This window comes from Heloderma suspectum, chromosome 2 (genome assembly GCF_057233095.1).
Source record: "Heloderma suspectum isolate Gila_16-S chromosome 2, 16-S_ref, whole genome shotgun sequence".
Lineage (NCBI taxonomy): Eukaryota > Metazoa > Chordata > Lepidosauria > Squamata > Helodermatidae > Heloderma > Heloderma suspectum.
Window position 1 is genome coordinate 176,609,114 of NC_139459.1, and position 142,460 is coordinate 176,751,573.

Below are 142,460 nucleotides of genomic sequence, written 5' to 3' on the forward strand. Positions count from 1 at the left end.
CTGCAGGGGTTTATAGAAAATGAGGGAGGGAAGGAGGGATAACAACAAAAATACTGTGTGGGTACTTATCATTCCTTCAGCACCCTCAGGGGAAGTGCACCAAAATAAAGTCCCTGACAGTGCAATCCTATGCACATCTCCTCAGAAGTAAGCCCCATCGAGTGCAGTGAGACTTCATATAGGACTGTGGCCTAAGAGGGAACGCAAGCCTCACAATTCAGTTCACTGTGCAATTGAAGCTATACACGACCTTAGTTGCTTCCAAGAGGCTGGGGGGAGTCATCAGACCTGGGCGCTCCTTGTCTCCTGCTGTCATGCCCCCACTGGAGGGATCTTCCTCCCCTTCCAAGGAGCTAGAACTCCCTGAGACAGATGAAGCCATGGAAGCACCACTGTCAGGAGACATGGGGGAGCCCGGGCCCTCAGGGTACAAGAGGCCCTGGAAATATAAGCCTGCATTTTCTGTCTGGACGTTGCTGAAACAACACCAGTTCTCCGCTCCTTCTTTCCTGATCATATTCGTAACTCATGTTTGGACCTCCCTGTTATGTGTTATCAACCTTGGACTACTGCCTGATGCTGCCCCTAGATTCTGATTATACTTGCCTGCTATCCTGTCTAGGGGTGCACGAAAGTCACTTACCTGGTCTCCCAGCTTTTCGCGGTGGAGGGGAGGCGCTTCACTGCTCTCCCCCCAAAGTTCAGGCCGGGGGGAGAGGCTTCCTGCCTCGCCCGGCCGAAATTCAGGCCGGGGGGGAGGCTTCCCGCCTCGCCCGGCCGAAATTCAGGCCGGGGAGGAGGCGCCTCGCCTCGCCCGGCTGCGAAATTAAAAGTTAAAAAAAAAACACCCCCGTGATAGGCTACGTGACGATTAACGTAGCCTATCACGGCTAGATCTGCAAAGTCAGCCGTGATAGGCTACGTAAATCGTCACGTAGCTTATCATGGGTGACTTAAAAAAAAAAAAAAGCGCGTACGCAAATGGCGGCCCCCATAGGGAGCCGCCATTCGCGTTCCTTATTTGGTCGCTGTAGTCTACGTAATCTTTACGTAGACTACAGCGACCAAATAAGGAACGGGAATGGCGGCTCCCTATGGGGGCCGCCATTATCCGTACGCGCTTTTTTTTTTTTAAAGTCACCCGTGATAGGCTACGTGACGATTTATGTAGCCTATCACGGCTGACTTTGCAAATCTAGCCGTGGTAGGCTACGTTAATCATCACGTAGCCTATCACGGGGGCATTTTTTTTTAATTTACTTTTCTTGGAATGGTGGTGGTGGCGGCAGCCGGTCGAAAGATCGGCTGCTGCCCCCGCCCCTGACGAAGACCCGACGAACCGCTGCCGGGACCCGCCGCCGGGAGGGACATTCGGGAAAGGTAAGTTCCGTCCCGGGGGGGGTGCGGGGTGTGTGTGGAGAATTTCTCCCCGAAACTTTTTCGGGGGGCCGAACACGTTGGCGCTCGGCCCCCCGAAGTTTCGGGGAGAAATTCTCCACCAACCCTAATCCTGTCCTGTGTGCTTGACTTGGGCTATGTCCCTGACTTATCTTTTGAAAATACTTGTTCGCTGGTAAAACCTTTGCTTTACTCTTGGCCTGCTTTGTTGACTTCTCCCTTGCAACTAACAGCGTGTGTGCTCATAACAAGGAACGTCCACGTCCACCTCCGCTCTCTCCCTCTCCTTGTTCTTCCTGTTCAGCAGCTTCCCTCCTGTGCCTGCAGCAGGATGCAGGGTTTTATTCCCAAAACTGTAGTCCCCACCTATTTTCCCCAGTCTGTTTAATTAGTCATCCTCCCAGCTGAAGTCAGTCAACTGCTCTGCATTGCTTTTAATTGCAGCACAGGGCAGCCGCCCTGGGCGAAGTTTGTCCTGTTTGCCAGTGAGGGTGGAGTTGTGAAGGTGAGTTTACATCCTGCTGGGATGGGACTGGCGATATCACATCAGTAGAGTTGGCTTTTGGCCAGCTGGCTACAATGTTGCTTCTCCCATTGCAGCACGGCATGTTTCCCTTAGCTAGCTCTTTAACACATCGTAAAAGCTTTTCCAAAATCCAGTGAGCCACGGGAAGTGGGAACATAGCTTTTGTCTTCATTCTCATGATCTGTCTCATATCTGGACATATAAGTCACAGCCAGCTGGCTGTGAAACCAAGATCTTTTCTCCTAGGAAGACCTCATTTCTTGCCCAGGATTGGAATCTTGTAGCATTCCTTTCCCCCTCTTCCTATGCTGAAATGGAGGAAGATTTCCCTCTGTTCACATTTTGATAAGAGCTTACCAGATTCACACATCTCAAATCAATATGTGAACTGGAGTGCAGTGAACTCTTGGTATTCACATTTATCAGAATTTTGTGATGCAAGTCCCTGAGCAACAAAACCAGTATATTAGGGAAAATATGTACACATTACATGCATGTTAGTTGTGTGGGAAGAGGTGTAGACAATAGCACTATATTAAGGATGCCATGGTTTTTACTGAAGCAGGGATGGATGAGGCTAGAACACCGTCTTGGCATGTTATGGGTACTTTTGGCCTTGTGGAGAAACAATCACCTCAGTGGCAATTGCTGGGGGATAGGAAAGGCTCTCTCTCTCTCTCGCTCTCTCTCTCTCTCTCTCTCTCACACACACACACACACACACACACACAGAGTGATCCCTGTGTCTGAACAGGCAAGGAAGGGAGGTTTCAACCTTCCACTTTGCTGCAAAGAACATAGTCATAGCTAATGGGGGTCCCAGGCACCTTTGTTTGGGGCTGACCCTGGAGCTGAACCTCATTTTAGGCAAGTCAGAGATAAACTCCACAGGTCTGGAGCGAGGCTGGGAAGGGGAGACAGAGGCTGAAGGTCACTGATGAGCCCTGCAGAGCGATCTATGGTCCTGTTCCATCCTGGGTTGTGCTTTTTCTAACCCGGCTCTGCCTGTGTTTTGCATTCAGCTGGGCTGACCTTGCAAACACTTCCTGCCTGGAGCTTTCCTATGGGAGTGCCCTATCTATTGCTGCCCTAGGAGGCGTCTGCAGAACCCCCCCCCCCCGTCTATGCTCTGTGGACCAGGGATGTCTGTCACTGTTTTGCAAAGCACAAAGACCTCTGCATCTATTTTTCGGATATTAAGCAGGTATCATCCCCTCCCAGTGGACTGCTAGCCAGGCGTCCAATTCCAGCCCCCAGTCTGTAATGTCAGGTACAACAAATCGCCTTTGATGTCAGCAGCCTGGTGTGTTGTCCCCATCCCTGTCGGACAACATTCGCTCCCACATGAGGGGCTGGAAAATGCTCAGGATGACGATGTCAGGACATGAGGTAAGTGGTCTCCAACCTGGGATGGAGCTGCCATTGTCAGCATTAGTCCGGGGTTCCTTCTAATGGGCTTATCCTGCCCCCCAGAAGGGAAGGCTCATGCTATGCCTGCACAGGGGCCTTGGGGAACCACCACAGCCAATCGTCGTGTCATCAGCCTGCGCATAAGGCCGGTTGCTGGAGGCCACCGAAGAAGCCCGGCCAAGCCATGGTCTGATCCTCCTGCTGCTGCAAGAAGTATCTTGCTCCTTAATGGTGTCCAAGGGGGGATCAGGCACTTACATGGCCTGGTACACCAGAGACCAGCATGAACGTGACCACACGTAACAGCTTGAAATATTGGTTGCTGGAGGCCACTGTGCAGGCATGGAAGTGTGGCGCAACTTCCTTCAAAGACACAGATGAGTTGAGCATGCGAGTAACGCATTCCTCCTCTTCTTGCTCCTTTCCCCTCCCATTCACCCATCAACACAGAAACCGAGATTTAACGATGCTCCATTTATTGAAGATTTTCAAGCAGAGAGACTTAAAGCATCAAGCAATTCAAAGCCCGCCCAGACACAATTCCAGTTCTCTTCCCCCCTGCCCGCCACCTCATTGACATGCAAAGAAGGCCATTCTGCCCACCATCTGGGGCGATAAGTGCAAACACCTGAACAGAAAGAACTAGCTGAATGCTGATTGTACAGGGAAAGGGAGCAGAGAGAAGCAAACGAGAAATGCTGGATTCTATATTTGATCATGGAATTCAGACTCTGCAGCCACGTGTATATCCTGAGACATCTCTCCCCTTGCAGTATTTCGTCCAAGCTGTCCTAAAAGCCAGAATGACAGCAATTAAAACAAAAGGAAAAAGGCCACACTCTATCTTTGTATGTTGCCTGAGAACTTCAGTTATAGCACGACTCACATATTCAGTTTGTAAGTAAGTAAGAAAAGAAAAGAAAAAGGAAGTGGGGAGCTATGGGTCCCCTTCGAGAGCCTCAAGGTGTTCCCAGGAGAGGCATCAGCTGGTAGCTCCTCAGTCGTCCTTCCTGTTCGTTATGCATCATGCCTGGAGCAGGCTAAGCACGGGATGAAATGTCCTCCTGCGCTCTGATCTCCCCACCACCACCTCTCTGCAATCAATATAAAACAGGAGCTTGTGCTCTCCATCCACCTCGACTGTTGATCGGTGTTGGTGATCAGTATCGAGCTGATCCATCCACAGCCCACGATACCTTCCTGGCATAATTTCAGATTTCCACCCTTCAGGGACCCGTAAGCATAATTTGGAGCCTTGTTTTTCTGTTCCACCCCCCCCCCCGGTAGTTTTCTCATAAACCTTCAACACCTCCAGGATCCGAATCAATGGAAAAGCTATGCTACATACTGCGACAGTCATGACCTTCTACCGTAACTGAACCTGGCCTACGAGTGGGCAGGGGGGACAGCTGGGGCTTCTCCCAGAGTAGTGGTTGTCAAAGATTCATCTCAGTTCCATCACTCCGACCCACAGCCCTCCCACCCAGCCTGCACCAGCTCTGCCCACCAAACCTCCTCCTCCTGTGCTAGACAGCACCATGCTCAGTAGCAATCGACAAGAATGATAACCAGTTCCCAAATATTTGATCAGCTTCTCTCAGGGCTTTGCTATGTAACAGATCAGAGACTCTAACCCGCCTATAAACCCTTAAAATGCACCAGGAGAGGTACCAAAGGGCACACATTGGTGGAACATGCATGAGTCTTAGAACTACACCACCAAATCATCTGCTCCTAGTGTACCAATCTGCTGCTGAATTTAGGGCCAAATTACATGTGATGGATGCTAAGTCACATTTACTCCAATTAGGGAAGTTTGAGAAATTTGCTACATCGGTGTATGTAAAAAAAAGAAAAAGATTTAGGGTGCAATCCTATGCAGATAGGATTCTGCAGTGGGCAGGCTTTTCCCCCGCCCCTCCATTAGGAGGATTCTGTGGACTTGTGGCCCATTTTGCTAACCTTTGGGAATGTTGTGCAAATGTCATCATAGAAGAATATACAAAAATAAAAAATCCAGCGAAAAATTTCCCTTTCCCCCCAGGCTAAAGTGTGAAAATGTGTGGTTTGGTGGCATTTGTGCATCTGGGGGGAATTTGCTCATTTCTACATGTGTGAATTTGCACAAATTTGCATTTGCACAAACCCAGAAAATTTTAAAAATCCAATTCGGTCGATGGGCAGATGACAGAATGAAAGGGCCTGACAATCCGTGAAACACAGACAGAACAGAGTTTACACGGTCCCTAGTTACAATGCATTCTTTGAAACAAAAACAAAAAAAATGACAATAGATGTATGCATCCAAAAAGTGTATATTTAAAATGCATATGTTTTGAAATATACATGAGAATTTTTGTATGTTTAAAAAAAGAATACTGATGACGAAGCAGGAGATAATGAGCCTGATAATGAGCCTCAAAAACCTGCTAATGTCAGACCCAGGCCAGATTGACAGATTCCTCCTTCTCAAACTCGAACTCCCCCCCCCCCCCGCAAATGTAGTCACAGAAGCTGCAATCTGAAGTTGAAGAGAGCAGCCCATGTGTGGGTGGGGCAATGACTTCTTAAAACATTCCCCAGTGGCAAAGTATTTCTGCTAATCCTCCTACAAGCAAAAACCTACGGGGGACAGATGAGTACCGACAGCTGGGACTGCAGTTGTGTATGCACCTAGCTGGGAGGAGGCTCCACTGGAATCAGTGCACATTATTTCAGAGTGCGCATGCATAGGATTGGGCTGTGAAGCTTCTTTTGTAACGTATGCCATTCTTAAGAGTGCATTTACAGGTCATGGGGGAGCAGGCATTCATCACGCAGTGTTAATCTCTAAAGTAGCATGGGTTTCCCAAAGCACTTGGTGGTCCATCCCAGGGTTTGCTCCCCGTGAGCCGCAAGACTCAGGCATGTCTTTCTTCCCTGCATTCCAGCTGCCAAACCATTCCCTTAACTCCCACTTAGAGAGGTATGCCAGCCCTCAGTATCCACCATCACAGACCACTGTTGCACATTCACGAAAACATCGGTTGGTCATCGGTATGCACTGAGGAAGCATCTTCAGCTGCCGGTTATACAGCAGCCTAGAGAGCATTCATCTCCTTATTCTGATCGGCCACAACCATGAAACGTTCAGCCGCTATCGACTCTCGCAAGTGCAGAGACGTAAACAAGACAGGGACTCACCAGGCATCCATCCCGTTGGGGTCACGGACCACTCTCTTCGCACACTCGATATCATCCGTGATGTCATCATTTCTGAAAGCTGCCCAAAGATTTGTCAGAAAACAAACCAGGTTATCAGGGATTGCTAGAATGGTTATTTCCAGCCACCGGGGTGGTAGTGAATGTTGGAGTGCCGGCACTCAACAGGACAGTCCCCAGAGCCAGGCGCCGAAGGAGAGTCCAGCAAGGCAAGGCACCGTGTTGATCCATATCAGCAAACCAGTTCTAGCAATTTCATCTCCCTCAGGAGAAGGGCTTCTGTTCAGGTAATGTGTCCCAACTGCCCATTGAAGGCCAAGACACTCCAACATTATTTGCATGGCAACAGGGATAGCTCACAATATATTTTGTTGCTGGGAAAGTCCACGCTTCCCTCTCCTGCCAGCTCCTGGGAGGATTGCAGCTAAGCTCTGAGGGAACAGGGAAACCTTAGTTGGGCTACAGTCTAGCGACTGAATGACAATTGTAGTTGCAGCAACCGCAGAGGCTATTCATGCCATACATTCATGGAACCAGCATTTTTTAAAGCGCTCCGTCTCTCATGATGTATGGACAAATAACCCCAAATGTCTGTTCTCGTGCTGTTATGGAGGGCTACTGAATGTTTCAAAATAAATAGAACACTGGGAACTACTTTTCTCAGGGTGGGGGGGAATTGAGGATGTGTTTCCTCCCCTCCCAATCTAGGCCCAGTCTTGGGGGGGGGGGAAGAAGGCCATACATTGACCATGATCTCCTGCCTCCATACAAGAACTGGATTTGCAGGCAGAGAGTAGGAAGCCATGGATCGGAGCTCCTTAGCTAAGGGAGAGGGGCCATGTTCCATACTGGCCTCTCCAGCAAGACACAGGTGTGGCTTCAGTGACTTTGAGAGCAGTCGGGGTTGCCAAGCAGGCTGGCCCTCCTTCCCCCTTGCACTGCCAGCAGCAAGGGCCTCCGTGATGGATGGTGCATCAGGAAAGTATAGGGATGTACGAAAGTCACTTACCTTTCGCAGATTATGATGATGGTGGGGGGGAGGCATTCCGTCCCTCCCCCTGGAATCCTCGCCGGGGGGGAGGTGCTCCGTTCCCCCCCCGGAATCCTCCGCAGCCGGCTGTGATCTGTGGCAGCTCCATGGAGCAGCCGTCCAGGCCCAGCCAAGCCAGAGCCGTCCGCAGCCAGATTTCCGGCCGCGGAGCGCTCTGGGTAAAAACAACAACAACAAAAACCGCGTACCCAAATGGCGGTGGCTACAGCTGCCGCCATTTGCGTTCCTTATTTTTGCCATCTTAATCTACGTAAATATTTACGTAGACTCTGACGGCGAAAATAAAGGGGAACGCAAATAGCGTAGCGGGAGCTATTTGCGTCCCTTTTTGATTCACCGTTTTAGCCTACATAAGTATTTACATAGGCTAAAACATCGAATCAAAAAGGGACACAAATAGCGCCCGCTACGCTATTTGCGTTCCCCTTTATTTTCGCCGTCATAGTGTATGTAAACATTTACGTAGATTAAGATGGCAAAAATAAGGAACGCAAGGTGGCAGCCGTAGCCGCCGCCATTTGCGTACGCGTTTTTTTTTTAAACCCACCCAACCATGATAGGCTACGTAAAGATTTACGTAGCCTATTACGTTGTGTTTTTTTTTAACCTAGCTATGATAGCCTACGTAAATCTTTACGTAGCCTATCATGTCTTTTTTTTTTTTACAAGCCTGGAAATGGCGGCGGCGGCGGCAGCCGGTCGGATGACCAGCCGCCGTAGCTGCCGCTGGAGCTGCTGCTGTCCGGAAGATCCGCCACAGGTGGGATCCGCGGGGTGGCGGGGGGGGTGGCAGGTCATTCCACCACGGAGTTCGGGGGGCCAAATGCACTCGCATTCGGCCTCACCGAGATCCGTGGCGGAATTCTCTGACATCCCTAGGGAAGTAAGGGAGAAAGACAGCTGAGGCTCCGGATGTGGGAAGAGCCAAGGGTTTCTCCAGACCTGCCCTTGCCATCTGCTCCCGAGAAAGGAGAAGCTACTGTGGTGCAAGAAATGTGGATGCAACATGGGATGCGCCTGGGTGAGGGAAGTCAGGATGATACACTGGAAGGGGGGGTGCTGAGTAGGGGACTGGATTGAGGCAGGAGAATGGTAGCTGGACAGAGAAGAAATGGAGCCTTCAAATGCATCACCCACCCTTTTGGGGGGGATTTCGCAGGCCTTTTGCTAGTCAGCCCCATAATAGTTCCTTACCATCGCAGGGCTTTCCACAGCCATTAGCTGTTGGGCCTTGTCCATTGGAGCACCACCAGCGGCTGTTTATTTGAAAAATCCCATAGTCACGACTCCCATCCGTGTTAGGAGGCCCAACGGCCGCTGTGTTGTAATCACTTTCATGTTTAGCCGTACAGACCCCTGGAAAAGAGGGGGCAAGAAAAGAGTATGGTGTGGTATGGTGTAGGGTGCCATTTCAGGGTTTGTTTTTACAAAAAAAATCCTAACATTTTGAGACAAAAAATAATAAAGCACACTTTACATTCGCACTCAAGCAGAAGTGTGTAATTTAAAACTTGGCAATACGTAGAAATTTCTACTCAACCTTCTAGCCAAATGAAAGAGAAAAGGGCTCTCAGCAGTGCCTGAGTTTATCGAAGCCCAGAGCACTTTGGAAGCATGATTTCTTTCTTCAAGGGCAAGCTGAATAATTACGCTCCTTAGCTCCAAGGGAGCCTTCCCCATACTGGCACTCTCCAGATGTTTCGGAGAACAATTCCCAACAATTCCAGGCAGAATGTGCAATGGTTGGGGATAATGGGACTTATAGTCCAAATCATCTAGAGGACTTCCCTCCTCGTTCCACAATTAATTTTCCTGGCACTCAACTTTCATTGTTGAAAATCCCATACTGCCAAGAGCCATAACATTTTGGGGAAGACATTTCAATAATGCCCTGAAATAGGGTGGGGGGGAATTCAGGGGCTTGGGGACTGAAAGCAGTAGCTTCCTCTCTTTCCAAAAACACCACAAACATTTGAAAAGCCACCGACTGTAAGAGAGGCCCTCCTGAGAGATATGTAAATCCCAGTCTCACTCCTCCCTTGCCAAAAAGCAGTGGGAGGTGGGTTGTGCTATGGTGCTGGTCACCTCTCTTAATTTGGGGACTGGTGAAACACACCGCAGTGTGACACAAGCATGATGCCCCCAGTACTTCTAGTCCTCTTGGAAGAGGGTGTGGAACACCCTCTGCGTCCCTAAATGGCGCTCTCTCATCCCCACCCCACCCCAAAGAAAAACAATGGGAGCCTTTTGTGTTTTCATTTGGGGGGTTGCACTGTCTCTTGAAAAAGGGCCCCACACATTTCAGCTCAGTACTAGTAGAAACACGAAATGGCAAAGGTGGAGAGAAGGGAGGAGGAAACTCACAGTTGGCCAGGCTGACACCATGGTATCCGTCCAGCGCATTCTGCTTCAAAACTCTAGCCAGTTCACATCTGTCAAACACTTTGGCCTCATTTACTTCAATGAGCACGCAGAGGAGGGTAAGGGCCAGAACCTTCATCGCAGCCAGTCGCAGGAGGATGGTGGTGCATGGCTTCCCCAAGGTCACTGGTGGCTTTTATACCTGCTGTTCTGTCACCTGTCCTCTCTCTAGGAGGCAAACAGAACATTCATTGTGAAACAGAACATGAAGCAATGGCCCACAAACTGAGAAGTGTTGCAATTCTGGAATGACTGATCACATCACAGGATCGTGCTGACAAGGGCAATCAATGGGTCCACAGTTCCTCTTTCAATATATATGTAATCCATATGACAATGGTAGTCCCATAACCTTGTCAAAAATCAGACTAATAAGATTTTGATCATTTATTTATTTATTTATTGCATTTACATATATCGCACCTTTTTTCCTCTTGCAAGGAACCCAAGGCAGCTTACATTATCCTCCTCCTCTCCATTTTATCCTCACAACAACAACCCTGTGAGGTAGGTTGTGCTGAGAGTCTGTGATGGGCCCAAAGTCACCCAGTGAGCTTCCATGGCTGAGTGGGGACTAGAACCCAGATCTCCCGGCTCCCAGTCCAACACTCTCACCATTACACCACACTGGCTCTCATCAGCAACATCCAACCTCCTTGCTTAGAAACAGCACATTGTAGACCAGCCAAATCAGATCATGAGAAGAGCCCATGGATCAGACTAGGGATGGATGGCCACCCCCGATCCGGGTTCTCCAGGCACCTGCCCAGCTCCTACCACCACTTGTGACCCACCCCCAGACCCATGCTCAAGCCCCCCGCCACTCACCAAGCTGTCCGCACTCACCAGGGACCCATAGTTGAATACCGCGATTGCCGTTTTGCGAAAAAATGGAGACTGCGATATGCGCACATCTAGTTGTAGTTGTACCCCAAATGGCACTGTGAATAGCCCATATACGCAAGATTACAGGCATGAATGGGCCATTTACACCTGTAATCTTGTGTATATGGGCTATTCATGGCACCATTTTGCATAAAACCACTAAACCATTCAGGAATGACCTAAAGCATATCCCTTATGAATATACTGTGGAGGTGAGGAATAGATTTCAGGGATTAGACCTGATAGACAGAGTGCCTGAGGAACTATGGACGGAGGTCCGCAACATTGTTCAGGAGGCAGCAACGAAATCCATCCCAAAGAAAAAAAAAAATACAAGAAAGCCAAGTGGCTGTCTGATGAGGCTTTACAAGTAGCTGAGGAAAGAAGGGAAGCGAAAAGCAAGGGAGAAAGGGGAAGATCTATCCAACTGAATGCAGAGTTCCAGAGAATAGCAAGGAGAGACAAGAAGGCCTTCTTAAATGAACAATGCAAAGAAATCGAGGAAAACAACAGAATGGGAAAGACTAGAGATCTTTTCAAGAAAATTGGAGATCTCAAGGGAACATTTTGTGCAAAGATGGGCATGATAAAGGACAAAGAAGGCAGGGACCTAACAGAAGCAGGTGAGATTAATAAGTGGTGGAAAGAATACACAGAAGAACTATACAGGAAAGATCTTAATGTCCCTGATAGCCATGATAGTGCGGTCACTGAACTTGAGCTGGACATCCTAGAGAGTGAAGTCAAGTGGGCCTTAGGAAGCATTACTAACAACAAAGCTAGCGGAGATGACAGTCTTCCAGCTGAGCTATTTAAAATCCTAAAAGATGATGCTGTTAAAGTGCTGCACTCAATATGCCAACAAATTTGGAACACTCAACAGTGGCCACAAGACTGGAAAAGGTCAGTTTACATTCCAATTCCAAAGAAGGGCAACGCCTAGGGGTGGCCGTGAATTTCTCCACGAATCTCGGGGAGGCTGAATGCCAACGCATTCAGCCCCCCGAAATTGTTGGTGAAATTCTCTGCCCCCGCCCCCCCGGGATGGGACTTACCTCCCTTGAATGTCCCTCTCGGCGGCAGATCCCGGCGGCGTTTCGACGGGGGTGGGGGTGCCGGCCGGTCTTCCGACCGGCTGCAGCTGCCGCCATTACAAAGTAAAGTAAAGTAAAAGAACAACAACCATGTGATAGGCTACGTAACGATTAACGTAGCCTATCACAGCTAGATTTCCAAAGTCAGCCGTGATAGGCTACCTTAATCGTTACGTAGCCTATCACGTGTGTGTGTGTGTTTTCATTCACTTTTTTATTTTGCGGCCGGGGAGACGGGGCGCTTCTCCCTGGCCTGAATTTCGGCCAGGCGAGGCGGGGCGCCTCCCCCCCGGCCTGAACTTCGGGGGGAGAACCGAAGCGCCTCCCCCCCACCGCGAAGCAAGCTGCAGGACCAGGTAAGTGACTTTCGTACATCACTAGCAACGCCAAAGAGTGTTCAAACTACTGCACAATTGCGCTCATTTCACATGCCAGCAAGGTTATGCTCAAAATTCTACAAGCTAGGCTTTAGCAGCATGTGAACCGAGAACTACCAGAAGTACAAGCGGGGTTTCGAAGAGGCAGTGGAACTAGAGATCAAATCGCCAACATTGGCTGGATCATGGAGAAAGCAAGAGAATTCCAGAAAAGTGTCTCTTTCTGCTTCATTGACTACGCTAAAGCCTTTGATTGTGTGGATCACAACAAACCGTGGCAAATTCTTAAAGAGATGGGAGTACCAGACCACCTTACCTGTCTCCTGAGAAACCTGTATGAGGGTCAAGAAGCAACAGTAAGAACCGGACATGGAACAACCGATTGGTTCAAAATTGGGAAAGGAGTACGACAAGGTTGCATATTGTCGCCCTGCTTATTTAATTCATATGCAGAGTACATCATGAGAAATGCCAGGTTGGATGAATCACAGGTCGGAATTAAGATTGCCGGGAGAATTATCAACAACCTCAGATACGCAGATGAAAAGTCACTAGAAAAGACCCTGATGTAGGGATGTCAGAGAATTTCTCCACGAATCTCGGGGAGGCCGAATGCCAGCGCATTCGGCCCCCTGAAATTGGTGGAGAAACAGTTTGCTCCCCCTCCCCCTGGGACGGGACTTACCTTGTGCGAATGTCCCTGGCGGTGGCGGCAGCTCCGGTGGCGGTTTGGCAGCGGTTCGGCAGCGGTGGCTGCGGCGGCTGCAGCGGCTGGTCTTCCGACTGGCTGCCGCCGCCGCCATTTCCAAGTAAAACAAAAAACAAAAACAAAAAAACGTGATAGGCTATGTAAATCTTTACGTAGCCTATCATGGCTAGATTTTAAAAACACCGTGATGGGCTATGTAAATGTTTACATAGCCTATCACGGCTGAGTGGAAAAAAAAGAAAAACCCGTGCGTGCGCAAATGGCGGCGCCCATGGGTGCTGCCATTTGCGTTCCTTATTTTGGCACGTGTAGTCTACATAAACATTTACGTAGACTACGGTGAAAATAAGGGGAATGCTGGATCCAAGAGCATTCCCCAACTACGAACCTGATCCTTTAGGGGGAGTGCAGCCCTTCCAGAATAGCTTGAACATCACTTAGGCAGATGACCCCCACTAAGAGGATCTTCATCTTGTCTGGATTGGATCTCAGTTTATTGGCCCTCATCCAGTCCATTATCATACGAAGGTGCTGATTCAGAATAGCCATTGCCTCAGCTGGATTTGATGAAAGGGAGAGATAGAGCTTGGCGTCATCCACATATTAATAACACCTCAACCCACACCTCCAGATAACCCAGCCCAGCAGTTTCACTTCCTTAACAATGGCTTCCTATCTCTTTTATGTTTGGGTCTGGCCTAATTTGGATTGGGACTGCAGTAGTAGGGAAAGGTAGGTCTAACCCTTTCCCCCGTGCCACATCCCTGTTGCTTCTTCAGGTCTAGTTATTATCATTATTTTTATTTATGTATGTATTTCATTTCTATACTGAAAAATAGCCAAAGCTCACTGGGTAGAATACAACAATGCATAGAAATTACAAACCACAAATACAACATTTTAATGAAAGATAGTATAAACATTTTAACGTACAAAATTTAAAACGATTTTAAAAGCTAAAAACAATTTCAATGCACAATCTCAATACTAGACCTGTTCAAGGCAGCTGACATAAATAGCTCACCCGAAATCCCTCAGAGTAGAGGGCAGTCTTAACCTGACACTGAAAAGATGGCAGTGTTGGTACCAGGCGGGCCTCAGTGGGACGATCACAAGAGGGCCAGAATTGGTGTTATATGCTCAGACCTTCTGATCCCAGTTATCAATCTGGCTGCCACATTTTGCACAAGCTGCATTTTCTGAACCATCTTCAAAGGCAGCCCTACGTAGAGCGCATTGCAGAAATCTAACTTGGAGGTTACCAGAGCAAAGATTACTGAAGTCAGGTTATCCCGTCCAAATAGGGGCAGGTTTAAGAGGCTTCTTTTCATGGCTAGGGGCATGCTGGGCACAAACAGAACCATCTCAAACTACCTTCTCTGTGTCAGTGGACATGCTGTGCCAACAAATTAGTCCTCTTGCCTTAGCTCTGGTCTTGTGAATACCCAGATGAGTGTCATGGAGAAGCTACACTTCCTGGTTACCAGGTATTTTAGATTCCCGGTATTGTTGCTGCTGCTCAGATTTCATGGCTAATAACCTAGTTCTTAAACCATTTATATGTAATCGCCGCTGAGCCTGTGACCTATGTGTCACCATCCAGAGCCTAAGCACAGGAAAGAACAGAGCCATCACTTGATGCAACAAACGTCCTGGTTCTTACTGGCAGAGCACCTCCTCCCCCTGACTCCTCCCATCCCCCCACACACATGTGGGACTTTGCAAAATGGCAGCACCCGGCCAGATGGGGAGAAGATTGGAAGCTCAGAGAGCACCTGCCAATTGTAGTATCAAAAATGTTACTACAAAACGAACCCATTCGAAGCCTAGTTGGGGAATAGACAGACAATTCTTGTCAAATAGCTGCTGAGTACTCACTAGGGATGTATGAAAGTCACTTACCTTTTCGCAGATTCATTCGTGGGGGGGGGAGGTGCTCTGTCCCTCCCTCTGGAATCCTTGCTGGGGGGGAGGCGATCCAGTCGCCCCCCCCCCCGAATCCTGCCCTGCTGGCCCCTGGCAATTCCACGGAGCCGCCAGCCGGCTCCGACCGCAGCCAGACATCCAGCCGCTGGGCAGCAGGGATGTAAATGGCGGCGGCCATAGCTGCCGCCGTTTGCGTCCCTGTACTTAACCGTGATTGGCTATGTAAATGTTTACGTAGCCTATCACGGCAAAGTAAAAAAAAAAGTGTATGCAAATGGCGGCGACTGCGGCGGCCGCCATTTGGGTTCGCTATTTTTGGCTGTTCTAGCCTACGTAAATATTTATAGGTGGGTATAAATCAAATCAGTAGATAAAGAAATCTTGCGATCACTATTTTCTTGTTGCTGGTAATACTGGAGAAGCAACCACTCCAGTGGCGATTGGTAGGGGATAGCAGAGGCTTTCACTTCCATACAAACACACCCAGTGATCCCTAGATCTCCACAGGCAGGGAAGATCTCAACACCATATAGCTAATGAGAGTCCCAGGCACCTTTGTTTGGGGCTGACCCTGGAGCCAAACCTCATTTTGGGCAAGTCAGAGATAAGCTCCACAGGCCTGGAGCAGGGCTGGGAAGGGGAGATAGAGGCTGAATGTCACTGATGAGTCTTGATAAGGGATCTATGGCCCAGTTCCATCCTGGGTTGCACTTTCCTAACCCAGCTCTGCCTGTGTTTTGCATTCAGCTGGGCTGACCTTGCAAACACCTCCTGGAGCTTTCCTACGGGAGTGTCCTATCTATTGCTGCCCTAGGAGGCGCCTGCAGACCCCCCCCCCCATCTATGCTCTGTGGACCAGGGATGTCTGTCACTGTTTTGCAGAGCACAAAGACCTCTACATCTATTTCATAGAATAGTAGGGTTGGAAGGGGCCTACAAGGCCATCGAGTCCAACCCCCAATTTATTTTTTGGATATTAAGCAGGTATCATCCCCTCCCAGTGGACTGCTAGCCAGGCGTCCAATTCCAGCCCCCAGTCTGTAATGTCGGGTACAAATCGTCTTTGATGTCAGTAGCCTGGTGTGTTGTCCCCATCCCTGTTCGACAACATTCGCTTCCACATGAGGGGCTGGAAAATGCTCAGGATGACGATGTCAGGACATGAGGTAAGTGGTCTCCAACCTGGGATGGAGCTGCCATTGTCAGCATTAGTCCGGTGTTCCTTCTAATGGGCTTATCCTGCCCCCCAGAAGGGAAGGCTCATGCTGTGCCTGCACAGGGGCCTTGGGGAACCACCACAGCCAATCGTCGTGTCATCAGCCTGCGCATAAGGCCGGTTGCTGGAGGCCACCGAAGAAGCCCGGCCAAGCCATGGTCTGATCCTCCTGCTGCTGCAAGAAGTATCTTGCTCCTTAATGGTGTCCAAGGGGGGATCAGGCACTTACATGGCCTGGTACACCAGAGACCAGCATGAACGTGACCACACGTAACAGCTTGAAATATTGGTTGCTGGAGGCCACTGTGCAGGCATGGAAGTGTGGCGCAACTTCCTTCAAAGACACAGATGAGTTGAGCATGCGAGTAACGCATTCCTCCTCTTCTTGCTCCTTTCCCCTCCCATTCACCCATCAACACAGAAACTGAGATTTAACGATGCTCCATTTATTGAAGATTTTCAAGCAGAGAGACTTAAAGCATCAAGCAATTCAAAGCCCTCCCAGACACATTTCCAGTTCTCTTCCCCCCTGCCCGCCACCTCACTGACATGCAAAGAAGGCCATTCTGCCCACCATCTGGGGTGATAAATGCAAATACCTGAACAGAAAGTACTAGCTGAATGCTGATTGTACAGGGAAAGGGAGCAGAGAGAAGCAAACGAGAAATGCTGGATTCTATATTTGATCATGGAATTCAGACTCCGCAGCCACGTGTATATCCTGAGACATCTCTCCCCTTGCAGTTGTCTTTCCAACCATACCTAAAGCACAGAATGAGAGCAATTAAAACATCTGTCTATCCATATCCATATATGTCACATGGGCTCCAAAGGGGGTGGGTTTCTTTGAGAGCTTCAAGATAGCTCCAGGTGAAGCATCAGCTGGTAGCTACTCAGTCATCCTCCCTGTTCATTGGTTCATGGTGTTTCCTGACTGGACCAGACTAAGCACAGAGTGAAATGTCTTCCTGCTCCCTGACCTCCCTCCCACCGCCACTTGACAGGCTACGTGAAACTGGAGGCTGTGTTCTTCAACCTTCCATACTGATGATTAGTGCTGGTGGTCAATCTTGAGCAAACCCATCCACGCCATCTTGGTATGATTTCTATCTCCTAGAGACCTTTAAGCATTATATACAGTGTTGTTTTTCTATCCCCTCCCTCAGTTTTCTCATAAACCTTCACCACCTTTAGGATTCAAAACAATGGAAAAACTATGCTACATGCTTCAATACTCGTGACTTTCACCCCCCAAGTGAACCTGGACCTATGAGTGGGCAGGAGGGACAGCTGGGGCTTCTCCCAGAGTAGTGGTTGTCAAAGATTCGTCTCACTTCCACCACCCCAACCCACAGCCCTCCCACCGAGTCTGCACCAGCTCTGCCCACCAAACCTCCTCTTCCTGTGCTAGAAAGTAGGGGTGTACGAAATACACTTACCTTTCTGGTCCAGGCCATCCATGGGGGGGGGGAGGCGATCCATCCCTCCCCCTAGAATCCTCCCCAGCCGGTTCCGCTCCACAGTGAGTCTGTGGAGCCACCAGCCGGGCCCGTCCACGGCCCTGTTCTGCGGCCGCAAACGGAGTCTGGCGTAACGGATGCCATTTGCATCCCTGCTTTAGCTGTCATAGGCTATGTAAATCTTTACATAGCCTATCACGGCTAAAGCAGCAATGCAAATGGCGTAGTGGATGCCATTTGCATTCCTGATCTTTGCCGTGATAGGCTATGTAAAGATTTACGTAGCCTATGACAGCTAAAGCCGGGACGCAAATGGCGTCCGCTACGCCGGACGCCATTTGCGGCTGCAGAACAGGGCAGCAGACAGCAGTGGACGGACCGGACCGGCCGACGGCAGGTAGGGTCAGTCCAGGGAGAATTTCGCAGGGTGGCGGACGGGAGTGCTCCGTTCTGCTACAGACTCCGGGGGGCTGGATTCTAAAGAATCCAGCCTCACTGGAGTTTGTGGTGGAATTACTACTAGACAGTGCTATATTCAGTAGTGATCAACAAGAATAATCACCAATTCCCAAATATTTGATCAGCTTCTCCCAGGGCCTTGTTATGTAACAGATCAGAGACTCTAACCTGCCAATAAACCCTTAAAATGCACCAGGAGAGGTACCAAAGGGCACACTTCAGTGTTAACATGCATGACTCTTAGAACTGCATCACCAAGTGATCCGCTGCTTTTATATCAGTCTGCCAATGAATTTAGGGCCAAATGACATGTGATGGATGCTAAGTCACAGTTACTCCAATTAGGGATGTGTGAGAAATTGGCTACATCAAGGTTTTCGAAAAATGATTTACCTGATTTGTATCTCCCAAACTCAAATGCGGAACCAAACACAATTTGTGTTTGGAAATCCATACATTTCTGAGCTTGTAATACATTCTGTCGAACAAAAAATCCATTTTAAACCAGATCGACTCACTGGAAAAACATGCAAAGAAAAATGCCCCAAATGCACATAAACACACTTTTGCCAATGGATGTGCACATCCAAAGATGTGTACATTTTAAAATATGTACATTATGAAATGTTCATGTTAATTTTCAGCTGTTTTTTTTTTTTTTAAATGCTGATGAGGAAGTGGGAGAGAATGAGCTTGACCTCAAGAACTGATTATTTCAGCAAGACTGAGATAGACAGATCCCTCCATTTCAAACTCCAACTCCCCCACCCACCCCAAATGCAGTCACAGAAGCTGCGATCTGAAGCTGAAGAGCAGCCCAGAGGGGCACAATTACCTCTTAAAACTTTCCCCAGTGGAAAAGTAGTTTTGCTAATCTCCTAAATGGGAAAAGCTACCGGAGAGAAATGAGTTCTGAAGCCTAGGATTGCGATCATGGAGGCACTTACCTTAGACTAGGCTATATTGAACGCTGTGGGAATTATTTCTCAGTAAACATGCATAGGAAGGGCTGTGAAGCATCTTTTCTAATATCTGCTTATTTACAAGTGCACGTATTGAGCAGGGGGGAGCAGGCAGGCATCAAACAAGGCTAATATTTAAAGTAGCATAGGATTCTCTAAGCACTCAGTTGTCCATCCCTGGGTTTGATCCCAGTGAGCTGAAAGACTCAGACTTGTCTTGCTTTCCTGCATTCCAGATGCCCAACAGTAGCCTTAACTTCCCAGTTAGGTGCTACCAGCTCTTAATAGCCACCAGCCATCAAAGACCATCAGTGCACTTTGAGGAAAACATCTGTTGGTCATCGGTACCCGTTGAGGAAGCATCTTCAGCTGCCAGCTATACAACTGCTTAGAGAACATTCATCTCCTTATTCTGATTGGCCACAACCATGAAACATTCGGCTGCTATCAATTCTTATGAGCACAGAGATGTCAACAAGAGATGGACTCACCAGGCGTTCATCCAGTTGGGGTCGCGGACCACTCTCTTCGCACATTCGATATCATCTGTGATGTCATCATTTGTGAAAGCTGCCCAGTGATTTGTCAGAAAAAAGGAGGTTATCAGGGATCCTAAAACGGTTATTTCCAGCCACTGGAGTGGTGGTGAATGCTGAAGTTCAGGTGTTCCTCAAGACAGTCCCCAGAGCCACGACCTTAAGAAGAGTCCAACAAGGCAGGCAGTGGCGTTGATCCATATCAACAAACCAGTTCTAGCCGTTTTTGTCTCCCATCGGAAGGTCTTTGCTAAAGGATTTATTTATTTATTTATTTATTTATTTATTTATTTATTTATTTCTATACTGCCCAATAGCCGAAGCCGAAGGAAATGGGTGTCAGCTGCCAAGACATCCCAAAATTATTTGCATCACAACAGGGAGAGCTCACAAATATATTTTATGGCTGGGAAAATCCTTCCTCCCCACTCCCACCAGCTGCTGTGAGCTACACTCAGAGAAAACACAGAGGCTTGGGGGGGGGTGACAGATGATGTCACTGTCAATCAAAAAGTCCTGGTGCCTCAACCTTGTGAGCCCATGGAGAATTAGAGCTCTAGAGAGCATGTCAAAATCAAAGGACACTGGGAACTAGCTTTCCATGTGTGTTGGGGGGGGGGACACACACATCGAAGATGCATTGCTCCCTCACCTCCCAATCTAGGCCCAGTATTGGATAGAGGGGAGAGGAAGAAGGCCACACGTTGACCATAATCTCCTGCCTCCGTCCAAGAACTGGATTTGCAGACAGAGAGTAGGAAGCCATGGATCGGAGCTCCTTAGCTAAGGGAGAGGGGTCACATTCCATACTTGCCTCTCCAGCAAGACACAGGTGTTGCTTCAGTGACTTTGAGAACAGTCAGGGCTACCAAGCAGGCTGGCCCTCCTTCCCCCTTGCATTGCCAGCAGCAAGGGCCTCCGTGATGGATGGTGTATCAGGGAAGTAAGGGAGAAAGACAGCTGAGGCTCCGGATATGGGAAGAGCCAAGGGTTTCTCCAGACCTGCCCTTGCCCTTTGCTCCCAAGAAAGGAGAAGCTACTGTGGTGTGAGGAATGTGGGTGCAATGCAACATAGGATGCATCTGGGTGAGGGAAGTCAGGATGTAGTGATACACTGGAAAGTGGGGGTGCTGAATAGGAGGCTGGATTGAGGCAGGAGAATGGTAGCTGGACAGATCAGAAATGGAGCCTTCAAACACATCCACAGGCCTTTTGATAGTTAACCCCATAATAGCAAGTTCCTTACCACTGCAGGGCTTTCTGCAGCCGTTATTTGTTCTTCCCTGTCCATTGGAGCACCACCAGCGGCTGTTTATTTGAAAAATCCCATAGTCACGACTGCCATCTGCGTTAGGCGGCCCGATGGCCCTGGTATTGTACGAGCTTTCATGTTTAGCCATACAGACCCCTGGAACAGAGTGGGCAGGAAAAGGCTATGACAGCGTGCAGTGTAGTGTGAAATTCCATTAAAAAAAAATCCCAACATTTTGAAACAAATAATTTTAAAGCATACTTTAAATTCTCACTCAATCAGAAGTGTGTGTTTTAAAAACTTGGCATATGTAGAAATTTCCACTTAATTCTCCAGCAAAATGAAAGAGAAAAGGGCTCTCAAAAGTCCCTGAGTTTATCGAAGCCCAGAGCACTTTGGAAGTATGATTTCTTTCTTCAAGGGCAAGCTGAATAATTATGCTCCTTAGCTCCGAGGGAGCCTTCCCCAAACTGGCACTCTCCAGATGTTTTGGAGAACAATTCCCAACAGCACCAGGCAGAATGGCCAATGGTTGGGGATAATGGGACTTATAGTCCAAATCATCTAGAGGACTTCCTTCCGTGTTCCACAATGAATTTTCCTGGCATTCAACATTCATTGTTGAAAATTCCATACTGTCAAGAGCTGCAACGTTTTGGGCAAGGCATTTAAATGACACCTGGAAATGGGGTGGGATGGGATTCTAGGGGCTTGGCAACTGAAACCTTTTGGGACCCACTTACCATGGAAGCAAGAGCTTCCTTTTTTAAAAAACAACACCACCACAAACAATTGAAAAGCTATTGGATATAAGAGAGGCCATCCTGAGGGATATGTAAATCTCAACCTAGTGCCTCTCATGCTAAAAAGCACTGTGTGGGGGTGGGGTGGGGTGGGGTGGGGAGGTTGTGCTGTGGTGCTGCTCAACTATTGATGCCCCCAGTATTTCTAGTCTTCTTGTAAGAGGATGTAGATCACCATCTGTGTCCCTAAATGGCGCTCACTTTCCCCACCCCCACCCCAAAGAAAGAAAGTGGGAGCCTTTTGTGTTTTCTTTGGGGGTGTGTGCACTGTCTCTTGAAAAAGACTCCTCTCATTTCAGTTCAGCACTAAAAAAATGAAAATGCAAAGGTGGAGAGAAGGGAGGAGGAAACTCACAGTTGGCAAGGCTGACGCCACGGTATCCATCCATCCCATGCCGTTTCAAAACTCTAGCCAGCTCACATCGCTCGAACCATTTGGCTTCATTCACTGCGATGAGAACACAGAGGAGGGTGAGAGCCAGAACCTTCATTGCTGCAACTCCCGGGAGGATGGTGCATAGCTTCCCCCAGGTCCCCTGTTGATTTTATAGCCACAGTTCTGCCAACTGCCCACAGTCTGGCAAAGGGAGCATTCGTTGTGAAATAGAATATGTAGCAATAGCCCACAAAAATGAGAAACGTTGCAATTCTGGATGGATGGATTGATTGATTGATGAGATGACAAGATTGTGCTGACATTAAAAAAAGGAAGAAGGAAACCAGCTAAGCAACCTAGAGGGGAACGATAACTTTTAATTATTTTCAGTTGAATAAAAAGGCAAAACGAAATATGTATATATAGAAAAATAAGTTCGAATTATAATAAATCATTACCTAACTAAGAGAAAACACACACACAAACCACTGCTACCACCACCAGTAAAGAAACATAGACAATGTTATTTATGTATTTAAATATTTGTATTCCTACCACCCCTCCCTCCATTTTCCATTAGGGGTGGACGAAAGTCCCTTACCTGTCCTCAAAGGATGTTCATGGTGGGGGGGAGGCGCTTCGCTGCTCCCCCCGCGAAGTTCAGGCTGGGGGGGGAGGCTTCCCGCCTCGCCCCGGCCGAAATTCAGGCTGGGGGGGAGGCTTCCCGCCTCGCCTGGCTGCGAACGCGAAAGTTAAAAAAAAAAAACAACGCCCCCTGATAGGCTACGTGACGATTAACGTAGCCTATCACGGCTAGATCTGCAAAGTCAGCCGTAATAGGCTACGTCAATCGTCATGTAGCCTATCACGGGTGACTTAAAAAAAAAAAAAAAAGCGCGTACGCTAATGGTGGCCCCCATAGGGAGCCGCCATTCGCGTTCCTTATTTGGTCGCTGTAGTCTACGTAAATGTTTACGTAGACTACAGCAAAAATAAGGGCAACGCAAATAGCGTTGCCCTTATTTTTGTCGTAGTCTACGTAAATCTTTACGTAGACTACAGCAACCAAATAAGGAACGGGAATGGCGGCTCCCTATGGGGGCTGCCATTATCCGTATGTGCTTTTTTTTTTTTTTTAAGTCACCCGTGATAGGCTACGTGACGATTGACATAGCCTATCACGGCTGACTTTGCAAATCTAGCCATGATAGGCTACGTTAATCGTCACGTAGCCTATCAGGGGGCATTTTTTTTTCTTTTATTGCAATGGCGGCGGCGGCAGCCGGTCGAAAGACCGGCTGCCGCTCCCGCCCCGCTCGAACACCCGCCGAACCACCGGCCGGACCCGCCGCCGGGAGGGACATTCGGCGAAGGTAAGTCCTGTCCCGGGGGGGGCGGGGGGCGGGGGGCGGGGGGGTTCAGAGGATTTCTCCCCAAAACTTGTTCGGGGGGCCGAACACGTTGGCGCTCGGCCCCCTGAAGTTTCGGGGAGAAATTCTCTGCCATCCCTATTTTCCATCCATAAGGATCAGCAAGGTGGCTTAGCAACAATATAATACCAACACATACAAAACTGTAGAAAAACTGTAGTGCAATCACAGCTCCAGTTGCGATAGAATACGGGAGACGAGTAGGCCATAAAACAGCTTTGTGTGAAAAGCCCTCTGAAACAAGTTGATCTTAACTAGGGATGGCGGAGAATTTTTTAGGGATGGCGGAGAAGTGAAAAACAACAACAACAACAAACGTGATAGGCTACGTAAAGATTTACGTAGCCTATCATGGCTAGATTTTCATAAAACACTGTGATAGGCAACATAAAAGTTTACGTAGCCTATCATGGCTGACTTTGAAAAAAAAAAAAAGCACGTACACAAATGGCGCCCATGGGCGCCACCATTTGCGTTCCTTATTTTGGCACAGGTAGTCTACGTAAATATTTATGTAGACTACCCGTGCCAAAATAAGGAATGCAAATGGCGGTGCCCATGGGCGCCGCCATTTGCGTACACGCTTTTTGTTTTTTTTTCAAAGTCAGCCATGATAGGCTACGTAAACTTTTACGTAGCCTATCATGGTGTTTTTTGGAAATCTAGCCGTGATAGGCTACGTAAATCTTTACGTAGCCTATCACGTTTTGTTTTGTTTTTACTTCTTCCCGGCAGAAGAACTTTCACGGCCGGAGAGGCGGGGCGCTCCCCCCCGGCCAGAATTTTGGTGGGGAGGGAGGGGGCGCCTACCCCCCGGCCAGAATTTCGGCGGGGAGGGACGGGGCACCTCCCCCCCACCGTGAAGCAAGTGTCGGGATCGGGAAAGTGACTTTCGTCCATCCCTACAAGGTTTGGAGGTGCCGAGATAATCATAAGCCAGACCCAGGTTTGCTTGCAAGGGGCCTTTATTGAGTACTTAGAGCACACAGGCATACCCAATGGTTGGATCAGACAGCTTCTCTGAACCCAGAGCCAAGGGGTACAATGGGTTTTATACCATGCAAGTCAGCAGTGAGGCAGCATGACAGCAGCAAGCATTAATTAGCATTCACCTGCAGCTTTCCCAGCATAGGCAACAGTGCTTGTTCAGAGGAAAAACAATCAGAACTTTCTCAGCTCAGACACCTGTAGCTTGGCATAAACACAGCCTCACTTTTCAGGCACATCCTAGGCCTTGATGAGATACTAGCCTTCATTAGCATGGAATGTGCTGAGGCCGCACTATCGACCTTTGACTCATCTCACATCTCAGAGGCCCACTAGCAAGGAAATTGCACTTATAATGAACCTAAGCCAAGCATTATGAATTTCTAGGCCCCTCCAAAACTACAGGTAACGTGGTTACACTCCTGGGGCCATTACACTGGGCAAGCAGCTTAACCATGTAGTGGTGTCCCAACAACAACAACAACAACAATTATTGCTATTATTATTATTATTATTATTTCTATTACTGCCACATAGCTGAAGCTCTCTGGGCGGTTTACAAAAGTTAAAACATTAAAATACAATATACAAAGTTTAAAAGCTATTTACATAAAGCATACAGACAATATATACAAACAAACAACATATAACTAAAAACAACTTTGAACAACAATAGAACAATACAGCTTAAAAACAGTATGCAACAGTCAGCAAAAGAAACCAGAGTTCTAAAAAGCGAAGGCCTGCCGGAATAATAGAGCCTTTAATGCCTGCTAAAAGACTTTCAACGAGGTCAGCAGGCGCTTTTCAACCGGCAGGTCGTTCCACAGCTGAGGGGCAGCAAAGGAGAAGGTCCTCTTGCGTGTGGCTGCCAGTCTCACATTAGGCAGCCGCAGCAGAGAGCCCTCAGGGGCCCTTAGGGGGCGGACTGGGAAATAGGGGAGAAGGCGCTCCCTGAGGTATCCTGGACCTGGAGCACGTAAGGCGTTAAAGGTAAGAACCAGCACTTTATATTTTGCTTGGAAACAAATTGGCAGCCAGAGTAAAGATTTCAAAACAGGTGTAATATGGTCTCCATGGGATGTCCCAGAGACCAACCTGGCTGCCAAATTTTGTACCATTTGAATTGAATCCAATTCTTGGATGATGCTGATGATCAAAATCCTTATTACTGTGATCTTTGACCAGGTTACGGGACTACCGTTGTCACCCTGGTGGATTACACATGCCTATGGAACGGTGGACCTCTTGATTGCCCAAGATATCCCGGTGGCGTTCAATACTATCAATGAGAAGTGTTGAATTTCTTTCACCCCACCACATTGCAATGGTGGGTGGGGCTTAAGGCAAAACAGGGCAGGGCCAAAAACAAAAGGTAGGAGCTAAAATACCAACGGTACCCGGATATTTTAGCCTGCAGCTCTTCCTGCCAGTAATCAAGCATGAGGAGAGGCATTTCAACCATTTTGAATAGGACAAACTGGCACTAAATCCAGGCAAATAGCAAACGATGGTCTGTCAGGGGAAATGGGTGGGGCCAGGGGAAGGTGACATGGCCATCTTGGAATCCCACAGAGCTGAATTGGGACCCCAAGACCAGCCCGATTTGGCCGGTGCACCTCATTTGACCTCTGCACCCCTACTACGGGTCTTTTGGGCCACCTTCTTGGAAATCTTGCTGGGTTGGGACTGGGAGGAGATGTGCAACCTATTCCGTATAAGGTTGCCTTCCTACTTAAAGCTCAGGTTTGCACTTGGGAGGTGCACTGGGGTCTGGCATGTCTCCTGCTTTCCCAGGTAGCAGTGGTGGCTCTCTGGGATGAAAAGGGGTTGGACTTCATCACTCATGCCTTAGTAACACCCAGATTAGACTCCAGTAATATGCACAATGCAGGGCTGCCTTCAAAAATTCTTCAGTTGAGATTCACAATACAGCTACAACTGTTAACTGGGGCATACTGAAAGCACAACAGAACTCCAGTTTGGGGTCAACTTCACCAGCGCTCCAGCTGGTTTTTCCAGATGTAATTTGAAGTGCAGGTTGTGATGCTGAAAGCCCTAAATCAGGGGTGGGCAACTTGTGTCTCTTCAGATGTTGAACTGCAACTTGCATCATCCCTCACCATTGGCTACATTGGCCAGGGCTGATGGGATTTACAATCTGCTATCTGCTCAAATGAGAAGACATCCTGTGTCCAGATCATTTAGGGCAGGGTTGAGCCACCTGTGCCCAGTGGATGTTTCTGGATTGCAAATAAAAAATGATGAATAAAACTAAAAATAATGATCAATAAAGCAATCCAAAGCTCTGCTCCATATTCACCCCACACCGTCTGATGTGTGGTATGTAGGTGTAAGACGCAGGACCTGTTCAGTGGTGGCACCTAAACTGTTCCCTCCTTAAAGGGAGACTTGCTGGGCCCTCTCACTAATGGTTTTGGATGGAAGTTAAGATTAGGGGTGGACGAAAGTCCCTTACCTGTCCTCGAAGGACGTTCGCGGTGGGGGGGAGGTGCTTCGCTGCTCCCCCCGCGAAGTTCAGGCCGGGGGGGGGGGAGGCTTCCCACCTCACCCTGGCCAAAATTCAGGCCGGGGGGGAGGCTTCCCCCCACCTCCCTATGGGGGCCACCATTTGCGTACGCACTTTTTTTTTTTTAAAGTCACCCGTGATAGGCTACGTGATGATTAACGTAGCCTATCACGGCTGACTTTGCAGATCTAGCCATGATAGGCTACGTTAATCGTCACGTAGCCTATCACGGGGGCGTTTTTTTTACTTTTTATTTCGCGGCCGGGCGAGGCGGGGCGCCTCCTCCCCGGCCTGAATTTCGGCCGGGTGAGGCGGGAAGCCTCCCCCCCGGCCTGAATTTCGGCTGGGCGAGGAGGGAAGACTCCCCCCCGGCCTGAACTTTGGGGGGAGCAGCGAAGCACCTCCCCCCCACCGCGAAGCAAGCTGCGAGACCAGATAAGTGGCTTTCATGCACCCCTACTTAGCAGCCCACAGCCAGGGCATGCACCCAGAAATGGCACATTGAAGACCAACCGTTGATCATCACAATATTTCAAGGATCAGACCAAATATCCATTGAGCCCACCAAAATTGTCCAGTCCACAACAGTGACCAGTAGAGATGGGGGAGAATTTCCATCTGGTCTGCAGTTTTAAATGAACCAACCTAATTTGCCCTTCCTGGGCTATTCATTTATTATATTATATTTTTAACCTACCTAGTAATGGATATTCTCTGGGCAGATTACATAAGCTGTCTGTCTGTCTGTCTGTCTGTCTGTCTGTCTATCTATCTATCTATCTATCTATCTATCTAATCTATCGTATTTCTATACTGCTCAATAGCTGAAGCTCTCTTGCCAGTTCACAACAATTAAAACCATAAAATACAAAAAGATAAAATATAATATAGAACTTTAAAAGTTTAAAGCTACTGTATAAAATCAGAATGAAAACAAAACCTAGTCGCAGTGCAAAGATTTAAAATACATTAGCAGATGTAAAAAGAACAGAAACTGAAAGACTAAAATGCCTGGGAAAATAAAGAGGACTTCACCTGGCAATCAAAAGACCAAACTGTAGGTGCCAGGCGAGCCTCTCTGGGGAGTTCATTCCTCAACCTGGTGCCACAACAAAAAAGTCCCTCTTCTTTGTACGCACCCACCTCACTTCACGTGGTGGGGGCTCCTGGAGAAGGACTACTGAAAATGATCTTAAGGTCTAGTATATAGTATACGCGAGGAGATAATGCTTCAGGCAACCTGGTCCCAAGCAAGTTAAGGCTCTGAATATTCATACCAGGGCCCCAGCTACACAAGCCTTTTATTCTGGGGCTGCTATGATTTGAGGTCCTTCATGACATATGATGCAGTTGCCACTTTGCAGCCTAACCTTGGTTTTCAGCTGGAAAATGCGGATTTGCTAGTGGAGATGGGTTAAAGAAGAGTCAAATAACAAGATTTGGGTTGAAAATTGGGTCACGTTTATTGAAAATATCTGCAAAGCGGTACCTAGGACCGGCACCTGACTGTGCCAGCAACTAGCTGGCACTGCTTGGGTGAAAACACACCCAGCCTGAGGGGTGGTGTTGATCTCGCCACCCTTCCAGATTGCCCCTTCTGGGGGAGGTAGACTTTCCCCTGTCACCCCCTCCCGGTGCCGCCCAAACACCTGGGTTGGTGAGGAGGGTTGGTCTCTCAGGCAACCCTTATCCCCCTGCCGAGCCGCACAACCCATTCGGGGGGCCTTAGGTGTCACCTGTCACCATAAGGTGCCTCTGCATGCACATCATCCCTAATCTCTTTCTGCTTTTGCCCATCCTAGCCGCCACAGGAGTCACAAGCCTAGTGCTTGTGAAACTCCCCCCACCTGCATTGAAGGACTTCCCGCAGGCCCCTTTGCAGATCAGACAGAAATATGTCATTCCCTGCATTAGACAGGTGGACACTATCCTGCCTGTAGAGCTCCCTCCTTGTCCACAGAATTTCCTGGTGGGTGATGAACCTATCACCATGTTCACATAGCCCCCAAGCCATTTCTTTGTTAACTTTCCAACATGACCGGTCAATGGCAGCATTATTCCGAGCCTTCCAATTGATCCACGGGAGCATCAAGGACCACAATATGGTCACCTCCGGCCAATTATGCTGGATCACCTGCAAATCTATTAAGGCCTGCTCGATCAGCTCTTTGCCTGGCTTGCAGCCCAAGTCATTCCCCCCTAGGTGCAGCACCAGGACCTGCAGAGAAAGACAGACCAAACCTTGGTGGAACGGGGTGGGGAGGAGGGACTCCCACCGCATGCCCCGTCTGCCAAGCCACTGGATTGAAACTTGTCGGGGTAACTAAAGCTGGGATCTGAAGGCCGACACAGAAGCCCTTCAAGCAGCCCAAAACACCATACTGTGCCCACATATGAGCACCCGTACCGGCGTACGTCGAGTCCAATGATCTTATTCTTTAGAACATTAGGGGAAGCGAAGAGAAAAACTATCATGAAGAAGCAGGCAAATCACAAACGTAGGACTGGAAAGCTCTGGAGCGCCATCTCCCCACAGCCATGATGTGCCTGTGTGAAAAACCTAAAGCGGCAGCCGTGGAGGCCGCCCCAATGCGAAACGAGTGGGTTCCGAAGCAAAAATGATTCAGGCCGAGCGTGGATAAAGCTGATTTGGACTGCCCAGAATTGAAATTTTGTCAACGGTGAACCATCAGCGTGACAAAACAGGGGTCCCTCCCCCGACCCACAGCATTCCAGGAAGACCTGCAAGGCCCTGACAGGGCATAACACATTGACTTGCGCTTGGCCGAGGGCCACTATCGTGCCTAGGGATGTACGAAAGTCACTTACCTGGTCTCGCAGCTTGCTTCGCGGTGGGGGGGAGGCGCTTCGCTGCTCCCCCCGAAGTTCAGGCCGGGGGAGGAGGCTTCCCGCCTCACCCGGCCGAAATTCAGGCCGGGGAGAAGCGCCCTGTCTCCCCGGCCGCGAACTTCAAAAGAAAAGTAAAAAAAAAAAAAAAAGCCCCGTGATAGGCTACGTAACGATTAACGTAGCCTATCATGGCTAGATTTGCAAAGTCAGCCGTGATAGGCTACGTTAATCGTCACATAGCCTATCACAGGTGACTTAAAAAAAAAAAAAAAAGCACGTACGGCTAATGGCGGCCCCCATAGGGAGCCGCCATTTGCGTTCCTTATTTGGTCCCTGTAGTCTACATAAAGATTTACGTAGACTACGGCGAAAATAAGGGCAACGCAATCTTTACGTAGACTACAGGGACCAAATAAGGAACGCGAATGGCAGCTCCCTATGGGGGCCGCCATTAGCCGTACGTGCTTTTTTTTTTTTTTAAAGTCACCTGTGATAGGCTACGTGACGATTAACGTACCCTATCACAGCTGACTTTGCAAATCTAGCCATGATAGGCTACGTTAATCGTTACGTAGCTTATCACAGGGGCGTTTTTTTATTTTACTTTTCTTGTAATGGCAGCGGCGGCAGCCGGTCAAAAGACCGGCTGCCGCTCCCACCCCTGACGAAGACCTGCCGAACCACCGCCGGGACTTGCCGCCGGGAGGGACATTCATGAAAGGTAAGTCCCATCCCTAGGGGGGGGGCGGAGAATTTCTCCCCGAACAACCTTCGGAGGACCGAATGCGTTGGCACTCGGCCCCCCGAAGTTTCGGGGAGAAATTCTCCCCCATCCCTAATCATGCCCTTGCTGTACTGATCAGTCTTTGATCTCAGAATGCAGAAGTGGATTAGATTGGGACAGACCTGTACATCAGAGTATCTCAAGGCCCTCCCGGACAAGTCAGATTTGGAAGCCCAAACCAACTCTGAAATCCTAAGGGCCCCGAAGAAGGCCATTAACGCTGCTGAATGGAACAGGGAAGCCTCATACTGGGAAGTGCAAATGGAGGGCCATGATCTCCGGAGCCCAAGAAGGATATCCGGAGAAAGAGGGTGCCTAGGATCTGCAATAGCAGGTAACATCCGTGCCCAACCCTGCACTGCTTGCCTAACCCTGAAATCTGACGTGGAGTCATCAACTGGCTTCATTTTGGCCCAGAAGGCTAAAGCAGCAAGCTTGCCACTTATGGTCCTGACAGATAGCCCCTTGTTCCTCAGGTGTACACAAAATAGCAGCAAGTGATCTACAGGTAAGGGCCATGAATCCTGTAACTGAAGTTCACTCCTACAGGCACGGAACTCCCTACCTGCTCTGTTGTAGGCAGCTCTAGTGCTGGGAGCTATAAAATTCAGGATAGCATGCTCAGCTTCAGAATGCCCATCTCCCATAGTCCTGCAGGCATGGGGTCTGGTAATGGATGTGCCCATGGGGCTAATGCCTGGAAACTGTTGATCTGGTTTCACGACAAAGCATCGGCAATTGGGTTTCCCAAACCCGGCACATGGCGGGCGCGGAACCAGATGTTTTGAGACAGACACTGGAGCGTAAATGCTCTGACCTTCAACTCTGGAGGACAGTGAATTAATAACGTGCACAGTGGCCATGTTGTCACACCAAAAGAGGGCTACTGAATTGGCCATTAGGTCGGCCCAAATGTGCACAGCTATGTCAATAGGGAAGAACTCCAGAAAAGTAAGGTCCTGACAAATTCCGGAGGCAGCCCAACTCTCCGGCCACTGCCCGAGGCACTTCTGATCCTGCCATATTAGTCTGAAACCCAGGGCACCGGCAGCATCCAAATGAATCTGCAGGTCGGCTTTGAGGAGCAGCTCGCGACTCCAGAAGGAGACACCATTAAAATCCTGCAGAAATTGAAGCCATACCCGCAGATCCATGCGCATGGTGGAAGTGACCCTGGTTCAATGGTGCAGCAGCCGTAGGCCCTGCATAGCCCAACATAGCCCAGCCAGGGGGCACTACCCTACATGCAAAATTTAAATGCCCTATCACTTCTTGCAGGGCCTTGAGGGAGACTTTACGAAGATGTAAAATGGCCTGGAGCTTTGCCCGAAGGACAAGAAGTTTATCTTGAGTGAGGCGTGAACATTGCTTAAGGGTATCCAACTCGATCCCTAAGACAGTTAAAGTAACGGACGGGCCCTCTGCCTTCTCGTGAGCTAAAGGGACACCGAGGTCAAAGGAAAGGGATATGAATGCTTGCATCAAGTCAGAACATTGACTACCGTCTTTAGGCCTGGTGAACAGGAAGTCATCTAAATAATGGACCATGTTCTGTAAGCCCGACCAATCGCTCATGGCCCAGTCCAGAAAGGTGCTGAACCTCTCGAACATGGCGCAAGAGATGGAGCATCCCATTGGGAGGGTGCGATCGAAATAAAACCTATCCTGAAAACAAAATCCCAATAAATCGAAGTCTGCTGGGTTGATAGGCAAAACGTGAAAGGCAGACTTTATATCACACTTGTAGGGATGTCAGAGAATTCCACCACGGATTCCATGGCGGAACGGCCTCCCACCCCCGTGGAATCCCCCCGGGATGGAACTTACCTGGGACGGATGCGGCAGCGGTGGCGGCTCCGGCTGGTCTCCTGGCCAGCCACAGCCAGGCTGCTGCGGTCGCCATTTGTGTTCTTGCAGCCATGATAGGCTATGTAAGTATTTACGTAGCCTATCACGGCAACGAGCAGGGACGCAAATGGCGGCCGCTACTCCATTTGCATGGCTGCCTTTACCGTGATAGGCTATGTAAATACTTACGTAGCCTATCACGGCAAAGAGCAGGGGCGCAAATGGCATAGCGTCCGCCATTTGCGTCCCTGCTCTTTGCCGTGATAGGCTATGTAAATACTTATGTAGCCTATTACAGCTGCTTGCAAGGACTCAAATGACGGCTGCTATTATGGCCGCCATTTACGGCCGCAGCAGCCCAGCTGTGGCTGCAACTCCAGCTGTGGCCGGCCCCAGCTGGTGGCTCCGCAGAGCCGCCGCGGAGCGGAGCTGGCCGGAGAGGATTCCAAGGGGAGGGGCGGAGCGCCTCCCCCCCACCGTGGATGCCCTGGTGCGGAGCCAGGTAAGGGATTCGTACATCCCTATGCACTTGCCCATCAGTGCCCCATGGCCGAGATCCCAGATCATGATAACCATAGCGGTAGAGAAAAGTGACTTACCTGTCCTCGAAGCTTGTTCGCGGTGGGGGGGGAGGAGCTTCGCTGCTCCCCCTGCGAAGTTCAGGCCAGGGGGGGAGGCTTCCTGCCTCGCCCGGCCGAAATTCAGGCCGGGGAGGAGGCGCCTCACCTCGCCTGGCCACGAACTCCAAAGTTTTTTTTAAAAAAAACAAACGCCCCCGTGATGGGCTACGTGACGATTAACGTAGCCTATCATGGCTAGATCTGCAAAGTCAGCCATGATAGGCTACGTTAATTGTCACGTAGCCTATCACGGATGACTTAAAAAAAAAAAACGCGTACACTAATGGCGGCTCACTATGGGAGCCGCCATTATCCGTACGCCCTTTTTTTTTTTTTTTTAAGTCACCCGTGATAGGCTACGTGACGATTTACGTAGCCTATCACGGCTGACTTTGCAAATCTAGCTGTGATAGGCTACATTAATTGTCACGTAGCCTATCACGGGGGTGTTTTTGTTTTTTTTTCTTTTCTTGGAATGGCGGCGGTGGCAGCCGGTCGAAAGACCGGCTGCCGCTCCCGCCCCACACGAAGACCCGCCGAACCGTCAGCTGGACCCGCCGCCGGGAGGGACATTCGGCAAAGGTAAGTACCGTCCCAGAGGGGGGTGCGGGGGGCAGGGGGGTGCGGAGAATTTCTCCCTGAAACTTGTTCGGGGGGCCGAACACGTTGGCGCTCAGCCCCCTGAAGTTTCGGGGAGAAATTCTCTGCCATCCCTAGATAACCACCTCATCGAAAGAGGTATATCACACTGAGCACGTATGATCAGGAATCTCATCATTAATGGACTGGCCTTTGGGGAAGAAAGGTTATGAATTAACCTAAACTCCCCAGAGGATTTCTTGGGCATTATTCCCAGAGGGGAAATCCTAAGGCTGGATATTGGGGACGTAGAAAAGGGGCCTATAACCCATCCCGCTAGCACTTCCTTGTCGATTTTCTCGCAAACCAAGCGATGCATGGCAAGGATGGATTTTTGATTGCAAGTGAAATATGGCCTGTGCTGACCTAGAAAAGGGATCCTAAAACCTAGCGTGAAGCTGCATTCCAAGTAGGGATGTATGAAAGTCACTTACCTTTTCGCGGAATTGATTTGCGGTGGGTGGGGGGAGGCGCTCCGTCCCTCCCCCCGGAATCCTCAACGGGGGGGGAGGCGATCCAGTCTTCCCCCCTGGAATCCTGCCTGGCTGGCTCTGCTCCATCGTGGAGCTGGACTTCCGGCCACGGACGGGCTGCTGCGGACACAAATGGCGGCTGCCGTAGTGGCCGCCATTTGCATCCTTCCAGGCTGCCGTGATAGGCTACGTAAGTATTTACATAGCCTATCATGGCAAGCCAAAAAAACAAAACAAATCCGTGTACGCAAATGGTGGTGGCTAAGGCAGCCGCCATTTGCGTTCCCTATCTTTCGCCATTTTATCCTACATAAATATTTACGTAGGCAATTACGGAGAAAAAAAGGAAACTGCAAATAGTGTAATGGGCGCTATTGGCGTTCCTTTCCCTCCCGCTGTTTTATCCTACGTAAATATGTAGGATAAGTGCTCCGTTTTGCGCACCTTTCGTGGGTTGGGGGGGGCTTCGTTCTGCCACGGATTTCGGGGGGCTGAATGCCCTGGCATTTGGCCTAACCGAGATCTGTGGCGGAATTCTCTGACATCCCTAGTTCCAAGTAGATCACGCCCTCCCTGTTAGGGTAGCATCCTAAAAGCTGAAGGAGCAGCCCAACCTTAACTGGGCTGAGGGCCTTTTGGAGGGGGCTGTTGCCCATCACAGGGCTTCCTACCACCTTGGCCTTCCCTTGGGGGACCCCACCATCCCCTGGCTCTTGGGCAAGAGGTGCAAGAGTGCTGACCGCCGCAAAGGGAGCACTCATGGTGGAAACGGCACGCGTTCCAGGAGCAGAAGCCCTTGGAGCTATACTCCCAGAACAACCAGCGGTGTTGAACCCCTGGACCCGCAATAGGCCTGGGGGCTATTGCAGGAGACAGCTTGGTGAGAATGTGGCCGCTGTCGGATCTGTTGCAGCAGATAGCTATTTGCGTTCCCCTTTTTTTTCACCATAATAGCTTATGTAAATATTTACGTAAGCTAAAACAGCAAAAAAAAGGGAATGCAAATGGCGGCGCCGTAGCCACCGCCATTTGCATACGTGGTTTTTTTTTTACCTTGACATGATAGGCTACATAAATACTTACGTAGCCTATCATGGCCTCCGCAGGGACGCAAAAGGCATCCCTGCATTAGCCGTGATAGGCTATGTATGTATTTACGTAGCCTATCACGTCTATGAAGAGGAAGCGAATGGTGGCCACGGAGGCGGCTGCCATTTGCTAGTCGGCGTGGACGGCAGCAGGTAAGTGCTCCATTTCGCATGCATGTAGTGGGTTGGGGGCTCCGTTCTGGGCCCATTTCGTGGGGCGGGGGGGCGGGGGGGCGGGGGGGCTTCATTCTGCCACGGATTTCAGAGGACCGAATGCACTGGCATTTGGCCTCACCGAGATCTGTGGCGGAATTCTCCGCCATCCCTATTCCCCATTACCAATCTTGCTGGCCTGTTTTGGACCAGCTGAAGTTTTCAAAGGCAGCTTCACATATAACAGAGTAATCCAGATGAGAGGTTGCCAGAGCGTGGATAATTGCGGCTATGCTGACTCTATACAGATAAGGATGGAGTTGGTATATCAGCCTAAACTGATAAAAGGTGCTCTATGCTAATGAGTCCACTTGTGCCTCTAGTGGCAATGCCACATTCAACAGCCCCCCCCCAAAAAAAACCTACAAACCTGTTCCTTTAGGGGAGAGCAAGCCCCTCCAGAACAGGCTAAACATCACTCAGTTGGCAGATGAACCAGCCTCCAAGAGTACTTCCATCTCATCTGGATTGAGTCTCAGTTTATTGACTCTCATCCAGTCCATTACAGCGCCCAGGTACTGATTCAGAACAGCCACTCCCCACCTGGATTTGATGTGCTTGGTGTCATCCACACATTGGCAACACCCCAGTCCACACCTCTGGATAACCTCCCCCCAGTGGTTTCATGTAGATGTAAAACCACATGGGGGATAGAATAGAGCCCTCTGGAACCCCATGGCATAACTGCCAAGGCACAGAGCAATAATCCCCCAGCACCACCTTCTGGAATCAGCCATCCAGCCGGGTAGGAGCAGAACCACTGCAGCACGGTGCCCCTAACTCCCAGCCCTGACAGCCTATCCAGAAGGATGCCATGGTCGATGGTACTGAAAGCCACTGAGAGCTCCAAGAGAACCAACAGGGTCGCACTCACCCTGTCCCTCGCTTGGCAAAGGTCATCCCACAGGGCAACCAAGGTAGTTGCCATTCCAAAACCAGCCCTGAAGCTCAATTCAAATGGATCTAGACAGTCGGTTCCACTCAATTCCAGTGCCTGGAGTTGACCAGCAACCACCCGCTCAAGCACTTTGCCCAGGAAGGGAATGGTGGCTACTGGATTATAGTTGTTAATGCCATCCAGGTCCAGGTTAAGCTTTTTCAGGAATGCCCCCAAAGGAGAGAAACATCATGTCAGGATGCAAAGATTTTATTTGTGAAAAGCTCAATGCATTACGGCCTCTCTCTCTCTTTTTTTTAACTTTTAGGGCCTTCTTTTTTACTTAGGCCTTAAGAAAGCTTTAAAAGTAAAAAAGAGGCCAAAATGCGCTGGGGTTTCCACAAATAAAATCTTTGCATTCTGAAACATTTCTCTCCTTTTGGGGTCTTCTTTGGATACTTAGCAGCCTTTGCACCCCCTTTTTCAGGAGTGGCCTATTTACCGCTTCCTTTAAAGAGGCCGGTATCACTCCTTTTCTCAAGGAGGAATTAACAACTTCCTGGACCCAACAGGACACGCTCTTCCTGTTAGATATAATAACCCATGAAGGGCAAGGGTCAAGCATACATGTGGTTGGGGACATGGCCAAGCACCTTGTTCGTTCATTCATTTATTCATTCATTCATTTTCTTACTCGCCCATCTGCTGGTCATCCGGCCACTCTGGGCGATGTACAAAAATACAACAATCAAAAACAGTAAAATAAACATTAAACATCATGTTCTAAAAATACCCTAACCCACCCCAAATGCCTGCCTGAACAACCACGTTTTCAGTGCATGGCAGAAGCTCATTAAAGAGGGGGCATGGCGGAGTTCCCTACGGAGGGAGTTCCACAGAGTGGGGACCACCACAGAGAAGGCCCTCTCCCTCGTCCTCACCAGCCTAGCTGTCCTGGCTGCCATCTGAGGCTGATCTTGTTGAGGTATTGCTGGAGGCACTCCTTGGGATAGGCTCACTTCAAAGATGGAAAGCCTTCCAATAAAATTGAAGCAGATGGTGCACTGGACACCTCTACGAATGGAACTGCATTAACTGTAAGGATGGGGGAGAATTTCTCCCCGAAACTTCGGGGGGCCAAGTGCCAACGTGTTCGGCCACCCGAAGTAGTTTTGGTGAGAAATTCTCCGCACCACCCCGCCCCCCGCCCCCCCCCGGGATGGGACTTACCTTTCCCGAATGTCCCTCCCGGCGGTGGGTCCCGGCGGCGGTTCATCAGGTCTTCGACAGGGGCAGAGGCGGCAGCCGGTCTTTTGACCGGCTGCCGCCGCCGCCATTCCAATAAAAGTAAAAAAAAAACAAAACGCCCCCGTGATAGCCTACGTGCCGATTAACGTAGCCTATCATGGCTAGATTTGCAAAGTCAGCCATGATAGGCTACGTAAATCGTCACGTAGCCTATCACGGGTGACTTAAAAAAAAAAAAAAAGCGCATACGGCTAATGGCGTCCCCCATAGGGAGCCGCCATTCGCGTTCCGTATTTGGTCGCTGTAGTCTACGTAAAGATTATGTAGACTACGGCAAAAATAAGGGCAATGCTATTTGCGTTGACCTTATTTTCGTCGTAGTCTACGTAAAGATTTACGTAGACTACAGCGACCAAATAAGGAACGCGAATGGCGGCTCCCTATGGGGGCCGCCATTTGCGTACGCGCTTTTTTTTTTTTTTTAAGTCACCCGTGATAGGCTACGTGACGATTAACATAGCCTATCACGGCTGACTTTGCAGATCTAGCTGTGATAGGCTACGTTAATCATCACGTAGCCTATCACGGGTTTTTTTTTTTTTAACTTTTTATTTCGCGGCCGGGCGAGGCGAGGTGCCTCCCCCCCGGCCTGAATTTCGGCCGGGCGAGGCGGGAAGCCTCCCCCCCAGCCTGAACTTCAGGGGGAGCAGTGAAGCGCCTCCCCACCACCACGAAGCAAGCTGCGAGACCAGGTAAGTGGCTTTCGTGCACTCCTAATTAACTGTGGTGTCCAAGTTATGATGGATTTGAGCAACTTTATCATCAAAATGTCACACAAACTTGTCACACTCCAATATGCTCCTCCTCTTGTCTTATTTCTTTTATTTATTTCTTATTACATTTATTTCCCCCCTTTTGCAAGGAACCCAAGGTGGCTTACCTGGTCCTCCTCCACTCCATTTTATCCTCACAACAACCCTGTGAGGTAAGTTAGGCTGAGAGTCAGTGACAGGCCCAAAGTCACCCCCTAGGCTTCCTGGATGAGTGGCAACAAGAACCCGGATCTCCTGACTCCAAGTCCAACACTTTAACCACTACACAGCACTGTCTCTCTTACTTCACTCCCCTTCTATTCACCCATCAACACAGAAAATGAGATTTTTATTATTAATTGAAGATTTTCAAGAAAAGTGACTCATAATCTCAACAAAGATCATAGCCTACTTTCCCATCCAGACACGTGTATATTCCCACCCCCTCATTCATATACAAAGAAGGCCATTCTGTCCATCATGTGGGGTGCAAAATGCAAATATTTGCATAAAAAGAACTAGCTGAATGCTGCTTCTACAAGGATAGGTATTATGATCATCAGAGGAGAATCAAGATAAATCTTCTTCCAGACCATGGGATTCAGAGCCTATAGCCATGGGTCCATTCTGAGAGAACTCTTCCTTTGCAATGCTTCCTCCATGCTACCTTAGTTGTCAGAATGAGACCAATGTTTCTGTGTGTGTGTGTGTGCACGTGCGTGTGCATATATGCATGAGAAGATAGAGAGACTAACAACAGGGTATTTTAAAGTATATACTTTGAGCTAAACATTTCAGCTCCCACCCTAGTCAGTAGCTGTGCTGTTAAATGGATACCAGGAGTGGCAGTTTAGAATGCCTGGAGATGAAAGTTCCTTATACCTCTATTTTTTTGTCCCAAGGAACTTTCAAGTCCTTGGGACAAAGTACTTTGTTGTTAGTCTTTCTATCTTTCGTATATATTTTACCATAAGACAGACTGCATCCCTAGTGGACCCAGCGCCTCTGTTGCTTTGCTATTGTGCCACTTTACTCCTCCCTCTCCCTCCCTCCCTCCCTCCCTCCCTCCCTCCCTCCCTCCCTCGAGAAATGTCAGAGAATTCCGCCATGAATTCCAGTGAGGCCAGATTCATTAGAATCCAGGCCTCTGGAATCCGTGGCGGAACGGCCTCCTGCCCCCCGCAAAATCCCCCCGTGGCGGAACTTACCTGGGGTGGATGCAGCGGCGGCTCCAGTAGCGGTGACGACGGCAGCAGCGGCGGCAGCTGGGCTCCCGGCCAGCTGTGGCCGGGCTGCTGTGGCTGCCATTTGCACCCTTGCAGCTGTGATAGGCTACGTTAGGGATGTCAGAGAATTCCGCGACGGATCTCGGTGAGGCCGAATGCCAGTGCATTCGCCCCCCAGAAAATCGTCACGGAACGAAGCCCTCGCCTCCCCAACCCATGAAAGGCGCACGGGACGAAGTGCCTGCCGCCCCCACCCCATGAAAGGCGCATGAAACAGAGCACTTAGCTGTGTTAGAAAAAGTTCTTGCTTCTGGTCAAATGAGAGGCCAGGCAGGCGACAGTGGAGCCAACAAAGTTTTATTGATCGTTTTGCAAAACGGGTGCAGAGCAGTCTGGACCCAGAACATGGCACGCCCAATCTTTTTAGACCCCCTCCTAACAGCTCAATACTTCTCCATCAGTTCTTGTTTCTGCGCATACTCTCAGTATAAACTGACCCATTGTTCTTTGTCTTTTCGCCTGCTCTCAGAATAAACTGACCTATTGTTCTTTGTCTTTTTGCCTGCTCTGTTTAAGCTGACTCATCTGTCACGTGTCATGCCTACGTGTCTGAGTCACTAGCTACACTAGCTACTTATGACCTCCCCTTTTTATCTAACACTCCCCCCTTTAAGTCTTTATTCATGTCTCACAGCTTGCTTAATGGTCTGATGGACCCGCGACGGGCTCCATTTATTTAATCTCCACTGACCCCCCTTAGGGAGGCAAACTTTGGCCCCTAGTGATAATTGGTTTCTTTGACTACCAGTGTAATAGATGTAGGGTTTGGTTAATTGTATCTCAAAAACTTTTCTTTTTAAGCAAGTGATAGACTTCATGGATTTGTAGTATTCTGCCCCTAGAGAGGTTTTGAAGACTATTTTTCCCCCTTCTTGGCAACAAGATTGCTTTGATTCTATTACCCCATTAGTAAGCAGTGCTAGGACCCAGAACCACTCTATTTTTCTGATCACTTGTCAGCATACGGGATTTTTTGCCTCTATTACATGAATACCTTGATTGTCAATAGGCAATCCCCTTGAATCTCAGGCTCGGCTGAGTCGAACCTTAGCTTTTCCCAAGTGTTGGAATTTGTAAATAACAGGCGATTGTGGCTCCTGGTTGATCTCGTCGCCTGTGTCTCTGGCAGCTTCCGGGTGAGTGCCAGGGAGCAGAGGGCTGTTGTTCTTGCCCGTGTCCTCCTTTTCTTTCTGGGTGACAGGAGGAGACAGGGGCCTCCGGAAAGGTTTTATTCGACTGCAGTGGGTCCACTTACTTGATTTTACACGTTTTATGCATGAGTGACTAGTAGGTCTCACTAAATAAGGCCCTTCCCACCCCTCCTTTAGAGTTTCTTTATTCTACTTTTTCAGCAGCACCTCATCCCCTGATTGGAATCAGTGGATTGGTGCATCGAATGGTAGCTTCTGGAATGGCACATAGTAAGCTCATAGCTGTTAGAGAACAGACTGCAGAGTAGTTAATTGCCCCCTCAACATCTGATCCCCCAATTCTTATTTAACCTCTTCTCTTCTTCTGCAATGTACCCGGGAGGGAAATCTAAACATTAATTTAAAGGGAGAAAGTTTTATCTCTTTTTTGGGCATCCTTCGAACTTTTGTCAGAGCGATGGGCAAGGCCTCAACCCACGTGAGCCTAACCCCTCTCTGGAGTTTAGTTAAAGTTTCCTTGAGGCTACGATTGGCCCTTTCAACTTGGCCACTCACCTGGGGTCTCCAGGGGCAATGGAGATGCTAATCTATCTCCAAAGCATGGGCCAACCCTTGGGTAACGGTGGAAGTAAAGTGCGAACCCTGGTCTGACTCAATAGTTTTGGGCAAAGAAAACCGTGGTATTACCTCTTGCAATAGTTGGGGGACTACAGTTTTTGCTTGGCAATTTTTATATGGGAATGCCTCTATCTATCCTGTCATTTGACACACAATGACAAGCAGGTATCTGTAACCCCTGCAAGGTGGCATTTCAGCAAAATCAATCTGGGCCCTCTGGAAGGGATAATATGCCCAAGGCCTCCCCCTTTTGGGTGGAGGAGGTGATCTTGCAGGGTTAGCTTTCTGGCAGATCTCACAAGTTGATGCTAGCCGATGGGCGCAGACTGTCAAACCTGGGGACACAAACAGTCTTTTACAGTATTCAATCATAGCTGAGGCCCCTGGGTGTCTGAGGAAGTGATGCACCTGTTCTAAGACGGCCTTCTGCAAGGTCTGTGGCAGAAGTAACTTTTTATCTGTCATCTGGATCCACCTATCAGCCCGAGGATATACTCTGTGTTCTTGCGCCATCTGCAACTCAGAGGAGGAATATGTGGGTGAGTCCTCCTGCTCTGGTAGGACTAGGAACACCCCTTGAACTCTCTCTTGGGCTGCCCTCTTTGCCGCCTCATTTGCTTTTTTATTTCTTTTTCTTTATCTGTCCTCCTTCTCTTTTCTGTGAGCTCAGACGTGGATGACGGCCACTTGTAGGGGCAATTGAAGGGCATTGAGGAGATCCACTATTAGGCTCCCGTTGGCCACCGGGGATCTATTAGCCGTGAGGAAGCCTCTTTCTTTCTATAATTGCCCATGGGCGTGTACGATGGCAAAAGCATTTTTGCTATCATTGTAGATATTAACTTGCTTCCCTTTTCTGGCCTGGAGCGCTCTTGTTAGGGCCACCAATTCGGCGGACTGGGCGGAGAAATGTGGCGGTAGCCGTTCTTCATGTATGCTCTTGTCTTGAGTGATGACTGCTGCTCCTGTATACTGCTTTCTGTCTAGCATGAAACTGGACCTGTCAGCAAACAAGTCTTGAGCCCCTTCATTGGCTCATCTTCTAGATTAGGTCGGCCTTTTGTATTTAAATTCAATATCTCAAGGCAATCATGGTTGGGTGGTCTGGGCTTATTTGGGCCCTGGAGTATTGGCAGTAGGGCGGCGATGTTAAAGCTGGAACATGCTTTAAAGGTGAGGCTCTTATTTAGGAGTAGGCTTATCTCATATCTGGAGTGCCTGGCAGGGTTGAGGAATTTATTTTCTCCTCTGGATTTTAGGATCTGTGGCACACCGTGGGGGACCCAAATTTCAGTGGGTCCTCGGCCAACCTCTTGCCACAACGTCTAAGACTTTGGAGTAATATCCTACAGGCCTACCGGCTGGCCTTTTCTTCTGGCAGAGAACCCCCGAAGCTATCCCCTTGTTTTCGTGTACATAGAGCCTAAAGGGCCGGTTGGGGTTCGGTATAGCCAGGGCAGGTGGATTCACAAGGGCAGCTTTGAGACTGAGGAAAGATTTATTTATCTCTTTGGTCCATTTCTACTCCTTTAGTTTGTCTTTTGCAGCGCCTTATATAATGGTTGCGCTATTTCTCTATAGTTTGCAATCTATAATCGACAGAACACAGTCAGTCTTAGGTAGGCCCGTAGCTCGCGAGGAGCGGAGGGAGCAGGGCAAATGCAGATAACTTCAACCCTGTCTTGGCCCAAGCTTTGTGTTCCTTTCATTAGTTGATATTTAAGAAACTTCATGACTTGTTGAACTAGCTGCACTTTTTCTCTGGACACTTTGTAGCCTCCTTCGGCCAGATGATTTAGAAGGGAGATCAACCCTTCTAGACATTCATCCTTGGTATGAGACAAAATTAGAGGTCATCACAATACTGCAAGAAATTTATCTAAGGGTGTTGATGGATCCATGGCCCTAAATTCTTTTGAAGCTGTTGGCTAAAGACGACAGGCGATAAGTTAAGTCTCTGGGGAATCACTGTCCATGTTAGTTGAACCTTGGCCCCGCCTCTTGGGTCCTCCTATTGCAAGGCAAATAACGGCCTCGAGTCTGGATGCAGTGGGATACTGGAGAAAGCATCCTTCAGGTCTATGACAGTAAACCATTCATGGCTTTCTGGAATTTTTGTCAAGAGAGTGTGTGGGTTTGGCACCACGGGGTAGGGGGCTTCTATTTGCTGGTTGAGGAGGTGGAGGTCTTGCACAAGTTGGTACCGTTTTCCTTCCCCTTTGGATACCGCGATGATGGGGATGTTGTAGGGGGACATTACCTCGATTAGGCGTCCGTCTTCTTGCAGTCTTGATATTACTGGCTGCAGTCTAATTTTTCCTTGTGGCGATAGGGGGTACTGCTTCACATGAACTGGCCTGGCTCTTGGTTGAAGAGGTATTCTGTAGGGTGCGGCTGTCTTGGCGCGGGCTGCCCCTCCTTTTTTAGCCCAAACCAGGGGATTAACTCGTTTTGTTTTTTTTTAATCTGTTTTCATTTTTCCCCCTTCTCTGCATGGGGTTCTGGTATGGCGTTCAATAGTGCCATCTGATAATTGCTACTCTGCTATTTGGGGAGCCACACCTCTATTTTCCCATCTGGGGTAAATGCAATCTTGAGTTGGAGTTTGGCCAATAGGTCCCTCCCTAATAATGCCACCGGACAAGACGGGGTACAGATAAACACATGCTCTAAATGGGTGTTTCCAACCTTTGTGAGGAGTGGTCGGGACAAGGGCACCCGGGCAGCTTTCTCTTCAACGCCCATTATGGTGGTAGTCACTCCTGTTCCCGCTGTTGGCTAAGCAAGAGGGAGGATGGACAGGGCAGCCCCCGTGTCTATGAGGGCATCGTAAAGACGGTCCCCAACCTTTATTCTGACCATAGGGTCCCTTCTAGCCTCTGTTATGGCCAGGAGGGGGCCGGGCCCCGGTCTGTCTTAGCCTTCCCTAACATGGAGGACTCTCTGAGCTCCTCCCTCAGCGTCATCTCTCTCTTTTTGTTTTAACGCTTCATATTTATGTTTCTAATGCCCAGTTTTCTTGCAGAAGGCACACTGATCCTTCCCAAGGGGAGGCTTCCTTCTCTTTCTTTTTCCTCTTTTCCTTTTTTCCCTTCCCTTCCCTTCCCTTCCCTTCCCTTCCCTTCCCTTCTCTTTTCTTTTTTTTCCCCTTTAAACACAGCTGCCATAAGCTTTGCCTGCCATTTTCTACGCACTTTCTTTTCTTTTTTTTCTTTATGTTTCTCATACACCTTTTGGGCCACTTTCACTAACACTCTCAGGTCCGCTGCCAACCCTCTTTTGACTTTTTGCAATTTCTTTTTAATATCTTGGCAACTATTACTCACGAACTGAGTCGTGAGAATTCTTAAATTATTGGGATCACTCAGATCAATGTCTGTATATTTCCCAAAGGCTTCCCTCAATCTCTGAAGGAAAGCTGCAGGCGACTTGTTCTTATCTTGTTTTAATGTTAAAACCTTTTGTAAATTGGGGGCCTTCTGCGCGGCTTGTCTTATGCCTGCTAAAATGAGCCGAAAGTACTTGGCATGCCTCTGCCTTTGTGCAGCGGTGGCCACTCCCCAATTAGGCCGTGCTAAAGGCAACACCACTGCTATCTCATCTTCGGTCGCAAGGGGAGCTCCTCCCTAAGCTTGGGGCGCGCGCCGGCAAGAATAGTAGGCGTCTGACTGAGAAAACAAGTATTCAATAACATTTGAGTGTCGTCCCAGGTGGGGTTGTGAGTAAGCTTCACATTCTCCATTAAGGATAAGAGCAGCCCAGGTTCCTCATCAAAAGGGGGGTTGAACTGTTTCCACTTGTACAAATCAGATGTCGTAAAAGGGACATATATGAACATAGTCCCTTGGGGATGCTGAGCAGTGGGATCTGGGACCTCTCTTATGGGGAGCGTCAGTTTGGTTGGTGGTTGTGGATCTTTTCGCAAATTATAGGTGGAGCCCCCCTTCTCTCCTCCACTCTTTGGGCTATCTGCCTTTTGTAAGATGGGCCCCACTTTTATTAACACCCCCCTCTTTATAGCAAGCACATTCATCTCTTTTAAACGCGGCTTTTTCCGAGTTTCCCTGTGACTGCCATTTTTAATCAAAGCTGCATTCTGTTTGACCTTTTTTTTCTTGCCTTTTCTGCTTCACACTATTGAAATCTAACAGCATGACTGAAAAATATTTTTTTTATCGTAGGGCGTAGTGGAGCAGATCTAGCAATCATACTGTTCTTCCGGCTGCATAGTTAGGGCCCATCAAGATCAAGGGAAGGGCAATTTTATATATGCAAAAAGTTTTAAGCCACCATTTTTGCATCGGCAACTTTACACTTCATGAATTTTGACAGAGTGTTAGGCTTGCCTCTGAGCATATAGAGTGTCTAGACAGTTTAGATTTTGAGAAAGAGCTGGAATACGTGGGGCAGGAACTTTCTCAGGCTTTAGAAGCACAGCTGGGCTTAGAGGTGCCACAGGAGAAGGGGGGGATTTTTCTTTTTCACTTCTTAAGAGAATTTACTGCCCCTCCCTTTTTTTAAATGGAAACTAACTTTTGTAGTTTCTCTTTGAACTTTTTGAAGGCTGTTTCATTTGTAGTCTGTGACTCTCTAGAAATTTGCATCTGTATGCTTCATTAGGGTAAACGAAATCAAAGCCTTGGAAATACAGCTTTTTATCTGAGTGTTGAAGTTACAAATTAAACTGTGCACTGATCTGATCACAAACACACAATCTACAACAACGGGAGTTTAAGGCTATGACAAGCCTTACAGTACTGTTTATGGCAAGTCCTTAACAGTCTAAAGTTTTAATCTATGTGCAGAGTGCCTCTTAAAAGTTTAAACAATAATGGATCTAAACAAAAAAAGCTTAGCTTTTGGTAAAGGCTCTCTTGTCTTTTCATTAGTTCAAAAGGGGAAAGTGTAACCTTACACCTCTTTTAGATTCTTCGACAGATAAGAGCAAGGACTGCTCAGCTTTCTAGCTGTGATGCTTTAACTTGAGCAATTCTTTTGCAAATCTTACTGTTTCTATTAGGTCCTTACAGACATCTTCTAGCGGGGCCAGGCAACCCCCCTTTTAGCTCTGCTTTCAGCAGACTGGCAGAGATAAGCTCACACAGACCCAGACATTGCTGTCTTTGTTCTTTTAATTTTGCCACAGTCTTTAAGACTTTAAACAAATCTCTTTCTTTAGCTGTCCTCTATGGTTATTAACAATCACTTTATTATTTACTTTGGACACAATATTTTTTCAGCTTCCTCCAGTTGGCCAGCCAACACTAAATGTCACCCACTCTCCATTACAAAACTTTATGAGCTCTTGTCATCTTGACACCATAATCTAATTTAAACTTATTCCAATTGCGCAAACAAAATCCCAAGGGTGTTGGAGACTTTTCTTCAGGCCTAGAGGGGGATCTGCCCATGACAGCAGTGGTTTCAGCCAACAATTCATACGCTTCACCCCTCTCTGACCCAGTCTGTCGCTGGGGTAGGGAAATGCAAATTGGGGCTCCTCACTCGCTTCGCCCAGAGGCGTCTCACACAAACCTCACACACACACCCCACTGTCCCGCCAATTCCCCGAGTGTAAGTTGCCACTTACCCTGAAATCTCAGTACGCCACCCGCAGCTGCGTCTAGCTGCCTCATGGATCCACTGCCGGTACCTTAAAAGAGGGCTCTCGGTCTCCCTTACAGTGGCGTTGGTCCCCGAGCGTCTCCCCGCCACCAGGGAGGGGAAGGCAGTCTAAGTTAACCGCCTGTGGACACTTCCCCCACCGCGGCCCCTCGGCTCGATGCACGAGAACGCGCCCCAGAAGGCACAATCCGAGTCACGGCACCAAATTGTTAGAAAAAGTTCTTGCTTCTGGTCAAATGAGAGGCCAGGCAGGCGACAGTGGAGCCAACAAAGTTTTATTGATCGTTTTGCAAAACGGGTGCAGAGCAGTCCGGACCCAGAACATGGTGCACCCAATCTTTTTAGACCCCCTCCTAACAGCTCAATACTTCTCCATCAGTTCTTGTTTCTGCGCATGCTCTCAGTATAAACTGACCTATTGTTCTTTGTCTTTTTGCCTGCTCTGTTTAAGCTGACTCATCCGTCACGTGTCATGCCTACGTGTCTGCATCACTAGCTACACTAGCTACTTATGACCTCCCCTTTTTATCTAACACCTGCTCCTGTCTGCGCTGCTGTGCGAATGGCAGCCATCCTGCGGCCGCCATTTGCTTCCTCCTTCTTCAGCCGTGATAGGCTGCGTAAATAGCCTATCACGGCTAACACAGGGACGCCATTTGCATAGGCAGGGGGGGAAACCCCAGCGTACACAAATGGCGGCGGCTACTGCCATTTGCGTACGCTGGGGTTTTCCCCCTTACATAGCCTATCACGGCTCACTGCAGGGACGCAAATGACGGCGGCTACGACAGCCGCCATTTGCATCCCTGCAGGGCTGCCCAGCGGCCGGATGTCCGGCTGCGGGCGGCTAGAGCTGGCCAGCGGCTCTGCGGCTTGGCCACGGAGCAGAGCCAGTCAGCCAGGATTCCGGGGGGAGGCACGGAGCGCCTCCCCCACTTGCGGAGCCTGGGGGAGCCAGGTAAGCGGGGTTTCGTACACCCCTAGGCTACGTTATCACGGCAAAGAGCAGGGATGCAAATGGCGGCTGCTACGCCATTTGTGCCCTTGCTCTTTGCCGTGATATGTAGCCTATCACGGTAAAGGCAGCCACACAAATGGCAGCGACTATGCCATTTGCATCCCTGCTCTTTGCCGTGATAGGCTACGTAAATACTTACGTAGCCTATCACAGCTGCTTGCAAGGACACAAATGGCGGCCACTACAACGGCCACCAATTGTGGCCGCAGCAGCCTGGCTGCGGCCGGAACTCTGGCTGCGGATGGCCCTGGCCGGCGGCTCCGCTGAGCTGGTCAGGGAGGATTCTGGGGAGAGGGACGGAGAGCCTCCCCCCCCACTGCGGATGCCCCTGTGCGGAGCCAGGTAAGGGATTCGTACATCCCTACTCCTCCCCCTCTCTCTATATATGGTTCACACTGTTCCTTTGTATGTCGCCCTGAGATCTTTGGCTATAGGATGACTCAGAAGTTGAGTACATAAGAAAATTAATCAATTTGATAACTGCAGGTGAGGTAAGTCTCCTTCGAGAGCTTCAAGATATTTTCAGGTGAGGCATTAGTTAGTACCTACTCATTTATTTTTCCTGTTCAGTGGTTCATTGTATTTCCTGACTGGAGCAGACTAAGCACAGGGTGACCTCTGTGATCTTTCCTCCATGCTGAAGTCTATATAAAATGGGGTGTTGTGTTCCTCATCCCTCTCTATGGATGATGAGTGTTGGTGGTCAGTGTAGATGCCTCCATGCTGAAGTCTATATAAAATGGGGTGTTGTGTTCCTCATCCCTCTCTATGGATGATGAGTGTTGGTGGTCAATGTAGATGCCTCCATGCTGACGTCTATATAAAATGGGGTGTTGTGTTCCTCATCCCTCTCTATGGATGATGAGTGTTGGTGGTCAATGTAGATGCCTTCATGCTGAAGTCTATATAAAATGGGGTGTTGTGTTCCTCATCCCTCTCTACGGATGATGAGTGTTGGTGGTCAATGTAGATGCCTCCATGCTGAAGTCTATATAAAATGGGGTGTTGTGTTCCTCATCCCTCTCTACGGATGATGAGTGTTGGTGGTCAATGTAGATGCCTCCATGCTGAAGTCTATATAAAATGGGGTGTTGTGTTCCTCATCCCTCTCTACGGATGATGAGTGTTGGTGGTCAATGTAGATGCCTCCATGCTGAAGTCTATATAAAATGGGGTGTTGTGTTCCTCATCCCTCTCTACGGATGATGAGTGTTGGTAGTCAATGTAGATGCCTCCATGCTGAAGTCTATATAAAATGGGGTGTTGTGTTCCTCATCTGTCTCTACTGATGATGAGTGTTGGTGGTCAATGTAGAGCCCATCCATCTGTCTTAAGCCTGGGGCCTGATCCAGCCAGGACCCACACTAGACAGATTCGAAGGTGCCAACATGACTCATGTCCGTTTGTGTGAAAGAATGATATAGTTTATTGATAGAAAATGGATGCAGACAATAAAATCAAAGAAAAGCTTACACACGGCCCTCAACTGGTAGATCACAATCCCCTCAACTGGCGTTGCACTGGTTCCCTGGATGCAACGGGCACCATCCCAGTGGGGCTGTTTACCTGAGCAGGAGGTGCGCCTTCCCCATCTCAGGCAGAGGAGAACAGGGGACAGGCCAAGCTGCCCAGGATTTTACAGGGCTCGTCTCACCTAGATTCAGACTGCCACAACACACACACACCTCCCTCCCTTCACCAACGAGGAGAAAGGGGCGGTGGTGGTGGTGGTGGTGGGGCTTTCTTTCTTGGCAGGAAAGACAGTTTCTCACAGCAAAGAAAGGAGCATTCTTATCATAAGGAAAGTACGGACTGTGCAAGACAGCTACTCTGCATTAACAAGCTGTTCTTAGGAGCAAAAAGAACTGAATTCGCTATAGAGCTATGAGAACCAACTCTAACTTAACAGTTGCCAGCTGCTCTACCAAATAAGAATACATATGCCACTCGACACCGCATATGACTCTGTGTAGTTCCACACCTGACTCCTCACCATTCTTCCGAAACCAAATCCAGTGCACCAGGCTTCTATGAGAGGATGGGGGGGGGGAGAGCTATCAAACTAGAAGCATGTACTGCATTTGGGAGTGAAAAGGGGGTGGTGTGCACTTTTCTATGAAAACTAGTTGTTGGGGACTCAGGCAAGTGGGGATTCTTAGCAGAGCACCCCCAAGATTCAGGACAATCCTTGGAACCCTGAGGACAACCTTGCTAAGGGGGTGATCTACACCCCATTTCCCCACCTGTCAACTGTCAAAGGCTGCCAAACCAGCCTCTGTACAGTCTCACCTTGCCTGTTACCTTGTATGTTTCACAGCTCAGAAATACAAGGGACCAGCCAAGGCAAGCCTCTATGTTTTGGATAGCCACAGCTGTGCAAGCGTTCAACTGTGAATAACCGATTAAAAACATTTTTTTAAAGGGGGGAGGGATTCCACAAGGCCGAGAAAACGTAATTCCCAGCCCCAGTTTTGCAGCCAAAAAAGAAAAAAGAATTGTTAAAAGAGTCTCAACTGTGATTGGGATCACAATCAGAGTGGGGACAGGGGTCTTAAGAGTGGCAGACAACACGGATTCTGCCACCAAGTCCCCTGGGATTCTGGGTGGAGCCAGCTGGAGGACCAAGGGCAAAGGAGGGGAGGGGGGAAACCCATGCCAGCCCAGATCATCTGTTGGGTGCACAAACCATGCACTGTGGGTTGTTCGCAAAACAACCCACAGTGGATAGCTTGTCACCCATGATGGGTTGGTGTGTTGTGCGAACACACCCCATGGGCAGGCTTGCATATCATGCTAAGCCATCCTGGAGAATAAGGTGCCATGGGTTGGTTGTTCACTTGCCAACCCATGTTATTCCTGATAGATGATCGTGGCACAGCTCCCCCCCCACCGCAGTAGCCCAATCTCTGCCCGTGTCCCTGTGTCCTTGGCATGGCAACCTGTCTTGACTCCTCATCCCTCCGGCAGGAAACTATCCCATCCCATCCCCTTCTCTGCTCTGATCACTACCCCTTTTCAGAGCATTTTTTCCACTCGCCACTTTTTCTTCCGGTGCCTCGAAGTGGACAAATGTAGTCTTTTTTTAATTTTTCATTTTCCCGGTCTTTTGCAAGTGTGCGAGAGCACAGATCTGGCTGTCCATTATGTGTAGTTTCACCTTGTCTATTTCCTAGTATGTTACAGTTGTCAAAATGAAAGCTAAAGATGTACAAGTGCTCATAAAGGCCAAGCTTAGAAAGGCCCACCAGAGTGGCTTTTTCTAAGAAGGATGCTTGTATGCATGGAACTACTGAACCAAAGTCTGTAGGGGTTATGTAAGTTGGAGAGCCCGTTTGAAGGTTATTTGCAGGTTATTTGCAATTTAGAAAGAGGCACAATTTCACATTAAGACGAACTTGATGAGAACTGGCAGTGGGTTTTGGCCCATGAAGAAAGAGGCTAACGGTAGAAACCACAGAGGACATATTAAGAAATGTCAGTTAGGTCCTTAGAACATGAGATGAAAACATCACATACACGTTTACCCACAAAAGGAGGGGCTTTAAGAATAGAGGAAGGGTCTTCTAAGAGGGCTAGACCTCCTATAAGGGACCAATCAGCTAGCTTGAAATGCTGAAGTTTCCATATATAGTTATGGGTGTGAATGTTAAGATAATGGACAAAGGAAAAAGGTTTGAAGTTAGACCTCATCTTAGCTTTGAGGTCTACTTCTTCCAAAATTGAGGTAAGAGTGGATTCTCAGGGGAAGTAGCCCTTTTGCTGGCAAAATATATGTGTAAGTGTGAAACCTTCTTTTCTCTTTAGTGTATCTTTTGTTAAGAGTGTATTATGTGTGTTTTAGTTTGAATTTGTCTTCTTTCTTAACCTTGATAAAAGTAAGTATTACAATTTATTGTGTTGTAAGTTCACTGCCTTTCATGGCTAAAGACAAACCTCTTGAGAAACCATTATCTAGACATGATAAGCAAATAAGAAGCAAATGCCTGCATTGTAGAAATACTTTTCAATTGGGCAAGGGTATCTAGGATATATTTCAAATTGGTTAGGAACAGATTGAGCAAGGGACTTATTAGCAAAGTCCTTTCAAACTGAATGATAGGATCAATTGGGCAAGGATCTCAGGGTGTTTCAGATTATTTTGATATCCCCTATATACCCCGCCTCAAAAATCCTTAGTTTGCACAAGCACATCCTACCTCACCTTGTACACATTTTTCTTTCCCTAGCACATTTGCCCAGAGTGGAAAATACTAGGGCTGTGCACAGACCCACTGATCCACTTTGGATGCTGCTTCAGATCCTCTGAAGCGACCCCTATCTGCTTTGGACTGATTCAGAACCCCACCCCACCCCCACCCCCACACACCAACTTGGATCTGAATCCAAAGTGAGATTTAGATTTAGTGGCCTGTTTGGGGCATTTTCCCATTGACTTGCATGGGAAAACATGAACGGTCATACCTTTTTTAGTTTTTACGATACAGACATGAAATTTGGGGACCTCTCTTCCCCCCTGTAGAGGAGGCCATCTGCAAAATTTCAGACACTTTGGCCCAGTGGTTCTTGTGCTAGGCAGAATTACAATCTGATGCTTTCCACAGAAACTCCCAAAGCAAAGAGCTGTAACTTCTCCTTGTTTCCATGCATGCACGTGGCCCCTTGGCCCCTCCCAGCCCCCCTCAAGGGCATCACATCCCACAAAGCCTGGGCAGTTTGGCCTACTGGCTTGTGTGCAAAGTGCTGATGAAATTTGATTTTTTTCCAGGAAAACTCCCAAAGCAAAGAACTACAACTTCTCCCTGTTTCTGCAGATGTGTGTGAAACCTAGGCCCCTCCCAGCCCCCCTCGAGGGCATCCCATCCGCCAAAGTCCAGGCAGTTTGGCCCACTGGCTCATGTGCTAGGCGCAGGCTGAATCTGATATTCCCAGAAACTGACCAAACTCAGAAGTGAATGGAATACAACCATGTCAAGAACATGCTCTCAGTAGTGACTACACAAATAGATATTTGGCAATGTGCATCCTTGCCCAATGGGTGGGCTCTGATCTCATCTTGAGAAGTGAGAATGTTTGGATTCCCTGATGCCGCCCACATTATTGCTGACATGTGTGGGGAAATCCCACACTGAGTGGGGCAAGGGGGGAAAGTGGGTGCTGGGAGGCAACATCCCTGGACTATCCCACCATCGCATGGAGGCTGCCTGCCCAATGTCCTCGGACCAAACTAAAAAAGATACATGTATGTCTTCCCCTTGTGTGTCAGATTCAAGACAGAGGGGTTCTGCGCCTTGGTGGCACAGCCTGTGCTTTTGCTTCAGAAGATCCTGGTTGCGATCCCTTGGACCTCCAGTTCAATGGAGTCTCAGGCACAACTGAGGAGAGAGACCTCTGCCTGACACCCAGGAGAGCTGCTGCCAGTCAGAGTAGGCAATACTGGGCTTGGTGGACCAACAGTCTACCCTGGTTAAGAGGGATCAAAACACTGCCCTTGCAAGGAAATGATAGGCAGGAAGTACAGACCTTGAGAATAATATTGTTAACGACGCAGAAAGTAAATGGTACTTTCTGTACTTCTGTACATAATTTCTCGCCATTTCTGGTCCTCCTTACACCCTCACCATCACATGTAACCTGTAACATCCGATTAAGGGTGCAATCTTATGGGCTGCTATCAATTTGGAGCCCTCTGCCTATCCTGTGCAAGAGCCTGGCAGGGCAGGAGGAAGATGGAGGTGATTTCACTGCCTATCCTCCACTGAAATCGCAAGAAGCAGCTAGATGGGCCTCTGAGCCCAACTAGCTCACTTACCTTTTAGAGGGCACTGGAGAGGCCATAGGATATTGTGCAACCCAGCCTCTCCTCTCCCCGCCCACCAGCACACACCCTTTTCTCCCTCTCCGACTTCTCTTAGGGGGTTGCAGTTGTGACTTTGTAGGAGAAGCTTTCCACAGCGTCGGGGGGGGGGAGTGGGGGGAGAGGGAAGATCCATGATCGGATCTTCTCCACATAGGGATGTGCAAAATCCCCCGCTTCCTCCTCACAAGGTGTTCGCCAGGCTTCCGCCACCTGCCCAATCCTGGTGAGCATGAGGAACAAGCCACCAGCCAATCAGCGGAACCCAGCGAGAGCTCATAGTTTCCCAGCCTCCTCCCATTATGTGAGCCTTTGCGAAACGGCAGCAGCCAGCCATCTTGGGGGTGGGATTGGAAGCTCAGAGAGCCACCCAAAGTGCCCGTCGACTGCAGTAACAGAAATGTAACTACAGAATGAGCCCTATGTTAGTCTGTGGGGGAAGACAAGCAGACAGTACCTGTCAAATGGCTGGGGGGCACTCATCTAATTTAAGCTCTGATAAATAAGCCATTCCTTCCCTTTCAACCTCAAAATTGGAATGGACCGTCCTCAAATGCTCCTCTTCTGCACTGCCAAACTTAAGATGGGCTGTTTCCACAGGATAAGCCATAGAATCTAATGCCACCCTGATATCCGATTATAATGGCCCGACACGATTCAGCCATCTCACCCTTCACACAAGGCCTATGGCTGTATAATGGGGGGGAGACAACCACATTATAGTAAGTGTGCCATGCTTTTTATTGAGGCAGAGATGGATGGGCCTAGGGCACCGTCTTGTCTTGTTGGGATACTTCTCTGCTTGTGCCACCTGAGGATGTGGACAAGCTCAATGGAAGGCAGAGGCCCACCTCTTCTTCTCTTGATCCATGGCCTTCATGGGAAATAAAATCAGCTTGGACAGGGCTGAAGATCTGGATCTTGGTTAATGCTTCTTGAGGGAGGGTTTGGTCCCCACTACCTTTAAGGAGGAAGTAGTATAGCCTTGGCTAAAGAAAACAAGCATGGACCCAGTCATTTTTGACAACTATCATCCAGTTTCCAACCTGCCTTTTTTGAGTAAGGTGATGGCCCCTCAACTCCAAGTGGTTTTGGAGGATGCTGATTATTATTTAGGTTGATTCTAAACCGGAACCCGGCCTGGTTTGGGGATGGAAACATCCTTGGTTGTTTGGTGGATGACTAATGACTTATGTCAGGAGCAGATGCAGACCCCCCACGTGGAGTGGGGAGGGGGGAGCCCCACATGTGTCCCCCTCCTGCCACCTGATAAGTGGTGTTGGGGTGGGGACTGCTGTTCTCTGGCCTGTTCCCTAGCTGCCCTACCATTTTGGGGTAGAAAGACGGGGGTATAAATCCAATCAGAAAATAAATGCATTTTGGGATTGCTGTTTTCCTGGTGGTGGTAGCAGTGGAGAAGCAACTACCCCAGTGCTGATTGCTGGGGGATAGGATAGGCTTTCATTTCCACACAAACACACCCAGCAATCCCTAGATCTCAACAGGCAGGGAAGATCTCAGCATAGCCATTTAGCTAATGAAGGTCCCAGGCACCTTTGTTTGGGGCTGTCCCTGGAGCCAAACCTCATTTTGGGCAAGTCAGAGATAAACTCCACAGGCCTGGAGCAAGGCTGAGAAGGGGATAGAGGGAGAGTGTCACCTTGCAGCGTTATGTATGGTCCTGTTTAATCCTGGCTCAGGGTAATGTTGTCAGGAGATGAGGTATGTTGTAGTGAGTGAACCTGAGTGGGGGCTGCTATTTCCAGCATTAGTCCAGTGTTCCTTATAATGGGCTTATCCAGTCCACAGCATGCACAATGGCCTTCAGTGCCCAGCATAGCCGATGACATCATCAGCTTGTGCATAATGGTGGCTGGTGGAGGTCACTGCAGAGGCACTGCCAAGCTGCAGTCTGAGTCTTCTGGTGCTGATAAAAGATGTATCTTTGCTTTTAATGGTGCCCAAGGGGAGGATCAAGCACCTACATGAGCTGTAACACCCAGAGACCAGCATGAATGTGACCACTGCAATCAATCTGTCCATATTGGTTACTGGAGGCTACTGTACAGAGATGTTGGTGTGGCACAACTACTTTCAAGACACATCAGGGCTGGACAAGGGAGTCAAGCTTGACTGCAATGTACTCCTCCTGTTCTTGCTTCTTTCCCCTCCCAGTCACCAATCAACACAGGAGCTGAGATTGTTGATGATGTTCCATTTATTGAAGCTTTTCAAGCGTAGAGACCCATCATCTGAACCAAAATCATTGGTCACTTGCCCATCTAGACACATTTCCAATATTCCCACCACCACCTCATTCATATGCAAAGAAGGCCATTCTGTCCACCATGTGTGGGTCTAAAATGCAAAGACGTGAACAGAAAGAACTAGCTGAATGCTGATTGTACAGGGAAAGGGATCAGAGGGAAGCAACAGAGAGATGCTGGATTTCATTTTGGATCATGGAATTCAGAGCCGGCAGTCACTAGTCCAACTTGAGAGGTTTCTCCCCTTGCAGTTGTCTTTCCAACCATACCTAAAGCACAGAATGAGAGCAATTAAAATATCTGTCTATCCATATCCATATCTGTCACATGGGCTCCAAAAGGGGTGGGTTTCTTTGAGAGCTTCAAGATAGCTCTAGGTGAGGCATCAGCTGGTAGCTACTCAGTCATCCTCCCTGTTCGTTGGTTCATGGTGTTTCCTGACTGGAGCAGACTAAAGCACAGAGTGAAATGTCCTCCTGCTTCCTGACCTCCCTCCCACCACCACTCGACAGGCTACGTGAAACTGGAGGCTGTGTTCTTCAACCTTCCATACTGATGATTAGTGCTGGTGGTCAATCTTGAGCAAACCCATCCACGCCATCTTGGTATGATTTCTATCTCCTAGAGACCTTTAAGCATTATATACAGTGTTGTTTTTCTATCCCCTCCCTCAGTTTTCTCATAAACCTTCACCACCTTCAGGATTCAAAACAATGGAAAAGCTATAGTACATTCTTTGATAGTCATGATTTCCTACCCTCATGTGAACCCTGGACCTCTTAGTAAAAAAGGGGTGGCTGGTGCCTCCCCCAGAGTAGTGGTTCTCAAAGATTAGCTGCAGCTTCATCACCCCAACCCACAGGCCTCCAACCCAGCCTGCACCAGCCCTGACCACCAAACCTCCTATTGCTGGGCTATGTAGTGCTGTATTGTATAGTGATTTATAAGACTAACCAGTTCCCAAACTATTTGATCAGCTTCAATCAGGGCCTTGCTATGTAACAGATCAGAGACTAACTCATAAAATGCACCAGGGAAGATACCAAAAGACACACATTGGTGTAACATGCGTGATCCTTAGAAATGCATCACCAAATGATCTGCTGCTTGTCTGCTGCTATATTTAGAGCCAAATGACATGTGATGGAGCCAAGTCACAGTTAGTCCAACTAGGGATGTGTGAGAAATTCACTAAAGCAAGGGTTTAAAAAATCAATTTACCCAATTTGCATTGTGTGTGGACCCAAACACAATATGTGTTTGGAAATACATACATATCCAAGCTTGCAGTGCCTTCTGCCAAACAAAAAAACTGTGTTAACAACATGCATGTGTTGGAAGAATGCGCAAAGAATAATGCGTACATTTCCAAAATGAGCACAGACACAATTTTGTCAATGGATGCATCCAAGAATGCATACATTTAAAAATGCATACCTTATAAAATATCCATATGAATTTTCATACGGTTTTTTAAATAAAAATTTGCAAGCTGAGAAAGAAGGGGAAGAGAATGACCTTGACAAAAGTGACAATCTCAGTGATACCGGGATGGACAGATTCATCCACCTCCAACTCTGCCCACCCACCCAAAATGCAGTCACAGAAGCGGCAATCTGAAGAGCAGCCTGGGTGGGGTGGGAGCACAATTACTTCTTAAAAATTTCCCCAGTTGAAAAGTATTTTTGCTAATCTCTCTATGAGGGTAAAGACACAGGGGGAAAATGAGTATTGAAGCCTACGACAGCAATGTTGTATGCTGTTCTGTAGGAATAGGCTCTTTTGAAATCAGCAGGAATGATTTCTCAGTAAATATGCATAGGACTGGGTTGTGAAGCATCTTTTCTAATATCTGCTTATGTACAAGTGCACTTATTGGGCATGGGGAAATGGGCAATCATCAAACAAGGTTAATGTTTAAAGTAGCGTGGGTTTCCCAAAGCACTCAGTCATCCATCCCAGGGCTTCTCCCCCTTGAGCTGCAACTAGACTCAGAGTTCTCTTTCTTTCCTAAATTCCAGCTGCTGAACTGTTTCCTTAACTCCCCACCTAGAAAGATGTTACCAAGTCTTAGTAGCAACCAGCCATCAAAAGCCCTCGTTGCACTGTCAAGAAAGAATCTATTAGTTATCACTGAGGAAGCATCTTCAGATACCAGCTTTACAAAAGCCTAGAAAACGTTCATCACCTTATTCTGCACGGCTGCAACAATGAGAAATTCATGTTTATGGAAAATTAAAAGTGGAAAGATCGTAAGAAGAGATAAACTTACCAGGCATTCATCCCATTGCGGTCACGAACCACTCTCTTCGCACACTCAATATCATCTGTGATGTCATCATTTGTGAAAGCTGCCCAGTGATTTGTCAGAAAACAAAGCAGGTTATCAGGGATTGCTAAAAAGGTTGTTTCCAGCCACTGGGGTGGTGGTGAATGTTGGAGTGCAGGCGCTTTTCATGACAGTCCCCAGAGCCACGCCCTTAAGAAGAGTCCAACAAGGCAGGAAAGGTTTGTTGGGATCTCCATATAAGCTGATCCACATAAGCAGATCAATTCTGGCACTTTTCATTCTCATCACGTAGTTTATGGGTCAACTGCTCATTCAAGACAGAGTCATCCCAAATTGTTTAGCTCATGACTATATATTGCTGCTAGGGAAATCGATCCATCTTCCCTTCCCCACCAATGGCGATGATGTCATCATCCCTTCCAATCAAAAAGTCATGGCACTTCAAGAGTGTGGGCCCTGGGTTCAACGACACCATTGTTTCCAGCCCCATGATGCAAACCCCCCCATAGAGTCAATAGCACATTGAACAGGAAAACCCATGGAAAGACAATCTCAGTATCTGCCTCAGAAATGTGGAACTCCTTTCTCCTAGAGTAGCCTTTCCCAACCTGGTGCAACCCAGATGTTTTAGAGTTCAACTCCAATCAGCCCCAGAGAACATGTCCAATGGTCCAGAATGCCGGGATTTGTATTTCAAAACACTAGGGATGGTGGAGAATTCTGCCACGGATTTCAGTGAAGCTGAACGCACTGGCATTCGGCCCCCCAAAACCCGTGGTGGAATGGCCTCCCACCCCCCACCACCCCGCGGAATCCCCCCGGAACGAAACTTACCTGGGGCAGCAGCGGCGGCTCCGGCAGCGGCTGCTGGTCTTTTGGCCGGCTGCTGCAGCCGCCATTTGCGTCTTGCCAGGCTGCCGTGATAGGTTATGTAAGTATTTATGTAGCCTAAAACGGCAAAGAGCAGGGACGCAGATGGCAGCCGCTACGCCGTTTGCGCCGCTTCTCTTTCTGTGATAGGCTACGTAAGTATTTACGTAGCCTATCATGGTAAAGGCAGCCATGCAAATGGTAAAAGGCATCATATTATCATGGTAAAAGGCAGCCATTACACCATTTGCGTGGCTGCCTTTACCATGATAGGCTATGTAAATACTTACATAGACTATCATGGAAAGAGCAGCGGCGCAAACGGCGTAGCGGCCGCCGTTTGCATTCCTGCTCTTTGCCGTGATAGGCTACGTAAATACTTGCGCCATTTGTGTCCACAGCAGCCCGGCCGTGGCCGGAACTCCAGCTGCAGATGGCCCTGACCAGCGGCTCCATGGAGCCGCCATGGAGCAGAGCTGACCAGGGAGGATTCCTGCGGGAGGGACGGAGCACCTCCCCCCACCGCGAATCACACCTGCGAAAAGGTAAGTGACTTTCGTACATCTAGGGATGTACGAAAGTGACTTACCTTTTCGCGGATTCTGTTCATGGTCGGGGGGAAGCGTTCCGTCCCTCCCCCCGGAATCCTCAATGAGGGGGGAGGCGATCCGGTCCTCCCCCCTGGAATCCTCATTGGCTGGCTGTGCTCCACGGCGGCTCCGAGGAGCAGCCGGCCAGGCCCAGGCCAGAGCTGTCTGCAGCCGGATTTCCGGCTGCGGAGGGCTCTGGGTAAAAAAAAAAAATGCGTACGCAAATGGCGGCGGCTATGGCCGCCACCATTTGCATTCCTTATTTTTCGCCATCTTAGTCTACCTCAATATTTACGTAGACTAAGACGAAGAAAAGAAAGGGGAACGCAAATAGCGTAGTGGGTGCTATTTGCGCCCCCCTTTCTTTTCTTTGTCTTAGTCTACGTAAATATTGACATAGACTAAGATGGTGAAAAATAAGGAATGCAAATGGCGGCGGCCGTACCCGCCGCCATTTGCGTATACTTTTTTTTTTAAACCCAGATGAGATAGGCAACGTAAGTCTTTACGTAGCCTATGACGTCTATTTAAAAAAAAAAAAGACACAGACTGCAAATGGCAGAGGTGGCAGCCGGTTGGAAGACCAGCCGCTGCCACTGCCGAAGCCGCCGCTGGAGCCGCTGCTGTCCGGAACATCCGCCCCAGGTAAGTCTCGTCCCAGGGGGAATCCGCGGGGGCGGGGGGGGTGGCAGGCCGTTCCGCGATGGATGTCGGGGGGCCGAATGCACTGGCATTCGGCCTCACTGAGATCCATCGCGGAATTCTCTGACATCCCTACATACATCCCTACAAAACACCAGGGACATATTTCCATGGCAACGGAGGGAGAAGCTAATGGAGGAGTACCAGATTTTTTAAAAGGAATCGGCTTTGCTGTGAGCAGGGCTCCATGAACAGATTCTCTTCAGCAGTAAAAATTGTTTCACAGAACATACTTCCTGGTGGGGGTGAGGGTTGGAGTGAAGGTCGTCTGACTGGCAGGGGCTGCTCAACCAATAAGAGAGGCTCCCCCCTCCCACCTTTCTCCTTTCCCCTGAAAGTCCGGATGCACCTGCATTTCAGAATCAAGCCTCATTGAGCACAATGGGAGTTACTTCTGAGTAGACACACATATGCTTGTGCTGGGAAAGGGAGGGGGGAGAACACAAAGATGGAAATCAGCCCCCCATTTTAACCTGCCAGACCTCATTGACTGCAGTGGGAGTTAGTTCTGAGGAGACACTAATGTATTTGTTGCGGGAAAGAGATGGAAACCAGCCGCCATTTTGATGCACAGGATCTCTATAAGGAAGCTGTGAAGTAGTTACTTTTGGAAGGAGCAATCCTATGGCAGCTAGACAGTGGCTAGACAGCCATAGGATATGCTGTTTTCCGGAAACCAACCCCGGAGCCCGCGCTCCAAAGTTGGTTCCCAGAAAACTGACCTCCCCTCACATCCTTGCTGTCTCAGAGGCAGCGGGGAGAAGCCCCATCCTCCGTGCTTGGAAGAGGAACATGGAGCGGCTGAAAAGGGGTTGGGCTGGGGGCGTTCCAGGGCAGGGAGAGCGGATCTGCATGTACAACACATCCTATGTGTTGTACAGCAGCATCCTCTCCCGCTCACCCCCCCACCCCCGTGGCTAGACAGCTGAAATTGGCTGTCTAGCAGAAAAAGCAGGGCAGGAGAAGCATGGAGGGAACGAACCCCCTGTGCTTCTCCTGCCTTCTCTGGATAGGCGGTCGCCTCCGCGTTTGGAGGCAGCCGCCTATCTAGATAGGATTGCGCCCTAAGGTAATGAATCGGAGCCTGGAGATTGTGCTTAATTGCACTTAAGGAATTGGGCTTTAAAATGTGCCATGTCAATTGAGGATCTTCTCTGTAATTTCTGTGGGCAGAGGGCAAGCGTCATTCAGCACAATGGGAGGAAACACCCCTTGACTGGGGTCATGGTGAAAGGCACACCCCTGGGCAAGGGTAGCATACCTGAGGGCAATGCAGGGGTTGGGGCACACAGCAACTGTACTGGGGAGAACCCAACTTAAGGAAAAGAATTGGACTTTAAGTAGTCTCAGAAACCCCTTCATGGATCACTGCCTTGTTGTGGCGAAGGGGCTTGCGTAACTCAGTGAAGCCATAAGCTATGCCGTGCAGGGCCACCCAAGATGGACAGGTCATGGCAGAGAGTTCTGACAAAATGTGGTCCACTGGAGAAGGAAATGGCAACCCACTCCAGTATTCTTGCCAAGAAAACCCCATGGAACGTATCACAAGGCTAAAAGAGATGACGCCGGAAGATGAGCCCCTCAGGTCGGAAGGTGTCCAATATGCTACTGGGGAAGAGCAGAGGGTATTTCCAAGTAGCGCCAGAAAGAGTGAAGTGGCTGGGCCAAAGCCGAAAGGACACTCAGCTGTGGATGTGTCTGGTGGTGAAAAGAAAGTCTGATGCTGTAAAGAACAATATTGTTTAGGAACCTGGAATGTCAGATCAATGAATCAAGGTAAGCTGGAGGTGGTCAAACATGAGATGGCAAGATTGAACATCGACATCTTGGGAATCAGCGAACTAAAATGGACAGGCATGGGCGAATTTAATTCAGGTGACCATCATATCTACTATTGTGGGCAAGAATCCCTTAGAAGAAATGGAGTAGCACTCATAGTCAACAAAAGGGTGGGAAAAGCAGTACTGGGGTACAATCTTAAAAATGATAGAATGATCTCAGTACGAATCCAAGGCAAACCATTCAACATCACAGTAATTCAAGTCTATGCCCCAACCACTGAGGCCGAAGAAGCTGAGGTTGATCGGTTCTATGAAGACCTACAACACCTTCTAGAACTAACACCAAAAAAAGAGGTCCTCTTCATCATAGGGGATTGGAATGCTAAAGTAGGAAGTCAAGAAATCACCGGGATAACAGGCAGGCATGGCCTTGGTGTACAAAACGAAGCAGGACAAAAGCTAATAGAGTTTTGCTAAGAGAACGTGCTGATCATAGCAAACACTCTTTTCCAACAGCACAAGAGGCGACTCTACACATGGACATCACCAGATGGTCAATATCGAAATCAGATTGATTATGTCCTTTGCAGCCAAAGATGGAGAAGCTCCATACAGTCATTCAAAACAAGACCTGGAGCTGACTGTGGCTCAGATCATGAGCTGCTTCTTGCAAAATTTCGGCTTAAATTGAAGAACATAGGGAAAACCACTAAACCGTTCAGGTATGACCTAAATCATATCCCTGATGAATATACAGTGGAGGTGAGGAATAGATTTCAGGGATTAGACCTGATAGACAGAGTGCCTGAGGAACTATGGACGGAGGTCCGTAACATTGTTCAGGAGGCAGCAACTCAATCCATCCCAAAGAAAAAGAAGAAAGCAAAGTGGCTGTCTGATGAGGCTTTACAAGTAGCTCACGAAAGAAGGGCAGCGAAAAGCAAGGGAAAAAGGGGAAGATATACCCAACGGAATGCAGAGTTCCAGAGAATAGCAAGGAGAGACAAGAAGGCCTTCTTAAATGAACAATGCAAAGAAATCGAGGAAAACAACAGAATGGGAAAGACTAGAGATCTCTTCAAGAAAATTGGAGATCTCAAGGGAACGTTTTGTGCAAAGACGGGCATGATAAAGGACCAAGAAGGCAGGGACCTAACAGAAGCAGATGAGATTAAGAAGAGGTGGCAAGAATACACAGAAGAACTATACAGAAAAGATCTGAATGTCCCTGATAGCCATGATAGTGCAGTCACTGAACTTGAGCCGGACATCCTCGAGAGTGAAGTCAAGTGGGCCTTAGGAAGCATTACTAACAACAAAGCTAGCGGAGATGACAGTATTCCAGCTGAGCTATTTAAAATCCTAAAAGATGATGCTGTTAAAGTGCTGCATTCAATATGCCAACAAATCTGGAACACTCAACAGTGGCCACAAGACTGGAAAAGGTCAGTTTACATTCCAATTCCAAAGAAGGGCAACGCCAAAGAGTGTTCAAACTACCGTACAACTGCGCTCATTTCACATGCCAGCAAGGTGATGCTCAAAATCCTACAAGCTAGGCTTCAGCAGTATGCGAACCGAGAACTACCGGAAGTACAAGCTGGGTTTCGAAGAGGCAGAGGAACTAGAGATCAAATCGCCAACATTCGCTGTATCATGGAGAAAGCAAGAGAATTCCAGAAAAACGTCTATTTCTGCTTCATTGACTACGCTAAAGCCTTTGATTGTGTGGATCACAACAAACTGTGGCAAATTCTTAAAGTGATGGGAGTACCAGACCACCTTACCTGTCTCCTGAGAAACCTGTACGAGGGTCAAGAAGCAACAGTCAGAACCAGACATGGAACAACCGAGTGGTTCAAAATTGGGAAAGGAGTACGACAAGGCTGCATATTGTCACCCTGCTTATTTAACTTAGATGCAGAGTACATCATGAGAAATGCCGGGTTGGATGAATCAGAGGTCGGAATTAAGATTGCTGGGAGAATTATCAACAACTTCCGATATGCAGACAATACCACCCTAATGGCAGAAAGCGAAGAGGATCTCAAGAGCCTCTTGTTGAGGGTGAAAGAGGAGAGTGCAAAAGCTGGTTTGAAACTCAACATTAAAAAAACAAAGATCATGGCATCTGGCCCCATCACTTCCTGGCATATAGAAGGGGAAGAAATGGAAGCAGTGACAGATTTTACTTTCTTGGGCTCCAAGATCACCGCAGATGGTGACTGTAGCCATGAAATTAAAAGACGCTTGCTTCTTGGGAGGAAAGCTATGGCACACCTAGACAGCATAGTAAGAAGCAGAGACATCACCTTGCCGACAAAGGTCCGTCTAATCAAAGCTCTGGTTTTCCCAGTAGTAATGTATGGCTGTGAGAGCTGGACTATAGGTAAGGCTGAGCGCCGAAGAATTGATGCTTTCGAACTGTGGTGCTGGAGAAGACTCTTACGAGTCCCCTGGACTGCAAGGAGGTCAAATCAGTCCATCCTAAAGGAAATTGGAAACTAAAAGAAATCCAATTCCATTAATGGGCAGGTGTTGGAATGAAAGGTGCCTGACAACCTCTGGAACACACACGGAATGGGTTTAACAAAATCCATACATCCCTAGCTGAGGATGCTGATGTGGGTAAAGCCAAGGGCATCTCCAGACTTGGCCTCGCCCTATGCTAGGGATGTACGAAAGTCACTTACCTTTTACGAAATTTGATTTGCAGTGGGGGGGAGGCGCTCCATCTCTCCCCCTGAAATTCTGGCCGGGGGGAGGCGCCCTGTCCCTCCCCCCAAAATTCTGGCTGGGGGGAGGCGCCCCGTCCCTCCCCCCTGAAATTCTGGCCAGGAGGGAGGCACCCCGTCCCTCCTGCCGCGAATCCTGGCTGGCCGGGAACGCAAATGGCGGCGGCTGTAGCTGCCGCCATTTGCGTCCCTGCAGTCAGCCGTGATAGGCTACGTAAATGTTTATGTAGCCTATCACGGCTGAGTAAAACAAAAACAACCCCCCCGCGCAAACGCAAATTTGCGTTTCTTATTTTGGCACGTCTAGTCTACACAAACATTTACATAGACTACGGCGAAAATAAGGGGAACGCAAATAGCATAGCGTCTACGCTATTTGCGTTCCCCTTATTTTCGCCATACTCTACGTAAATGTTTACGTAGACTAAGACGTGCCAAAATAAGGAACGCAAATGGCGGCGCCCATGGGCGCCGCCATTTGCGTACGCGCGTTTTTGTGTTTTTTTTTTTACTCAGCTGTGATAGGCTACGTAAACATTTACGTAGCCTATCACGGTATTTTTTTTAAAATCTAGCCGTGATAGGCGACGTAAATCTTTACGTAGCCTATCACGTTTTTTTGGTTTCTTTTTTTTTTACTGGAAATGGCAGCGGCAGCAGCCGGTCGGAAGACTGGCCGCCGCAGCCGCCGCCGCCGCCCCGCTGCTGCCCCCCCGCTGCCGGTGCCGCCGCCGCCAGGGAGATTCGTCCAAGGTAAGTCCCATCCTGGGGGGGGTGGCAGACCATTTTGCCACCGATTTCGGGGGGCCGAATGCACTGGCATTCGGCCTCCCCAAGATTCGTGGCGAAATTCTCTGACATCCCTACCCTACGCTCCCTAGATTGGAGAAGCTTCCAAGTTACTGTGATGCATGGTATAGGTGCCCAAGCTGGGATGTGTCTAGGCATGGGAAGTCGGGTTGTAGAGATATGTTGGGAAATGGGGGTGCTGAGTGGGGGACTGGATTGAGGCAGGAGAGTGGTAATGAGGGAGAAGAGCTGGAGGTTCAAGCACATCATCCACCCTTTGGGGGTAAATTTCGCAGGCTAGTTAGCCCCATAATAGCACGTAGCTTACCGCTGCAGGAGCTTCTGCAACCATTAGCAATCATTGTGCCCTCTCCATTGGAGCACCAATACCGGCTGTTTATTTGGAAAATCCCATAGTCGCGACTGCCATTGCTGTTTAGCCGTGACACTTCATGGGTTTTGAACCTGCTTTCATGATAAGCCATACAGATCCCTGGAACAAAGTGAGCAGGAAAAGGGATGCAATGGGGTGTGGTGTTGCATGCAATATCTTTTTTTTAACCCCAACATTTTGAAACAAAAGATTTTAAAGCATACTTCAAAGGCTCACTCCAACCAAAATATGTCATTCAGAAACTCAGCAGTCCATGTTTATTTATTTGATGTTTTATTGCATTTTTAATCCACCCAATAACAGATATTGTCTGGCTGGATTAAAAAAGCTAAAAGAATAAAGTACAATACAAAAGAACAAGCAGAAAAGGAATACACACACACACCATAAAAACTAACACCTCATATCAAACTCTAAAATGCCTGGGAGAAAAGAAAGGTCTTTGCCTGGCACCAAAATAATAAGCATGAAGGATGAGTCTCCTCACTGAAGGCATTCCATAAATGTGGTGCCACAATGGAGAAGGCCCTCTCCCTTGTAGTCACCCACTGAATTTCATTTGGTGGGGGCACCTGGAGGAGGGCCTCTGAAGAGGATCACAGAGTCTGAGCTGCTACCACTCCTTCTTTCCAGGAGGAATGTATAACTTTCTGGACCCAACTGGCCTTCCATTCCTTATTAGATGTAACAAGCCAAGGTGAGCAAAAGTCGACCATACAAGTGATTGGTTGACCCCATCCTCAACAACTGAAACTCATCCAATGCCCCTAGAGCAGATGGTGCTCTGTCTGGATACCTTGGTTAATGGAATGAAGAGTGGGTTCCAAGTCATGCTGGATTCAGGCAATTTACCTTCAAAGTGTCTTGCACAGCAAGTTGCCAAGGGTGTGAAGCTTCCAGAGAAATGAGAAAAGGAATCTCAAGTATGCCTGAGTTTATCAAAGCCCAAAGCTTTTTGGAAATATTATTCCTTTCTTCAGGGGCAATCTAAATAAGTATGCTCCTTAGCTCCAAGGCAGCCTTCCCCATTCTGTCGTGCTCCAGCTGTTTTGGACTACAATTCCCATCAGCCCCAGGAACAACATCCAATGGTCAGAGATGATAGGAGTCCAAAACCTCTGGAGTACATCCAGTTGGGGCAGGCTCAGCTAAGGCATTTCCTACTTGTTTTTCTGTTGCATACAGTGCCTTCCCTCCTTAATTCTTACCTAATTTCCCCAGAATTCTGCATTCATAGTTGAAACTTCATATTAGCTGTTGCTGTAGCGCGCGCGCACACACACACACACACACACACCCCCAATGGAAATCTGGTTCATCACGTCTGGGCATAGCATTTCAGTCCCACCCTGAAACAGGGAGATTTGGGGAGCTTGGGTGCTGAAACGTTTTGTGGGGCAGGATTGTGCTTGCACCGTGGCAGCAGCCCTTTCCTCCCTTTGGAAAAACAAAACAAAAAACAGTTGAAAAGCCACCAGCTGTAAGGGAGGCAATCCTGAGTAATATGTAAAGCACAATTGAACACTTTCCCCCGAAAAGAGGGGGGGTTATGCTGTGGTGCTGATCTCCTCTCTTAATGTGGGGACTGGATACACAGCTCAGTGTGAAATGTGATGCCCACTTCTCCCAGTTCTCTTGGCAAGAGGGTGTGGATCATCCTCTGCACAGAACTACAGTGAGTGGACATTTTCACCACTGATTTGCTTTTGTCTTCTTATGTCTTTTTATGAAAAATGAAAATGGGAGCTCTCTCTCTCTCTCTCTGTGCACGTGTGTGCGCACATGTGTGCACGTGAGAGAGAGTGTATGTGTGTGAATTGTTTCTTGACAAGGAGCCCCCTCCCAATTCCCTGCATTTCAGCTCAGCCCAGAAACACATGGAGAAACAGGAAGAGCAAACTCACAGTCGTTCAGGCTGTAGCTGCGGTATCCGTCCATCCCATTCCGTTTCAGAAGCCGAGCCAGTTCACATTTGTCAAACACTTTGGCCGCATTTACTTCAATGAGCACACAGAGGAGGGTGAGGGCCAGAACCTTCATCGCTGCAGCTCCTTGGAGGATGGTTCATGGCTTCCCACAGGTCCCCATTGGCTTTTAGAGGCACAGTTCTGGCAACTGTCCTCTGCAAACAGAACATTGTGAAACAAAATATGAAGCAATGGCCCACAAAAATTGGAAATGTTGCAATCCTGGATTGACCGATCGGATGACAGGAGTGTGCTGAAATTAAATAAAAAGAAGAAAGAAACCACCTAAGCAACTTAGGGGGAAAGCCATAATTATTTTCAACTGAATAAAAAGGCAAAACAAAATATACATGTAGACATATATAATGATGATCATGATGAAGAAAAACCATTAAGTAATAGGGGAAAAAACGACAAAGAAAACCTGGGTAAAACAAACCCCTGCTGTTACCACCAGCAACAAAACAGAAAGGATGTTATTTATTTAAAACATTTCTATTCCCACCCCCTTCCTTTCCATCCATGAGGATCAGCAATGTGGCTTAGAATATAATATCTAAACAAAAAAACAGTAGTACAACAACAGTCACAGCTCCAGCAGCAATAGAACAACAGAGCTGTGCAAGGCATAAAACAACTAACCAGTCACTGCCTCAAAAGCCCTCTGAAACAATGGTGTCACACAACTGAGTAGGCTCTGTTTCTTTTAGCCACCCACACATCAGACAGTGTGAGCAGGTAGATTCATAAGGCAGAAGACATCAAGGCCCTTGTAGCATACATGCCACAGACAACACTCATTGCTGTATTCTGGATCTCAACTGAACATTTTGTGAAGGCAGCCCTGCATAGAGCATATTATTTCAATCTAAGCTGGATGTTACCAAGGCACCAGTGATGATGCCCACACCCTTTTCATCCTAGAGAGTGCATAGGCCACCACTGCTACTTTGGAATACCGAAGGCACATCAGATCCCAGAGCACCCTCAAACTGCAAATCTGAGCTTGAAGTAGGGGTGCAGTCCTATCCAGAATAGGTTGCACAATACCTCCCAGTCCCAAACCAGCAAGATTGCCAAGGATGTGGCCCAGAAGACAGGGTCAATATAATATTGAATATCCCTGTCAATCCTGCGCAATCAAGAGGTCCACAGTTCCTCTGTCTCTGCATGTGTAATCCACCAGGGTGATAATAGTAGTCCCCAAACCAGGTCAAAATCCAGGCTGATAAGGATTTCGATCATCAGCATCATCCAGGAATGGTTTGGACATCGCTACACCATCAAGCAGCTTGCCTAGAAACAGCACACTGAAGACCAGCCTAACATTGTTATGATCATAAGAAGAGCCCACAGGTACTGCTATGAGTGGTTCAGTCTCAGTTCTGGGGTAAACTATGGGGCAAATCCATTCAGTAAAGTCAGAAGGCAGGCAGAGGTCAGAAGCACAGTATCACCAGTCAAGAAGTAGGGTCATCCAACAGCAGAGTCTAAGGAAAAGCTGAAGTCAAGCACAGACAAGCAGTCCAAATCAAGCTCAGTCCAAGGAAGAGGGTCTTATGATGAGTCCAAGGATCAGCAGCTGCACAACAGATCAGTCCAAAGGAGAACCATCGTCAAGAAAACTGGATTGCAGGAGATGAGACAAAAACATTTTTCACCGTTTTAGCCTACGTAAATATTTACGTAAGCTATTAACGGCGAAAAAAAAGGAACGCAAATAGCGCCCAATACACTATTTGCTTTCCCCTTTTTTTCGCCGTAATAGCCTACGTCAATATTCACGTAGGCTAAAATGGTGAAAAATAGGGAACGCAAATGGCGGCCGCCATAGCCGCCGCCATTTGTGAACGCTGTTTTTTTTTTTTTTGGCTTGCCGTGATAGGCTACATAAATACTTACGTAGCCTATCACGGCAGCTTCGCCGGACGCAAATGGCGGCCGCTATGGTGGCTGCCGTTTGCGTCCACAGCAGCCCGTCCGCGGCCAGAACTCCGGCTGTGGACGGCCCTGGCTGGCGGCTCCGGGGAGCTGCCGCAGAGCGGAGCCGGCCCAGGGAGGATTCCGGGGGGAGGGATGGAGCGCTTCCCCCCCACTGCGAATACAAGCTGCGAAAAGGTAAGTGACTTTCGTACATCCCTACTCTCACCTCAAATACAACAACCAGATGCTTCTGGTGGTGCCAGGACAGTGACTTCATTGCTCGGCCGAGAATATGCTCAGAAGGCACTGATGCCACTTCCTCTAGGTTGGAGGAGAGGCACAATACTCATCTGCTCACCAGGCATGTCTACTTGAGAGTCAGCTTGTTTCCTCCAGAGCAGTGGTATAGCTAGGACATAATGGTCGGGGAGGGGGGGGGCTTTAGATGGCCATGTTTATTACTTCCGTTGTGAAGCATCCAGTTAACATTTCTCTTCATCTCCCAACCACCATTCTATGCTTTACAATTGCTTCTACATTCCTCGTATGTTAGAATGTTTGATTTTTAAAAAGATGCTCTAAGCTTGTGCCGTTTTGCATTTGAAACTCACTTATCATAGCATCCTCATGACTACAGGAATAAAATGGAGTTTGCTTCTGCTGTCCTCATCACCTGCCATTAGCTGAGTGGTAATTTGTGGGGGCCATGGGCTGTGGCACCACTGGCCCTGGGCTACCAGCCCCACTGACACTGAACAAGAGTAGAGAAACATTAAAGAGCAGCAGGGTAGATGGAACCCCTATCCCACTCATCTGCTGCTAGTGCGGTCATTAACACTGGGGCAGGGTTTGTTGCGGGAAGTGGGCAGCCCAATGCAAGAGTGTTAACTTTGAACTCCCACGCCTCAGCACGCAGTTCCAAAGAGAAATGCTGCTGGGAACCTGCACGACCAATAATGTTTACAAAAGAGCATCTTTTAATACATCTGGAGGGCACCAGGTTGGGGAAGTTTCCATTCAAGAGTTAATTTTAGGGCTGTGCACTGCTTTGGTCTGAAGCCTGAATAACAAGTCGAAGCAGGCTTTTTTGGAGGTGCTTCTATGTGGTACAAGGCAGAGCAGAATAGCAAAGAGGCGCCCCGGAGCAAAGCACCTTGCATACAAAGTGTCTCATCTGACGCAGTGATTCGTCCTGGCACCAAAAGTATCAACTTCAGAAAGTTCAGCAAAGGGTTGAGGAGGAGGAGGAGGAGGAGGGAGGGAGCTTTGGTGAATGGAAACTCTAGTTGTCAAATCAGGGCTGAACATAAGCCAGCAATCTCCAGTCAGAGACTGGTGGAGGAGGGGGGGGAGATTGAATAACTGGAGAAAAACGGCTGTGTTTCAGAGGCAGAGAAACACAGTGTGTTTCTGGTGGTGTTACTTAGGGATATGAGAAGTGAGAAAGCCCCCCCCCACCGCCCCTGCTCAGCTCGCCAGTTCTTCCACCTCTGCCTAGGGTTGGCAGAGAATTTCTCCCTGAAACTTCGGGGGGCCGAGCGCCAACGTGTTCGGCCCCCTGAATAAGTTTCGGGGAGAAATTCTCCGCACCCCCCGCACCCCCCCCAGGACGGGACTTACCTTTGGCGAATGTCCCTCGCGGCGGCGGGTCCGGCCGGCGGTTCGTCGGGTCTTCGTCCGGGGCGAGAGCGGCAGCCGGTCTTTCGACCGGCTGCCGCCACCGCCATTCCAATAAAAGAAAAAAAAAACGCCCCCGTGATAGGCTACGTGACGATTAACGTAGCCTATCACGGCTAGATTTGCAAAGTCAGCTGTGATAGGCTACGTAAATCGTCATGTAGCCTATCATGGGTGACTTAAAAAAAAAAAAAACCGCGTACGGATAATGGCGGCCCCCATAGGGAGCCGCCATTCGCGTTCCTTATTTGGTCTCTGTAGTCTACGTAAAGATTACGTAGACTACGGCGAAAATAAGGGCAACGCTATTTGCATTGCCCTTATTTTCGCCGTAGTCTACGTAAAAATTTACAGCGACCAAATAAGGAACGCGAATGGTGGCTCCCTATGGGGGCTGCCATTTGCTTACGCGCTTTTTTTTTTTTTTAAAGTCACCCGTGATAGGCTACGTGACGATTTACGTAGCCTATCACAGCTGACTTTGCAGATCTAGCCGTGATAGGCTACGTTAATCGTCACGTACGGGGGCGTTTTTTTTTTTTTACTTTTAATTTCGCGGCCGGGCGAGGTGAGGCACCTCCTCCCCGGCCTGAATTTCGGCCTGGCGAGGCGGGAAGCCTCCCCCCCGGCCTGAATTTCGGCTGGGCGAGGCAGGAAGCCTCCCCCCCAGGCCTGAACTTCGTGGGGGGAGCAGCGAAGCGCCTCCCCCCCACCGCGAAAAGCTGCGAGACCAGGTAAGTGACTTTCGTGCACCCCTACCTCTGCTATGATCGCCACGTTCTTAGAAAACATGGCAATTGGAAGTCTATGTGCACATAGACTTGTATGCAAAAACTGCTGTGAATTGCCCAGGCAGGAGGAGGAGGTGAGGCGCGCACATCCCTGCCGGTTTCTAACTGTCTCCGCCTCGTGAGCAGGAGATGGCTAGCAGTCCTTGGGGGTGTTTCCACCAGCGATTTACCCCCTCAATTGACAAGGCACAGCACCCCTTTGTTATAGAGATCCTGAGGGTTAAAATGGGGGCTGGTTTCAGTCTTTGTGTTGGAAGAAAGTAAAACAAGGATCCATGAAATCAAAAAGGGATCCTCATGATTTCATATGGTTTCTAAAGGGGAGACTCCCAAAAACACCACCCAGTCACAGAACACATCTGCCTCCGAGGACTGAAGCAGAAAAATCATGGATCCGCCACTCATGGGTGCAGTCATGGAGGAAAAACGGGGATCCGAGGCAGGGTTCCTCTTGATTTCATATGATTTTTCACACCATTTGAGTGAAGCAGAAGATCTGGGATCTGCTGGGAAGCAGCAGTTCTGGGATTGTTAGTGTGCATACTTGGACAAAGATGAGTTCTGTGCTTTGATGGGGGTGGGTGGGCAGGGGGGACCCAATGTAAAAATTTAGAGGATCCATATTGAATCAGGCATCTTATCCATGGCTTTATAACATGATGGTGCTATGAAGCCCCAAAATCTATGGTTTTTCTCACTCAGTCCCTGAGCATAGATGTGCTCTGTGATTAGGGATGTTGGAGAATTCCACCACGGACCCCAATCATGGGGCCGGATTCCAAGAATCTGGCCCAATTGGGGTCCATGGAGGAATGAAGCACTCACCTCCGAGCCCCTCCGGAATCGGTCCTGGCCGGCTCCTCCGCGTGGTGATCCTGTGGAGCTGGCTGCCAGCTCCACAGTGCTGGTGATACGGCCAGCTGCCATTGCCATGCCATATCGCTGTGTTCATTCCGGACACAAATGGCATAGTGGGCGCCATTTGCGGCTGTAAAGCTGTTACATTAGCCTAAATGCAGCCATTTATGGCTGCATTTAGGTTAATCTAACAGCTTTACGGCCGTAAATGGCGCCCACTACGTGATTTGCATCCCTGTTTTCACACGATAGGCTACACAAATTATATTTACATAGATATTTGCGTAGCCTATCTCATGAAAAAACAGGGACACAAATGGCATCCAGACTGACCACAGCGATACGATACGGCACCGGCATGGCAATGGCGGCCGGCAGTATCGCCAGCAATGAGGAGCCGGCTGCCGGCTCCGCAGGATCACCGATTGTTGAGTGGAGCTGGCCCAGACGGATTCCAGGGGGAGGGAGGGATCACCTCCCCCCCGCAGACCCCCCCAACCAGAATGGGGTAAATGTTTCGCCCATCCCTATCTGTAATATGATGGTGTTTGGGGGTATTTTTTTTGTTAAAATCATGAGGATCCCTAAGGATCCCTGCCTTGAATCCAATTTTTCCCACCATGGCAGCACCCATGAGTGATGGATCCATGATTTTTCTGCTTCAGTCCATGGAGGCCGATGTACTTTGTGATTGGATGGTGGTTTTGTGGGTCTCCCCTTTAAAAATCATATGAAATCAGGAGGATCCCTTTTTGATTTTTGGGATCCTCATTTTACCCAGTCCCCTTTGTCTTTATTGCTCTCTTTCTTTCCCAGTGCAAGCATGTGTGTGTCTACTCCGAAGTAACTCCCATTGTGCTTAATGAGGCTTGCTCCTGAAATGCAGGTGCATCTGGACTTTCAGGGGAAAGGAGAAAGGGGGGGAGCCTCTCTTATTGCTTGAGCGGCCCCTGGCAGTCAGATGATGTTCACTCCAATCCCCCCACCCCCACCAGGAAGTATGTTCTGTGAAGTGATTTTTACTGGTGCAGAGAACCTGCTCATGGAGCCCTGCGTGGACCACATTGCAGCAAAGCTGATTCCTTTTAAATTAAAATCCAGTTCTCCTCCATTAGCTTCTCCTTTGTCATGGAAACACAGCCATAGACAGCCAAGCAGGCAGGAGGAGGCAACGGGGCGGCATTGAAAGGCGTGGCTGTTTGCTTTGAGATTTTTTGTGGAAAAACTCAAAGTTCAGCTGCACCTAGCACAAAGAATATTGGGCCAAACAGTCTGAAATTTCGCAGGTGGGATCGCCTCTATGTCAGTAGAGAGGTTCCCATGTTTCATGTATTTATCATTAAAACCGAAAAAGATACGGCCATTTGCGTTTTCCCATGCAAATCAATGGGAAAATACCCGAACCAAGTGGTCTGGATATCCGAATCTTGCTTCGGATCCGGAACCGAGTTGAAGCGGACAGGGTCCAAATCAGTCTGAGTCGAAGTGGGGCTGATTAGGAAGGTCCAAAGAGGCATCCGAAGAAGATTGGGCAGTCCGTGCACAGCCCTAGTTAATTTGCATTTATTCGCCATTTTAACCCCGCTGTTTACAATCTCTTTCTCTCTTTCTCTCCCCCATACATTTCTCTCCCCCATACATATACACGCACACCCATCTAACTCCCACCTGTGCATGTCTGCCAACTGAAGATAATGCTTCATGCATCAATGAAGGAGAGTCTACTGTCGCCAACAAAAGCTTGTGCTATATCGAATGTGCTCATCTTTAAGGTGCTACGAGACCCTCTGTTGTTTTACCCAGAACGGGAATCCCCATTCCCACCAAACTGCAAAGCCTGGAAATCATTGTTCTCTTATCTGGCTTTCGTTTCACTTGGCTTCCCTGTAGCTACCACTCAACCACCAAAGGGACCCTGGGAGAACACTGAGGTGACGGGATCCTGGGGCAGATGAAAATGAGAGATGGTGAGCTTGAAATGGAGATCCCTGAGACTTGGTTCAGCAAACCAACGTAGTGCAGCAGTCCTCCATGGACAGCACCACATCAGAATCGAGGCAGGGGGTCGCATGTTTCAATATTCCCATGAAACCTATGGAATGTGGTTGCTGCTGACCCAGTTGTCTGCCACTCATGCACTTCCCCAGTAATGCCTTCTCCTTTTTTAAAAGAGTGATGTGACGTCAGTAGCCTGGATCCAGTGGCGTCATTCCACTGATGGAACTGCTTCTGTCAGCAGAACAAGGAGGGGAAGATCCCACCCACTCACAAGCACACATAGCTCCCTGCATACCCTCAGACTCTACTCTGGAGTGTTGGGGAACCGTCCAGAACAGATTTTAGGGCAGCACAGAGCACTGGGAAGGAGAAAGGGCGAAAACACCATTGCGCTTGCAGACCTCCATAAGCTTGACACTGGATTTAACTCACAGCGTTCAATGTTCCCCTGCCCTGCTGGAAACAGCAGGTGATTAACTGGGGTGGGGGTGGGAGGGGGTAAAGCATGATATCATGCTTTATCATACATTTCTTACTTGAGATGTTACCAGGGACATGATGGTTGATGGCAGCCACAGGTCCCCATAATGTCTAATTAGGTCCTTAGCGAAGGATTTTGTTATTGTGTTAACAGATATGCCGTAACACAATACAGAATTGGTGCTGGCCTCTCCTGCAGTGGCAACACTGCAACTCTGATGGCATTTATGGGAAAGTCTAACATGAGCTATGAAAAGGTAAATAGCCAAAGATCAAAGTTTTGACCCATGCAAACAGCTAAAGATCAGTACAAGCAGACACACGCGCACACACACACTTCAGTGAAGGAGGTGTGGGCACTTACGCCAACTTAAGTTTTGCTCTCTACTTTTCCTGGCCAAGCAAAACAAGTATGCATACAGATACCTTCTCAGTCAACCAGAAATTAATATTAAGACACTGAGGGCACAATCCTATGCAAGTTTACACAGGAAAAACTCCTGCAACGCCCAGCATGCCCCAGCCAGTCATACTGGGGCCGCACCTACATGGCACTGATTTCATTGTTGGCTCGGTTGGAGCTGCACAGTATTAGCGCTGCGAATTAACCACTGGGATGGGAGATGGGAGGGTCAATGCGGACTTCCCAAACCAGGAAGAGCAGAGAGCGCAGAGCTGGGGAGGAGGGTGCGCGACTAGCATGTAGGACCTGCTTGCGAGCAGACGCTCATAACAAACCTGCGTGCACATTTCTGACGTGGGCGGGCAACCGCTGCCTCCGGAGATTGAGTCGGCACTGAGAGCAGAGAGCGCAGAGCTGGGGAAGGGGAAAGAGCAAGTAGCACGTAGTCTCTTAACTGCCCAATCAACAGGCTCCCCCCCGCCCCGCACAAACACAGGCTCAATGAAGGGCTTCGGAGTACATGTTTATGACTATCATCCGCCCTGGTGCCCACCCTTTCGCAACTGCGCAGCTTCGAATCCACAGGCATCCAGCGTTTCTCAGCTGTGTTCCTCTGTAGCTGAACATCTCTACTCTTTCAAGCTCAATACTTAAAGTGAGAGAGGCAGTGACATGGAACAGAAGGCAATGCGTTACTTCCTGGTAGACATGTTTGCCCCCTGCTCTCCCCCCACCCCCGCTACTTTCTCTTCCACAAATCTGCACGGCTTCCACCAGCCTCCTTCTTCATGCCCCTGTAACTGTGGAGCTGTGAGGGAGGAGGAATGGGGAGAGGCATCACCGAAGACGCTGCGATATCAATCCGAGGAAGGGACAGACAGGTCAAGCACCACCACCACCACCCCAGCAAATGGACTCTGAGAAAACCGGGATTTCTCTGTGAAAACCACGATTGGGCTGCGAAGCGGGGACTGCATCATCTGTCGCAAAGATCTTCCCTTGGAAGCAGTGCCGGGGCAAATGGCTCATGTAGATGGGGCTGGGGAGCAGTAGCCCTTTTTTCTGTCTACACATCCATAGGGTTGCTCCCTTATATAATACATTGCATTTGCCACATTCCTTCCCTCATATCAGGAGTTTCCGAAGATAAAAGGGAGAGGAAGCCACTGTGAAGGAAATGGTCAGAGCCAGCCCTCTCCTCCCAGTGTTTAATTTCAAGCCTGAACAAAAACACCCCCCCCCCACCCACACACACACCAAACTAACCATTGAACTATGGATTAAATTGGGCCTGCTAAATTGGTAGTGGGGAAAGATTTCCAGCAACTGTTTGGCTCACTCTTTTGCCCGCCCCACAACTTCTGAGGTGAAGGAGGTGGAGTTTCATTTCAATTCCCATAAATTAAAAAGGGCGTTGTAGGTCAAGGCTATTTCCTGGCAGCCAGGGGAAAGGCTGTATTATTGTTTTGCCTGTGTCAACAGTAGATAAGGAGGAATATTCAGTGTTTATATTTATTGAGCATCTGTTTGGTTTCAAACCTGAGGTGGCCCTTTCTGTCCCACACTAGCAAATCTGCCTAGGCCACTGCTTTGCCACAGGATGCATCCAGATTCTACATGCTTGGAGAGCAGTGGGAGAGATCAAGGGGTCTGTTCATTCTGCCCTTGACTCTCGGGTTAATTGACCAACTCTGCTTCAGCACAAGTATTACTCCTGAAACATGGGGGCGAGGGGGGAGTATGGCTCTTGATCCAGCCATCCTGGTGGCATACTGTCTGTCCTGGCCCAGAACCTCTACCCTGGCCTCTTGGGTATTGCAATTGGGGCATAATTGGGCGGACTTAGTAGAGGCAGGTATCCATTTATCCTAACATAAAATTGGAGCCAGACTTAGTTGGAGTAGATGCATTGACATCAGTGAGAACTAAATCCCATTGAAAACAAGAGCTCTGTGCTAAGTATGATTAAGTTTGGATCCAATCCATAGTTTTCATTTTATGTATTTAGACCATTTGCTGTATAATGTCTTAACATCCTGTGAGCTTGTTCTTTTGAAAGGCTCGTGCAGCATCAGACGTTGATTCACTGGAACACCTCTTTTTCCTCTTGCATTCCCAGACTGCTGGGTTTGTGTTTTTGTTTGTTTGTTTATTTATTTATTACATTTCTATCCCACCTTTTTTCCTCCTTAAGGAACCCAAGGCGGCGTACATTGTCTCCTCTATTTTATCCTCACAACAACAACCCTGTGAAGTTGGTTGGGCTGAGAGCCTGTGACTGGCCCAAAGTCACCCATTGAGCTTCCATGGCTGAGTGGGGACTAGAACCTGGATCTCCCAACTTCCAGTCTAACTCTCTAGCCTCTACACCACACTGGCTCTGGGTTTGGCCCAAAGGCTCCTAGTTTGACAAGGCCTTTTGGGCCTCCAGGTCAACAGCCCAGTCTCTGGGCCACCAAACCCTGCTCAGCTTGAAGCCATAGGACTCAAATTATTTTACAAAAGCTTTTCATAACATGGTATCAGCAATGGTGTCTTTTTAAGCTGGGGGTGGTGCTAAGCCAATAGATGTTCTGGGAACTTCCAGAGGGGGTGGAAGATTCAGCACCACTATTCCATATGTGGTGGGCAGAGGGAGATATCACTGGGGATGGGTGAGAATTGCAGTTCAGTTCACTGTGTAAATTTTTTTAACCAACATTCACTTTGTTCATACCTAGGATGGAAAGAACTTGAGATTTAACAAATTCAAAAGTGGGAGAAAGTAAAAGAGATGGATTCGTCCATGCAGGCCCAGGACTTGGAGCATCTAGCTCTTCAGAATCTGGATATTCAACCCATGTTAGCACTGAATTATGGACGCCACCACTGTTTTCTGACAGGCCGCTCGTCTTCGACAGCCATGTGGCAGGCAGGTGCATCAAAGTCCTCTCCATGCCGGGAAGAGCTGTCCCTATTGAATTTGGCCGGTGTGGCTGGATGAGAATTTCATTTCAGTTTGTTTTTGATAAAGATTTCCCCTCCCACACAAACCCTTTGAAATCACAGGGGGTCTGTGGAATCACAGTATTCACAATGTTCTTTATATTTTGGACAGAAAGAACTTGAGATTTAAACATTTTGAATGCAGGAGAAAGCAAAACTGACCAATGTGTTCGTGCCTAGGTAGTGCAGACATGGGCATGCTCTTCACCCTTCCAGTTCTTCTCCAAACCAACTATGGTCTGATTGATCAAGGCTTAAATTGGTTAAGACACTGAACTGCAGACTGGAAGGTCAGCAGGACAGCAGTTTGAGACCCGAGTGCTGCGTGACGGAGTGAGCTCCCGTCTTCAGTCCCAGCTTCTGCCAACCTAGCAGTTCGAAAGCAAGAAATTGCAAGTAGATAAATAGGTACTGCTTCGGCGGGAAGGTAACAGCGCTCTGTGCACCTCGGTGTTCAGTCATGCCGGCCACATGACTACGGAAGTGTCTTCGGACAGCAATGGCTCCTCGGCTTAGAAATGGAGATGAGCACCACACCCTAGAATCGGACACAACTGGTTGGGGACACCTTTTTTTACCTTTACATGCAAGTTTAATGACTAATATGACCTCTGTGATCCAGAAGTGAATCCCAGATAAGCATGCTGCCCTGCTTGTGTGACACAAACCTGGCTGCATGAGATGGGGTCAGCTTGACCAAGGTCTGCCCCCCAACTTTCCAGTTATAGGAGCAGACAGGAGCAGGCAAGCATGGAGCCAGAGCCATGGTGGTGGCCTATCATATTTCTCACCCCCTATCCTGTTCTCCTGCCCAGCAGTCTCTTGCCTTTGAACATACATACCTGTGGTTGGGACCTTGTTACGGGGTTAGGATTCTACTGGTGTTCTGGTCAATGTGCTGCCCAGGAGTCCCCTGGCTTGGGCACACATTGACCTTCCGTGTTCCACTTTAGCTCCAGATATTTCCTGCATATTTCGGTGAAAACTAGTGATGTGCTTCATTCCGGCCTGAAGAGGAGGCATAACTTCCCTTGTTTTGGTGAAGCTTTGAGCAACGGCCCCAGGGGTATTTAGCTTTCCTTGCCCCGTTCAAGCCTGTGGCAGCCCATGTATGTTATGCATGCCCAGGTTTACTCTGAAGCTAGAATGCTGCCAGTCCTCCTGTAATTTCATAGGGTTTGTGTGGAGGGGAAATCTACTGTATTCTGTGTGCAATGCTTATTCCTTCAGTTATACACTGTGAACCTGCAGGGGGCCAGCATGAACATGACCATTGATACTATCAGCTTGTCCACATTTAGTTACCGGGGTCACTGTACAGGATGGTGGTGAGGCACAACTTCTTTGAAGACAAAGACGAGTTGACAAGGGAGCCAGGCTTGACCGCAATATACTCCTTGCTTCTTTCCCCACCCATCAACACAGAAACTAAGATCTGATTATTCTCAGTTTATTGGAGATTTTCAAGCGTGGCGACTCATAATCTGAGCCAAGGTCACACTGATCACTTTCCCATCCAGACACATTCCCAATATTTTCCCCAGACTGAAAGGCAAAGAATGCCATGCTCCCCACCACATGGGGTGCAAAATACGAATACTTGCACAGAAAGAACTATCTGAATGCTGATTGTACAAGGAGAGGTATCATCTTCATCAGAGGGGAATCAAGAGAAATGGATTTTATTCAGGATCGTAGAATTCACAGCCAGCAGCCAAAGGTGTAGAGAAAGAGATTTTTTCCCTTGCAGTGTCTCGTCCAACCTATCCTAAAAGTCAGAATGAGAACAATAACAAATGGGTCATCTGAGTGTTGCTTTGATAGCTACAGGTGTGGTCTCCTTTGAGAGCTGCAAGATGTTGCCATCAAATACTTGCTACTCATCACCCATCCTTCCTGTTCATTGGTTCATGGTGTTTCCTGACTGGAGCAGATTCAGTACCAAATAAAATGACCTCCTGCTCCCTGATCACACCACCACCACCACCACCCTACAGTCTATATGAAACAGGAGCTTGTGTTCTTCATCCATCTCCACGGATGACTAGTGTTGGTGGTCAGTGTTGAGCCCACTCATCCACACCACACAAGAGATCTCTGGCATGATTTCTGATTTCCATCCTCCAAGACTAAGGCAGCACCTTGTTTTTTGCACACCTCCCTCAGTTTTCTCATCAGCCTTCATCACCTCCAGGACCCTAAATAATGCAAATGCTACACTCCATGCTTCGATAGGCCTGACTACCCTCAAGTGAACTTGGACCTAGGAATGGAAAGGGGTGGCTGGTTCCTCTCCCAGATTAATGGTTCTCAGACGTTAGCCTCAGCTTCATCACCCCGACCCACAGGCTTCCCACCCAGCCTGCACCAGCCCTGCCTACCAAACCTCCTCCTCCTGTGCTAGGCAGTGCCGGATTCTGTACTGATCTGCGAGAATAAGAACCAGTTCCCAAGCTGATTGCTCAGCTTCAGCCAGGGCCTTGCTAGGTAACAGCTCATAGCATGGACAAACGTTGGTGCAGCATGCATGTGCTACTCTACAGGATCTTAAAACTGCATCCCCAAATGGTCCACTGCTAGTCTATCAGAGTCTGCCACTGAATTTAGGGTGAAATGACTTGTGATGGATGCTAAGTCACATTTACTCCAACTAGGGTCATATGAAAAATGTGCTACATTGAGTTTTTTTTAAACAGGAAGTACATCAAAAGGCATACATTTCAAAAGGAGCCCCTTAATATGTACATTTTGAAAAATGCTTACAAATGCTCATAAGGATTTTGAAAATTAAAAAGAAATCAGAAGTTGTTCTGAAATGGGATGGATTGAGCTACACCTTAAAAAACTGACAATCTCAGTGAGACCGAGACTAGGAGATCCATCCATCCTTGACTCCAACTCCCCCACCTACCCAAAATCCAGTCACAGGAGCTGCAACCTGCAGCTGAACACCAGCGCTGAGGGGCACAAAGATTGCTTAAAACTTTCCCTACTGGAATAGCATTTTGGCTAATCCCCTGTGAGGGAAAAGATACAGGGGAGAAATGAGTATGGAAGGTTATGGCTGCAATCCTGTCAGCAAGCTCCCTTGAACTGAGTGGGGATTCTGTTTGAGTAAGCATGCATAGGATTGAGCTCTAAGGCATCTTTTCTGGTGTCTGCTTACGGACAAGAGCACTCATTGGCCAGGGGAGCAGGAATCACCAAACAGTGTTAACCTAGGAAGTAGCATCCATTTCCCAAAGCACTGAACTGTCCACCTCAGGGCATCTTCCCAGTCAGCTGCAAACCTATTTCTTTCTTGTCCACATTGCGACTGCTAAGCATCTATCAGCTTTCGGTGCCCATTGAGGAAGCATCTTCAGCTACCGGCAGTACAAAAGCCTAGGGTTCAACGTTCATCTTCTTGTTCTACAGGGCTGCTACAGATTCTGCTGCCACTGAATCATGAAAGCAGAGAAAGGTCAACAAGGCAGGGACTTACCAGGCATCCATCCTGTTGGGGTCACGGACCACTCTCTTCGCACACTCAATATCATCTGTGATGTCGTCATTTATGAAAGCTGTGCAAAGATTTGTCAGAAAACAAAGGAGGTTATGAGGGATTGCTAGAACAGGTATTTCCAGCCACCAGGGTGATCATCAGTGTTGATGTCCAGATGCTTACCATGACAGTCCCCAGAGCCACATCCTGAAGGAGAGTCCAACAAGGCAAGAAGCTGGGCTGATCCATATCAACACACCAGTTCTAGCCATTTTCATCTCTGCCAGGGCCAGGTCTTTTGTTTACCTAATAGGTCTTAGCTGCCCATTCAAGGCCAAGACACCCCAAACTATTTTCATCACAACAGAGAGAGCTCACAAAAATATTTTGTGTGCGGGAAAATCCATCCTCCTCACCTCCACCAGCTACTGTGGGCATAGAAGCTACACTCAGAGGGCGCGGTGAAGCCTGTGGGGGTTGGTTTCTCCAGGCTTGGCCTTGCCCTCTGCTCCCAAGAATGGAGAAGCTAGTGTGGTATGAGGAAGGAATGTGGGCACACCACTGGATGCGTCTCCATGGGGGAAGTAGGGGTGTAGCTGGGGAACAGGGGTGTTGAGTGGGGGGCTGGATAGAGGCAGGAGAACGGTCACAAGGGAGACGAACAGTAGCCTTCAAATGCATCATCCACCTTTTGGGGGCAACTTCACTGGCCATTGGCAAGTTAGCCCCATGAGGGCAAGTTGCTTACAGCTGCAGGAGCGTCCGCAGGTGTTTGATGTTCTTCCTCGTCCATTGGAGCACCACCAGTGGCTGCTCAATTGGAAAATCCCATAGTTGTAACTGCCATCCGAGTTTCTCGAGCTCACGGCTCAGCTGTTGTATTTGCTTGGCTGATAAGCCATACACATCCCTGGAACAAAGTGAGCAGGAAATGTAGGGGTTCGATGCAGCTGAGCCACAGCGGCAATGGAGTGGGAGTAGGGATGGAGGAGAATTCTGCCACGGATCTCGGTGAGGCCGAATGCCAGTGCATTCGGCCCCCCGAAATCTGTGGCAGAACGGCCTGCCCCCCCGCCCCCCCACGGATCCCCCCCGGGATGAGACTTACCTGGGGCGGATCTTCCGGGCGGCAGCAGCTCCGGTGGCGGCTCTGGCAGTGGCTGGTCTTCTGACCGGCCACCACCGCCGCCATTTGCAGTCTTGTCTTTTTTTTTCTTTTTTTTTTACAGAGACGTGATAGGCTACGTAAGTTTTTATGTAGCCTATCACATCTCTGTAAAAAAAAAAAAAAAGACAAAGAAAAATAAGGAATGCAAATGGCAGCGGCCGTAGCCACCGCCATTTGCATACACCAGTTTTTTTTCCTTACCCAGAGCCCTCCGTGGCTGGAAATCCGGCTGCGGACGGCCCTGGCCTGGGCCTGGCCGGCTGCTCTGCGGAGCTGCCACAGAGCACAGCTGGCTTTCGAGGATTCCGGGGGGGGAGGACCAGATCGCCTCCCCTCCCGTCGAGGATTCCGGGGGGAGGGATGGAACGCCTCCCCCCACACTATGAACAGAATCCGCGAAAAGGTAAGTGACTTTCGTACATCCCTAGGTGGGATCACAGTGGGGTTGTGACATCTTGATTTTGATTTGTTTTGTTTTATCACCACACTTAGAAGCAACATTGAAAATTCAGTGCTACATATGTGTTTAGTTTTTGCCATTTCTTTTATTTGTGATCTGCCCAGTAATGAATGTTTCCTGGGCAGACTGCAAAAGCAAAAAGAGTAGAATACATAACGACAGACAGCACAGAAATGTAAATTGTATTAAGGGAGCCATAAATCTAAAATATAAGATCCAAAATGCCTGGGAAGAAAGGTAATAACATAGGCACTAGGCAAGCCTCCTCGCATAAACTGGTTGGCACAACTGAGAAGACCCTCTCTTGCAGCCACCTGCCTCACTTCCTTCAGTGGAGGCACCTAGAGGACGGCCTGCAAGGATGACCTAAGGGTCTGAGCAGGTAGTGACTGGGCTGGTACCATTCCCACTCTCCAGGTTGTTATAACCTTCTGGGTCCAATCTACATGGCTGATTTATTTTGGAGTGACAGCACATCAGGGTCATTCATGACAGATGATGCTGTCCCCAATCCACAGCAGCCCCGCAGCTTCCCTCTGGAAGAGGTGCATTTTCCAGAAAGTCCATTTAGTGTGTCTTTTCCCTTTAAACGGGGCTCCCAAGCGGTTCCATTGCAGAGTGCCCTGTCTCCCCACATTAAATGCTGGGTGTGCCTACTTCTGTGACCTGGCAGTGACCTGGTCAAGGGGTGGGGCCACCCCCTTGTCTCCTCCCATTCCTGCTTTCTCCCCAGTCACAGTAGGGCTGCTTTCCCATTCACAATATCTATCCTGTTTTTCCCATTCGCAGTATCGCAGTTGCGCTGTTTCAGGCATTCACAATAGCGGAGTAGCTGCTTTCCCCATTCACAGTAGGTAGCCTGTATTTCCCATGCAGAAGAGTGCAGTATCTTCCATTCTTTCACAATATCCCAATGGTAGATGAGAGGGGAGAGGTGTGGGGTAAACTACAGGGGCTTAATTCAGCACTTCCAGTAAACTTCCCTGAGCAGGGGAGCATGGACAGTGGCAGAGAACAAGCCTCTCTCATTCGCTGAGCAGCCCCCGTGGGGTTCATGACGTTCAATTCTACTCTGCCCACCCAACCCCAAAGTATGGGTGTTCCAAGTGCTGTGTGACATGTCAAAGCTGGTTCTTAGGTAGTGTATACTCTGCTTTTCTTGATTCATTTGCCCCTGATGGACCAAAGTGATTTCATAAAAATGCAGATGTAACAAGAAAACACTTCTCATGGTATGTCACCATTCAAACTGTCTAAAACGTATAAGGGTGTTTCTGGAAGATGTTGGAAATGTGAAGATCAGGATGGAACATTTTATCGTTTATGGTAGACTTGTAAGAAAGCTAAAATATTTTGGAAACAAATACAGTCTTTAGCTCAAAGAATATTAAAGACTACTATAGAAATAAAGCCAGAAAATTTGTTATTGGGTCTAACAGATAAACACGTAAAAGAGAAGGGGGGAACCCTCGTTCTCTACATGACAATGGCTGCAAGGTTATTCTATGCACAAAAGTGGAAGAATGAAACAATACCAACTGTGAGCGAGTGGATCATGAAAATGATGGAACTGGCAGAGATGGCAAAACTTACTATTATAATTAAAGAAGGATCAACAACTACATTTATGTTAAATTGGAAACCTTTTATCGAACTTGTACAAGAAATAGAGAAAAATGATATTTATGTATGTGGATTTTGAACTTTGAGATGGTTATTTCTCCATTTTTCTTGTTGTTGTTGTTATTGTTATTGGGAGAGCCAGTGTGGTGTAGTGGCTAGAGTGCTGGACTGGGAGTCGGGAGATCCGGGTTCTAGTCCCCACTCGGCCATGGAAGCTCACTGGGTGACTTTGGGCCAGTCACAGACTCTCAGCCCAACCCACCTCACAGGGTTGTTGTTGTGAGGATAAAATGGAGGAAGGAGGAGGATCATGTACGCTGCCTTGAGTTCCTTGGAGGAAAAAAGGCGGGATATAAATGCAATAAATAAATAAATAAATAAATAAAATTGTTGTTGTTGTTGTTAAAAATTAGGAGAGAAATGAGATAATGTCTGTGAACTCAATGTATGATATACAACTAAGATAAGAAGTAGAGAATAATAATAAGCATTTGTTGTGTAAGGGGAGCCAAAGGTAGATATCTTACAATCTTAAGAGATATTTTAGTGTATGTGTATTGTATGTTTATGTTGTTGTTGTTTCTCTTTATAAAAAATAAAATTATATCAAATCAAAAAAGAAAACGCCTCTCATTTCATTTCCACATAGATGGAGCCCTGGACCCAACCACCCATCCCCTCCTGTCCTTAACAGATGCAACAAGCCAAGATGGGCAAAGGTGGAGCATGCAAGTGGTAGGTTGAACTCTTCCAAGCGCCCTGTCTGCATCCTCATGGCTCAACTCCTGAAACTCATCCAGTACCATTGGACCAGATGTTGCTCTGGATACCTCAGTTAAGGTACCTGAAAGGATGACGGGTGGTCAGGGAAAATGGGAGTGGTCAATCATAGCATCTAGAGGACACCAGGTTGGGGCAGCCTCCTCTCAATTGTTTCTCTTTTGTATACACTGCTGTCCCTCCAAGTTTCTTCTCCATTTTCGCAGATTTCTATGAATATTGTCTACAACTATAGCACACACACATGAAGAGAGAGAGAAAAATCTGGTTGATCCAATTTGGGGAACACATTTCAGTACCTCCCTGAAATAAGTACCTCATTTCAGTACTTCCCTGAAGTTTGGGCCTTTGGGGGCTGAAACTCTTTAGAAGATGCTTACCATGGTGGTGGCATGGTAAGCATCCTTCCTTTCTTGAAAAACAGCAACACAACAAATATTTGAAAAGCCACCGGGTGTAAGAGAGGCAATCCTGAATAATACGTAAAGCACAATTCAAAATCTCTCTTGAGAACAATAAAGAAGTGTGTGAGGTTGTGCTGTGGTGCAGATCTCCTCTCTGAACGTGGGAGACTGGTGGTGAACAGCTCAGTGTGTGAAATGTGATGCCCATTCCTCCGAGTCCTCTTAGCAAGAGGGTGTGGATCAACTTCTGCACAGAATTACAGTGAAGTGAACATTTTCACACCCATTGGCTCTCTCTGACACACACACACACACACACACACACAAATAAAAGAAAGCTGAAGCGGCGTGTCTCTGTCTGAATTGTTTCGTGAAAAGAAGCCATCCCGCAACACACGGGGATGTGTGCAAAGATGGAGAGAAAGGAAGCACAGACTCACAGTCGTTGAGGCTGTAGCCATAGTATCCATCCATCCCACGTTGCTTCAGAACTCTAGCCAGTTCACATCTTTCAAACCATTTGGCTTCATTCACTGCAACAAACAGGCAGAGGAGGGTGAGGACGAGAGCCTTCATCGCTGCAACTCCCAACAGGATGGTGCACATCATCCCCCAGGTCCCCAGTGGCTTTTATAGGCACTGATTTGGCAACCGCCCTCAGTTTAGATGGCAAGCAGAACATTCATTGTGAAACAAAAGATGTAGCGGTCGACAAAAATGAGAGAGGTCACAGTTCTGGATTGACCGATTACATGACAAGAGAGTGCTGAAATCAGAAATGTAAAAAGGAAGGAAGAAAACACCTAAGTAACTTATGGGAAAAACCTCAACCTTGAATTATTTTTAATGGAATACAAATGCAAAAGAAATTATGTATACAGATAAAAATCACAGTAGAAACAATAAGAAATCATTACTTAACAAAGAGGAAAAAAGGAAAAGAGAATAAATCCTGGGCAAAACAAACCACTGCTACCACCCCAAACAGAAATAATGTCACTCAGGTATGTAAAGTATTCCTCTTCCTGCCACCCCTCCCTCAACTTTCCATCTGGGAGGCTGAGCAAGGGGGCTGAAGAACAACATAATACCAAACTAACCAAAGCATGCAAAGCCGTAGTAAAGCAAGAGTACAACAGCAGGTCCGTAGGCCATAGAGTTGGCCATGAAACAACAACTTGGTCTCCATCTCAAAAGCCACCTCAGACAGCAGGGTCAACTTCCATCCAAACCCCACTAGCGAGAAGGCCCAGCAGCTCTCTCTTTGGGAGGGAATTTCATAGTCTAGCAGGGGTGGGCAACTTCGGAGCCCCAGAGGCCATTTTTGCCCCCAGACCTCCCCCCCCCAACTGGCTGCACCAAGGGAGGGAGGGGCCATCGCTCAGTGTGACAGAGCACATGCTTGGCATGCAAAGGGTCCCAGGTTCAAACTCCGGCTTCTCCAGGTAGGGCAAGAAAAGAATCCTGCCTGAAACCCTGGAGAGCTGCTGCCCATCAGTGTCGACAGTCCTGGGCTAGATGGGTCAATGGTCTGACGCAGTATAGGGCAGCTTCCTATGTCCCTAAGGGTGCCAAGTCATTTTTTTTTAAGGCATCCATAATGACAATGGAGACCCAAGTGGGTTAAAATTAGCCACTACAGATGGCACGTGCTTCAATTTATTCTTAAAAATGAATTTGGGAGACAGAGGCCTGGCAGAGGCTGGAGCAAGGTGTGTGTGGTGGGGGCTACATACAACCCGCAGGCCAGCTGTTGCTTACCCCTGCCTTATAGCTCCTCACTACACATCAGACCATGCAGGGTGGATATTAGCGATGGGCGGACAGCTTACCTGCCGTTCTGGGGGAGGGGGGAGTCCGCAGGGGGGGAGGCGATCCGTTCCTCCCCCCAGAATCCTCCCCGGCCGGCTCAGCTCCGCGGCAAGTCCATGCGTTAGTCTTGATAGGCTACGTAAATATTTATGAAGCCTATAGTGGCTAAAGCAGGGATGCAAATGGTGTCCACTATGCCGGACGCCATTTGCATCCGCAGACCGGGGCAGTGGATGGACCCGGACCGGCTGGCAGCAAGAAGGGTCCATCCAGGGAGAATTTTGCGGGGTGGCGGGGGGGAGTAGTCCATTCCGCCATGGACTCCGGGGGGCGGATTCTAAAGAATCCGGCCTCATTGGAGTCCGTGGCAGATTTCTCCGCCATCCCTAGTGGATATGGAGCAGAGCCTTGGATTGTTTTCATGAGCAGGTTGATGGGAGGAGACATCTTCCCAGACCATTTGGGGCAGCGATGGGCAACCTGCAGCCCTCCAGATTTTGTTGCATTCGAATTCCCATCAGCCCAAGTTAGTATAGCCAATGGTGAGGGATGATGGGAGTTGGAGCCATCTAGACACCACAACTTGCCCACCCCTGATTTAGGGTTTGAAAGGCCAAAAGCAGCATTTCAAATTGGCTCTGGAAACGAACCATAGGGCCAGTGAAGTTGACCCCAAACTGGAGTTCTGTGGTCCAGTCTAATCTTTATGTTACCAAGGCTTGAGTGATGGTGTCCAACCCCTTTTCACGCTAGAGAGGGCACAGGCCACCACTGCTGCCTGGGAATGCAGGACACAGACCAGATCCCGGAGCATCTCCAGATTGCAAACCTGAGCTTTAAGTAGGGTGCAGCCCTGTATGGAACACAGCTCTTCCCGGCCCCAACCCAGAACAACTGCCAAAAGGTGGCCCAGCAAACATGGCTGATATATTATGGAATACCAGTGTAATATCCTGGACAATCAAGAGGTCCACAGTTCCTCTGTCCACGCATGTGTAATCCACCACAGTGACAACAGTAGTCCCATAACCTGGTCAAAATCCAAACTGCTAAGGATTTTGATCATCAACATCATCTCAGAAATTTTGAGGGACCACTGCACAGTCAAGCACTTGCACAGAAACAGCAGATTGAGGATCAGCCAAATGTTGTTCAGATCAAAAGAAGAGCCCATGGATAAGACCAATGGTCCATTTAGCCCAACAACCTTGTTCTCAACAGCAAACAGCAGAGATGGGGGAATTTCCTTTTGGCCCACAGTTTTAAGCAAATGGACCAAATTCAGCCTTTCTGGGGTGTTTGTATGTTTGTTTCTTCTATTTTTAGTCTGCCCAAGAACTGATTTTCTCTGAATGGATTACAAAAGACAATACAAAAGGATGCAGATCGGATCGGACTAATAAGTAGTTTAAACTGATCAACCGCCCCACCTTCTCTGCCACATTTTCAAGTTGCAAAGCTCTTCATATTCACATGTGAAATTCTCGTGAAAGTCTGATGGAAGCCTTTGTGGAGCAGAAGATGTCTGTTTTTAGCAAAAATTAGCAGTTGGGGGCTTTTCCTTCTTTCTTTTCAACTTCCTTTCTTTCCTGTTTTATTCCAGTTTTTTCCACTGCTTTCCCATGGTGAAAGGAAACCCCTTCATTATATAATGTTAAAAAAAAATGCCTCTCAGTGTTCAGGGTCAAAAGGGACTGTGGGAGAAGGATCCTGGGGCAGATGAAAATGAGAGATGGTGGGCTTGAAATGCAGATCCCTGAGATTTGGTTCAGCAAACCAACGTACAGTCCTCCATGGACAGCGCCACATCAGAATCAAGGCAGGGGGTCGCATGATTCAATATTCACATGTGTCATATTGAATATGGTGGCCACTGAACCACATGTCTGCCACTCATATGCCTCCCCAGTAACGTCTTCTTTTTGTAAACAAGTGTGATGTGACATCAGTGATTTGGATGCAACGGTGTCATTCCACGGATGGAACTGCTCCTGTCAGCAGAACTGGGAGGGGGAGATACCCCACATACCCTCAAACTCTACTCTGGAGGACTAGGAAACCCCCCAGAACAGTTTTTTGGGCGGCACAGAGGATTGGGAAGGAGAGATGGAGGGAAACAGCATTGTGCTTGCAGACCTCTCAGAGTGTCCAGTGTTTCCCTGCCCCCCTGCAAGCAGCAGGCAATGAACTGGGGTGGGAGGGGGAAGAGAAACCCTGGACATGATATGATGTTCTGTCATACATTTCTTACTGAAGATGTTAGTAGGAACGTGATGGTTGCTGGCAGCCCCATGTCCTCACAATATCTAATTAGGTGCTCAGTGCATGCTTCTCCCATTTTTCAGGAGTTTATTTTTATTTTGTAGGAGCTTGTGGTTGTTGTCATGAAGCTAAAGAACCAAAGAATATACTGGAACATAAAGAATCAGTGCCAGCCATTCCTGAAATTGCAACCTTGCAACCCTGATGCCATTTATAGGAAAGTTAGAAATGTCTACAACAAGTGCTGAAAAGATCAGTATCCAAAGATCAAACTATTTCAGCCATGCAAACAACGAAGGAGCAGTACAAGCACACTTGCCCTCAACCTTTAGTGCAGGAGGGGAGGAGTCTTTGGCTGTGCAACCAACGTTTTTGCGTTTGCCCTCTACTTTTCTGGCCACCAACAATTATTTTTTAAGGATTGCTTAACCAAAGAAACCTTCTCGGCCACCAAAAAGAGAAATATTTCCCGTAACTATGCTTGCCAGCAACACAAACAGGTTGACTGAGCTGATCTACAGGAATTAATTCCCCTCATTTCTCCTATGCCAAAAAGTTTACGGCTCAAAGGGACGAACAGGTTCCTCTTGCCTGTCAGGAACTGATAAAGAGGAACTTTTTGTTGTTGTTGCTAGGAATGTCTTCTTTGGGGTTTCAAACCGAATGTGGCCTTTTCTGTCCTGTACGTTCTCCCCAGCTAAGTGAAAATAGCTTTGCGGAGGCAGTTTGCATCAGCGCTGTGGCACAGCAGGAAAGGGTTAGACCCATTTTTCCCAGGACTCCAGTCCAAACCCAAATTAAGGCAGGTTCAGAGATGGGTGAAGGACTTCCTGTCCACATACTTGCCTACATGATTTTAGCTACCATTGAAGGGGTGTGTGTGTTCCTAATTGGACTGGGTGCTCTTAGTGTTGTGTCTTTAATTGTACATTTAATTTATTTGTTTTTCTGTTATGCTTCAATGTTTTTATTTTGATCTCAATTTTAATATTCTTTGCCACCTTCAGTGCCACTTAATCCAGGTGGTTTTTCCAAGATGCAGGGCAGGCTTCTGCATTGTGGAGGGCAGTTTCCTAGCCAATGCTGTTTCCACGTGTTGTGGATATTGAAATCATCTTTCCTTAAGTCACATGTGTCTCCTGGGTGGTGCTAAAGAACAGTCACTTCGAAGCAAACATCTGAAGCTTCGAAGTTACGGCAGCCAGTCAACCTTAGTGATCTCCTGGATATATTACATCGCATCAAATTTGTGGGTGGAATGCTGAAGTAACATACAGCTGCTCATTCCTAGTTGTCTCTTGAAGAAGCAGCGATGTTAAAAGAGGTCTGGTGGAGTCTATGGGACCAGTGAGGATGTAGTGTTGGGTGCTTGCTTGGAAAATACTGGAACATCTTAAACTGTTTTGTATTCATCATAACTCCCTAGCCCCTGCACATCTCCTTCTAACATATCACAGATTTTGTGTCTAGGAACTTCTACTACATAGTCTATTTTCATACAAATTCTCCCCCCACCCCATTCCCATTGGAGGGATTAAGGGGCAGCAAATCACTTAACCCGCTGAAAAGAAATGGAACACTCCCATTCCAGAAAAATGCTGCACCTATCCTTCTGAAATTTTGTGGGTTTCTTAACTAGGGTCAGATCTACAACTTGTGTCATATCATTAGCATCCCAACAGGAGTACACGGAAGGAGCCTCCTCGAAGATTGTTGTACAATTGGGCGTACCCTGGTAATGGTGCATTGAGCCGGCTAATCCTTCTACCACCTGATCGAACCATAGCTCGGTGGTGTGGCGGTGGCTACATTTTGGCAGAGCGGAGTTTGCTCTGGACACGACATGATGATGACGACCATCCCATCATGGTAATGCTGTATCCCTCTTGCCCATTTCTCCTTCGTGAGACACAAAATGACATTTGATGCGGTATACTGGATAATGTGGAATAAGCAGCAGGAAATAACACTTTGATAGCGGTATATCGAATGTGTAAGGTGCCCCAACAGTTATCAGTGCATGTCAATACCGCTGTAAACCAGTAGTGCGAATCTAGCCTTTGGCCACATCTATGGGGTACCTCATTTTTGTAACAGTTGCCCACCCAAAAGCCCAGGGGAGAAGCAGTGGAGGCTGGCAGCTCTGATCCAAGTGGGGTGGGGAGTCTGCTCCGGTTCCAGTCAGAACAAGTCAGAACCCTAAAGAATTTGCTTTGCACCTTGGAAAGCTCCTTTAGAGTTCTGACTGGTTCTGACTGGAACCCAAAGCTGATTCAGCGCTCCACTGGCATCGGAGCTACTAGCCCCCACTGGGGATAAGCACATCTTTTGGGGGAAACCCCTGAAAGAGTAATGGCTGCTCTTGCACAAAGCTCCCCACCCTTATTCATATGAAACTTGGCAGCCTTATTTCCCTCAGAAGGGAAATCCCATTCAATTCTGTCTGCAGTTTGATGGGTCTAATCCCTTCCTTTGGCCCTACTAGGTCTGCAAATTTGATCCAATTCTGACTGGCATTTAAAAAGTTTTAAAAAGCAAATATCTTGTGATATATTCGCATCAATCTGTTCTGCCAGGTGGTTGTGGCTGTCTGCAAAGGGGAATAAAAAGTATAGTCTTGTCTGGTTAAGCCAAAAATTCACCGGACCATTTGCAGGTGGCAACATGTTCCAGCGTTACTCCACCCACACAATCAGTAGCCAGTGCAACTGTCAGGGTTGTATCTGAGCCCATAGAGTCCCAAGGCAGCTCTGAGGAGGAGATACAATTCATGGGAGAGGAACTCTCTCAGGCTTCAGAGGTGCAGCTGCCCCACTCACATTCCTGGGAGTGACAGTGACCCAGGCAGGGAAAGGGAGGGACAACTTGAGGTTTTAGATGCGAGGCATAGGCACAGGCACAAGCGAGAAATTGCAGGAGCCAAGCTTAGGCGCTCAGCCCAACTGGCTCGACATCAACAGCTGCACCCCGAGGCCCCTCGGGAGAGGGGGAGATCTTCCCCTCCCACTCCTTAAGTTCAGAGAGTTGCCACGTTTTTCCCCAAATGGAGACCAACTGACATCCTAACACCTAGAAACCCCTAGTTTGCTGTTCCTTTGTAGTTCCTCTGAGTCTCAGGCAATTAGCATCTGTATGCTTCATTAGGATGATTGGCATTAAAGCCTTGGAAAGCAGCCCTTTCATCTGAGTGTTGATTCTGGCTATCGGAGGATTCAGTAGGCAACAGGGGCACTCCTGACAGCAAGAGAGTTAGATGGGGAAACTCTGAATGTGTTAACACCATGTCATGTGTTGTTGTTGTTTTTTTAAAAAAAATCTAAACATTTCCAGGGAAATGTGCATCAATGGCATGTGCCCAGTGTAACATCTAGTTAGGTCCTAACTGCAGGGTTGTTTTTTTCACACAGTGCAGAATTTTTGAGAAGATGCATAAACTAAAAGAAGCAAATGATATGCAGCACATATTCAGAATGGCAGTCAAGTGTAAGCATGTGTCAAAATTTGCTCTGTTGAGGGTTGTTGTTTCTAAAAATCGTTTTACCTAATTCACACCACCTGGACCCAAATTGAGACCCAAATGCAATTTGCAATTGGAAAGCTGTACATTACCAACCATGCAGTACATTGCAGAAAACAAAAAGCATATGTCCTACAACATACACACCTTCAAAAAATATGCAAAGAAAAAAATGTACATTTCCAGAAGGCACAAAGACATGCTTTAGACAATGGATGAGCACATTTCAAAATGTGCACAAATCATTACATGAATGTGTACATTACAAAAAAAAGTGTACCTATTTCTGTATGGATTCTTTCTTAAAGAATTGCAACCTTGTGCGGAAATGGGAGGGAATGAGCTTGACCTAAAAGACCCGATGATCTCGGTGAGATGGAGGTTGACAGATATGCCCATCCTCAGTCAGGTGCTCATGTCTTTGAAACCTTGTGGACATTGATGACATTTACCAGAAAAAAATACCTTAAGCAAACAGTGAGAAGATAAAGCACCAAGAGGGCAAAGTTCATAAACCATGCCGACAACTTCCAATTCATTTCTGGGCAATTGACAGCGGAATACTGGTAAGACTGCATAAACAATCTCCACCCTGAACAAAAGCAACCCCCACCCCCAAAACCTACAGGGCCACTTTTGAACTATTGATGAAATCTGGTCTGGCACATTGTTAGAGGGGTAAGATTTCCAGCGACTGTCTGGCTCACTAGTTTGTCTAACCACAACTTTTGGGCTTCATCTAAATGAAAAAAGAGTTTCCAGCTCAAGGCCATTTTTTGGTAGCCTGGATAAGAGAAAAGGCTGGATTACTGTATGGGCAGAGAGAGAGAGATGGCTAGGGATGGGCGAGAATTTCATTTCAGCTCATTGTTTATCAGAATTTGCATTGTATTTCATATTCGGGGGGAAACCTGAGCTTCATGTGCGACAAACCAAAACTGACAGATTTGTCCATCCATGCCCAGGACATTGAGGGCTCTTCAAAATCTGGGTTGAATCCCTGTGTATTTAACCATGTGAGTGCTGAATTATAGTTGCCACCATATTTTCTGACAGGTTCTTCGTTTTTAACAGCTACATCGGCCGGGGGGGGGGGTACATCATACTCCTCCCCATGCTAGTGTTAAGGAAATATCCGAGGCAGGTTAGGTTGAACAGTCAGAAACTTAATAAAGCACAGACACAGCTCTGGAGAGTCAGTCGAAACTGAGTCTCCACAAATACAAAAAGCAGGATGCATTTATAGAGACTGTTAGTTGGAGAACAAAGAAAATAAAATACTCAAGAGCTAATTTAGCTCAGCGACAGTCTTATCAGCGCAGCTGCGTTCTTATCATTAGGGATGAACTACTTTGTTGGATAGGAATTCCTTGCTTATAATGAGAAATTTACAATTACCAACACGTACACGTTTTCTCAATCCCATCAGGCACCTTACCTGAACCAAACTACTTACCAGGCCCAGTCAGGCCTACCTTCACACTGGGAATAGCTATACCCATTGCATTTGGCCCATGAAAATGGATGAGAATTTCAGTTTGGTGAGCTTTTGATTAGAATTTACCAACGTTTGCCAATTTCTTCATATTTGAGAGAGACAGAACTTAAAATTCTAAAAACTTTGAATGCAGGAGAAAGCAAAACTGACAAATGTGTCCATCCCTATGTAGGATGGTGGGAGCGAGATGAGCCATCCTGGGGTAAGGCAATGTAGACAGGGGCATGCTCTTCACCCTTCCAGTTCTTCTCCCAACCAACTACGGTCTGGCTGACTGAGGCTTGAAATGCTACTGCTTAATGCCAGCTTAATGACTAACAAGAGCTCTGCAATCCAGAATTAAATCCCAGATAAGCATGCTGATCTGGCCTGTGTGACAGAAACCTGGCTGGATGAGGTGGGGTGAGCATAACTAATTGACCAACTCTGCTTCAGCACAAGTATTGCTCCTGAAACATGGGGGCGAGGGGGGAGTATGGCTCTTGATCCAGCCATCCTGGTGGAGCAATGTCTGTTCTGGCCCAGAGCCTCTACCCAGGCCTCTTGGGCATTGCAATTGGGGCATAATTGGGTGGATTTAGGAGAGGAAGCTGGGGGTTGGTGCTAAGCCAGTATATGTTCTGGGAGCTTCCTACACGAGGTGGAAGATTCAGCACCACTATTTCATCCGTGGTGGGCAGAGGGAGATATCACTAGGGATGGGTGAGAAAGAATTGCAGTTCAGTTCACTGTGTATAAGAATTCACTTTGTTCATACCTAGGATGGAAAGCACTTGAAATTTAACAAATTCAAAAGTGGGAGAAACTTAAAGAGATGGATTTCTCCATGCAAGCCCAGGACTTGGAGCATTTAGCTCTTCAGAGTCTGGGTATTCAACCCAATAGCACTGAGTTACGGATGCCACCACTGTTTTCTGACAGGCTGCTTGTCTTCAACAGCCACATGGCAGACATATGGTCCTCTCCATACTGTGAAGAGCTGTCCCTATTGAATTTGGCCGGTGTGGCTGGGTGAGAATTTCATTTCAGGGTTTTTTTTAGAAGGATTTCCCAACATTCCCAACATTCTTTATATTTTGGACAGAAAGAACTTGGGATTTAAACGTTCTGAATGCAGGAGAAAGCAAAACTGACAAATGTGTCCATCCCTAGATAGTGTAGACATGGGCATCCTCTTCACCCTTCCAGTTCTTCTCCCAACCAACTATGGTCTGGTTGATCGGGGCTTAAATTGCTACCACTTCATGCAAGTTTAATGACTAATATGACCTCTGAGATCCAGAATTTTTATTATTGTTATTGTTATATCCCACCTTTTCCCCAATACTGGGACTCAAGGCAGCTTTACAACATTAAAACTTCTACAATTAAAACCTATAAATAGAAATATAAATACAAGTGCACAAAAGTTAAAATATAATTAAATCATCAATATTAAAATTGTAAAAATCTCAAAACATTAAAAAGACAACAAGAAAAATAGTATCCATCCATCATATTTTCACAAGTCCAGACTAGTCAACCCTGAAGGCCTGCTGGAATAAAAACGTTTTTACATGCCTATGAAATCATATCAAGGATGGCGCCGCTCTCGCCTCCCTAGGAAGGGAGTTCCAGAGCCTTGGGGCAGCCACCGAGAAGGCCCTCTCCCGTGTTCCCACCAGGCGTGCCTGTGATGATGGTGGGATGGCAAGAAGGGCTTCCCTTGAAGATCTCAGGGCACGAGTAGGCTCATAGGGGAGAATAAGGTCTTTCAGATAACCTGGACCCGAGCCATATAGGGCTTTATAGGACATGACCAGCACTTTGAATTGTGCCCAGAAACAGACTGGGAACCAGTGAAGCTGTTTTAACAGGGGAGTTGTGCGCTCCCTGTAACCAGCCCCAGTCAGCAGCCTGGCAGCAGCTCTTCGAACCAACTGAAGTTTCCGAACACTCTTCTGAGGCAGCCCCACATAGAGTGCATTACAGTAATCCAAATGGGATGTAACTAAGGCATGTGTCACGGTGGCCAAGTCAGACATCTCAAGGAATGGGTGCAGCTGCTGGTGCACTAGCTTTAGCTATGCAAATGCACTCCTGACCACCACTGAAACCTGGGCATCCAGGCTCAGGGCTAAATCCAGAAGTACACCCAAGCTGTGAACCTGTCTCTTTAGGGGGAACGTAACCCCATCTAGCACAAGCTGTATCCCATTCCCTGATCTACCTTTCGACTAACCAGGGGCACCTCTGTCTTGTCTGGATTAAGCGTCAATTTGTTTGCCCTCATCCAGTCCATTACTGCCAACAGACAATGGTTCAGCACCCCAATAGCTTCCTTGGAATTAGATGGAAAGGAAAAGTAGAGTTGGGTGTCATCAGCGTACTGGTGACACCGACCCCCAAAACTCCGGACAACCTCTCCCAGTGGTTCAATGTATATGTTAAATAGCATGGGGGACAAAACAGAACCCTGAGGGACTCCACAAGCCAATGGCCAGGGAGTCGAACAGAAGTCCCCACACCACCTTCTGGGTCCGCCCCTCCAAGAAGGCAGGGAGCCACTGTAAAACAGTGCCTCCGTGTCCCATCCCAGTGAGGCAGCCCAGAATAGGGATGGACGGATCACTTACCCCGTTCCGGTCCAGGGCATCCACTGGTGGGGGGAGACAATCTGTCCCTTCCCCCGGAATCCTCCCTGGCCAGCTCCGCTCCATGGGGAATCCATGGAGCCACCGGCTGGGCCCATCCGCACCTGGACTTCTGGCTGCTGCCAGACTGCGGACGCAAATGGCATCCAGCATAGCGGATGCCATTTGCATCCCTACGTTAGCTGTGATAGGCTATGTAAATATTTACGTAGCCTATCACGAAAAGAGTAGCAATGCAAATGGTATAGCAGATGCCATTTGCATCCCTGCTCTTTACTGTGATAGGCTACTTAAATCACAGCTAAAGCAGGGACGCAAATGGCATCCACTATGCTGGACACCATTTGCATCCGCAGACCGGGGCAGCGGATGGAAGGGATGGACCTGGACCGGCGGGCAGCAGGTAGGGTCCATCCATGAGAACTTCAACTTCGGGGGGTGGCAGATGGGGGTTGGTCCATTACACCACAGACTCCAGGGGGCCGGATTCTAAAGAATCCAGCCTCATTGGAGTCTGTGGCAGATTTCTCCGCCATCCCAAGCCCAGAAGGATACTATGGTTGAGGGTATCCAAAGCCGCTGAGAGGTAGGGATGTACGAAACACCTTATTCCAAGCCGGGGCATCCGCGGTGGGGGGGAGGCGCTCCGTTCTTCCCCCCGGAATCCTCCCCAACCAGCTCTGCTCCTTGGCGGCTCCGCAGAGCTGGTGGCCAGGCTGCTGCGGCCGCAAATGGTGGCCGTTGTAGCGGCCACCATTTGCGACCTTGCAGGCAGCTGTGATAGGCTACGTAAGTCTTTATGTAGCCTATCATGGAAAAGGCAGCCACGCAAATGGGGGCCGCTATGATGGCCACCATTTGCGGCCACAGCAGCCCAGCAGCGGCCAACCGGGAGACCAGCTGCCGCCGCCAGAGCTGCCACCAGAGCCGCCGCCACCACATCTGCCCGGGTAAGCTCCGTCCCAGGGGGATTCCATGGGGTGGCAGGGGGCGGGAGGCTGTTCCGCAACAGATTCCGGGGGGCTGGATTCTAAAGAATCCAGCCTCACTGGAGTCCGTAGCAGAATTCTTAGGGATGTACGAAAGTCACTTACCTTTTCGAAGGGTGACATTTGTGGTGGGGGGGAGGCGCTCCGTCCCTCCCCCCGAAATTCTGGCCGGAGGGGGAGGCGCTCTGTCCCTCCCCCCCGAAATTCTGGCTGGCTGGCTCCACTCCGCAGGGATTCTGTGGAGTCACCGGCTGGCTCCGCCAGCAGCCGGACATCCGGCCGCTGGCTAGCAGGGAGCCAGGGATGCAAATGGCGGCGGCCATAGCCGCCGCCGTTTGCGTCCCTGCAGTCAGCCGTGATAGGCTACGTAAATGTTTATGTAGCCTATCACGGCTGATTTATAAGAAAAAAAACACGTGCATACGCAAATGGTGGCGCCCATGGGCGCCGCCATTTGCGTTCCTTATTTTGGCACGTCTTAGTCTACATAAACATTTACGTAGACTAAGACGGCGAAAATAAGGGGAACGCAAATAGCGTAGCGTCTATGCTATTTGCGTTCCCCTTATTTTCGCCATCTTAGTCTACGTAAATGTTTACGTAGACTAAGACGTGCCAAAATAAGGAATGCAAATGGCGGCGCCCATGGGCGCCGCCATTTGTGTACGCGCATTTTTTTTCCTTTTAAATCAGCCGTGATAGGCTATGTAAACATTTACATAGCCTATCACAGTGTTTTTTAAAAATCTAGCCGTGATAGGCTACGTAAATCTTTATGTAGCCTATCACGTATTTTTGTTTTTTTTAACTGGAAATGGCGGTGGCAGCAGCCGGTCGGAAGACCAGCCGCTGCAGCCACCACCGCCAAACTGCCGCCGAACCGCCGCTGGAGCAGCCGCCGCGAGGAAGATCCACCCAAGGTAAGTCCTGTCCCGGGGGGGCGGGGGGGCAGACCGTTCCGCCACCATTTTCGGGGGGCCGAATGCACTGGCATTCTGCCTTCCCGAGATTCGTGGCGAAATTCTCTGACATCCCTAAGAATTCTCTGATATCCCTACTGAGATGTCCAGCAGAACCAACAGTGACACACTCCCCCTGTCTAGTTCCCAGCGTAGGTCATCCACCAAGGCGAACAAAGCTGTTTCTTTCCCATAACCAGGTCTGAAGCCAAACTGAAATGGATCTCGATAATCTCTCTCATCCAGGAATCCCTGGAGTTGGGAGGCCACCACGTGTGCCAATATCTTGCCCAGAAATGGAATATTGGAGACTGGCCGATAATTATCCAATATAGTGGGGTTCAAGGAGGGCTTTTTTAACAAGGACTCACCACCGCCTCCTTCAGGCAGGCTGGGACTCTGACTTGACTAAGGGAGGCATTAACCACTCCCCTTACCCACTCGGCCAGTCCACCTCTGGCTGCTTTTATGAGCCAGGAAGGGCAAGGATCTAGAACACACGTGGTGGCTCTCACCTCTCCCAGGACCCTGTCCACATCCTCAGGCTGTACAAATTGAAAAGTATCCAATAACACTGGACAAGCAGGGGCCAAAATTACATCCACTGCATGTGTATCAACTATAGCATCCAGGTCAGAGCGGATCCGAGCGATTTTGTCTGCAAAGTGCAGAGCACATTGTTCCCAGCAGGCTGTCGAGAGTGTTAAATTTTCCTCTTGCGGGCTGGTGTATAAGATTTGTCCATCCATTCCCAGGACATTGAGGGCTCTTCAAAGTCTGGGTTTGAATCCCTGTGTATTTAACCATATGAATTATGGTTTGAATTATGGTTGCCACCACTATTTTCTGATAGGTTCTTCATTTTTAACAGCTACATGGCAGCGGCAGGGTCCTCCCCATGCAGGGAATACCTGTACCCATTGAATTTAGCACATGAAAATGGATGAGAATTTCAGTTTAGTAAGCTTTTGATTAGACTTTAGCAAAATCTGCAAATTTCTTCATATTTAGGAGAGAAAGAACTTGAAATTATAAAAGCTTTGAATGCCGGAGTAAGCAAAACTGACAAATGTGTCCGTCCGTGGGTAGGACAGTGGAAGCAAGACGAGCCATCCTGGGGTAAGGCAGTGTAGACAGGGGCATGCTTCACCCTTCCAGTTCTTATCCTAACCAACTATTGTATGGTGACTGGGGCTTGAAATGCTACTGCTTAATGCCAGCTTAATGACTAATAAGACCTCTGCAATCCAGAATTAAATCCCAGATACGCATGCTGACCTGGTCTGTGTGACAGAAACCTGGCTGGATGAGATGGGGTCAGCTTGACCCAACTCTGTCTTCCCACTTTCCAGGTGCAGCAGCAGGCAAGACCTGGCAATCAGGGAACCAAAGTCATGATGGTGACATAGCATGGTTCTAATCCTCAGTCCTGTTGTCTTGTCCAGCACTCTCCTACCAATAAACGTGTGTACCTGAGGTTGGGACACTGTGACAGGATTGGGACTCTACTGGTGTACTGGTCACCTTGCTGATCAGTAGTCTCCCTGCTTGTGCTGGTGGAGGTGGTCTTTGGCAGTGGAGGATGGTGGCTCCAATGTCGGTGAGGCGGTGAATCTCATCCAAGTTTCAGTCAGAATCAATCAGCACTCTAAAGGAGCTATGCAAAGTGTGGAAGCACCTTGGATAGCTCCTTGAGAGTACTGACTGGTTCTCACTGAAACTTGGAGAAGATTCACTGCCCCACTGACATCAGAGCCACATCCTCCATTGGTCTTTGGGGTGGTGTTGGCCTCCCCAGGCTGATTGTGCTGGGGGTTTCAACACCCACCCTAAGGGTGTCTGCTGCAGCTCAGGATTTCTTGGCCTCCATGGCCCTGTTAAAGCCCTGGTCAACTTTTGGAATGAGGAAATGACCCAGGCAATTGACCCAATCACACCCAACAACCTCTCCCTTCTGCTAGGGCCAAAACAGGCATTTCTAGATATGTATCTTTCTTTTTTCCAGATGCGCACACACATACCCATCAAGACTGGGACCTTAACAGGGGGGAGGGAAGTTTTAAAAACACACACATCTGGAACAGGGCCTCTGTACCTAGTGTACAGTAGAAAAGAAGAAGAAAGACAAAGGTGCTAGATACAGATTTAAAGTAATGTCTGTTTGGGCCTTTAGAGAAGGGGTTGGCGACGTAGGGCCCATTTATTTATTTATTTATTTATTTATTTAATTTCTATATGCCCAATAGCCGAAGCTCTCTGGGTGGTTCACAAGAATTAAAACCAAACAGCACAGAATAAAACAATATAAAATATATAAAACATTGAAACCACAGTAAACAATATAAAACCCACAAGGTGCCCTTGCCCTCCTACTGTTTATCTTTATTTTTTAATATAACAAAATTTCTGACTGGCAGCTGGGATCACTTCAATGCAAAGTGAGGGACTCCAGGGGCCCCACCTCTCCTTTTCCCGGAAATGCCTCTGGGCCACACATGGGCAGGTGGGCGCAGGCCAGTGCTTTCACTGCAGTGGCACCCAGGACAGTTTCTGAAATTGACAAATGTGCCCACAGACTCATACAGGTTGCCTACCCCTGTGTGCTCCTTGGTTTTCTGAGGCATGGTAGGTGATGAAATGGGTGGGTAGCCCAGCTGAGTGGTGTTCAGCCTGTCCTGGAAGGGGTTGCACTCCCCCTGAAAGATCAGCTGTGCAGTGTGGCTTTGCTCCTGGATCCACCATTGTCGCTTGGGGCACTGGTGGCCTTAGTGGCTAGGCAAGCCTTTTATCAGTTTAGGCTGATATATAGTTGTGACAGAGGTAGCCTGGAACCAGTTATAGATGTCCTCTATCTGGACAGAGGTAGCCTGGAACCAGTTATCCAGGCCCTGGTAACCTCCTGCTTGGATTACTGCAGTGCTGTGGAACTTCCTTGGGAGATGACTCTGAAACTTCTATTCCTTCAAAATAGAGCTGCTAGGCTTCTAAATGGGACTGGCTGATATGATCATGCGATGCCAGGACCTCGTCAGCTGCACCAACTTCCAGTCCGTTACTGAGCCCAGTTGAAATGTTGGTGCCGAACTTTAGACCCCTAAACTGCTTGGGACCAGAGTATCTGAAGGAACATTTCCTCCCGTATGTACCTGCCTGGATGCTTAGGTCATCTATGGAAGCCCTCCTTGGGTTGCCCTCACTGAAGGAAGCTAGGTGGGTGGCTACAGAAGAGAGGGCCTTCTCAGTGGTGGCACTCCACTTATGGAATCCCCACTCCACCCTCACCAAGGAGGCTTGCCTGGTGCCTACACTGTTACCTTTTTGGTGCCAGGCAAAGACTTTTCTTTCCCCCCAGGCATTTGAGAAAATTAGTTTTTCGATGTTACATGGCTATTTTTATATGTTTTAATTACATGGCAGGGCTGGCTCCACCATTGGGCAGGGTCAAGCACCTGCCTCAGGCAGCGGAGCAGGAAAGAGCGGCAAATTGCGCTGCTTCCCCCACCTTGCCCCTGCCAGGAGGGCCCGCCATCTTTTTGTATTGCGGGCAGCCATCGCCAGAGCTGCCACCACCTGCCCGCTTGCTTGGCCAGCTGCTTCTTTCTACCATGGACGGGCACAGGCAGCCGGAGCTGCAGCCGCTGCCACTCCCCACCCGCCTGCTTGGCCAGCCGCTCCCTCAGCCAGCCCTGCTCCTGTCTGCCCAGTCGCTCCGGCCTTGTGCCCCAGCCACCCGTGGGGCTCCCACAAGCTACCCTGAGAGGCTGGCTCTGGCCAACCTCTCCTGGGAGTTTGCTGGACCTCTCGCGACAGTTGGTGCACAAGGCAAGAGCAACAGCCATGCCAGCAGATGTGAGCAACCACTGAGCCAAGAAAGGGAGGGACTGGCCAGCCAGTAGGGAGAAAGGAACACAGGCAGGAGTGTGGGCGGCAGCAGCGGCAGCAGAGCCAGTGCCACCAAGAGCTCCAATAAGCTGGCCGGTTGGGTGGGGAGCGGCACTGCCACCTCACTTGAGGCAGCAAGATATCTTGGGCCAGGCCTATTACAGGGGCATTGGTGTGCCCCTTTCGTTAAGACGGATCACTCAAAATAACATTTTGCCATTACAGGCCTCAGAATTCTCTTGCTTGTCAAGCCAATAACTTGAAACCTGGCATCCACGATCTACCTGATGAGGTCTACAACTGTGCAAAATGTCAAACCAATTTAATAAAAAAATACCACAGCTACAGCCAGTTAAATGGTGCTGAAAATGGACACATTAACTCTTTTCACTCGAGTTTGCAGGATGGCATATCAGATACTTCTTTCACATGTTTGTGAATACGGCTGATGTGCTTTATTCAGGCTTGACGGGAAGGCCTGCCTTTCATTGGTTTGGCGACATTCTGAGCAGTGGCTCAAAAGTTATTAAATTGTCCTGCCCGATTAAAGCTTATGGCCACAAATGTGTCTTATGCATGCTCAGGTTCACTCTGAAACTAGAATGCTGCCAGCCCTCCAGTGATTTCAATGGTTTTGCACTGGAGGGAAATCTACTGTATCCTATGTACAAAGCCTATTCTTCTAGTTACGCAAAATGTGTCCTCACAGGAGACCAGCATGAACATGACCATGGTTATCATCAGCCTGTCCACATTGGTTCCTGGAGGCCACTGTACAGGGATGTTGGTGTGGCACAACCCTCTTTAAACAACAAAGGGGTTGGACAAGGGAGCCAAGAGTAAATGGAATATACTACGCTTCTTCTTCCTTCCTTCCCTTCCATTCACCAATTAAGTGATTTGCAGTGATTACTCGAAGCCAACATGGATTTGTCAAGAACAAATCCTGCCAGATGAATCTGATCTCATTTTTTTTTATCAAGTAACCTCCTTTGTGGACTGTGGGAATGCTGTGGACATCATATACCTCGACTTCAGCAAAGCTTTTGACAAAATGCCCCATGATATCCTGATGAGCAAACTAGCTCAAAGTAAGAGAGATGAACAACTATCAGGTGGATCCACAGTTGGCTACAGAATTGGACTCAAAGAGTGCTTATCAATGGGATCTTCTCAAACTGGGGAGAGGTAACGAGCAGGGTACCGCAGGGCTCAGTCCTGGGCCCAGTGCTCTTCAACATTTTTATTAATGACTTGGAGGAGGACGTGCAGGGAATGCTGATCAAATCTGCAGATGACACAAAATTGGGTGGGGTAGCTAATACTTGGGAAGACAGAAACAAAATTCAAAATGATCTTGAGAGACTGGAGAGCTGGGCAGAAAACAACAGAATGAAATTTAATAAGGATAAATGCCAAGTTCTGCACCTAAGAAAAAGAAAACAAATGCACAGTTACAAGATGGGGGATACGTGGCTCAACAACACTACAAGCAAGAAGGATCTTGGAATTGTTTTCGATCACAAGCTGAAGATGAGCCAACAATGTGATGTGGCTGCAAAAAAGGCAAATGCTATTTTGGGCTGCATTAATCGAAGCATTGCTTCCAAATCCCGGGAAGTACTAGTTCCCCTTTACTCAGCACTGGTTAGGCCTCATCTGGAGTACTGTGTCCAGTTCTGGGCACCACATTTTAAGAAGGATACAGACAAGCTGGAGAGGGTTCAGAGGAGGGCAACAAAGATAATCACGGGACTGGAAACAAAGCCCTATGAAGAGAGACTGAAAGAACTGGGCATGTTTAGCCTTAAGAAGAGAAGATTGAGGGGAGAGATGATAGCACTGTTCAAGTACTTGAAAGGTTGTCACAGAAAGGAAGGCCAGGATCTCTTCTCGATCATCCCAGAATGCAGGACATGGAATAATGGGCTCAAGTGACAGGAAGCCAGATTTTGGCTGAACTTCCTAACTGTTAGAGCAATATGACAATGGAACTAATGACCTAGGGAGGTGGTGGGCTCTCCCACGCTGGACGCATTCAAGACAAGGCTGGACAGCCATCTGTCAGGGATGCTTTGATTTGGATTCCTGCATTGAGCAGGGGGTTGGACTCGATGGCCTTGTAGGCCCCTTCCCTATGATTCTATGAACACAGAAAATAAGATTTGATGATGCTCAATTTATTGAATTTTTTCAAGCAGAGAGACTCACAATCTCAAGCAAGATCACTGAACACTTTCCCACCAAGACACATTTCCAATATTCCCCCCTCATTCATATGCAAAGAAGGCCATGCTCCCCTCCACATGAGGTACAAAATGTAAATACTTGCACAGACAGAACTAGCGGAATGCTGATTGTACAGGGAGGGGTATCACCTACGTCAGAGAAGAATCAAGAGAAGTGATGTACTTTACTCAGGATCATAGAATTCAGAGTCTGCAACCACGGGTCCATTTGGAGAGATTTCGTCCTTTGCAGTGGGTCCTCCAAGCTACCCTAAAAATCAGAATGAGAGCAATTAAAAAGCTATATGAGTCACATCAGTGTTTGTTTGATAACTACCGGCAGGGGCATTGCTACTTCTGAGAGCCCCAGATCTATTCCACAGAGCCAATTTGTGCCAATGGAAGGTGTTTTTCTCAGCTTAATTGCTATGCACAGGGCAATTTTCAAGGGGAATAGCAGCGGGGAGGGAAGGATTAACTCTCCCCTTCCCACATGTTGCAATGCACACACCCCAAAAACTTACCCTGCATGGCAACTGAGCTGAGAAAAAGAACCTTTTCCACTGGTTTTTTTAGATCATTTGGATAAGAAATTAATTGGCTGGCTTTGCCTCCTGCAAAATGTAAATAAATCCTAGTAATTATTTCTGAATTTGCATATGAGGAAATAAATTAGCACATGCAGATTTGTGTCCTATGGGTCTGGGCACTTAATCTTTAAGGTGAGTATCCATGCCCCTGACTCCCAGGTAAGGTGGGTCTCCTTTGAGAGCTTTACAATGTTTTCAGGCAAAGCAAAGCATCAGCTAGTAGATACACATTCATCCTTCCTGTTCATTGGTTCATTGTGTTTCTTCACCAAGCACAGAATCAAATGATGCCCTGTTCTGGTCTGTCCCCCTCATCACCACTTTGCAATCTATATTAAAAGGGAGGTTGTGTTCTTCATACATATCTGTCTGTCTGTCTGTCTGTCTGTCTATTTATTTTATATACCATCCAACTAGCAAACGCTTCAGCTATTGGGCAATGCAGAAACATAATAAATAAATCATTAAAAACAAAAACAAGAAAATAACAACCAAAACAACATATATACAGTATATAATAATGGAAATATCAAAATTTGAAACAAAAAAGATATTCTGATTATTCAAGAGCCAGCATCAGTACAGTTAATAATCATAGCAACAGATAAAAGACTAAGGGTAGTATCCAATGCTAGTCCTACTTAGAGTAGACTCATTGAAATGAATGACTTAGGTTAATGTCAGTGGGTCTACCTAAGTAGGACTAACATCGGATACTACCATAAATACCTGCTGAAAGAGGAAAGTCTTAACCTGGCAGCTAAATGTATATAGTTAAGACACTGTATACTGATGATTAGTGTTGGTGGTCAGTGTTGAGCCCCCACCCTACCCCACAATACCTTCCTGGCACGATTTCTAATTTCCATCCTCCAAGGACCTTTAAGCATAATGCAGAGCCTTGTTTTTCTACCCCCCCTCAGTTTTCTCATAACATTCCTCACTCCCAGGACACAGTCAATAGAAAAGCTACAGCATATGCTTCAATAGTCATGACTATCTGTTCCAAGTGAACCTGGGAACTGTTCCATGAGTGGACAGGGGGCGTTTGGGGCCTCTCTAAGGGTTGTTGTTGTTGTTGTTCAGTCGTTAAGTCATGTCCGACTCTTCGTGACTCCATGGACCATAGCACGCCAGGCCTTCCTGTCCTCCATCTCTCCCGGAGTGTGCTCAAGTCTTTTAGGGTAGCGATTCTCAAAGATTAGCCTCAGCTCCATCACACCAACCCATGGCCTTCCCATCCTGCCTGCCTGCACTCACCAAAAATCTCCTCCTGCTATGCTATACACTGTCAGATTCTGTAGTGATCTATGAGAATGACAACCAGTCCCCAAACTGGTTGCCCAGCTTCAGTCAGGGCCTTACTACGTAACAGATCAGAGACTGTAACCCATATTGTTCAGTCGTTCAGTCGTGTCCGACTCTTCGTGACCCCGTGGACCATAGCACGCCAGGCCTTCCTGTCCTGTGCTCTCTCCCGGAGCGTGCTCAAGTTCATATTCAGTAACCCATATGCAAACCCTTAAAATGCACCAGGAAATTTACAGAGGCACGCACATGGGTGTAATGTACATATACTAATGCCAAGATTCTTAGAACAGCATCACCCAATGATCCGCCTCTAGCGTATCAGTCTGTTGCCAAATCTAGGGCCATATGACCTGTGATGGATGCTGTCACATATATGTTTATTCCAGCTTTTCTCCACCCACCCCAAATGCAGCCACAGAAGCTGCAATCTAAAGCTGAAGACCACGGAGCTGCTTAAATCTTTCCCCAATTTCTGCTAATTGAAGTATTGAAGCTATCAGCGCAGATATGCACTTACCGGGAAGTATGCTCCATTAAACTCAGGGGGAATTATTTCTGAGTAAAAATGCATAGGATTGAGCAGTACAGCATCTTTTGTAATATCTGCTTATTTACAAATACACTTATTGGCATGGGGGTGTAGACATTCACCAAGCAGGGTTAAAAAAAGTAGCATAAGTTTTCCAAAGAATGAGTCATCCACCTCACAGCTTGTTCCCAATCAGTTCGCAAAGCTCAGACTTCTGCTTCTGACATTCCAGTTGCCCAACTGTTTCCTTAACTCCCTACCTAGCGAGATACTACCAGCTCTTAGTAGCCATCAGCCATCAAAAACCATCACTGCACCTTCAAGAAAGCATCTATTAGTCATCAGTGGCCATTGAGTAAGTATCTTCAGCTACCAGCTATACAAAAGCCTAGAGAACATTCATCTCCTGCTCAGCTGCAATGCTTGAAAAGTTCAGCTGTTATTGAACCTTACAAGGGATAGACCCACCATGGATCCTCTTAGCAAAATCTTGGCAAACAACATATATACTGTCTCTTGTGCAATCCTATGCATGTTTAGACGGAAAGAAGTCCTACAACTCCCAGCATGGTTGGCTGGGGAATGCTGGGAATGGCCAATGCTGTCTGCCTAAACTTGCATTGGATTGCTCCTGTAGACTATTATAGATTTGGACTATTACGGTGATGAATAAAACAACAAGTTACAAATTGCTATGGGAAAGAAGACTGACCTCCATCCAGACTTTCCAAAAGAGGTAGATGACATTTAACAATTATGGAAATAGGTTTAGGGCAGGTGATCTAGCAACCTTAGATATACTATATCTGTGTTAAATTTAATTATTGTAATCAGTTTAAATGGCTGTATTGGAAAACAAAATGAGAGAGAGAGAGAGAGAGAGAGAGAGAGAGAGACTCACCAGGCACCCATCCTGTTGGGGTCACGGACCACTCTTTTAGCACATTTAATATCATTTCTGATGTCATCATTTGTGAAAGCTGCCAAAACATTTGTCAGAAAACAAAGGAGGTTATGAGGTATTGCCAAAAAGTTTATTTCAAACCCCATCATGCAAACACCCCCATTTCATAAATGGCACCATCAGCAGGAGCACATAGAAAGAGGATCTCCGTGGCTGCCTCAGAACTGTGGAACTCCTTTCCCCTAGAGGTCCACCAACCTCCACACCCAACTACTGTTTGGGAGAACTTTTAAGGCTTTCCTCTTTGCATTGGTTTTCAGCTGTGAGGGTTTTAAGTGTGTTTGGAAGGATTTTAGTGCAGGAGAAAAATATGGATTTTTCAAGCACTTGGGAAAAGTTTCCCCAGATATGGAGGACATTATATTTTTTTTTTAAAAAAGGATTACCACTCAAATGTATATCCCCTGTACTAGCTCTTCAATGACAATTGTATTAATAGTAACGGCAGAGGTTATTCATGCAATGCATTGACATCACTTGGACCATCCGAAGCACTCCATCTCTCATAATGTATGGGCAAAACATGCCAAATGCCTTTTCTCATGCTGTTATCATGGAGGGCTAGAGGATGTTTCAAAACAAATAGAACAATGGGAATGAGTTTTCTGTAAGATGGGGCACGGAGACGTTGCAGATGCATTGCTCCCCCCTCACAATCTTGGCCAGTCTTGGAGAGAGGAAGAAGGCCACGCGTCTCGACAGCCATCTCCCACTTCAGTCGAAGAACTGGATTTGCACTTTGCAGACAGAGAGTAGGAAGCCATGGATCAGAGCTCCTTAGCTAAGGGAGAAGTGTGACATTCTGTACTTGCCTCTCCAGCAAGGTACAGATCTTGCTTCAGTGACACTGGCCACATTCAGATGATCAGCGGGGGAAACAAGGCAGTATGGGTTATTTCCCTCACACATGCCAGTCACATGGCCAACATTTCCCTAATTACCCACACTGCATCGCCGGTTGCTGTGTCACCAAGCCTGATGTGTGGTACAGCACAGGTAGCTGCTGTACCACATTCTCATCCACCCCACAAATCTACTGCAACCCATGGGTTGTAGGAAGCGTAAGAACCCATCTGCACCACATCGCGCACCAAGTTCAAATGACACAGCAACTCATAATGCAGTGCAGGTAATTCGGGAAATGCTGGTCACGTGACCATACTGCGTTGTTTCCCCTGCTGATCATCCGAACTTGTTCTTTGAGAGTAGTCGGGGCTACCAAGGAGGTTAGCCAGCTTTCCCCCTTGCACTGCCAACAGCAAAGGCCTCCGTGATAGATGATGTATTGAGGAACTAAGGGAGAAAGAAGGCTGAGTCTGCAGATGTGGGTAGAGCCAAGGGCTTCTCCAGACCTGCCCTTGCCCTCTGCTCCCAAAAATGGAGAAGCTACTGTGGTGTGTGGTAAGTGTGCGCAAAATGGGATGCATCTGGGTGAGGGAAGTCGGGATGTCATGATACATTAGAAAATGGGGTTGCTGAGTGGGACTGGGGGCTTTGCCACACAAGGCTAAAATCCTGCATCCTTACTGGGGCTTCCGCTTCTGGATTCTTTGCAGAAGTAAGATCAGCTCCTTTACAGAGGCTGGCACATGCTATTTTTATTTCTCAGCAAGTTCTATATGTTTCATTTTACAGCCACTACATGATGCTGCTCTTATAGCGCTATTATGGAAGTACACTCAGCAAGTAAAGCACTTCTTAGTGCTTCCTAGAGAAAATCGGACTTTCCCTGCACTTTACAAAGGTGAGATAAAGATCATAAACCATGGGAGGGGTGCTGGAGGTTGACGACATTGTGTAAAGGACCTGAAAACCTCCATGAATAACCAATCTTAATCGCACAATATAAGCCCTGTGTGGAGAAGCCCTGGATTGAGGCAGGAGAATGGTAAATGGAAGTAGAAGAAATGGAGCCTTCAAACACATCATCTACCATTTGGGGGGAAATTTCACAGGCCTTTCGCTAGTTAGCTCCATAATAACCAGTTGCTTACCACTGCAAGAGGTTCTGCAGGCATTAGATGTTCTTCCCTGTCCATTGGAGCACCACCACCGGCTGTTTATTTGAAAAATCCCATAGTCACGACTGCCATCTGAGTTCCGCGGCCCCACAGCTCTGCTGTTGTACCCACTTTCATGATAAGCCATACACACCCCTAGAAAAAAGTGAACAGGAAAAAAGGGAGTGTGATTCAGTGGGGTTGGGCGGTGGAGATCTGTGCAGTTTGATTTCTTTGCATTGCAACATTTTGAAAAAAAAATTAAAACATGTTTGAACATTCCCTCTACATAGGTCTGTAATTTGAAAATCCAGTCCACCAAATTTATCAAGTCATTAATTTTTTAAATTTTATTTTTAAGCTACCCAATAACAGATGTTCTCTTGGGAGATGACAAAAGCTAAATTAAGTAAATTACAAAACAATTAACTTTACAAGAATATGAAATATATATAAGTGGCCAAAGAAACCTAAAAACTAAACTCAAAAACTCTAAAATGCCCGGGAGTAAAAGAAAAGTCTTTGCCTGGCACTGAAAAGACAGCAATGTAGGTGCCAAGCAAGCCTCTTTCTTGAGGGCATTGCATAAACGGGATGCCACAATGGAGAAGGCCCTGTCTTTTGTAGCCCTCCAGATCTGATTTGGGGGAGGTATTTGGGTGCCTACCTGAAATGACACTCTTGCCATGGCAAGAAGAAGGAGCTTCATCTCTTTAAAAAATTAAATCACTCTAATGGAAAGCATGCCCCAAGTCAAAAAGCAACTAGGAGCAATAAATGTAAGGCAGACTTCTCTGCAACATGGCATCCATTTATAACTTATATGATTAGGCACAAGGAAAAATTAAAACTCATGGTCAATTATGGAAAGATTTGTTAGGATAACAGGATATGAAGGGAGTAGGATAAATCAATAGATTATAGGTGAGACAATGTCTATAATGTCCTACAGGATATTGATGACAGACTGTAGTCAATGTATTCCCATTGTTTTATTGTTCATTGATGTTTTATTGGTTAAAAAAAATCAATAAAAGTAAGGGAGTTGGAGGACAAAACAAAATAAATGAAAGCATAGAAGTGGGAAAAGAAAAACTAAATAAAAAATATTCAAAAAGCCACTAGCTGTTAGAGAGGCAATCCTGAGTAATCTGTAAAGCTAAAGCACAATCCAGCTGGGGTCTTACCAAAACAGAGGGACTGGCTGTGTTGTGAGGCTGATAACGTCTCTTATCATAGGGACTGGCAAGACATCCCTCAGTGTGAAATGTGGTGCCCAGTTCTCCCAGCCATCTTGATATGAGGCCATGGATCACCCTCTGCACTGAACCCCCACCCCCATTCAGCTCAGCCATAAAACATATGAAAATGCAAAGATGGAGAAATAGGAAGAGCAAACTCACAGTTGCCCAGGCTGTAGCCATAATATCCATCCAGCCCATTCTGTTTTAGTAACTTGGCCAGTTCACATCTCCCAAACCTTTTGGCTTCATTCACTGCGATGAGCATGCAGAGGAGGGTGAGGGCCAGAACCTTCATCTCTGCAACTCCTTGGAGGATGATGCATGGTGTCCCCAGGTCCCCGGTGGCTTTTATAGCCACTGTCCTCTGTCCAGATGGCAAAGTGAGCCTTCATTGTGAAACGAAATATGTCGTAATGGCCTGAAAAAATGAGAATTGTCACTATTCTGGATTGATAGATCAGATGACCAGTGTGTGCTGCAAAGGAAGAAGAAAACCACATAAACAACATTGGGGAAAACCCTCAACTTCTAATTATTTTCAGTTGGATAAAACAGCAAAACAAAATATACATGCATATATAAATAACAGTATAAAAATATAATAAATCATTGCCTAACTAATAGAAAAAAGACAAGAAAAAGACAAGAAACCTAGGCAAAACAAATCACTGCTACCACCACCAGCAACAAAACAGAAAAAAATGTTATTTATTTATTTAAAACATTTCTGTTCCCACCACCACGTCCCTGCACTTTCCAGCCATAAGGTTCAGCAATGTCGCTTGAGAACAATATAATACCCAAACATACAAAATAGTAGTAAAGCAATAGTACAATTACAGCTCCATCAGTGGAGATGAGTAGGCCATAAAACAGTGAATTCGTCAATATCTCAAAAGCCATCTGAAACAAAGAGATCTTAACCTCCATCCAAAACCGTTAGTGAGGGGGCCCACTAATCCACCACTGAGTAGGTCCTGCCTCTTACACCTACCCACCACGTATCAGATAGTGGCGGGTGGATATGGAGCAGAGCCTTGGGTTGTTTTAGTGAGCAGGTTGATTCATAAGGGAGAAGACATCCTGTTCCCAGACCATTTAGGGCAGGGATGAGCAACTTGCAGCCTACCAACTGTTGTTGGATTGCCACTTTCATCAGCCCTAGCCAAACACAGCCAATGGTCAGGGATGATGGGACCTCCCATCCAAAAACACCTGGGGGCTACAAGTTGCCCACCCCTAATTTAGGGCTTTAATTGTCAAAAACAGTACTTCAAATTAGGTCTGGAAACCAACTGGACTGCCAGTGAAGTTGACCCAAACTTGGAGTTCTATGGTGCTTGCAGCATGCTCCAGTTAACACTTGCTGCTGTGTTCTGAATTTCAGCCGAAGATAGATAGATAGATAGATAGATAGATAGATAGATAGATATATTTTAAGACAGTTCTGCATTGTGCATATTACTTTAGTCTAATCTGGGTGTTACCAAGGCATGAGTGATAGGGTCTGAACCCTTTTCATCCTAGAAAGAGCACAGGCCACGAGTGCTCCCTAGGAATGCAGGGGCCATACCGGATCTCAGAGCAACCCCAAACTGCAAACCTGACCCCTATCCAGAACAGGTTGCACACCTCCTCCCAGTCCTAACCAGTAAGATTGCCAAGAAGGTGGCCAAGAAAATATGGTTGATACAGTATTAAATACCACTGTAATATTGCGATTATCAGGTCCACAGTTCCTCTGTCCATGCATGTGTAATCCACCACGGTGGCAACGGTAGTCCCATAACCAGGTCAAAATCCAGACTGCTAAGGATTTTGATCATCAGCATCATCCAAGAAAGGTTGGGGAACCACTACACCATCAAGCAACTTGCTTAGAAAAAGCACATTGAAGACCAGACAAACATTACTCAGATCATAAGAAGAGCCCATGGAGCAAACCAACGTCCACTGAGTCCAACCAGCTTGTCTCCTACAACTATCAGTAGGGATGAGGGAGAATTTCCTTTTGGTCCACCTTTTTAAGCAAACTGACTTAATCTGCACTTCATGGGCTATCTATTTATTTATTATATTTTTAACTTGCCCAGTAATGAATGTTTTCTGGGTGAATTACAAAAGACACTACAAACGTAAGTGGATCAGAATTGACTAATTTGCAGATCAGACTGATCAAAAAATGCCTTTCTCAGCCACAATCTCAAGCTGCAAATCTGTGTGGAGGGTGGCAGAGGGTGGGGATGTCCTTTCACATTTTGAGATGGTCTTAAGAAATTCTGTTTCTCTTCCTTTTTTGAGTGCCTAGCTGACTCTGTCCTCTCTCACCTTGGACTGGGCTAAGAAAGAACTGGCAACAGCTGATCTAAGCCTGTCCAAAGGTTGATTCAGAAATAAAAGTTTTAAAGTTTGTCAATGGGCCTTGTTCCTACAAAGTAGGAGTGGCAGCCACATGCATGCACACACAGAAAGACACATGCATGCACACAGCAAATGCTTTGATTCTGTTTAATGTCACTGATGGGTGAGAAAGAGGGAGAGGGAGAGATACTGTCTTTAAATGTGGAGGTTCCATTTTGCTGTCAGCCTCATAGATACTATGATTCCCTGGGAAGAAGCCTGCAGTGAAGGGGAAAGAGAAAACCTAATTCTTAAAAACTGGGCATCTACTTCCAGAAGCAGGTACTTGAATGGCTACCTGCAAATGGGTGACAGACACAACAGAGGGCCCCCTGGGCTGAATGACAGTAGGTAGCATCAGATGGCAAACTTACCAGCTGGGGGCTTTACAAGAAAGCATGTGAGCTGAAATCTATTCGGAGCATCTTTTACATAAATATTCATGATCCACCCCCAAAACATCTTGTTATTGGGCAGATTTCAAATAAAATAAGAAAGAAGGGGGAAAAAGTCTGCTGGAGAAATGGTGGAGGAAGACCTATGATAAATCTGTTCAAACACAGGCTAGTGCCCACCTGAGGGTCTACTTTGTGGCAGTGATTGCATGCAAAGAAATCCTACTGCTCTGCATTTGGCACAGTGTCATCCAGCAGAGCTATTTTGGGAGGCGAGGGGCTTGGCCCCCACGTGGAAGGAATGAGGAACCATTGGCAGCCTAATGTGATCAGCTTGTGAGGCACTCTGCTAATAAAGCCACCAGGGACACCCCCTCCCAATGCCTGGCTCTAAGGAAGGACCCCTCAAGCCAGGTATTTGGTGTTGGGCCCAGTTTCTGAAGAGCCGCACTGGCCACTTTTCCAGCTGCCATGGTTCTTCAGAGAGCCTGTCTGCCCATCACTTGGTCTGAGGCAGCAGCCGCGGTAACAGCAGCCATGGAGCAGGGAAGGCAGTGGGAGGTGCAGCAACAAAGGGGGAACTAGGCAGGGGCACGCAGCGGTGGCAGGTCCTCTTGGGGCCAGCCCTGGCAAGCAAGAAGGGTGGCGGTGGGGGAGGGGGGCCTGTCGGCAGCTCTTGCAATGTGCTGCCTGAGGTGGGTGCCTCACTCTGCTTCATGGGAGGGCCAGCCCTGGCATAGAATGGTGGGGGCAGGGAGAAGAGAAATGTTAGTTGTGTGCTTCACAAGGGGAGTAATACAACATGGCTGCTTAAGGATGGGGGAGGAGGGGCTAAGACCATTACATCCAGGATCTAAAATGAGCAAGCTGCACCACTGGGAATGTCTGGTCCTGGAAACTGTGAATCTCTCTTTGAAGGAGAGGCTAGTGTCATCAGTGTCGAAGAAGGCAGTGGTGAGGCCACTGCTGGAAAAAAACCTAATGGGATCCTACCATCCTGTATAATTACCACTGTGTCTCACATTTGCAATCCTTAGGCAAAGTATTTGGACAGGTTGTTGCAGCCCACCTCCAAGTGTTTTTGCCACATATTACAGAAGATAAGGTCTTACCCCAGGGTAAGAAGAATCCCAGAACAATCTTGCTGTAATTTTGCCTCCCAGCAGCTGAACTTCAAGGCTGAGTTGTTGAGCCCCCAGAGGCAATGTGTGCAACCAGTCAGCTTTGATGTCTCACTCCAGGTGAGGTGATGTATATTTCAGAATATGTGAGTGATTCTGAAAAACCTGTTCTCTTGAGCAAGGTTTCCTTGTACAAGGGGTGCTTGTTTTCTTAGCATGTGGGTTCTGTAATGCCACTCAACTGCGTTTTCTGCACAGATTTAAGTTAACGGACCATCTCCTCTCCGAAGACACTTGTAGGTAAGATCCAACAGCATGTATACTGTCTTTCACTCCTCTGCCAGGGCCATCCACTTTTTGTTCCAAAGCATCTCAATTTCTGAGTTCATTGATCCTATACCTTTAGGGATTCAGCTTCCAAGATTCAGCTGGGATTCAGGGCTGGCAGGGGGACCAGGGCATGGAAACTGTTGTTAGATGATTGTTAGCAGGCAGAGAGGATGGTAGCCTTCAGCAGAGAAAAAGGACCATGTGGAAAGTATAATAATCCCAAACTGCTGCCAACACTCTGAAAAACGATGGTCTATTTGTCTGTCATCACCTCAAGTTTATGAGCTGGAAGTTCCTGGTTCAGATCTCTGTCCAGCCATCCGTTTCCAGCCCTCACCCTGTCCCAAACAACCTGAAAGGTGGTCACTATAATATTGGCTCATGTTATGTGAGTATTGTAAGGATTACTGGGCTAATGCATGTGCATCCCTTTGAGCAAAAAGCACTATATAAATGCTTATTATGACCATTGTGATTTATAAATCCTTCCCCTTTTAGAAAGTCTTCTTACAAGAAGGTTTACAATATAAAAACAGTAAAATATTGATAAGAATAAGTTACTTAAGATTGTTGGGTGGATTGATTGAGACTATTGCAAATGCGCTCTACATGCAGCTACCCCTGAAGAGTGTATGGAACCTTCATTTGGTGCAAAATGCTGGACTGCTAACTGGTGCACAGTATCACAATCGTATTACACCAGTCCTGAAAGACCCACACTGGTTGCCAATTGTTTTACAGGCTCAAATGCAGGCTGTTGGTCTTAACCTTTAAAGCCCTAAATGGCTTAGGACCTAGAATCATAAAATCACAGAATAGTAGGGTTGGAAGGGGCCTTCAAGACCATCGAGTCCAACCCCCTGCTCAATGCAGAAATCCAAGTCAGAGCATCCCTGACAGATGGCTGTCCAGCCTTGTCTTGAAGGCCTCCAGTGTGGGAGAGCCCACCACCTCCCGAGGTAATTGGTTCCACTGTCGTATTGCTCTAACAGTCAGGATGTTTTTCCTGATGTTCAGCCGGAATCTGGCTTCCTGTAACTTGAGCCCATTATTCATTACTTGGCTATCTAAGGAACCACCTGTCTCACTATGAACATGCCTGAGTATTAAGATCTGCAGGAGAGGCCCTTTTGAGGGCACCATTACCCACAGAGGCACATTTGCCAGGCATGGACACAAGGGCTTTCTCCTGTGTTGCCCCCAAACTATGGAATGCGCTCCCTGAAGAATTATTATTCGCCCCCACTCTCCTGGTCTTTAGAAAGGGTATAAAGATGCATGTTTTCAATTTAGCCTTTTAAAATGTGTAGTTTGTAATGTTTAAATGTTTTTACTAATTGTAATTGTTCTTGTTTTTATTGTTGCAGGGTTTTATTGTTTTAAATGGTTGTCAGCTGCCTTGATGGCTTTTTAGCAGATAAGACGGTATACAAATGTCAGTAATTAATTAATTAACTAACTAATTAATTAAGGATCGTGTTAAATATATTGTGACTATTACAAATGTCAGCCAATTTTTCACTAAGGTTGAATAAATTCACTGTTTTCTATACAGAAACTTGCTTTAAAGGCTATTTTTGTTTTGGGAGAAAGATGCTTTTTTTTTTTTTTTAAGCCACAAGACAACAGGAGAGGATGTGGCTACTGCTTCGCTAGTCCCTTTGCTCACCTAGATCCTGTATCTACTGTAGCAATACCAAGTAGAACTCCAGCTTTGCACTAGCATCATGTGGGGAGGGAAAGTGGGCAAAGAGCCCAGTGGAAGCCCAGACTGAGAGGGCATGGTAGTTGCAGCCTTTCCTTTTGCCTCAAAGCTTTCAAAAACGTGGGTTGAACAAAAAACTAGGGGTGTGTCTCCACGAGTGACTTACTCAGAGCTGGCTGAGTTTGGACATCCTTAGGGATACATGACATCGTAGCCATCTCATGGCCACTCCAGAGTTTTGCGCTGACAAACTGGTTCTTCTGAGACGACTTTTAGTCTGATTGTTTTCCTTAATTCGGCTTGTCTATGCTTCTGTTATGGTGTGCACAACCCTCTGCATTTACTCCAGTGTGATAGTCCTGCCCAGGGGTGTGTCTTTCACCTCACTGACCCCAGTCAAGGGTTGTTTTCCCACTGTTTCTGCCATTTCAGGGCTGGCCATCAGAGTTCTGTGCTACCTCATAGCATTTACTTCACCTTACCTACCACTAAACTCTGGTGGCCATCCCTGCAAAACATAGGTGTGCTCCGGGCAGCCTCTAACTTCTTTTTAAAAAATGAAGTATTAAACCAAAATAGTGCTTTTGTCAGCAGTACCTACACCTCCCCCTATCTTGCTATCTCAATCTGTCACTATTTTGCATTTGTCCAGCAATACCTATATCCCATATCTCACTATGCCACTATTCGGGGGCATAGCTATTGCTGGACAAATGCATGATAGTGACCTAGTGACATTGAAAACCCCTTTGTAGGTGTGATTCTTTTAACTTCTTCCTTTCTGGGTGGGTGATTTCTTTCATGTCTCTATGCCTCTATCACACAATTGCATGATAGAGCGATTGTGCAGTTGCACTATAGAGCGATAGAGCACTTGCGTGATAGAGCAAATGCGTGATAGAGAGATAGGGGCATGAAAGAAATCTCCCATCAAGAAAGGAAGGTTTAAAAAATCACACCTACAAAGGCATTTTTAATGTCACTAGGTCACTATGATGCATTTGTCTAGCAAGTAGCAACAGCTATGCCCCCTATCTCTCACTATGTCACTATCACGCATTAGCGCTATCACGTGATAGTGACAAAGTGAGGTAGTGGTTTTAGAGGGAGAGAAATAAAAAACAATTGGTGGACTCGCGCATAGCTTGGGGAAGGGTCTCCTCAGAAGTAAGTCCCATTGTGGTCAATGAGGCTAAGCTTCCATCCATCACTTTAAAGGAGTATTAGGGGAAGGAAAAAGGTGAGCCTGGATGGGGGGAGTCTTTCTTATTGGTTGAGCAGCCCTTGCCAGTCTGATGACATTTACTCCAATCCCCCCACCCCACCGAGAAGTATGTTCTGTGAAGCGACTTATACCGGAGCGGTGCATTTGCTCGTGGATCACTGCGCGGACCAAAGCATACCGAAGCCAATTCTTTGAAAAAATATGGGTAAGCCTCCCTTTGCTTCTCCTTCTGTTGTTGTGGAGACAGGGTCTAGGGCTATTTGTTTATTTACATACAGAACAATCCTGAGTGGGTCAGGGGGAGTAATGATGTGCATCTCCCACCTCACCCCCAGCTTGCCAGCAGGGGTGAAAGGTGAGGTGGTGGTTTCACCAGGCTTTTCAGCCTAGTGGACCCCTGCATTTTCAGTCTCCCACCCCAATTGGCAGCCGTGGTTTACAATTAAATATACCAGCACCATGGCTTTAATATTAGTTCTGCACCCACTAACCTAGCTTGAATTGGGCCTATCTGAGACAGAGATGGGGGATAAATTTGTTCAGTTTGCATTTTAATGTGAATTTACCCGATTTCACACTTTTAAACCACTATACAAAACCAAACAAGGTTTCCTTTAAAATTCACAATTCTCCAAATTTTGCAGTGGGGTTCTCCAGTTTAAGATATGTAGAAAAATGCACATGTTAGGAAAAATAACATTCAAAATGCATTATCTTAGGAAAAAATAATGTTAAAATGCATTATTTTAGGGAAAGTGCTTGCAAAAAAGTGTATATTAGGCAAAAATGCATACAAAAATGTGTGTATTAGGAGAAATGTACACAAAAATGCTGTTTAATGTTCATGCCAATGTTTGTTTGTTTGTTTTTAAAAAGGCTCTCAGAGTTTGAGAGGAACCAAACTTAAGAATGGAGAAATTCTCAAAGTTGGAGATGAACCAATTTAAGACTGAAAACTGAGAGAAACTAAAATTGACAGATTTATCCATTCCTAATCTGAGGGAATGCAGAGCCAGCAGATCCAAAGCCAGCTTCTCCCTATCCCTGCCCCCAAAGTGCACAGTTTCCGGCCATTTCCCCTGGTACCGCCCGTAGGAGGATCACTGGTGGCGGCTTTCTGCCTACCTGGGTGCAGTGGGGGCCTCTGCTAATACTGCGTTAACATTGGGGAGTTAAGCACTGAATTCTTTCTTATTTAGGGTGCAGTCCTATGGGGATGGCCGTAAGCCTCCAAACTCAGAGGCTAACGGCCACCCAATGCAGAGCAGGAAGAGTGGCAGAAGCTCCTCCTGCTCTGCATTTTTGTTAGATGGGTTTTTTTGCCCATCTAGCTGAGATGTCAGGGACAGGGAAGGAAGGATGGATCCAGACTTTTGCGCTCCGTGCCAATTCTCTCCATGCCAGCTGCAAGGGGGTGGAGGCAGGGAGCTTGGACTCCTGGGTCTGAGGTCCCTGTGCTGACTCTGACTTCGGATCCAGAAATCTGAACTATCCTATGGCCTGCCAGATGCTGTCTAGGCACCATAGGATCGCTCTCTTATTTATATACATGAGTTATATCCTGCAGCTTGAACATAAATCCCAGGGAATCTAACACAATAGTAAGAAAGAATGGAAATACACTCAATGAAAAAGAAAATAATAAAATAAAACACACAAACAAACACACACAAAACTGAAACAGCAACAGTCCATTCAAACAGACAGTAGAACCCAAACAGCTCTATTACAAAATGCTAGCAGTGACCATTCTTAAAATCCAGGGAAGATATGTAGTCATTGCCATTACTTATATCCTGCCTTTCAGGTTACATATCCTTCCAAGGCGGCATACAAGAAGCATCAACATATAATATGTAAAGCTGCAATAAACAATGGATTGGATCCAGACTTAGTCATATCTTGAGTAGACTGATTGAAATGAAAAGAACCTTAGTCCTGACTACTTTAAGTCCCATTGATTTCAGTGGGTCTGCTCAAAGTATGACTAAGTTTGGATCCAACCCAATATCAGCATATCACAACAAGCCATCAGGACTAACACTTCATTCCCTCCCCCAGCCAAGGGCATTTGGTGATAGATGGCCCTGGGGTGCAGGCTGGAGCAAGAAGGAAGGTGTGGTCTGGGGGCCATGATGCAGCTGCCTTGCTGTCGCTGAAGCTAGTCAGTGCCTGGATGGGAGACTGCTAGGTAACGTGTATGCCTCCTCAAGTTCCATGATGGAAGAAAGGTGGGTTATACATGTAACTAAATAAAATAGGTGGTGGAACCAGAGGGGGCTGAAAAGCCTCAACAGTTTTAAGAACCATGTTAGCAAAAGCCATCTCTAATGTGGTAGCCACTAGGGCACCCCTGAGTTGGGATGGGGGAGAAAAGACATGAGGGGGACTCCAATATTTTAAACTGGCTTTGGGCCATAAGGAGCCCAAAGCCGTGTTCAAAACAAATATTAAAAGCATTTAAACAATAACAAGAATTAAAAATAGAACAATAAAACTTCTAAAAGAGTAAAAGCAGATCCTTATCATATACCATCAAAAAGCGAGTGGAACAAAAATGCCTTTACAGCCCATTGATAAATGAGCAATGAGGGGGCTAATTGAATCTCCCTTGGGAGAGGGTTCTGTAATTGGGGTGCTGTCACAGAAAAGACCCAGTCCTGCGTTCCCACCAACCCAAGCTCATTCGGTGGTGGGGACTTACAGCAGGGCCTCAGGTGAAGATCTTAAACTACAGACAGGTACAACTGATTTAATGCAAATGTAAATATTGCACGCAAATACAACAATTATTAAAAACAAACAGTGCAAAAAAAGAAAGTCTCAGAAATATACTGCAACCCTCCACAATTATTGTGTCTTCATGAGACAGTATCTGGTTGACATAGATTTGGTATAATTAACAAACAGGACTTTTTAAAAAAATGCATGGGACTGTATAGGTTTTTTCCTGTCCCAGTGTTGCCACCATCTATGGGGAAAGTGCTTCTTCACTGGGCATTCCCACCTATGGGGTTTCTTATTTCCAGCAAATGCTTGTATTTCTGGCCCTAAGGAACTCCCCACCACTATGACTCAAGAGTTCCACAAGCTGACCCTTTTCCGCTGCCACTAATTCTTTTAGAATACTTTAGAAGCTCCTAGTGGCTTGGTATAAGAGGCTGAGGTGTGAGACGGGCACCATCATCACTAGAGACAAGATGAACTATTAAACAAGTACATTTATTAAAGGGATATTTTGTACATAAGGGAATACTAATATTTACTTTGGGGTTTTCAAAAGACTGCTTACTGACACTTCTTAAGGACTCAGGAGACACTGTTGCCACTACAAGCCTCTTAATGACTTCTTTTACCTCAGGCCAAATTCCCTAAACCTCCACCCCAGCCAAATACGCTCACGACCAGGTCCAGCTCTTGGGTACAGTCTTCTTCCGACTGCCAAAGCTCCTCCTGTATTTCTGGCTGCTTGGACAGTTTTACTGGGGGTTTTACTGCCTGCTTGTGTAACCTTCTTCTGGCAAGATCTTAGGGCAACCTCCTGTCATACACAGCCACCTCCTCCCTGTTCCTGATCTTGACCAGCCACGTATGGTTATCCCACAGAGAAGGATTAGCTTAATATTCCGGTCTTCACTATTCACTTTCTCCTCCACTTTCTCCTAGTCTTTCTTTAACACCATGCACCAACCACCAGATATTTTTCCTCACTCACTACCTACAGACTGACTCTCCCAACTGTAGCGTCAACTGTCAACTTCTTAACTGCCATTTCCCAACTGCTCTTTTTACCTAGCTAGAATCCCCAGCCCAGAATCGGAATCGAATTTTACCTGATCCAGGCCCCATCTAACAATATTCAAAGTGATTCTCTCTAACACCACTAACCAACTACTACACTGGCCTTTGACAGTAACAAAATAAGGCTTCAGGTCTACTCAGATATAGTGTAGCCTCTCAGAGGTCACACAAAGTAAACATTACAGACCAACAACAGTTATATACGTGGCATTTTTTCACAGACTGTTACTGACTGTGTTAGGCTGTTGTCAGAGCAGACTAGACTCCAACAGGGTACCGGCCTCTTCCCAATGTCATCAGCATGCACTTCAGTCAGGAAGCCGGCACTGAACGGTATAAGCATACCACTCGAGAAAGGTTTTCAACCTTGTTATGAATCACAGACATGTACTCTTTTCTGTACATTCTCATAGAAAATGTACAGATTTAGAATCTGCATCTTTTAAAATGTTTTAACTGTTTTAATATCGTGTTTTATTCTTTTATCTGTTGCTCACTGCTCCGAAATCTTTGATGTGGAGCAGTATAGAAACATTGTAAATAAATAAATAAATAAATAAATAAATATTAAGTGAAAAGCAACCAACTCATTCCTCTTAGAGCAGGATGGGCAACCTTAGGCCCATGAGACAAATCTGGCCTTCTGGGTTCCCCAGACACCCATACCCCCTTTCCTGGCCACAACCCCTTCCCCTGACTGCTGGGCCCAATCTACATGAGCCATTTACTCCAGGGCTGCTATGATCCGAGGACCTTTCAGACATACGACGCAGTCACCACTTCACAGCCTAACCGTGGTTTTCTCACGCAGGCACGCCTCTTTGCATGCACCAACCATCGTGAGAGTGTGGGGCTGGAGGACTGCCACATGGTAACGAAGGAGCAGACTACCCACATCTTACCAAAGAGGAACGGACAGACACAAAAGAACCCCTTAAAATACAAAACACCCACTAAAACGCGACGTGGTTTAAAAGCTGCGCTGCACATTTAAATGTAATGGTAAAAAAAAGAAGAGCAACACGACTGCTGCAGTTTACTTCGCTTTAGCAGCCATGTGTCAGGGCACAGCGGATTTTTCCACTGGAGAAGTCTGCAGTAAATCGTGTGTGTACTGCAGCAGAAGCTAATTCACAGCTGCAATGCTGCGCAGTTATGATGGAGTGAACACTGAAAGCTGTGTGGTGTAGATGGCCCGCTGGTCATTTGGTGGTTTCCTGGCTTTTGTGCAGTTTTTTGCCCATTCTAAAAGGTTGAAATGCCTCCTCCAAGGCTCAGTTGCTGGCAGAAAGAGCTGTAAGCTAAAATCTGCTGGAACTTCTGTTATTTTGGCCCTACCCCATTTGCCTTTGGCCCTGCCCATCACTGAGATGTGATCCCCGAGAGCTTCTCCAAAATGGAATATGGCCCTCGAGCTGAAAGAGGTTTCGCACCCCTGTCCTAGAGGTTCAGACATGCACTGAGAGTTTGGGTTTAATATCTGTCAACAGTATATGAAATTATATATAGCAAGCTTCCCCAACCTGGGGCCCTCCAGATGTGTTGGACTGCAGTTCTCATCCTTCCAGCCATGCTCACTGAGAATTATGGGAGTTGCAGTCCAACACATCTGGAGGGCCCCAGATTTTGGAGGGTTGTTGTATAAGATTAGTTTGCACTTGATTGTAAGGGTCCTCCACATCTTTTCCTTTTGGTTCTTTATTGGGCATATCCTAGTCTTCCCCTTCTGCTTGTTTCTACCCCTTGGCTGGACTCTGGAGGCGTATCCTCTTGTGTGGTGTATTTCTGCTCATGCTCTTCATCATCCATGACTGTTATATGTTTTCTTGTGTTATCTCCTCTACAGGTCAGGGACATGGTCCATGATCCTTCGATCAACTATACCATGGTGACTGAGTTCATCCTACTGGGGTTCACCAGTCACCCAGGGTTGGGCCGCCTGCTCTTTGGACTCTTCTTGATGATGTATGCAGTGACACTGGCAGGAAACGGACTGATTATGACTGTGGTGTGGGCTGAACCTGTCCTCCATACGCCCATGTACCTTTTCCTGGGCAGCCTCTCATGCTCTGAGACAGCCTACACTTTGGTGGTGATACCAAAGATGCTTTGTGACTTGCTGGCCCCCCAGAGGCCCCTTCCTTTAACATCATGTGCCACACAAATGTTCTTCTTTGTGGCCTTAGGCGTGACTGACTGTCTGCTGTTGACAGCCATGGCATGGGACCGTTATGTGGCCATCTGCCATCCACTGCACTATGGGGTCCTCATGAGCCAACAGATCTGTTGGAGCCTAGTGATGGGCTCTATCTGTGGCGGTTTCACTCTTTCTTCCTTCCTCACTGGCATGATTTTCTCCCTGCCATTTTGCGCACCCAACCACATCCCTCATTTCTTTTGCGACATCCCTCCTGTGCTGAGTCGGGTCTGTCCTGGCTACGGAGCCACTGAAGTCACAGTTATCGCCTTGGTTGCCATGATCCTCATTGTCCCTTTCTCTTTCATCATGATCTCTTATGGGTGCATTTTGATGGCTTCTCTGAACATGCGTTCTGCTCAGTGCTGTCGCAAGGCCTTCTCCACCTGCGGAGCCCACTTGACAGTGGTCTTCCTTCATTATGGCTGTGCCATCTTCTCATATGCCAGGCCTAAAGGCAGCTATGTTGAAGGCAAGGACCATTTCCTTGCAGTGTCTTACACTGTTCTTATTCCCATGCTCAACCCTCTCATCTACACTCTAAGGAACAATGAAGTCAAGGGAGCACTTAGGAAGGTGATGAGCTGGAACCTCCTTCTTCATGAGGGAGCCTCATGATATCTGCAAAAAAATGGACACCAGCTATAACTGTGTACCACATCTGGTCTAAATTTTTTAATGTTTTTTGTTTATTATTGTTTATTAAACATTTTTAAATGTTTTTTGTTTATTATTATATTCTTTTGATACTCATATAGCTGTATATTTATTTATTTATGGTCATTCTGTTGTTTTTATGATTGTAAACCCCTGAATGCATTTGCCAGTTGAGTGGTATACAAACCTAATAAATAAATCACTGAAGATTAAGAGGAAATTTATTCTAGCCTCCTCAGTAACTCAGTTCAAGGTAAATGCAAAGAGGAACTCTTCTGAAGTTGCTCTTCTAAAGCAGTAGATTAGGATCTACTGGTAGATCTTTGGGTGGTTTGCAGTAGATCAGCAAAGGTTTCTTATTCCCAATTATTTTAGAACAGCAGCAACAAATGACTTTTCCTACCTAAACTAGACTGATGCAAAGTAAATTTGGGGTAAACATTAGTGGAGTTTTGTATTAGCTCAGTTCAGTTCTGGTACTGAAAAAAAATTCCTAAGCTCAAATGAGCCCAGAAACACTGTATTCTTTAATTCTATGTCTTTGGCACCAGGCTCCAATTGGTGGATCTTGGAGTTCTAATAAAAACAAAAGTAGATCTGTCAAATCTGATGTCTACCCACCCATGTTCTAAAGGACATGGAGATTCATTTTTTTCCAGCCACTGTCACAGTGGGAATCTTATTTATTACATTTATATCCCACCTTCCTTCCATTGCAGAACTCAAGGTGGCTACATGCTCTTCCCAGGTGGTCTCCCCTCCAAGCACTGACCAGACCTCGACCTGCTTAGCTTCAGCAAGGTGGCAGTCTCATGAGCCTTCAGACCATTCCCTGACACACATAGTTTAGGACAATGTGTGCCAGTCAAGTAGGAGTTATGGAAGTCAGGCATCAGCTCCTTCCTATGCCATCAGAACAGCTGGTTAGAATGGGGGAAGTGCAGGCCCCCGTAGCCAACACGCAAAACCCTTTCAATCGGGGACTTGACTTATCATCAGGAGGAACCAATTGTCTCATGTTCCTCTTTGTAATTTTCTCTTAGTCCAGGGGAAATGTTTTAGAAGAAATCATTTTCTTTAAACATAGGGAAATATCTACAATAAAAACAAGCAGGTGGTAATCTGTGATTGCTCTGTCCAAGAAGACTGTGTTTCCTTTTTCCTGCACCTACACAGTACCTCTGAAATATGTTTAGAATGAAGGCTGCTTTCCAAACACAAGGCGTTACGATTCCCAGGGCCAGCGTCAAGGGTAGGGTTGTCTGTTGTGGAGAAATCTGCGCAATGGTGCCGACGGATCTGCGCAATGGTGCCAGCTTGGCCTGCATAGGTAGGCCAAGCCGCAGTAAAGTGCCTGAAACTTGGGAACTTTACCGGGTACTTTTGTGCAAAATGGTGGTGGGTGGCAGCAGCAGGAGTCCCTGCCACCATTTTGCACAAACAGACCCTGCCACCATGTGCAACTGGTACTCCTTTTCCCACTCCCAGATACCAGGAGGGGAAGAAGGACCCAGTTACACAAGGGGGCAGGGCACTGTGCACAAAATGGAGGAGTGGGGAGTAGCGCTCCCCTCTCGTCCTCCATTTTACACACAGTGGGGTCGCTATATGCATAAGACTTTCATTCTCCCTTCCAAGAATGGAAGACACTCACCTCCTCCAGCTCTCCTTTTCTATGTCCCTCCTGGCTACCATGGTGGCAGCAATACCAGGGAAGCCCCTCTCCTCCTCCTCCTCCTGTCCCACCACCACTGCTGCAGCATCGGGACAGGAGGAGGAGAGGGGAGTGATGCTCCCCTCTCCTCCTCCCATTACCCAGACAGCAGTGGTGCCAGCACAACAGCAAGGGCAGAAGGATACATGAGAGGGGCTCTCCTCTCACTCCTGCCCTCACTGTCACGCTGCCTGAAAATCTGCCAGCTGGGCCGAGCCAGCGAAAGCTTGCCAAGCTCCACCCCCCAAACAGATTCCTCCGACATCACTAGCCACAGGTAGGCATGGTCAGGGTCTTGCTGAGGGCCCACTGGAAAGAGCCCCCTGGAGTTGCTCCTCTTCTTTACTATTGCACCCTACTTGTTTACCTATCTCTTGCTCTGGTCCAGACACGGCCATGGCTGTTCACCTCAGATGGATAGATACTTCTACTAGAAAGAAGTGAGCAAGGGAATGCAGTTCTTGATCTGTGATGAGGGTGGGGATGCAATGGTCATTTTTCAAGGTTACTTTCAGAGCAATTAGAAATAAGCAAACAAGCACACAACTGTGAATAGGTCAAGTAATAATAATATGTTATAACAATATGAACACAATGAATGTAGTGGGTGTTAGTGGTCTATTTAAAATAGATTGTTGTTGGAACAGTATAATTATACATATGAAAATATTATGAATGCAATTGTACATATATTGGAAGATAACAGAACCATCTGTATCACAGGTATATACATATAAATATTGCAATCTAGCAAGGCAGGGGAGGGAGAACCCATGACAGATGAACCACCACTTCCTATCCCTTTCTGGGGTTAAGCTAGCAGGAAAGAATGTAGAGAGGCACTGTGTTTTTCTTTGGGAGATGGGGCATTTCCAGATTTTTTTATCCCTTTTCTTAACCTTAAAAAAAAAAAAAAAAAAGTTAGGTATTACATTTATATCCTGGCTTCTTTACATTTGATTTGCAACATGTGAAGTGTTCCCCAAACACAAATGGGAGCTTGCATATTCCTAAGTTTGCAACCATATAAAAACAATGCTTTTTTACAAAAAAAATATACACTTTTAAATGTGTATTTTTGAAAAATACACGTTTGCACATTTTAATCAGTGTGGGGGAACTTTAGTGCACACCTTTTTTAAAAAAAAAAATGCTCTGAAATGCACACTTTTTAACATTCAAACAGAAAGAAAAACATGTCCCAAATAGAAATGGGAACAAGGCAAACCAAGGTTCAAGGTGGAGCCCAGATAACCTACTCAAACTTCTCCCCTTCTTAATTGTTCCAGCAGACCTCTTTCCTAGGACTGAGACTTATAAGCTGGAGCATCCAGGGCCCCACCCACAACTCAGCTGCAGCACATTGAATGAAGAAGTCCTCCTCATGAGGAGTGCCATACTCATGAGAAATCCTTTACTCATGAGGAACCTTCCTTTGAAAATGGGCACCCTCTCTCACAGGGATTGTTCTGGCCTTCTTGAGATGACAACACCCTTGGGGGCTAGGTGGTCCCACTCATGCCCTGGTTTCTACCTTCTCCAGCTTCCACCTGATGAAACTGAGAAGAAACCCCCTCAGGACGCCTGCCTCCACTGGGTCAGTTGTCTTCACTGACACACACAGTGTCGGCCCCTTTTACTCTCTGGGATAAAGAGACACTCAATATGACCACTTGATTCCCTGTACCCAATATAGGAGAAGTAACAAGGAAATACGTTTTTCTAATGGTAGAGCAATACGACAAACCAACACATGGGATTTTGAATTAAAAACAAACAAATAAAATTTTATTCAAAACAAGATTTATATATTTTTATTAATCAATCTATGCTTGGTGCTAAACAGCCTACCTACCCTTCTAAATCCTATTCCCCAAACCCCACATGCTAGATGTAGCTTCCTCGGTCCCTACCTAGCTTCTGTCAATTAATTCCTTTTTTACCCTCAGAATCCTCCCTCCCTCTCCCTCTCTGTGTCTCTCTCTCTCTGTCTCTCTCTCTCTCACTCACACACACCCACACACCCAAGCCCCTCCCATCTTTCACTCACTCTAACTCTAACACTATATTAATCCTATCTTACCTGGGTCACATTTAACAATGCAAACTCATACATTAATATAACAGGCATATATTATAAGCAGCCTCTGTCTCAGAGGTGGCATTCTCCTCCTCTGGCAGGGATGGTCCTGCAGCCTTCTCTCCTGAGGACTCCGGCTTGTCCAGGTCTTCTGGCATAGCCTTCTCTTTGATGTTTTGATGCTGTTTGTCTCTGGGAGCTCTAGCTCCTCCTCTGAACAGGATTCCTCCAGTAGAAGCATGACAGGAAGATTAGAACATGAATAAAATGTTTAATTTATAAAGTATGACACCGTCATAAAAATGAATAACCTGGGACAGGTCTTGGGGAGTTTCCTTCCTCCTTCCTTGCTGTTGTTGTATGCGAACTAGGTAAAGCAGTGAGCTGTTTAGAAAGGAAAACCAAGAAATAAAAGATACGTCTTCAGAATTTTTAAGGAAGAAAGAGAAGGGTGGCAGACAGAATGAGAAAAAAAAAATCCAAGAGTAGAAAGAGAGCAGAAAAAAGTGAAAAACACACACCCCAAACCTTTGTTTTCAGTGGTTTCAAAGGGAACAAACCATTGCTTTCAATGGTTTCAAAGGGAAAGGAAGGAGAAGAATAACAGGGAAGCCTGCGAATGAATAAGTAACATGGCCTCCATGAATTAATATGCCAAAGGATGCCATCAAAGGGCAACAGGATGAGAGGAATAATGAGCTGTAGATGGCAGTAATCCTACTCCTCCAGGCTTCTCAAATGATGAGTGAATTTGGGGAGTAAACTGAAGCCACTCTTGTAGCCTCAAGTGATGTGTCTAAATAGAGGCCAAAGTAGGCTGCTGCTGTTGTATTGACTCAGACTGAATGCTAGAACACCCTTTCTTGCTTTAATAATTAAAAAGGAGTCAAGAGTTACACCTGTATTAAAAGGACTGCACTGGCTTCCTGTTAGCTACCAAGACATGTTCAAGGTTTTGCTGCTGACATACAAAGCCCTAAATGACTCAGGATTAGGATACCTAGCTGCCCATCTTTATATATATATATATATATATATATATATATATATATATATATACACACACACACACACACACACATACATATACATACACACACACACACACACACACACACACACAGTTAACTTCTGAGCTCTTCTGAAAAAGCTTTACTGGTTGTTCCATGGCCAACAGAGCCACCAGGCAGCGGTGCATACATAGGCCTTCTCAGTGGTGGTATCCACCCTTTAGAATACTCTCCCACATGTGGTTCAAGAGGCAAAAATCATGGCCAAAGTTTTAAATGACTCTTGAAAATACATCTGTTCACAGAACCTTTCTCTGACCTCTGAGAGACCATAATATATGAAAGTTCAGCTTCCGCCCTATTCATATTCAATTTAGCCTCATCATCAAAACACTGTTTTACCCCATGCATTTTCTTCCCATAAACCTCCTCAGGGCTCCATTTATATCTCTGTTCCTCAGACTGTAGATAAGAGGGTTGAGCATGGGAGTGATGACGCCATAGAACACAGAAATCATCTTGTCATGTTCAGAAGAGGCTTTGGTCTGAGGCCTCAAGTACATGGTCATAGCTGTACCATAGAAGATCCCAACCACAGCCAAATGGGAGCTGCAGGTAGATATGGCTTTGCCCCGGCCCTGAACTGATTGAATGCGCAGTACAGCCAGGCTTATGCGTCCATATGTCACCAGGATGAATGTGAAGGGTAGTACCAAGACCAGAACACTGGTGACAAGCATAATGATTTTGTTGAGGCGGGTATCAGAGCAGGCCAACTTGATGAATGCCTGCAGCTCACATGTGAAGTGGTCCATCACATTATGACCGCAGAATTCCATGGGTTGCACCAGGACCGGTAAAAGTGTCAGAAGGAGGGCACTCACCCAGGACATGGTCGCTAGCTGGACACAAGCCCTCCAGCTCATGATGAGAGTGTAGCGTAGAGGGGTGCAGATGGCTACAAACCGGTCATAGGCCATCACAGCCAAGAGGAGGAACTCTGACATCCCAAGGAAAAGACCTATGTACATCTGAAGCAAGCACCTGGTGAAAGAAGTAACTGGTCTTTGGGCCAGACAATTGGCCATCATCTGTGGGATGCTGCAAGATGAGTAGCAGATATCAAGGAAAGAGAGGTTGCAAAGGAAAAAGTACATGGGCGTGTGTAGGAGAGGGTCCATCACAACCAACATCATGATTAGCCCATTTCCAGTCAAAGTCACCACATAGATGAGTAGCAGGAACCAGAAAAAGGCAGTCTGGGCCTGGGGATGATCGGAGAGCCCCACCAGTATGAACTCAAAAGTCGCATTGTTGCTGATGGTTCCCATTGTTGTTGATGCTCACTTTCCTGAATAAGGAAACAAAACAGACAGCAAGGACACAGAGATCAGGGGTCTCTTCTCACAACAAAGGAGCCATGTGGAGGCCACTTGAGATTGCCTCTAAACTAGGGATGGGTAGAAAATTAGTTTGGTTCGCATTTTCAATGCAAACTTGCCAAATCTGCACTTCCCAAACCGAAACACAAACCAGAATTTAGTTTACCATTAGAATCCATACATTGCTGGAGTTTGAGATGCAGTTCAGAAGAAGAAGAAGAAAGTGCGCATACAAAAATGTGTGCATTTCCAAAAATGCACACAAAAATGTATATTTTCAAAAGATGTGCACAGAACTGCTTTTCTTTTCTTCTCTTTTCTTTTTACAATGGGGAGAAATAGGCACATTTGCAAAATTGCCCACAAAAACGCTTACATTTTGGAAAATTGTAATTTACATTACATTACATTTGTGTACAAAAATGTGGATTTAAAAAAAAAATGTACATGAAAATGTGTACAAATTTTTGAGCAGGCTAAAAAAAATTGCAATCCAATGCGGAATCAGGATGGAACAAATGTAGCATAAAAGTGAGAACCTGAGCAAACTCAAGCTAGACAGATTTGCCCATTCCTACTCTAAACACAAAGAGTGTTTGGTGGCAACATGTTGACAATATAGTTGGGGCCATATAATGAGACAGTACTGGTACTTTGCATCTCCCTCTCAGACAGAACTCCATCAGAACTGCCAGTTTCTCTACAAATTTGTGAGGAAAAATCCCCAGGACAATCTGACCCAGGCCATTGAGCAGTCCATAATAGCTACTCATTTTCCACCTTCCCAGCAAGAAATCTATTCAATCAACAAAAAACCTTTCAGTTTAATATGTTGTGTGAAGGGCTTTCCATGTTCACTCAAGCCCCCAAATGCCAGTTAATTAAACTGTTAAGGGCCAAGTCAACACACGTGTTATTTAAGCCATCTACATATGGTATGGTATCCTATGCTGTGCTTAGTTCCATCTTCACAACTACCTTGGAGCTAGATGGCTGTCAGGGGCTGAGTGGTGGACCTAAGTTCCAGATTTGTCTGTTAGGTGGAATAGACACATGGAGTCTACGCAACTGAAGCTACCACTCCATGTTCCAAGCACCCAAGGACAGCATCCATATAGAAACATCAAAGAAGAGGCAAAGGCATAATGGTTCCAAACACTGTGGCCATTGAACTAATAGCTCCCCTCCTTTCCAATGCAAACTCCACCAAGATGGCCAGAAGTTCTTTGGCTTCCTACAAAAGTCTCTAGCTATTCGACAGTATCTTAAATTATTATGGAAGAGTTTATGGAGGCCATTTCAACTGGTCTCCATGCAGCAGCATATCCTTAAGAAATGACTACAACTCCTCAGTGACTCTTGAGTTCATAGAAACAGACAGACAATCAACACACACTCTGGCTTCTGATTTGATTCAGGATCTCGATCCATCTTCGTTAGAGTTATAAAAACACAACAAGTCAACCATAGCTTAGTTGTAAAGCACCTGCTTTGCATGCAAAAGGTCCCAGATCCAATCCCTGCATCTCCAGATAGGGCTGGGAAAGACCCTTACTTTAACCCTGGAGAGCCATTGCCAGTCAGATTAGAACATACTGAGGTAGATAGACCAAGGGTGTTGTGAGAAATCTGCTCCATCAAAACCTTTCTTTCTTTCTTTCTTTCTTTCTTTCTTTCTTTCTTTCTTTCTTTCTACAGTTTCACCATCAGCATCACCTGGAAACGGATGCGGAACAGATGCATTTTGCATTCTGGAATACGTAATTTCCGGATTTGCAATGCATTCTGTGGAACAAAAAAAGCACATCCAGTGAAATGTGCACATTTGGAAAGCAATGCATACAAAGAAAAAATGTGTACATTTCACACACAAACACACTTTAGTCAATGGGTACACGCATACAGAAATGTACACAAAACAGCACTAAAAAAAAAAAAAAGTGCACACACAACCCCATATGGATTTCTTTCCATCAACAACAACAAACTCTGCATGGAACCAACACAAAATGGGCTTGGAGGTGGGAAATAGAGGAAGTCCACAAAAACAAACCTGGTAGGTCCACCCATCATTAGTGTGGCTTTGTATAGGACAGCTTCCCATGCCTTTGTGCTAGTGGTTTGAGGACAGTGTGACTGCATACAAGTGAGCGTCGGTTTTGGATTTGCAAAGGAAGCTTCCGGGGGGTGAAGGAGGATGCTATTTAACTACATTTACTTTTACTTCAACCCACAGCATGTTTTATCTGGATATCTTTTACTGGAGTCCCAATATGTGGGAGCAAGCTTCCACTGCAGCATTTTAAAGCACTATTTAATAACACCCTGATTGTACAAAAGGGTAGCTAACGTGGAGGGGATGCCCCCCAATGAATTTCCATTGCATTATCTTGAGCAGTCCCCTTAAACAACAATACAACTGAAGAAGGTGTTTGCAATGTTTTGACAACCTGTATAGTTTATGAACCAGTTGGTACTTCTTATCCTATTCTTTTGAACCTTTGGAATGAATTTACTTCAGGTGTCTGCATACTCCATGCAATTGGTGCATGGCCTATTTTCATGCCTTCTCCAACCTGATGCCCCCCCCCCCGGGTATTTTGGATGACAATTCCTAGCATTCCTGATGATTGGTCATGCTAGCTAGGGCTGATGGGAATTGAAACACACAACACTGGAGGGCACCAAGTCAGAGGAGGGATGGCGGACATAAATGTTTGATCATTTCAGATGATTTAGGTCAGGAATTCACTTGAAATATCCTTATACCCTTTGAAACTGTTCTGCCTGCCACATGCCAGTAGGGATGTCCATGGCCGTGAAATCTGGCTGTTTGGGGGCTCGATGGACGTCTGTGGCACACCTGACTGGGCTTGCTTTGTGAACCAAGCCATGCGGTTTCCCCAAGTTCCAGGGACTTTTAGTGCTTTTCGGGGGGGGGGGGGGTGTTCTTGGTCGTAATTCACACAAATACAGATTTGTGCAAATTATGCCAAATTGTGCAACTTTGCATAATTTGCACCAATTTTGGCTGTAGTTTGCACAAATTATGCAAAATCGTGCAATTTACAGGTGAAATTTGCGCAAATGGTCTTTTTTTTTTTTTTTACATACACACCAATTGTTTTTACAGAAATTCCACCAGCTTGCCCAAATTGTTGTGCTCCAAGTTGGGCCAGCTGGCAAAAGCCAGAACGGAGTTTGCGGGGCCAAGCTGATGAAAGCTCCTTGGGCTCCATCCCCCAACCAGATTCCTCTGACATCTCTACATGCCAGCAACCTTAGCATATGTGTACACTAATTATTGCAGTGTAAGCCTGCAATACTTAGTTGCCGTGACTGTGACATTGTATTTCACCAACAAAAGGGTGACAGTTATTAGAATCTTTAGTAGAGAGTTGTTGTGAATGACCCTACACAAATCTCAGCCCCCATCTGATATGTGGATACCATGACACTGTGTGGTTTGAGCCCCCCCCCCCTGCAATATGGGGATAATAACACTGGACAGTATTGAAGGATTATTGGAAGCCATTATGTTTTAGCCACAACCCGCCCACCTCTGAATCTGCAATACAGGAAAATATAATATTCCAGGGTTATAATAAGCCACTAGATTGCGGCCACATACAAACACACCATTTGCAATATGGGTATAATAAAATTGGACAATATTTGCATTTGCTGCAAAAAATGTTTTCTTCACATTTTCTCATAGAAGCATAGAATAGTAAGGTTGGAAGGGGCCTACAAGACCATCGAGTCCAATCCCCTGCTTAGTGCAGGAATCCAAGTCAGAGCATCCCTGACAGATCACATAAGAAAACTTGAGTTTAAAAGAACAGGAATGTCTGCCCTGGTGCCTATGTGGGGGTTGGGGAGGGGGGTGCAAGTGGATATAATGCTGCCAAATCAGGGCAATGACAAAGTTTTGGATTTCTACATTGCCTCCTAAGGGGAGTTGTTGCTGTTACCCCTCTAATGAGAAATGGCAATAGTTTTTTTTTTAAGTTCTGTAAATTTGGTCTGCAGATAAAGCAACTGTTAGTCAAATATTTCCTTATGTATCTTTTTGCATTCCACTATTCATGGTGTTTTCCCTCAAGTACTCATTACCACCAGAAATGCAGCAAGTGATGCATGAGACATCTATCATAAAATAGTACAAAACATTCCAAGTGTGTAAAGGACCTACTTTCTACCACCAGGTGGTGTGCAGAACTCAGTTTTAGGTTAGGCAAGCCAAACAGTCAAACACAAGAGAAGAGTTATTTAGGCACAAAATACACGAAGGGCATAATCCTATGCAATGCTGGCTGGGAAATGCTGGGAGTTCTAGGACTTTTTTCTGTCTAAACGTGCATAGGATTGCACCCTAAATCCTCCTTTCTTCATGGCGTGCAGATAACACTTCATCCCTTTGGATTTAATACTCACCCACTTTCACGAATCCCGGTGTTTTCCTGTGGCATATAGCCCTGCAAATCCTTTCTGGGTGGGTGGATGGTCTGTAGATATTGCCAAGGGGGTAACGATTAGAGCCAACAGAACTGTTGGGTAAAGGGAAATAAAGTCTGAATCCATCCTGATTCTAGCCAAGATAGGAAATTAATCCTATCCTATGTAGGTGGATAGGTATCTTTTAAAAATGACTTTTCTGGAGAATGCAAGAAATATTGCATAAAGTTCGGCATTTCTTGCACTATTATGTGTAATAGTCATGCATAATATTGTGCAATATTTCTGGTGTTATGAGATGTTTGGATCCATTTTGGTGGTCATTTTTCCTCCAAGTTGCTACAGAATCTCTTGACGCCAAAATAGTCAGGGAACATGATTTGTGAACTGCCCAGGGAGCTTTAGCTATGGGGCGGTATAGAATTATCATAAACAAAATGAAGTGAGACATGTCTTGAGGCCACCTCCATCTCACTGGCATGAAAAATGCACATATGGAGTTGAACTAGAAGACTCCTTGTGGAAAATCCAGCCAGTAGCCAAGCTCTGTACGCACATAATGTAGGATGATGCTACTAAATCGTGTATATAATAAACATAAGAAAGAAGCATCTCAAGAGACCATGCATGTAGGTAAATTAGTCCTGAAGGACTGATTAAATCCCTTTAGGAAATGATGCTGGCTTGCAAGAAGGGAAGGCCCTGCCATGGTTTAGCAACTAGAGGAAGTAACGTTGCAAGCAGTGGTATGGTGGATCCAGAGCTCTCAAGAATGCAGCACTGGCACTTTTTTATTAGCAGGGATGCTGAGGTCATCCGCCACCCCCCTCAGAATTCCCTGTTCCTTCTGAGCCAACTGAATCTTCACAGTTGCCAGAGGAAATGAATTTTCCCAGCAACAATATATTCTTCCCTGTCATGAAGCAAAATATTTTGGTCTGGTCTTGAATGGGCAATTAAGACCCATTCTCCTAGAACTGGGTTGTTGATATGAATCAACACAGCTGCCTGTTATTTTGGATTCTCCTTGGGGGCGTGGCTGTGGGGACAGTCATGATGACTGCACTTCAAAATTTACCACTACACCACTGGTTGCAAGTAGGGATGGGCGAACTCCCCCATCCCATGCCGCACGCCACTCGACAGACCCCTGCCGGCCAGCCAACCCTGTGCACAGCGAGCCTCTGGGTGGTACACGGGCACCTGGTGAGCAGTGTGCGGCTGCCTGCTCCCTCATTGAGCCACCATTTTGCGCAAAAATGGTGGCTCAGCCTTTCTCATAAATAACCATTTACGCAAATGGTGGCCATAAAGGGGGCACTTATGCAACATTACAAGTGTAAATGGTCTATTTACTCCTGTAATGTTGCATAATTGGCCCCTTTACGGTCGCCATTTGTGTAAATGGGTATTTACGAAAAAGGCTGAGCCACCATTTTTGCTCAAAATGGCGGCTCGGTGTGGGAGCAAGTGGCCGCACACGCTTGCCTGAATTGGCGCATGTCGAGTTGGGCAAGTGCAGAGATCTGCAGACTGGGATCCAGGGGGCCAAGTCAGTGAGAAATCACTGAGCTTGGAGCCCCAACCGGATACCTGCACCATCCTTAGTTGCAAGGAAAAACCTAATTTCAGCAGATCAGTTTCTGCCCAGCCATACTTCTATTTCTCTGTACAGATATGAGAAGTGTCACTGCTGGCTTCTGGTTAAACAGCAGCTTCTTGTGTCCTAGTGCCTCTAGCTGCAGCACTGAAACAGAAATCCAGGAAGTGTCCTCAGAAGAGGCCAATATCTTAACAACAGCAGGCCCGAGCAGTTCATGTGGTACTCCTTGACCGCTATAAAAACTTCCAGGTCAGGTCTAGGGGTGGCGGAGAATTCCGCCATGGATTTCAGTGATGCCGAATGCACTGGCATTCGGCCCCCCGAAATCCATGGCAGAATCCCCCCCCCCCCCCGCGGATTCACCCCGGGATGGCACATACCTGGGGTGGATATGACTGATGCAGCGGCGGATTCGGCAGCGGCGGCAGCTCCGGCGGCGGTGGCGACGGCTCCAGCGGCTGGTCTCCTGGCTGGCCACGGCTGGGCTGCTGCCGCCGCCATTGCCATCCTTGCAGCCATGATAGGCTACGTAAGAATTTACGTAGCCTATCACAGCTAACCCCCCCCCCCCCGCAAAAACCCAGTGTACAGAAATGGTGGTGGCTACAGCGGCTTTTGCATTCCCTATTTTTCACCGATTTATCTTACGTAAATATTTACATAAGATAAAACGGCGAAAAAAAGGGGGAACACAAATAGCGTAGTGGGTGCTATTTGCGTCCCTTTATTTTTCGCCCTTCTAGCCTACGTAAATATTTATAAAGGGACGCAAATAGCACCCACTACGCTATTTGCGTTCCCCCTTTTTTTGCCATTTTATCTTAACGTAAATATTTACGTAAGATAAATCGGCAAAAAATAGGGAACACAAATGGCGGCCCCCGTAGCTGCCGCCATTTGCGTATGCTGGGTTTTTGGGGGGAGGTAGGCATGATAGGCTACATAAATTCTTACGTAGCCTATCATGGCTGTCTGGCTGGACGCAAATGGCACCCATTACGGCGGCCACCATTTGCATCCTCAGCAGCCCGTCTGCGGCTGGAAATCCGGCTGCGGACGGCCCTGGCCAGCTGCTCCACAGGCTGGCTGTGGAGCGAAGCCAGCCGTCGAGGGTTCTGGGGTGGAGGACCGGATCGCCTCCCCCCCATCCCCCCCACTGCAAAAGATTCCGCAAAAGGTAAGTGAGTTTCGTACATCCCTACAGGTTTCTTCACTCTCTGAGCAACAAGGAGACTTTGTCTGTGAACAGGAAGAACACCTCAGGAGCTTAGTTCTCTCAGAGATATTTCCAGGCCCATCCCTGAGGTGGGTGCTTCTCAGAGATTCTTTAAAGTTAACTTTGACTAAACACTTGTTGTTCTCTGTGCACATTTTCTGGGTGGGGTTGTACTCACCATATAGCGTTGCCCCTATTTTCGCCGTAGTCTACGTAATCTTTACATAGACTACAGCGACCAAATAAGGAACGCAAATGGCGGCTCCCTATGGGGGCTGCCATTAGCTGTATGCGCTTTTTTTTTTAAAGTCACCCGTGATAGGCTACGTGACGATTTACGTAGCCTATCATGGCTGACTTTGCAAATCTAGCCGTGATAGGCTACGTTAATCGTCACCTAGCCTATCACGGGGGCGTGTTTTTTTTTTTTACTTTTCTTGGAATGGTGGCGGCGGCAGCCGGTCGAAAGACTGGCTGCCGCCCCCGCCCCTGTCAAAGCCCTGCCGAACCGCCGCTGCGACCCACCACCGGGAGCGACATTCGGGAAAGGTAAGTCCCATCCTGGGGGGGGCAGGGGGGAGAATTTCTCCCTGAAACTACTTCGGGGGGCCGAATACGTTGGCACTCGGCCCCCCGAAGTTTCAGCGAGAAATTCTCTGACACCCCTAACTACAACTCACATCATCCTCAGCCATGTGGTCATTGGCCATGCTGACTAGAGAAGATGGGAGCTGTGGTCCAACTAGTGCCAGCTCCAGCTTTCAGGGGGCCCTTGGGCGAGACACCTTCAATGGGCCCCCTTCAATCAGTCAGCTGACACCCTCATTGCCTCTGTTGCCAGCTGCTCCCGCTCCTCTTTCTAGGGATGTTAGAGAATTCTGCCATGGATCCCAGGGAGGCTGAGTTCCAGTGAATTCGGCCCCCTGGAATCTGTGGCGGAACGGAGCAACCCACCCCACCACCCTGCAAAAGCCCCGTGAAAAGGAGCCTACCTGGCTGCGGCTCTGGCAGCGGCTCCAGCAGCGGATGAAGTGGCGGTGGCAGCGACAGTGGCAGCTCTGGCCTGGCTGCTGCCAAGCTGCTGCAGCCGCAAATGGAGGCCGTGGTAGCGGCTGCCATTTGCATCCCTATGCTGACCCATGATAGGCTACATATATATTTACGTAGCCTATCACAGCTAAAGCAGGGATGCAAATGGCGTCCCTTATGCCATTTGCGTTCCCGCTTTAGCCTAGGGATGGCGGAGAATTCCGCCACGGATCTCGCTGAGGCCGAATACCAGTGCATTCGGCCCCCCGAAACCCATGGTGGATCAA

At 47.4% G+C, this 142,460-nt stretch overlaps 6 protein-coding genes and 1 pseudogene across 9 annotated transcripts; 1 reads left to right on the forward strand and 6 right to left on the reverse strand.

Moving 5' to 3' along the window:
* Positions 1-3,787: 3,787 nt before the first annotated feature.
* On the reverse strand, positions 3,788-10,117 carry LOC146353408 (lysozyme C, milk isozyme-like). Its single transcript, XM_084836401.1, has 4 exons — positions 9,951-10,117; positions 8,781-8,942; positions 6,518-6,596; positions 3,788-4,125 (listed from the first exon to the last, which is right to left on the reverse strand). The coding sequence occupies exons 1-4, from the start codon at positions 10,084-10,086 to the stop codon at positions 4,059-4,061; spliced, it is 444 nt and encodes a 147-aa protein (XP_084692527.1). The 5' UTR covers positions 10,087-10,117; the 3' UTR covers positions 3,788-4,058.
* Positions 10,118-16,638: 6,521 nt separating this feature from the next.
* LOC146353409 (lysozyme C-like) lies at positions 16,639-47,533 on the reverse strand. Of its 3 annotated transcripts, none has more exons than XR_014788056.1 (5): positions 47,107-47,533; positions 22,042-22,134; positions 20,878-21,039; positions 19,587-19,790; positions 16,639-16,976 (listed from the first exon to the last, which is right to left on the reverse strand). XR_014788056.1 is itself a non-coding variant. In XM_084836402.1 (5 exons), the coding sequence occupies exons 1-5, from the start codon at positions 47,150-47,152 to the stop codon at positions 16,910-16,912; spliced, it is 447 nt and encodes a 148-aa protein (XP_084692528.1). In that variant the 5' UTR covers positions 47,153-47,533; the 3' UTR covers positions 16,639-16,909. The 3 variants fall into 3 exon arrangements, 2 of the variants coding, with proteins under 2 accessions (XP_084692528.1, XP_084692529.1); XM_084836402.1 differs by having other exon boundaries at positions 19,587-19,665; XM_084836403.1 differs by lacking the exon at positions 47,107-47,533 and having other exon boundaries at positions 16,641-16,976; positions 19,587-19,665; positions 22,042-22,177.
* An 8,674-nt stretch (positions 47,534-56,207) lies between these two features.
* Positions 56,208-68,499, reverse strand: LOC146353410 (lysozyme C, milk isozyme-like). Its single transcript, XM_084836404.1, has 4 exons — positions 68,336-68,499; positions 66,366-66,530; positions 58,553-58,631; positions 56,208-56,549 (listed from the first exon to the last, which is right to left on the reverse strand). The coding sequence occupies exons 1-4, from the start codon at positions 68,469-68,471 to the stop codon at positions 56,483-56,485; spliced, it is 447 nt and encodes a 148-aa protein (XP_084692530.1). The 5' UTR covers positions 68,472-68,499; the 3' UTR covers positions 56,208-56,482.
* A 12,449-nt stretch (positions 68,500-80,948) lies between these two features.
* Positions 80,949-88,036, reverse strand: LOC146353411 (lysozyme C, milk isozyme-like; annotated as a pseudogene). Its single transcript, XR_014788057.1, has 4 exons — positions 87,873-88,036; positions 83,746-83,907; positions 82,998-83,076; positions 80,949-81,281 (listed from the first exon to the last, which is right to left on the reverse strand). The product of XR_014788057.1 is annotated as a lysozyme C, milk isozyme-like (transcript).
* A 19,116-nt stretch (positions 88,037-107,152) lies between these two features.
* Positions 107,153-114,230, reverse strand: LOC146353412 (lysozyme C, milk isozyme-like). The gene is made up of 4 exons (XM_084832240.1): positions 114,010-114,230; positions 112,601-112,762; positions 110,544-110,622; positions 107,153-107,483 (listed from the first exon to the last, which is right to left on the reverse strand). The coding sequence occupies exons 1-4, from the start codon at positions 114,143-114,145 to the stop codon at positions 107,417-107,419; spliced, it is 444 nt and encodes a 147-aa protein (XP_084688366.1). The 5' UTR covers positions 114,146-114,230; the 3' UTR covers positions 107,153-107,416.
* A 3,273-nt stretch (positions 114,231-117,503) lies between these two features.
* LOC146353413 (olfactory receptor 10R2-like) lies at positions 117,504-127,642 on the forward strand. The gene is made up of 3 exons (XM_084829729.1): positions 117,504-117,599; positions 117,683-117,763; positions 126,674-127,642. The coding sequence occupies exons 1-3, from the start codon at positions 117,504-117,506 to the stop codon at positions 127,640-127,642; spliced, it is 1,146 nt and encodes a 381-aa protein (XP_084685855.1).
* Positions 127,643-132,883: 5,241 nt separating this feature from the next.
* On the reverse strand, positions 132,884-133,816 carry LOC146353414 (olfactory receptor 13H1-like). The gene has a single exon (XM_084829732.1). It carries the CDS (start codon positions 133,814-133,816, stop codon positions 132,884-132,886), a length of 933 nt encoding a protein of 310 aa, XP_084685858.1.
* Between the last annotated feature and the right edge of the window lie 8,644 nt (positions 133,817-142,460).

Bases quoted from the DNA above. Each gene is read 5' to 3' on its own strand.
- LOC146353413 (XM_084829729.1), top strand. From the start codon at position 117,504: ATGAGCAAGCTGCACCACTGGGAATGTCTGGTCCTGGAAACTGTGAAT. The intron at 117,600-117,682 runs GTGAGGCCACTG...TGCAATCCTTAG, and splicing joins CAGTGTCGAAGAAGGCAGTG to GCAAAGTATTTGGACAGGTT. The intron at 117,764-126,673 runs GTAAGAAGAATC...TCTCCTCTACAG, and splicing joins AGATAAGGTCTTACCCCAGG to GTCAGGGACATGGTCCATGA.
- LOC146353414 (XM_084829732.1), bottom strand. From the start codon at position 133,816: ATGGGAACCATCAGCAACAATGCGACTTTTGAGTTCATACTGGTGGGG.
- LOC146353412 (XM_084832240.1), bottom strand. From the start codon at position 114,145: ATGAAGGTTCTGGCCCTCACCCTCCTCTGCATGCTCATCGCAGTGAAT. The intron at 112,763-114,009 runs GTGAGTTTGCTC...ACTTTTTTCTAG, and splicing joins TGGCTACAGCCTGGGCAACT to GGGTGTGTATGGCTTATCAT. The intron at 107,484-110,543 runs GTGAGTCTCTCT...TCTGATTTTTAG, and splicing joins CCCAACAGGATGGGTGCCTG to GGTAGCTTGGAGGACCCACT.
- LOC146353410 (XM_084836404.1), bottom strand. From the start codon at position 68,471: ATGAAGGTTCTGGCCCTCACCCTCCTCTGTGTGCTCATTGAAGTAAAT. The intron at 66,531-68,335 runs GTGAGTTTGCTC...ACTTTGTTCCAG, and splicing joins CAGCTACAGCCTGAACGACT to GGATCTGTATGGCTTATCAT. The intron at 58,632-66,365 runs GTAAGCTACGTG...ATCACTGGGCAG, and splicing joins TTGCAGAAGCTCCTGCAGCG to CTTTCACAAATGATGACATC.
- LOC146353409 (XM_084836402.1), bottom strand. From the start codon at position 47,152: ATGAGGCAGCTAGACGCAGCTGCGGGTGGCGTACTGAGATTTCAGG. The intron at 22,135-47,106 runs GTAAGTGGCAAC...TTCTCATCGCAG, and splicing joins TGGCGTACTGAGATTTCAGG to TGAATGAAGCCAAATGGTTC. The intron at 19,666-20,877 runs GTAAGGAACTTG...ATCACTGGGCAG, and splicing joins CTGCAGAAAGCCCTGCAGTG to CTTTCACAAATGATGACATC.
- LOC146353408 (XM_084836401.1), bottom strand. From the start codon at position 10,086: ATGAAGGTTCTGGCCCTTACCCTCCTCTGCGTGCTCATTGAAGTAAAT. The intron at 8,943-9,950 runs GTGAGTTTCCTC...CCTCTTTTCCAG, and splicing joins TGGTGTCAGCCTGGCCAACT to GGGTCTGTACGGCTAAACAT. The intron at 4,126-6,517 runs GTGAGTCCCTGT...TCTGGCTTTTAG, and splicing joins CCCAACGGGATGGATGCCTG to GACAGCTTGGACGAAATACT.